This window comes from Anomaloglossus baeobatrachus, chromosome 2 (assembly GCF_048569485.1).
Source record: "Anomaloglossus baeobatrachus isolate aAnoBae1 chromosome 2, aAnoBae1.hap1, whole genome shotgun sequence".
NCBI classification, from domain to species: domain Eukaryota; kingdom Metazoa; phylum Chordata; class Amphibia; order Anura; family Aromobatidae; genus Anomaloglossus; species Anomaloglossus baeobatrachus.
In genome coordinates, this window is record NC_134354.1 from 367,921,439 (window position 1) to 368,065,617 (window position 144,179).

General features: G+C 47.5%; 1 protein-coding gene across 2 annotated transcripts; it reads left to right on the top strand.

Annotated features, from left to right (window-relative positions):
- The first annotated feature begins 11,578 nt into the window (after positions 1-11,578).
- ADPRS (ADP-ribosylserine hydrolase) lies at positions 11,579-63,982 on the top strand. 2 transcript variants are annotated; one of them, XM_075336032.1, is made up of 6 exons: positions 11,579-11,765; positions 28,747-28,843; positions 47,029-47,236; positions 48,531-48,715; positions 53,229-53,329; positions 61,008-63,982. In XM_075336032.1, the coding sequence occupies exons 1-6, from the start codon at positions 11,624-11,626 to the stop codon at positions 61,304-61,306; spliced, it is 1,032 nt and encodes a 343-aa protein (XP_075192147.1). In that variant the 5' UTR covers positions 11,579-11,623; the 3' UTR covers positions 61,307-63,982. The 2 variants fall into 2 exon arrangements, with proteins under 2 accessions (XP_075192147.1, XP_075192146.1); XM_075336031.1 differs by lacking the exon at positions 11,579-11,765 and adding an exon at positions 11,864-12,071.
- The last annotated feature ends 80,197 nt before the right edge of the window (positions 63,983-144,179 follow it).

Sequence of the window (144,179 nt, forward strand, 5' to 3'; positions counted from 1 at the left end):
CTCTCTGCACAAAAATAACTGAATCTGTGTCGTGATAAAGACACCTTTCCTGCAACCGGTCCAGCAGAGAATAAAGCTCTAGTCTGGCATACGCCGTTGTAAAACAGGCAATAAAAATGTTTGTGTTTTTGTTGACGGTGTGGTGTCCTTTTGCATATTTCCAATTAATGGTCGCTGTTTCATCATCAATAAAATGAAGCATTGAAACGTCATAGTACGGTAGAAACACATGCTGAAAAAGCTCATCGGGGTCACTAACAATGCTGGTACAAGGTAAATTAGATCGCTGTGCAAACTTACCCCATAAAGAATTTAAAAACAGCTTAGATATTTGCCTCTTAGCCGGATTCACGCCTATATCTTCATGGTGCAACTGCACACCTTCTCTCTCTAGAAAACAGTCAATGTATTGCTGTTTCTTGGCGTCATCAGTGCACCAGCTGGGATAGCCGGAAGCTTCCTGCTTATCCCTAAGATGTAATTTAATGTACGGGGCAAACAGATCATCACTGGTTTCAGGAAAATGCCAGATTTCATAGATGTGCGCTATCCTGTAGCCTTTTTCTACAGCCAGCTCGATCTCTATAGTGCACCATGTACCTGTCAGAGACCTTTCTTCGTCAGTATGACCGCAAACCTCTGTCTGTGAATTTTCAGCGCATGTGTAGCAAAGAGGGAACATTAATTTTTTGTTGAGTTTTACTGGCAGAACAGGAAAAAATAAATCTCTTGGGGGGTAGACCTTGACTTTGGCAATGCCAAAGTATTTTTTAATGAAACCAAAATTCTCATAGATAATGTGCGGATGGCCTACAGGGTAGGTTTTAGTTTTGTTTACAAAGGGGTACAGGCTTGTGAAATCATAGTAATGTAATGTTTCCCCATCTTCCAGACTGTGATAGAGTTTAATGGCGTTAGTACGACCCCCATAAAGTGCATCACGGGGCTCTAAAGGTTTGGGGAAATCCATTTCAAGAAGAAATGATTGAAGGTTGGAATCTTTTTCAATCATTTCATTCCACTCATGCTCCCAAATCAATCTCACTGTGTAGCCCCAGTACTGCAAGTAACGCTTTTTAGCTAGAAAGGCATAATATAACTGGCCATAGGATGTGTTTGTGACCTTATTTGTGTCATTTTCATTATAACATACAGGGCAGCCATGGTAAAAACAACCCTGAAATTCAAAGGCTATGTGTTGGTTGTTAACACAGGCATAACCGTCTAAAAAATATTTCCCGACTTGTTTTTCACCACCTCTCAAAGCATGCTGAATGGCGATGTTCTCTGTGTGTGCTACATACATGAGCCACTGTATAGCGGGGGACGAAAAACGCTTTTTTGTTTTGTGATGATTATCACCAGGTAAAATGGCGATGGTCTGTTTTGGAAGAAATTTAAACCTGTACATGGCCATGCATACAGATGCCAAGGTGATGAGCTGAAACGGATCAACACATCTGGGCACTACAATTTTTTTCTTTTCTCGTTTACAGTATATGCTAACATTTTTCCTCGTCATGTCCATAACCCGCTCTCTATAGAGTTCACACGAGCGTCTCAGAATCTCAACATCTTGTTTGCAATAAGATTTTAGCTCAGACTTAAAGTCAAAAATGGTGTCTGTCTGGGCATCATACCACCCCATAAACTCACCTTTCTCACTAGGTGTCATATACTCCACCCCGTAATATTTTACAGGTGGTAGGGGACCCACATAGTTTTGATTTTCCTCAGTATTAAAAAAGTGTGGGAAATGACCTTTTGAACCCGAAAAACCCATAGCTTGTGGTAGCTTACTAAGCTTCATGGGGATGAAATTGAGCGAGTCTATGAATCTTATTCCCAAATCAGGTAACGTCACACACAAGAGACGACCACCTTGGGCTATCAGCTTCACTTGTAGTTTTTCAGCAATCAACTCCTTAACAATAAAGTAACCGTCATATCTGCCGGCATTGTGGGCTATACACGTATAGCCTGAAAATTTACCGCTGGTTAAAAACTGAACAAAGTCATGAGTGCATGTTTTACCTTCAAACTCCCAGGAAGGGTGTCCATACAGCGTTGTGGCATAAATGTAATTTGGGATGTGCGTGCCTGTCTCCTGCATGCATTCAAAGTCATAAAACATATATCGATCTGTCTCGCCCTTTGGTACATACTGCTGCATGTAACAAAGATGATCATCAAACTTATTTAGGCGCATGCGACAAACAGAGCAACGCAGACCGCTACATTTATGCTCAGTCTCGCTATTTCTGTACACAAAATGGTGACATTCATCACAAAATGTTTTCATCCTGCAGAATGTTGGGTTATCTACAGCTAATTGCATGTGGTTATCTAAGCACCTGCTCGAGCGACAATAGACACGACAGATAGGACACCGAGGTTGTTCCGCAACAGGGCTTTCCACACAGGCCTCTTTTTGACAGGCTTTACAAAAATACTGACAAGAATGATTATATTTGTGATGAAACACCGAATTGCATCTTTCACAAAAGTAAGCCTCACCGATAAAACCCTTCATATTTTTGATTCCATAGTAGTGATTATCATGATGCAATATGAATACGGTTTTGACCCTAGCTGTATTAGCTGTTTGAAAGTACCGCCAATCACCCTTATTGTAGTACAACACTTTAATTGTGACGTCCAGATGATTCTCAAAATCTGCAATATCGCTAAAGCTTACTAGCTGACTCTCAGGGATACCCAGGGCTGTGTGTATGCTTTTAGCGCGGCTCAATAAAATGGCGTCACTGACATCTGTGTCAGCCATCACTGCACACACACTAACAGCAAAACACAGATTTGTGCTGTGATTTTAACAATTACAGCACAAATCTGTGTTTTGCTGTTAGTGTGTGTGCAGTGATGGCTGACACAGATGTCAGTGACGCCATTTTATTGAGCCGCGCTAAAAGCATACACACAGCCCTGGGTATCCCTGAGAGTCAGCTAGTAAGCTTTAGCGATATTGCAGATTTTGAGAATCATCTGGACGTCACAATTAAAGTGTTGTACTACAATAAGGGTGATTGGCGGTACTTTCAAACAGCTAATACAGCTAGGGTCAAAACCGTATTCATATTGCATCATGATAATCACTACTATGGAATCAAAAATATGAAGGGTTTTATCGGTGAGGCTTACTTTTGTGAAAGATGCAATTCGGTGTTTCATCACAAATATAATCATTCTTGTCAGTATTTTTGTAAAGCCTGTCAAAAAGAGGCCTGTGTGGAAAGCCCTGTTGCGGAACAACCTCGGTGTCCTATCTGTCGTGTCTATTGTCGCTCGAGCAGGTGCTTAGATAACCACATGCAATTAGCTGTAGATAACCCAACATTCTGCAGGATGAAAACATTTTGTGATGAATGTCACCATTTTGTGTACAGAAATAGCGAGACTGAGCATAAATGTAGCGGTCTGCGTTGCTCTGTTTGTCGCATGCGCCTAAATAAGTTTGATGATCATCTTTGTTACATGCAGCAGTATGTACCAAAGGGCGAGACAGATCGATATATGTTTTATGACTTTGAATGCATGCAGGAGACAGGCACGCACATCCCAAATTACATTTATGCCACAACGCTGTATGGACACCCTTCCTGGGAGTTTGAAGGTAAAACATGCACTCATGACTTTGTTCAGTTTTTAACCAGCGGTAAATTTTCAGGCTATACGTGTATAGCCCACAATGCCGGCAGATATGACGGTTACTTTATTGTTAAGGAGTTGATTGCTGAAAAACTACAAGTGAAGCTGATAGCCCAAGGTGGTCGTCTCTTGTGTGTGACGTTACCTGATTTGGGAATAAGATTCATAGACTCGCTCAATTTCATCCCCATGAAGCTTAGTAAGCTACCACAAGCTATGGGTTTTTCGGGTTCAAAAGGTCATTTCCCACACTTTTTTAATACTGAGGAAAATCAAAACTATGTGGGTCCCCTACCACCTGTAAAATATTACGGGGTGGAGTATATGACACCTAGTGAGAAAGGTGAGTTTATGGGGTGGTATGATGCCCAGACAGACACCATTTTTGACTTTAAGTCTGAGCTAAAATCTTATTGCAAACAAGATGTTGAGATTCTGAGACGCTCGTGTGAACTCTATAGAGAGCGGGTTATGGACATGACGAGGAAAAATGTTAGCATATACTGTAAACGAGAAAAGAAAAAAATTGTAGTGCCCAGATGTGTTGATCCGTTTCAGCTCATCACCTTGGCATCTGTATGCATGGCCATGTACAGGTTTAAATTTCTTCCAAAACAGACCATCGCCATTTTACCTGGTGATAATTATCACAAAACAAAAAAGCGTTTTTCGTCCCCCGCTATACAGTGGCTCATGTATGTAGCACACACAGAGAACATCGCCATTCAGCATGCTTTGAGAGGTGGTGAAAAACAAGTCGGGAAATATTTTTTAGACGGTTATGCCTGTGTTAACAACCAACACATAGCCTTTGAATTTCAGGGTTGTTTTTACCATGGCTGCCCTGTATGTTATAATGAAAATGACACAAATAAGGTCACAAACACATCCTATGGCCAGTTATATTATGCCTTTCTAGCTAAAAAGCGTTACTTGCAGTACTGGGGCTACACAGTGAGATTGATTTGGGAGCATGAGTGGAATGAAATGATTGAAAAAGATTCCAACCTTCAATCATTTCTTCTTGAAATGGATTTCCCCAAACCTTTAGAGCCCCGTGATGCACTTTATGGGGGTCGTACTAACGCCATTAAACTCTATCACAGTCTGGAAGATGGGGAAACATTACATTACTATGATTTCACAAGCCTGTACCCCTTTGTAAACAAAACTAAAACCTACCCTGTAGGCCATCCGCACATTATCTATGAGAATTTTGGTTTCATTAAAAAATACTTTGGCATTGCCAAAGTCAAGGTCTACCCCCCAAGAGATTTATTTTTTCCTGTTCTGCCAGTAAAACTCAACAAAAAATTAATGTTCCCTCTTTGCTACACATGCGCTGAAAATTCACAGACAGAGGTTTGCGGTCATACTGACGAAGAAAGGTCTCTGACAGGTACATGGTGCACTATAGAGATCGAGCTGGCTGTAGAAAAAGGCTACAGGATAGCGCACATCTATGAAATCTGGCATTTTCCTGAAACCAGTGATGATCTGTTTGCCCCGTACATTAAATTACATCTTAGGGATAAGCAGGAAGCTTCCGGCTATCCCAGCTGGTGCACTGATGACGCCAAGAAACAGCAATACATTGACTGTTTTCTAGAGAGAGAAGGTGTGCAGTTGCACCATGAAGATATAGGCGTGAATCCGGCTAAGAGGCAAATATCTAAGCTGTTTTTAAATTCTTTATGGGGTAAGTTTGCACAGCGATCTAATTTACCTTGTACCAGCATTGTTAGTGACCCCGATGAGCTTTTTCAGCATGTGTTTCTACCGTACTATGACGTTTCAATGCTTCATTTTATTGATGATGAAACAGCGACCATTAATTGGAAATATGCAAAAGGACACCACACCGTCAACAAAAACACAAACATTTTTATTGCCTGTTTTACAACGGCGTATGCCAGACTAGAGCTTTATTCTCTGCTGGACCGGTTGCAGGAAAGGTGTCTTTATCACGACACAGATTCAGTTATTTTTGTGCAGAGAGATGGTGAGTGGAACCCGACTTTAGGTGATTACCTGGGGGAATTGACCAGTGAGATACCCGAGGACACTTACATCACCGAATTTGTATCTGCGGGCCCAAAAACCTACGGATACAAACTCAATAATGGCAAAACTGTTTTAAAAGTGAAGGGTATAACACTCAATGTTGCTAACACACAATCTATTAATTTCAACAGTCTAAAAGATTTAGTACTGGACTATCCGCGTAATTGTGACGCAGAAACCCAGAGACGTATTATCATTGAACAATCGGGTATTGTGAGAAATAAAAAGTACTGGGATATCGAAACAAGGCCATTACGCAAAACACAAAAGTGTGTTTACACAAAGCGCCGGCTGTTAGACGATTTTACCACCCTTCCATTCGGCTATTAGTTGCGGATCATGATGGACCCGAGACTGCAGCACCCATTCTCCTGTATTCTAGCAGGGCCATCTAATTCTGGAAAAAGTTATTTCGTAAAACAGTTATTACATAATATTGAAACCCATTTTTCGCACAAACCCGATAATATTGTTTGGTTTTATTCATGCTGGCAAAAACTGTATGATGAAGTTTCTCTCTCTTTTCCCAACATCAGATTTGTGGAGGGTCTGCCGCATACATTCGTAGATGATGACTTATTCCCGCCTGACAAGGTAAATTTGACTATTGTTGATGACCTAATGGAGAGTGCTAGTGATAACTGCGAGATAGAAAAAGCATTTACCAAGTATGTACACCACAGAAACCTCAGCATTTTCTACCTGGTACAAAACATGTTTTGTCAGGGTAAGAAAAGTCGCACGATAAATTTGAACACAAAGTACATGGTACTTTTTAATAATCCTCGAGATAAATTACAAATTGTTACGTTAGCACGCCAAATGTACCCCGGAAAAACGCGCTTCTTCTTAGAAGCTTTTGAGGATGCCACACGGGAGCCTTATGGGTATTTGCTGGTAGACTTGAGAGCCAATACCCCTGAGGATCTTCGTTTAAGGACGGGGTTGTTTCCACCAGCTATGCCAGCTGTATATATCCAAAAGAAAATTACTTCTAAAAACTGAATTTTACACTAAATCAGACATTCTATGCTGTGCACGCAGTGTTGTAAAGATGTCTGAGAGAATCCGGCGTAACTGGGCTCTCTTAAAAACGCTGGTGAAGGCAACTCCTGCTGTCAGAAAAACTATTTTATGCAATGCGAGCCGTGATTTAATTACAGCCATTGCAGAGATTGCATTAAACATCTTGAAAGGGCGAATTCCTCTGAAAAAGCGGCAAAAAAATATACTAAAGAAGTGGCGTAAAGCTATAAGAACCCTGAGTGATAAATCACAGCCCATAAAGAAAAAGAAACGTCTACTAAAGCAGACCGGCGGGTTTATAGGTCCTCTTTTAGGCTTTGCAATCCCGATAATAACAAGTCTACTCACGGGCAAATAATGCAACATACAGAGAAAATGTATCTAGTCCCCAAACAAGAACTAATCAAACTATACCCTCCAGTTAGCGGCAACATACGACAGAATGTTATTCGCCGCCTTGATGATGAAATTAGCGAAATTTTACAGCGTCGTGACATACCAGACGATGTGAAAATTAAAAAATATAGCGATGTACTACAGAGATACTTGGTTCATGCTAAACACGATGCGATGGAATTATCAACTTTAAAGATCATTAACACTCCCGAGTCTGATCATCAGCAATTGTCAAATTCAGACCCTAATGAAAACAAAACAGCCATTGAAATTGTAAGTCATGTAAACCAGCGATATAAAAAGAATGCAGAATTTTTACTAAACAGACTGCTGCAGAACAAAAATATTACATCGTGGAATGATAAAAACGAGTTTATTTTCAGAGGTTCTGTAATACCGGGATCGAACATGTTGGATTTAGTACGTAATACAACACAGAGCCATGCCTTGACTAACAGAAATTTACCCCAGGGATGGAATACGTTTATGCAGGCAATGGCCGAGTTAAATATACCGTCTACCATAGTGGGTAATCCCACTACTAGAGCGCTTTTAGACAGCTTAAAAATGCCCATCAATGAAGCTAGTGGCATATCTAAACCTCAGACTCTATCGACACCACGCCGTCCAATTCAATCTTTACATTCTCCATTAGGTTTGACACAAGCAAGTTTGCTGCCTAAAAAAAGGACTTTCCCGATACTGCAATCAATGTGGCTCACAATGTAACAGCTGGACTGATGAATTGTGATGCTCTAAATAATTATGTAAGAGACGTAACATATGTGTATTATTAAATAGTGTATTATGCCAGTGATTATAATTTTATATTGTACTGTTTTACAAGTGTAATGTATATGACGTTTTGCATTCCTACTGAATTGATGTGCAACTGAATGTAATTAAATTCTGAGCAATAAACTTTTTAAATTTTGATAGTGTGTCTGTCTTTCATTTTATACAAACAGTATAAAACACAACCTGTCTTTCATTTTTATACAAACAGTATAAAACACAAACTTTCTACATGGGTGCTATAAGAAATGCGTAATAGTATAATTGGCCATATACATAATATGCCCAACCAAATTACACTATCAGAATGGGTGCTATAAGAAATGCTATATAGCATAAGACGCGTAATAGTATAATTGGCCATATACATAATATGCCCAACCATATTACACTATCAGAATGAATTCTGTATCAAACGCCTATAAAATAAATTTGGCCATATACATAATATGCCCAATCAAATTACACTAGCAGAATGAATTCTGCAACAAAACCACACTGAATAAAATGGTATGATTCCAAACAATTACACTAAATCAGATTTCTCATAATCAGTGAATAAAATAGTGGGATTAAGCATTTACACTATCAGGATTGCACTATCAAATCCCTAATCAAAAGCCTAATCAAAAGCCTATAAAATATAGGGCCTGTGTAGTTGCACTATCAAATCCCTAATCAAAAGCCTAATCAAAAGCCTATAAAATATAGGGCCTGTCAGGAGAGGGGAGGGGGTGTGTTTAATACACTTTGATAGGGTTTGATAGGGGCGGGGCACCTGTCAGATTTGACGAGACATATGGCCCCCTTACTACTCGCACGCCGGTTTTTTTAATTATTTATTTATTTTACTGCACAGTATAGACACGCCTACTGGCTGCTGTGATTGGGTGCAGTGAGACACCTGTCACTCAGCGTGGGGGGCGTGTCTGACTGCAACCAATCACAGGCGTCTGTGGGTGGGGAAAGCAGGGAATACGAGATTGATTAATGAGCGGCCGGCATATTCAAAGTAATTGTTGCCGCGTATTCTCTGCACAGCTGTTCCTCGCCGCGCTGGTGATCAGGGAGCGGTATGAGCCGGGGGAAGAAAAAAACCGAGCGCCAATGTAAGTATGACTGAGAACAGCAGAAAAAAAGGTAAGTATACTGAATTTAATTTAAAAAAAATAAAAATAAGATCGCTAGTGTAAATACGCACACGCACGAAACGTGCTGAACACGGACATACTCTGTGTGCGGTCCGTGCAGGCACGGACCCATAGAATTTAGCGGGTCTGTGCCTGCGTGCTGCCGGCCAAAAACGGACTTGTCGTCCATGCAGAAAAACGCACACACGTACTTATCACACGGACACACGTTCCGTGTGATTTTACGTGTGTGTGCCATCTACCATTGAATAACATGGGTCTCCGTGTGTACGTGTCTCCGGTACGTGCAAATACGTACCGCACACGTACAAAAAAACAGATGTGTGTTGTGGGTCTCAGTCAGTGTACCTAGACTCATTCCTGATAGCTTTGGATGAACTCCTTCAGTCAGTGTGCCTAGGCTCATTCCTGATAGCTTTGGATGAACTCCTTCAGTCAGTGTGCCTAGGCTCATTCCTGATAGCTTTGGATGAACTCCTTCAGTCATTGTGCCTAGGCTCATTCCTGGTGACTTGGGATGAACTCCTGTATGCCTAGGCTCATTCCTGATAGCTTTGGATGAACTCCTTCAGTCAGTATGCCTAGGCTCATTCCTGGTGGCTTGGGATGAACTCCACTGTGCCTAGGCTCATTGCTGATAGCTTGGGATGAACTCCTTCAGTCAGTGTGCCTAGACTCATTCCTGATGGAGTTCATCCAAAGCTATCAGGAATGAGTCTAGGCACACTGACTGAAGGAGTTCATCCCAAGCTTTCAGTCAGTATGCCTAGGCTCATTCCTGGTGGCTTGGGATGAACTCCTCTGTGCCTAGGCTCATTGCTGATAGCTTGGGATGAACTCCTTCAGTCAGTGTGCCTAGGCTCATTGCTGATAGCTTGGGATGAACTCCTTCAGTCAGTGTGCCTAGGCTCATTCCTGATAGCTTGGGATGAACTCCTTCAGTCAGTATGCCTAGGCTCATTCCTGGTGGCTTGGGATGAACTCCTCTGTGCCTAGGCTCATTGCTGATAGCTTTGGATGAACTCCTTCAGTCAGTGTGCCTAGGCTCATTGCTGATAGCTTTGGATGAACTCCTTCAGTCAGTATGCCTAGGCTCATTCCTGGTGGCTTGGGATGAACTCCTCTGTGCCTAGGCTCATTGCTGATAGCTTGGGATGAACTCCTTCAGTCAGTGTGCCTAGGCTCATTGCTGATAGCTTGGGATGAACTCCTTCAGTCAGTGTGCCTAGGCTCATTGCTGATAGCTTGGGATGAACTCCTTCAGTCAGTGTGCCTAGGCTCATTGCTGATAGCTTGGGATGAACTCCTTCAGTCAGTGTGCCTAGGCTCATTGCTGATAGCTTGGGATGAACTCCTTCAGTCAGTGTGCCTAGGCTCATTCCTGGTGACTTGGGATGAACTCCTGTATGCCTAGGCTCATTCCTGATAGCTTTGGATGAACTCCTTCAGTCAGTATGCCTAGGCTCATTCCTGGTGGCTTGGGATGAACTCCTCTGTGCCTAGGCTCATTGCTGATAGCTTGGGATGAACTCCTTCAGTCAGTGTGCCTAGGCTCATTGCTGATAGCTTTGGATGAACTCCTTCAGTCAGTGTGCCTAGGCTCATTGCTGATAGCTTGGGATGAACTCCTTCAGTCAGTGTGCCTAGGCTCATTGCTGATAGCTTGGGATGAACTCCTTCAGTCAGTGTGCCTAGGCTCATTGCTGATAGCTTGGGATGAACTCCTTCAGTCAGTGTGCCTAGGCTCATTGCTGATAGCTTGGGATGAACTCCTTCAGTCAGTATGCCTAGGCTCATTCCTGGTGGCTTGGGATGAACTCCTCTGTGCCTAGGCTCATTGCTGATAGCTTGGGATGAACTCCTTCAGTCAGTGTGCCTAGGCTCATTGCTGATAGCTTTGGATGAACTCCTTCAGTCAGTGTGCCTAGGCTCATTGCTGATAGCTTGGGATGAACTCCTTCAGTCAGTGTGCCTAGGCTCATTGCTGATAGCTTGGGATGAACTCCTTCAGTCAGTGTGCCTAGGCTCATTGCTGATAGCTTTGGATGAACTCCTTCAGTCAGTGTGCCTAGGCTCATTGCTGATAGCTTGGGATGAACTCCTTCAGTCAGTGTGCCTAGGCTCATTGCTGATAGCTTGGGATGAACTCCTCTGTGCCTAGGCTCATTCCTGGTGGCTTGGGATGAACTCCTCTGTGCCTAGGCTCATTGCTGATAGCTTTGGATGAACTCCTTCTGTGTGCCTAGGCTCATTCCTGGTGGCTTGGGATGAACTCCTCTGTGCCTAGGCTCATTGCTGATAGCTTGGGATGAACTCCTTCAGTCAGTGTGCCTAGGCTCATTGCTGATAGCTTGGGATGAACTCCTTCAGTCAGTGTGCCTGGGCTCATTGCTGATAGCTTGGGATGAACTCCTTCTGTGTGCCTAGGCTCGCACACTGGCTCTGTCACACACGGCTGTGCCCGCCCCGTTATTGGTGCGGACTCGGGGCATTTCCTGTCAGTGTGCAGCTTTTCCCGCCCAGTAATGGCTGAGTTATGCCGGTTCCGAGGCTCTCTGCTCGGTGCACTGGTCGGGGACTGCTTAGGCTCCGAGTTCGAGGGACTTGAGACGGTGACCCAGGAATCAGTGGGCGAGTTCATGCGCGAGCTGGAGACCAGGTTGGAAGGTGAGCGGCCTCCGTCTGCTACTCACGGGCAGCTCCAGCTTCATGTTTTTTTTGTACGTACAAAGCTTTATTGACAACGGGTCACCTGCTTATAGACACGACTGTTCCGTACAACGGAGAAAGCCGCTCGCCTGGGCCCGGTGATTGGCAGCCGGCCTGCCATGCTCGTGTCTCGCTTCCGGGGTGCCCTTCTGGGGGCGCTGCTCGGGGACTGTATGGGGGCTGTGTTTGAGGCTAGGGGGTCGGTAGCCACTCGGACCGTGCTCGGCTTTATCCAGGGACTGGAGACTAATGTGAAGACACAAGGTAGGAGGTGCCAGCACCAGGAGGAGCAGGGCAGAGGGCTGCGGGCAGATGTGGCTGTTGTCCCTAGCAACAGACTACATCATCCCAGGAGTCTGGTTGGTATAGCATGGCATCATATAGGGTAGTGTAAACTGGGGAGCGGGGCGCCCCCTTCTCCAGGAGACAAGCTTTAATCTATAGCTTGCCATTTTTCAAATATTTATAATTTTAATATTCAGCATTTCTTCTTACTTTTTAGTATATATGTCTCTATGGGTCTAGAATTTACATTCACTTGATCACTTGTACTATGTATTGAAATTGACGTGATTTTTCATTACTATGATATGGATGACCTCTCTGCAGGATGAGCCATGAATATTAGATTTGTAGGGCTCGGGCATCCCCACAATCAGCAGTTACCATCTCCAGTAGTGGAGTAGTGATCTGTACACAGCTCCATCACACCCGCCCCTCCTGAGTACAGCAGATCAGCACATAATCAAATGTGTCTGTAAGGATATTTTTTACCCATTTACTCAAGCTAACAAAATCTCTTACATTGTAAAAGTCGGACGTGGCTTTTACAGTGTAAGTCTGTGGAATGTCAGAGTGAGGCTCTATAGACTTAGGCTACGTTGCATAAATACATGCAGTTACGCTGCCCTTTGTAGCGCAGCGTAACTGCATACGTCCTGCGTCCCCTGCACAGTCTATGGAGATTATGCAGGAGCAGTGCGCACGTGGCGTCTTAGAGCGCAGCACTTCGGCTGCTGCCCGAAGCGCTGCGTTCTAAGAAGTGACATGTCACTTCTTCCGTGCGCTTTGCCTGCAGCCCCTGCTCTGTCTATGGCAGGAGCTGCAGGCAGAGCGCATGGAATCTGCTTTTTTTTTTTTCTCTACGGACATTTCTGCAGCGATTTAAAGCGCACATGTGCTCTTCAAATCGCTGCAGAAATTTCTGCAGTGAATGTACGCAACGTGCGCACATAGCCTTACCCTGTAAATGACAGTAAAGAAATAAACCTGGCTCAACTACCTCTATAACAGGTGCTCTGGAGAAAGAAAGTCCATATACAAAAAGAGACTCCGGCACACTGACTGAAGGGATGAGAAAAATCAATTGCGTGCTCAAAAGATTTTTTATTTATTTCTCATTTTTTTCATGAAAAAAGTATTGACATTGTCCGACGTTTCAACCCAGTGGGTTTTTCTCAAGGACTTTGTCTATTTATGATAGAGAAATAATCACATGGAGCACCAAAGGTAATGTCTCTCAGATAATCAAGATGCTATCTTGTGTAAGATAATAGTTCGCATTTCCATATATGGTATATCGTTTTGAAGGTACAAAGCACCTGTGTTAAAACACTCGTGATAAAGTGTGAACTATTGAATGAACGGACTGGATGTTGGAGGTCCCAAAAGTACGTGGCTCCCGATACTGAAGCAGTCAAAGATAGTGTGTGGAGTACTGGTAAAAAGCCAAGGCGCATTGGTGGTGCAGGGGGTGACGTGGGTCCCACCGGGGCGAGCTAACATATTAATGAATGTGCAGCGTCACAGGATGATCACTCACCTCTCCCATTGCGTCCGACGCTGAATTTCGGCTCATTGATCATGACTCTGGAGTTTGGATCATGAGCACTACTTCAGATTGAAGCTAAGACGCGTACACCCGGCTTCATAGTGCACATCACCCAAACTCTGGGGTAATGCGCACTGAGCGGAAATCCAGCGTCGGACGCGATGGCAGCGGAGAGGTGAGTGAGATCACCTGTGACGCTGTATATTCATTAGCATGATGGCACACCCACAGGGGCCCACAGTGGCATACTAACATACTAATGAGGGGTGACTGATCGGGGAACTAATGCCCAGGGGACTAGTCCCCTCGCTCATTAGCATATGGTAAAAGTTCTTTTGAAACACTTTTTTTCTAAAGATCTCTTTATCTATGCTAGTGTATACAGGGACGGTTAGGCAGGGATTAGCAATATGCACTCAGAACTGCTCGTGGTTTTGGATGCATATTGCACCTGACAGGTTCCCTTTAATGGGACGCACAGCACCCCCACCGATCAGCTGTTGTGCAGTAACATGTCATTTCTGTTCATACTGTTTACATCCGGCAGCTGCCAGAGTATATAACAAATCCCCAAAGAAAATGAAAGGAGAAAACTTAAATGGAACAAATAATTAATTTTGTTAATTAAATTTTTTTTTTTTTAATAAAATACAAGGAGACAATGACAAAATAAACTGGGTATCCCTGGACTATATTTAAACAAAGTAACACCAAAATGAACCCTGGGAAAAATAAAGCCAAATTTCACAAGATAATTGCTGTGTTCCTCCACTGGATGGTAGCCGTGCATAGCTCTGCCCATAAATAGTAAAAAACTGATGTGCAAAATAATTTAATTTATAAGCATACAACACAATTAATGCTCAAATAATTAACACATAATATATAATCTAAGAAAATGGCTACAGTTATAAGATGACGGTATAAGAACATGGAAATACATAAGATATTTAATAAGTAAATAAATGTACAAAATCCAAGTAAAATATATCTTTGTACCGTGTTAGCCAGTAGAGATAAAAAAATTGTTTAAAAGAACAGAGAGTCCTCAGTGGTTGATACCTTTTAATGGCTAACTGAAAAGATGGTAATAATTGCAAGCTTTCGAGACTACTCAGGTCTCTTCATCAGGCATGGTATAACACAAAATCTGAAGAGTCACATATTTATACACAACAGGACTTAGAATAGTGCAGTAAAAAAAAAACCAAAAAAACAAGTTATATGAAACAGAACTATCACTATGGCAGGGGGGCAAACTGTTGTGGCCATAAATACTGCTGCAGTTCAGTGTGAAAGTTTTATTGTCCTCTGATTAGAGTCTGGTCCGGGCTGTGACATGCTCGGATGGTCAGAGGAGCACATCTTTTAACTGATGTAAAAAGACATGAATCCATGAGACACATTCATCCCTGCTCTGAATGTGTCAAAGGTCATCATAAGTTTGTACTCCCATAGTCTCCTATCTCTCTGGGACTTGAAGTTTCCTTTCAATACCAGCAATTTCGTGTCCATGATGCTGTGGTCTGAGTTACAAAAATGTTTGGCCACAGGTAGATCCATCCTTTTTTCTCTAACTGTGGCGGTGAGAATTCATCCTTGTCCTGAGCTGTTGTCCTGTCTCCCCTACATACAGACCCCCAGTTGGACATTTGGTACATATAATTAAGTACAATGTGGTGTACTTAATTATATGTACCAAATGTCCAACTGGGGGTCTGTATGTAGGTGAGACAGGACAAGGATCAATTCTCACCGCCACACAGTTAGAGAAAAAAGGATGGATCTACCTGTGGCCAAACATTTTTGTAACTCAGACCACAGCATCATGGACATGAAATTGCTGGTATTGAAAGGAAACTTCAAGTCCCAGAGAGATAGGAGACTATGGGAGTACAAACTTATGATGACCTTTGACACATTCAGAGAAGGAATGAATGTGTCTCATGGATTCATGTCTTTTTACATCAGTTAAAAGATGTGCTCCTCTGACCATCCGAGCATGTCACAGCCCAGACCAGACTCTATAACAGAGAGCACAAGAGAGAGGTGTTCAATGCCGCGCCAATAGATCACTTCAGAAGATGTTCAGATCAGTGTCACTTTATTGTCATTCAGGTCGACGCGTTTCTGGGGCATCTGCCCCCTTCATCAGGACCACCAGAAGAAGAAATAACATCCAATCAGTGATTGGATGTTATTTCTTCTTCTGGTGGTCCTGATGAAGGGGGCAGATGCCCCAGAAACGCGTCGACCTGAATGACAATAAAGTGACACTGATCTGAACATCTTCTGAAGTGATCTATTGGCGCGGCATTGAACACCTCTCTCTTGTGCTCTCTGTTATCTACCATATTGGTGGCTGCAGCCTGGATCGGTTGTTATATGCGATTATAGTAGTTGTGGCTTCTCACAACTACAATTGGTGAGTAGATTCACTCCCCTATCCCCACCCCTTACATATTGGGGTAAGACCCTATTGCGCTTGTTTTTCCACAGCTGTTTTTTCTGCGGACCAGACTCTAATCAGAGGACAATAAAACTTTCACACTGAACTGCAGCAATATTTACGGCCACAACAGCTTGCCCCCCTGCCATAGTGATAGTTCTGTTTCATATAACTTGTTTTTTTTTTTTTTTTTTTTTTTTTTTTTTTTTACTGCACTATTCTAAGTCCTGTTGTGTATAAATATGTGACTCTTCAGATTTTGTGTTATACCATGCCTGATGAAGAGACCTGAGTAGTCTCGAAAGCTTGCAATTATTACCATCTTTTCAGTTAGCCATTAAAAGGTATCAACCACTGAGGACTTTCTGTTCTTTTAAACAATTTTTCAAAATCCAAGTGGATCTTACAAACAAAAGAGATTTACCGACCGCAGTGTAATAAATAGCTCAGTATATCCAGGACAGGACACCAACGCACGTTTTGCGATTGCTTTTTCCCCCTTGGCATAAATAAGGGAGGAGTCCATAAACTCCCCTTGCCACCCAGCCATCATTCGGTGTACCATATAAAATGTCCCCCACAGCTGCATAGTCTTACCCACATGAAGGCCGTATCTAATAGGGAGGGGGAGACAAAAACAGCAGGATGGCATATTTACACCATCATGTTACCAGGAAGCAACAAAAATCACACAAAAAAGTCCTCAGATCTGGAACTTGGCAAGATAACGGACAAAATCCACGCAAGGATCCAGGAAGAAATCCGGACAAAAACAAATGTTCCATTGCAACAAGGAAACAATTGGCAGCCTCCAAGCAGGAAACAGCTACAGACTCCGGACCACCAATGGCTTGGCACTGGCCCTCATAGCCAAAGTCTCGTATTGTCCTAACGCTCCAATCTGACCTGTTTCTCATGTTAGTCCAGCCACTTCATGGCCTCCTCAGGTCTAGTGAAAAAATAAGTTGAACCCAGAGCCACCAGTCTCAACTGGGCCGGGTACATCATGGAGTATAAGAGACTGACTTTTCTCAGGCGCTGTTTGACCTCCATGAACTTTACTCTGTCTTTGAACTTCTGCTGAATAATTCAGAAATATGGACACTTTGCTCCCATTAACGGATAATGCCGGCATGTTCCTTGCCGTCCTCAAGATTCCATCTCTATCTTTGTAGTGCAGCAGTTTGGCAAATTTTGTGCGAAGAGGAAGCCCAGGAGGCGGAGGCTGCGAGGGAACGTTGATGCATTCTTTCCACCGCAAAGAATGGGGTCAGAACCTCTGCACCAAATACATTCCGGATCCATTTTCCAATAAATTCTGTAGGAGCAGAACCCTCCGACTTCTCTGGAATCCGTATAATTCTTAGGTCGTTACGCCTCGAGCATTTTTCAAGATCGTCAATTTTGGCTACCAGTTCTGAAATACGTTGGATTGACCCTGCTTGTACCTTTTTTATCTCCACAATATCATTTTCTGTATTACCAGCTCTCTCCTCCGTAGCTTCTGTGCATGCAGATATATTTTGCAACTTAAGTTGCACATTGACTACATCCTCCTTCAAGGTATGCATGTGCTGTGTCAGGGTAGTTAGTGCAGACTTGCAAAAGGAGACATCCTTGAGTGTAGTATTTTTTGGGTCTACATACTTCTCCTTGTTGCTGCATGCGAGCCCCACCAGAGTGTGTAATATCAGAGCAATTGTGGCTGGCTGGGGCCAGTAGTTCCACTTCATCTTCCCCAGGATTCTGCATTGCTGTACCCTCCGTATTACTTAGGAAATCTTCCATTTGGCCTCCCCCGGAAATTTATTTTCTAGCTGCGCAAAGCGCTCAAGTTTTGCGGCTATCACCATCTCCTCCTCGCTGTGTCCTCATTATCTTTAGCTGCCTCCGCCCTGACTCTGGCACCATCTTGTATATAGGGACTTGTTCTAGCTCCAAGGTCCTTTTTGCTTGCAATGTGTCATGGTTTCAGGAGAATTGATAGGTGGGCCCCTACTACAGGCATCCAGCTCCCTGCTATGGCTTTCTTTTCCCCCAGCCTATGTGTCAGTGCCCTTAAACAGCCTCCAGCACTCGCCTCCCTTACCGCAATACAGCTTCACAGGTTCTGGCAGCAACGCTCCCCCGTAGCCCTCCTTACAGCAATCACTGCCCTCTTTAGCAGGACAGCCTGGCGCTCCAAGCACCACCTAGGCCCAAGATGGCCGTCAAAAGGGCGGGAGTCCTAGGCCTCCGCCGCTCCTTCAGCTTACACCGTCTGTACGCACCACAGCCACCAGCTCCACTGCACCTCCCCACCGGAGGGTCTTCTCCTGATTTATGGCTCAGTCACCGGGCAGCGCTCAACGGGCCTCAGCACTAGGATTATTGACATGAAGGACGGAGCTCCTCTGAAGTGTGAGCGATCAGCTCCAGAGCATGGCCATTCCCGATGCCGCACATTTTTAGCCACATTTCTGAACCAGTTTCTTAGTTTATTTTTTTTTCCTTGCGTTTCTAGTGTGTTGTGTAGTTGTTGTTTGTTTTTTTTTTTGTTTTTTTCTTTTTCCTCCCCAACTGCGGTTTTTGGCACGTCAAATTTTTAGGTAAAATAGTTTTTGTTTTCTCTAGCCACCCTCCTCGACAGCACACAGGAGGTTAACTCTCCGCCCTATTAGGGACAGGAAACACAAAGAGGTGAAATAACCCCTCTCCACCTCCCATCTCCAGTGTTGTTTCCTGTCCCTATGGGACACGAGAGGTTATTGCAGTGCTCTCATGGTCGGTGATGAGAGCACTGCGTTTAGGTACATACCGGGCAGCTGAGGTCGGCGCCAAGTTGCTTCCTCCTCCATCGCTGCTCCCGTCTCCTCGGGACACGGGACCTGTCTGCCCCTCCTGCGCCTCTGCGATGTAAAGCGGGGCAGGCAGACGTGTAAAACTAGCTTGACACATATGAAATATATGTAGAATGTACTGGCGTACAGAAAAGGTGGGTCAGGAGCTAGTGTACCACAGGGAGTGAATGCGCACTGCATAAAAATAAAATGCAGGAATTGTAGATGGAAATATATATTCCTGGAGGACTGATTCAGAAACTACCATGTAAAGGTATACAAAAAGACCCTAGTGAGGTCTGAAATAATCCATCAATATAGTTAAAGGGGAAAGTCCAAACAGTAAACATGTAACTCATCCATGTGAAGAGGTCGTGCCAGATGTATACTTAGAGTGTACGCCAGTACATTCTACTTATATTTCATATGTGTCAAGCTAGTTTTACAGGTCTGCCAGCCTTAATTATCATGTAGGGTTCATTGTGCCAATTTTTCCCTCTGTCCTCGTTTATCTTGCATTATGCATGTATCATTGTACTGTATCTTTATTTATGACCACCCAACTTTTTGTATTCAATAAAAATAATTTTTACATGCAATTACTTGGTGTTGGGTTAAACTAATTATGTTGGAACGTATACTTGGCACAAAAAGTTTTTTTTGTTTTCAATTTTCCGGCGTTTCAAAATGGAGTCAGTCAGGTCCACCACATCCCTTGTCGGTCTGGGATTTTTTTATGGCCACAATAGATCTAAAAGATCTGTACTATCATATCCTGCTCTTTCACGCCACAAAATTTTTTTTCACTTCGCAGATTTCCACAAGGGGCGTCTTCGGCATTATCAGTTCAACTCCCTCCCGTTCGGTCTCTCATTTGCACCTCGGGTTTTCACCAAAATAATGGGGGAGGTGGTAGCATTCCTGCGGGGTCAAAACATTTGTATAATCCCCTACCTCGACAACTTCCTGGTAGTGGCTCCCTCTGCCCAATTGCTCCTCCAACATGGTCAGCTCACATTAAGAGTCTTCCACCACCTGGGATGGGTGGTGAACCCTCAAAAGTCGGACCTTCTTCCCTCCACAAAAAAGATCTTCCTCGGAGTCATGTTGGACTCTGAAACAACAATCCTTCCTTCCAAGAGACAAGCAGTTGGGGATAAAGGAAAAAAAAAATAATTTCTGCATTGCCAACGAGTAATCACCCTGAGATTCGCAATGTCCGTGCTGGGATCTATGACATCTTGCATCCCGGCGGTCTCCTGGGCTCAAGCCCACTCATGCACCTTTCAAGCTCATATCTTGGCATCTTGGGACGGTGCCCAAAGCTCCCTAAACAAGAAGATATCCCTGCCAGGTCCGGTGAAAGCTTCCTTGTTATGGTGGATGATCCCTGTCCATCTCCAAAGAGAAGTTTATTGGATTCGAGAGAAGTTGGTGACAATCACCACAGATGCCAGCCAAAAAGGCTGGGGGGCGATCATCTCTCAGGTTCCCTTCCAAGGCTTCTGGTCCTCAGACATCAGTTGCAGATCCTCGAATTATCGAGAACTGGAAGCCGTCCTTCAGGCGCTCAGAGCAGTTAAATCCATGCTGCAAGGGGCACATGTCATGGTGTACTCCGACAATATGACGTTTATAGCTCACCTACATCATCAAGGCAGCTCGCGCCATAAATGTTTACAAAGGATTTCTACAGGAATATTTTTTTTGGGCAGAAAAACACCACCTGTCACTATTGGCTGTCCACCTGAAGGGCTCAGAAAATACTTGAGTGGATTACCTCAGAAGGCAGGTCATTCATCCTGGGGAATGGCCCTTGAAACCAGATGTGTTCCATTCCTTAGTCTAAAGGTGGGGACAACCGGAGGTGGATCTCTTTGCAACTAGGCAGAACGCAAGGGTACATCAATTTTTCTCTTTAAATCCCAGGGATCCGGCGATAGCAGTGGATGCCTTCTCCCATCCTTGGAGGTTTCAACTGGCATACGCCTTTCCACCAATGCCGTTACTGGCAAGGACTCTTCAGAAAGTCAGATCAGACAGGGTTCATACCATCCTGGTCGTGCCACTATAGCCCAGATGCAGCTGGTTCGGGGCCCTAGTAACCATGGCTCAGGACGGACCCTTCCTATTGCATCAGATCCCAGAACGTCTCCATCAGGGTCCGCTCTTTCACCCAAACCTCAAGAGACTGAACCTGGCTGCGTGGCTTCTGAATCCGTCGCTTTAAGAGCTAGAGGCCTATCTGAGAGGGTCATTGACATGCTACAGAAAAGCCATAAGCCTGTCACTAATTTGATGTACTTTAAAATCTGGAAGACCTTTACCAACTGGTGCAGTCCTCAGACTCCTGACCCGTTCCATCCAAACGTGGCTCACATCCTGGACTTTTTACAGTCGGACCTTGAAAAAGGTCTCAGCCCCAGCACCCTCAAGGTCCAAATATAGGCTTTAAGTGCGTATTTTGATCAGGACCTGGCAAACCATCGCTGGGTGAAGCGATTCCTCTCTTCAGCGGTTAGAGCTCGGCCTAAACGGCTGACGATAGCTCCCCCTGGGATCTTAACACAGTTCTTCAGGGGTTGACTCAGGCTCCCTTTGAACCTCTGGCTTCCTCTACCCTGAGGTGTCTGGCCTGGAAAACTGCATTTCTTCGTCGCTCTATTGGGAGACCCAGACGATTGGGTGTATAGCACTGCCTCCGGAGGCCACACAAAGCAATTACACTAAAAAGTGTAAGGCCCCTCCCCTTCTGGCTATACACCCCCAGTGGGATCACTGGCTCACCAGTTTTCTGCTTTGTGCGAAGGAGGTCAGACATCCACGCATAGCTCCACTGTTTGTAGTCAGCAGTAGCTGCTGGCTATATCGGATGGAAGAAAAGAGGGCCCATGTGGGGCCCCCAGCATGCTCCCTTCTCACCCGCGGTTGGTGCTTGTAAGGTTGAGGTACCTATTGCTGGTACAGAGGCTGGAGCCCACATGCTGTTTTCCTTCCACATCCCCTGGAGGGCTCTGTGGAAGTGGGATCTTGCCGGCCCCCAAGCCCTGGGGCCGGGCTCCATCCACAGACCCATAGAACCTGCTGGATTTGGAGCGGGAGTGCCGTTCAGGGACAAGGCCCTGCAACTTTCAGGTACTCTGTGTCCCCGGCAGGCACGGACACTCTCAGGCTTGCTGAGCGTTATAGTGCGCCGGGGACAGTAGCGCTGTGCGCTGGGGTTAGGTCACTGCAGCCTTGCTGAGTGACGTTTCATGTTGGGAACTACTGCGCCGACCGCTCCTGGAGCGGCGACGCAGCTGCGACTTGTAGTGCGCCGGGGACTTGGCGCCGACCGCGCTTTTACGGCGGCGGCGCTTCTAACTTTAGCCCCCGGCTTCTGCGGCCTAGTGCCGCTTCGTTCCCGCCCCCACCCTGTCAATCAGGGTAGGGGAGAGACGCTGCTCAATTAACAGCGCCGAGGGCTGGAGCTTTATTTACATGCTCCAGCCCTCTCACTAGGCACAGGGGGAAGCAGACTTCCCGCTCTTCGTCGGTGTACGCCCAGGGCCCGCCCCCCCTCTCCACAAGGACGCCGGCAGCCATTACACATGCGGCTGGCTGGGGAAAGGCAGCAGGCTCTGGGAGACCCAGACTAGAGGGATTTCTGGCGTCCACACACCGCTCCTAAGCGGGTGGTAAGCAGCACAGTAGTGCTGGCCCCTCTAGTGCCTCAGTGTTATATTAGTGTACTTTTTTCTTGGTACCATATATATATATATATATATATATATATATATATATATATATATATATATATATATATATATATATATATATATATATATATATATATATAGTGCACTGTAAGGTCGCTTCTTGGCTGAACACCCTGTACTGCTCTGAGGAGGCAGCAACATGTCATCCGCAAAACGCAAGGCTGCCAAGGCACGGGCTGTGTACACTGTTTGTACAGCATGTGGGGCTCATCTACCGGCAGGCTCCAAAGACTCACATTGTATGCAATGTTCAGTCCCAGTGGCACTCCGTCAGCCAGAGCCTAATGTGGTGGTAGCCCAGGCAGAGACGCCTGTGAACCCTGCCCCGGTGACGGGGACAGACTTTGCAGTTTTTGCTGACAAAATGTCTGTGACTATGTTAAAAATCCTGGAGACCTTGCAGTCCAGGCCAGTTACTCAGACCATGGACACTGCTGTGTCTATGCTCGCCGGTCCCCCTCAGTTGGAACTAATCCGTACTTCAAGGGGATCTCAAGCATCACAGGCTGAAGTCTCTGACTCAGATGACAGTCCCAGGCAGCCTAAGCGAGCTCGCTGGGAAAGACCCTCCACGTCATCACACTGCTCAGGGTCTCAGCGAGAAGAGTCTCTCTGTGATGAGACTGAGGACGGTGATCAGGATTCTAATCCTGAGGCTCCTTTCAATCTGGATGCCCCTGATGGTGACGCTATGGTTAATGACCTTATATCGGCAATTAATAGACTGTTGGATATTTCTCCCCCAGCCCCTTCTGCAGAGGAGGCAGCTGCACAGCAGGAGAAGTTCCATTTCCTATATCCCAAGCGTAAATTAAGTGCTTTTTTGGACCACTCTGACTTCAGAGAATCGATCCAGAAACACGACGCTCATCCAGACAAGCGTTTCTCTAAACGTTCTAAGGATACCCGTTATCCTTTTCCCTCTGAGGTGGCCAAACGCTGGACCCAGTGTCCAAAGGTGGATCCCCCAATTTCCAAGCTTGCGGCTAGATCCATAGTCGCAGTAGAGGATGGCGCTTCACTTAAAGATGCCAACGACAGACAGATGGACCTTTGGTTGAAATCTGTCTATGAATCTATCGGCGCGTCGTTTGCTCCAGCATTCGCGGCCGTGTGGGCACTCCAAGCTATTTCAGCTGGTTTAGCACAGGTGGATGCTTTCATACATCCAGCAGTGCCGCAAGTGGCGTCCCTAACTTCGCAAATGTCTGCGTTTGCGACCTATGCTATCAATGCTGTCCTAGAATCTACGAGCCGTACCGCTATGGCGTCCGCCAATTCTGTGGTTTTGCGCAGAGCCTTGTGGTTAAAGGACTGGAAAGCAGATGCTAGTTCCAAAAAATGCTTAACCAGCTTGCCATTATCTAGAGACAGACTGTTTGGTGAGCCATTGGCTGAAATCATAAAACAGTCCAAGGGTAAGGACTCTTCCTTACCACAGCCCAGAGCAAGTAAACCTCAACAGAAAAAGTGGCAGTCGAGGTTTCGGTCCTTTCGAGGCTCGGGCAAGGCCCAATTCTCCTCGTCCAAAAGGACTCAGAAAGAACAAGGGAGCTCAGATTCCTGGCGGGCTCACTCACGCCTGAGGAAAACAAATGGAGGAACCGCTTCCAAAGCGGCTACCTCATGACTTTCGGCCTCCTCCCTCCGCATCCTCGGTCGGTGGCAGGCTCTCCCGCTTTTGCGACATTTGGCTGTCACAGGTCAAAGACCGGTGGGTAACAGACATTCTGTCTCGCGGGTACAGAATCGAGTTCAGTTCTCGGCCTCCACTTCGGTTCTTCAGAACCTCCCCACACCCCAACCGAGCAGATGCCCTGCTGCAGGCGGTGGACTCTCTAAGAGCAGAAGGAGTCGTGATCCCTGTCCCCCCTCACGAACGGGGGCGAGGATTTTACTCCAATCTCTTTGTGGTTCCAAAAAAGGACGGCTCCTTCCGTCCTGTTCTGGACCTAAAACTGCTCAACAAGCATGTGAACGCCAGGCGGTTCCGGATGGAATCCCTCCGCTCAGTCATTGCCTCAATGTCTCAAGGAGATTTCCTAGCATCAATAGACATCAAAGATGCCTATCTCCACGTGCCGATTGCTACAGAGCACCAATGCTTTCTACGCTTCGTGATAGGAGACGACCATCTTCAGTTCGTAGCTCTGCCATTTGGTCTGGCGACAGCCCCTCGGGTGTTCACCAAGATCATGGCGGCAGTGGTAGCAGTCTTGCACTCTCACGGACACTCTGTGATCCCTTACTTGGACGATCTACTGGTCAAGGCACCCTCTCAAGAGGCATGCCAACTCAGCCTGAATGTTGCACTGGAGACTCTCCAGGCGTTCGGGTGGATCATCAACTTCCCAAAGTCAAATCTGTCACCGACCCAATCACTAACGTATCTTGGCATGGAGTTTCATACTCTATCAGCGATAGTGAAGCTTCCGCTGGACAAGCAGCGGTCTCTACAGACTGGGGTGCAGGCTCTCCTTCAAAGTCAGCCGCACTCCTTAAGACGCCTCATGCACTTCCTCGGGAAGATGGTGGCGGCAATAGAGGCGGTTCCGTTTGCGCAGTTTCATCTGCGTCCACTTCAATGGGACATTCTCCGCCAATGGGACGGGAAATCAACATCCCTGGACAGGAAAGTCTCCCTTTCCCAGACGGCCAAAGACTCTCTGCAGTGGTGGCTTCTTCCCACCTCATTATCACAGGGAAGATCCTTCCTGCCACCGTCTTGGGCGGTGGTCACGACAGATGCGAGTCTGTCAGGGTGGGGAGCAGTCTTTCTCCACCACAGGGCTCAGGGTACGTGGTCTCAGCAGGAGTCCACCCTTCAGATCAATGTTCTGGAAATCAGAGCAGTGTATCTTGCCCTACTAGCCTTCCAGCAGTGGCTGGAAGGAAGGCAGATCCGAATTCAGTCGGACAACTCCACAGCGGTGGCATACATCAACCACCAAGGGGGGACACGCAGTCGGCAAGCCTTCCAGGAAGTCCGACGGATTCTGATGTGGGTGGAAGCCACGGCCTCCACCATATCCGCGGTTCACATCCCCGGCGTAGAAAACTGGGAAGCAGACTTCCTCAGTCGCCAGGGCATGGACGCAGGGGAATGGTCCCTTCACCCAGACGTGTTTCAGGAAATCTGTCGCCGCTGGGGGGTGCCGGACGTCGACCTAATGGCGTCACGGCACAACAACAAGGTCCCAACCTTCATGGCACGGTCTCGCGATCAAAGAGCGCTGGCGGCAGACGCCCTAGTGCAAGATTGGTCGCAGTTCCGGCTCCCTTATGTGTTTCCACCTCTGGCACTCTTGCCCAGAGTGCTACGCAAGATCAGATCCGATTGCAGCCGCGTCATACTTGTCGCCCCAGACTGGCCGAGGAGGGCGTGGTATCCGGATCTGTGGCAGCTCACGGTCGGCCAACCGTGGGCACTCCCACACCGACCAGACTTACTGTCCCAAGGGCCGTTTTTCCATCGGAATTCTGCGGCCCTGAACCTGACTGTGTGGCCATTGAGTCCTGGATCCTAACGTCTTCAGGATTGTCCCAAGGGGTCGTTGCCACCATGAGACAGGCTAGGAAGCCCACGTCCGCTAAGATCTACCACAGAACGTGGAGGATATTTTTATCCTGGTGCTCTGCTCAGGGAGTGTCTCCCTGGCCATTTGCATTGCCTACCTTTCTTTCTTTCCTGCAATCTGGGTTAGAAAAAGGTTTGTCGCTCGGCTCCCTTAAAGGTCAGGTCTCGGCGCTATCCGTCTTTTTTCAGAAGCGTTTGGCACGCCTTCCTAAGGTGCGCACGTTCCTACAGGGGGTTTGCCATATCGTACCCCCGTACAAGCGGCCGTTAGATCCATGGGATCTGAACAGGGTACTAGTTGCCCTCCAGAAGCCGCCCTTCGAGCCTCTGAAGGAGGTTTCACTTTCTAGACTATCACAGAAAGTGGCTTTTCTGGTAGCGATCACATCTCTTCGGAGAGTGTCTGAGCTGGCAGCACTATCATCCAAGGCTCCCTTCCTGGTCTTCCACCAGGACAAGGTTGTGCTGCGTCCTATTCAGGAGTTTCTCCCGAAGGTGGTATCCTCTTTTCATCTTAATCAGGATTATCTCTTTGCCTTCGTTTTGTCCTCATGCAGTTCATCGGTATGAGAAGGATTTACATTTGTTAGATCTGGTGAGAGCACTCAGAATCTACATTTCCCGCACGGCGCCCTTGCGCCGTTCGGATGCACTCTTTGTCCTTGTCGCTGGTAAGCGCAAAGGGTCGCAGGCTTCTAAAGCCACCCTGGCTCGATGGATCAAAGAACCAATTCTTGAAGCCTACCGTTCTGCTGGGCTTCCAGTTCCATCAGGGCTGAAGGCCCATTCTACCAGAGCCGTGGGTGCATCCTGGGCATTACGACACCAGGCTACGGCTCAACAGGTGTGCCAGGCAGCTACCTGGTCGAGTCTGCACACTTTCACCAAACATTATCAGGTGCATACCTATGCTTCGGCGGACGCCAGCCTAGGTAGAAGAGTCCTGCAGGCGGCAGTTGCCTCCCCGTAGGGGAGGGCTGTCTTGCAGCTCTAACATGAGGTATTTCTTTACCCACCCAGGGACAGCTTTTGGACGTCCCAATCGTCTGGGTCTCCCAATAGAGCGACGAAGAAGAAGGGAATTTTGTTACTTACCGTAAATTCCTTTTCTTCTAGCTCTTATTGGGAGACCCAGCACCCGCCCTGTTGTCCTTCGGGATTGTTGGTTTGTTTGCGGGTACACATGTTGTTCATGTTGAACGGTTTTCAGTTCTCCGATGTTACTCGGAGAGAATTTGTTTAAACCAGTTATTGGCTTTCCTCCTTCTTGCTTTTGCACTAAAACTGGTGAGCCAGTGATCCCACTGGGGGTGTATAGCCAGAAGGGGAGGGGCCTTACACTTTTTAGTGTAATTGCTTTGTGTGGCCTCCGGAGGCAGTGCTATACACCCAATCGTCTGGGTCTCCCAATAAGAGCTAGAAGAAAAGGAATTTACGGTAAGTAACAAAATTCCCTTCTTTTGATTGCAATTATTACGGCCAGGCAAGTAGGTGAAATCCAGGCTCTTACCATCCGAGAGCCCTATATGGAGATTCTAGAACATCGAATCGTCTTCCGTCTGGATCCCTCCTTTCTCCTGAAAGTAATGTCAGACATTCATAGGAACCAAGAAATTATTCTGCCATCTTTTTGTCAGGATCCAGCTAACCAAAATGAGATGGACTTCTCGATGTACGTAGGGGCAGTTATGCTATACCTACAGAAAACGGAGTCCTTCAGAAAGGATTCCAATCTTTTTGTGTAGATTGTGGGTAAGAATGCTGGAAAGAAGGCAGCGAAGAGCACAGTATCCAACTGGATAAAGAACGCTATTAAAGAGGCATATGCTACCCAAGGCCTCCTTCCTCCAGATCACTTGTTCGCACATTCTACTCGATCTATGTCAGTCTCCTGGGCTGAGAGGGTTGACACTTCTATTGATCAGATTTGCAAAGCAGTGACCTGGTCCCCTGTCCATACTTTTGTTAGACATTACCGATTTGGACTGGCTTTCCAATAGAGATTTAGCCTTTAGACATAAAGTCCTACAGGCTGTTGTCACTCCCTAGCCTGTTCGTTGCTACTCCTCCTGTGTGCTGTCGTGAAGGGTGACTAGCGAAAATGGAATTTCTTACCGTTAATTTGGTTTCTAGGAAACCCTCCATGACAGCACAGCTATCCCTCCCTATCGAATTATTTGCATGCATTTTAATGGCTTATTTCTGAAAATTAAAAGATTTAAACCATTCGTGATTTTGTTGGTGGTACTTGAAAAAACACCGGAGATGGGAGGTGGGGAGGGGTTATTTCACCTCTTTGTGTTTCCTGTCCCTAATAGGGCGGAGAGTTAACTTCCTGTGTGATGTCGTGGAGGGTTTCCTAGAAAATGGAATTTATCTTAATTCGGTTTTTAACTGTTTAACACTTTATTGATAGTCACATGTAGATTTTACATGGATTTTTACTGTATTTCTACAGCAGAAAATAAGCAAAAGTTTTTTTTTGTTTTTTTTTCCAACCTTTAGAACCGCTGTTCTACACAGATGACACGGCCATGGCCAGATCCGTGATACAGTCATTGCTGGAGAAGCCTCCGTTTGATGAAAAAGATCTTGCTGAAAGGTACATCTAATCTACATACATAATTGCCAGGGGTATTTTTTTGTAGATTTAGCTACATAATAGCGTAATAGTAATTCAAATCAGACCTTCTTGCAAAAGTAGAATGAAATTTTATTAACGTCAATTCTCACAGCAAGAGGTAGATACAATAATTTAAATACATCATGTAAACATCAGGTGAACATGGGAAGTCTCTAGGAAAAACACCGTTTGTACAACATGACATATCTGAACATGGTTTAATTAATCATCACACGTGGGTACATTGTTAACACAGCACAGCGGGGTTAATATATCCCAGCATATCAGCCATAATCTCATATATTTAATCAGACTCATGAGGCTATATATAACCACACACAGTGCGTGCCCCGACATGCACGTTTCGTGTTTCTTCCTCGGGCCCCCCAAGGAAGAAACACGAAACGTGTGCATCGGGGCACATTACACCGGACATCCAACCTGACATGGGTGAGCTATAATATTTAATCGCGTGGTGACTTAGAGGTTTTTTTTCTTGATTACACTGGTTTATGGTTACAGGGTAACCGAATGACTGATGTATTAGTATATCTCTGTGGGATGTTATTTGCGCACTGTGTGTGGTTATATATGAGTCTTTGATTAAATATGAGATTATGGCTGATATGCTGGGATATATTAACCCCGCTGTGCTTTAACAATGTACCCACGTGTGATGATTAACTGAACCATGTTCAGACCTGTCATGCTGTACAATCGGTGATTTTCCTAGGGACTTCCCATGTTCACCTGATGTTTACATAATGTATTTAAATTATTGTATCTACCTCTTGCTATGAGAATTGACTTTAATAAAATTTCCTTCAACTTTTGCAAGAATGTCTGATTTGAATTACTATTAAGCTATTATGTAGCTAAATCTACAAAAAAATCCACCTCATTCTCATGTTCTTTAATGCTATGTTGGCTGAGGTGTAGATTATATTGGTAATCATTATGGTATCCAATTTTGTCCTTATTTGCTCAATATACATAATTGCCAGTTGCAGATGTAACCATATCCCACAATGCACTGTGACTCTGTCAGTTGCACAGCCACAGTTCGTGCCCATATCATAGCCATGGTAACCCGGGACAACAGTGCAGGCGGAACCCAAATTGTGGGCTGACTAAGCACAATTCTGTTCCCAGTCTAACATTGTGCTCTCCATACCACATCCAGGTATAATGAGGTGTTGGTGTTTTAAATTTACACATTTGTGATGTCACGGAGCAGTAAGGAGGCGTGGCCAGGTATGTCAATCTTTGCCTGACATCACCATGCCTTGTGCGATGTTGCGGCGGGCGACGAGACATGGCGGCACTGACGAGAGAGAGAGATGTATTTATTTTACAATAAAATACACACAGCCTTTAACATTTAAGTAGCCCCAAAAAAATATCCGAGGATAATCCAGAGCAGGCCATGATCTGCTACAACCTCTTGAAGAGAGGGAGAACCGCGAGAGTTCCCGAGTCAGCCTGCTGCCATTACTAAGGGTTATCTAAGGTCACTCCAGGGGTCTCCCACCCGCTTTCACACAGCTGGGAGAAAGTGATCGTGGAAGCCCTGGGGTCTGAGCTCAGATACCCTCACTGGTGGCACCGCTCTCACTTATGAAGTCTCGCAGGAGATCGCGAGTACCGCGAGAGTTTCCTGAGTCAGCCCGCAAACATCACTAAGGGTTGCCTAAGGTCACTCAGGAATCTAACAGCAGTGCAACTTACTGACGTGCAGGCTTTACACACAAGAAAGCTTCCTCACTTCTCCTAACAGGCTCACATACCCGCCTGTACATTTCAGTGCATATCACTGCTCTTGGAATCCCGCAGCAATGCCAACATGACTCCTCCGAAAAAATAACATGAAAACAATAAGGCTCGGGCACTACGTCAACAACAACGCCACGCTAATGAGACTCCTGAACAAAAACGCCATCGTCTGGACAAAACAATGCATATAAACGTAGACGTCTGGCTCAGGAGTCGCTTTGCTCTAAAGCTATTAGATTGGCTATTCGCCAAAAAAAAAAATGCTTCCACAATAGACATTTCGTCTACTTCCTTTTGTGTTTTTTTTGTCCACTTTGGGAACGGACAATCACACACACATCAAACTGCACAAAACAATGTACCACCTCCAATTATAGTCACAACAGCTTACAAGACACCATATAGTGTAAAAACACACAACAGACAGCAGAGACACCACTTGGTGAACACAGTTCAAGAAACACAACACCAAATACCAATATACAGCACACAACAAGGATGAGACCGTGCACAGGGGTGAAAGAGGTCAAATGATGCAACACATACAATACACAAATGCAGAAGGATGACATACAACAGATATATTGGAAAGCGCAAACAGTGTGACACATGTCCACTGCTCCTGTCAGCACCACTAAGTATAGGCAGATGTTCATTTCACCGCACTCCTGATGCGATCGCATCAGGCCTATTTCTAGTATTTTATAAAAATGTCTTTATGTAGTGCAACATTGCTTCTGTATGAGAAGTTAAAGGGAATGTGTTAGCAAGTTTTTTTTCTCCCCCATCTGAAAGCAGCATAATGTAGCTATTGACCCTGATTCAGTCTGTGTCACTTACTGAGTTGTTTGCTGTAATTTTGATAAAACCACTGGTTTCTCTCCTGCAGATCTAGCAGTTATACAGAGCTCATGAATATGCTGGACTACCTAACAGCATACCAAGTAGTCCTGTAATGATAATCTGCTGATTAATCAAAACGTACACTAAGCAGCATAGAGTGTAACACATCGCTGGAATCGGGGTCTCTGCCCCTACATTATGCTGCTCTCAGATTAGGTGGCACAAACCTGGTGACAGATTTCCTTAACCCTATGCACGACCATGGACGGAAAGATCCGTCATGGTGCACTGGGCCTTAACGACCAAGGACGGATCTTTCCGTCATGACGTAATCGCGGCACCGGAGCCCCCAACAACTGCGATCGGTTAACACAAACCGCAGATTCGGGGAGGAGGGGACCTGTACCTGACTTCAGGAGGGGTGGTGCCTCCTCCCTGGACCTACGGAGGCTGTGATTGGCTGACGAACGCCGCTCAACCAATCACAGCCACTGTAATGTCCCAGCCATTTAAAGTGACTGAAACATTGAAATCCAGTCCTGACCAGTGAGGCTATAGCACTGGCCATTGGCTGGAGCTGGGTGACCTCACTCGATCACCCTCCACCAGCTCCAGTAGCTCTGATTGGAGAGATCGGCCTTGTGACCGATCTCTCCAATCACAGTGGACCTGTTGCCGGTGACCGCCCCCATCAGCTTCACTTGTCGGTCCCTGCAGCACGCCAGCAAAGTGAGTGTATACAGTGCAATGGCAGGGCGACAAGCTCCGGTCCCATGCTGTTATGTGACTGGAGCATGGGACCCGCAAGTTGCTGCGCTGCCCCCTCTCCTCCCTTATGTGCTGTCCGGTCCCGCCCCCTCTCCTCCGTTATGTGCTGCCCGCTCCCTCCCCTCCGTGATGTGCTGCCCGCTCCCCCCACCCGTCACCCCCGTGATCTGTGCGCTCCCTCCCCTGTCACCCCCGTGATCTGTGCGCTCCCTCCCGTCACCCCCGTGATCTGTGCGCTCCCTCCCCTGTCACCCCCGTGATCTGTGCTGCGCTCCCTCCCCTGTCACCCCCGTGATCTGCGCTGCGCTCCCTCCCCTGTCACCCCCGTGATCTGCGCTGCGCTCCCTCCCCTGTCACCCCCGTGATCTGCGCTGCGCTCCCTCCCCTGTCACCCCCGTGATCTGCGCTGCGCTCCCTCCCCTGTCACCCCCCGTGATCTGCGCTGCGCTCCCTCCCCTGTCACCCCCGTGATCTGCGCTGCGCTCCCTCCCCTGTCACCCCCGTGATCTGCGCTGCGCTCCCTCCCCTGTCACCCCCGTGATCTGCGCTGCGCTCCCTCCCCTGTCACCCCCGTGATCTGCGCTGCGCTCCCTCCCCTGTCACCCCCCGTGATCTGCGCTGCGCTCCCCTCCCCTGTCACCCCCGTGATCTGCGCTGCGCTCCCTCTCCCACCTCTCACCCTCCCCGATCTGCTGCCTCCTTCATCTCCTGTGATCCTGCTGCCTAGATCCATCCTGTAGGGTAACTATCCCCAATCTCACCTCCCACTCCCCTTCCCTCCCATCCCCCCCTTCCCCCCCCCATCCTCTGCCGCTCCTGCATCCACTGCGCCCTCTCCCATCCACCCCCACCCTATCCCAGCCGCCGCTGTCTCACATTCACAGATACTCCCTTTATATGCCGCTGCCCCCCATCTACCGCCCCCCCATCTGCCCCCCCTCCCCCCCCCCATCTGCCGCTGTTCTGATCCATCCTGTAAGTATTGTTCGTGGCTCTTTTCAAACTATCCCCAATCGCATCTCCCACTCCCTCTCCCCCCCCCCCCCCCTCCTCCCCCACCCGTTTGCCGCCAAGTGCTGATCAGCTACGTGATTGGCTGATCAGGCACGTAATTGTTGCTCTAGTTTTTGCTTTTTTTTGGTGCACCCCAAATAAAAAACAAAACAAAACAAAACATGGTTTTGATCAGCAATCGTCCTGCATCCGTACTCGACTTTGGACAGGACTTCTTTTTTTCCATCCCACCTAGTCCCCCCCCCCCCCCCAACCTTTTTTGCAGAACATTCGTGCGTGCGCCCTGTTTTTTTTTTTCTATGCCATGGGGGGTCTAGTTTCCAAAATGGGGTCACATGTGGGGGAGCTCCACTGTTTCGGCACCTCAGGGGGTCTCCAAACACAACATGGAATACGCTAATTATCCCAGACATTTTTGCGTTTGAAAGGTCAAATGACGCTCCTTGCATTCTGAGCCCTGCTGTGCGCCCAAACATTTGATTTCCACCACATATGAGGTATCTGTGTACTCAGGAGAAATTGCACAATACATTTTATGGTGCAATTTTTCCTGATACCCTTGTGAAAAAAAAGCTACCTGGTTGAAGTAACAATTTTGTAGTGAATTTTTTTTTTTTATTTTCACGGCTCAACTCTATATTAACTTTTGTGAAGCCCCCAGAGGTTCAAAGTGCTCAATAAACATCTAGATAAATTCCATGAGGGGTCTAGTTTCCAAAATGGGGTCACATGTGGGGGAGCTCCACTGTTTCGGCACCTCAGGGGCTCTCCAAACGCAACATGGTGCGGCTAACTATTCCAGCTCATTTTCTGTTCTAAAAGTCAAATGACACTCCTTCCCTTCCGAGTCCTGCCGTGCGCCCAAACAGTGGTTTTTCTCCACATATGAGGTATCTGCGTGCTCAGAAGAAATTGCCCAACAAATTTTGGGGGTTCATTTAATCCTGCTACCCTTGTGAATATGTAATATTTGAGGCTAAATTAACATTTTTGTTGCAAAAAGTAAAATGTTCATTTTTTCCTTCCACATTGCTTTAGTTACTGTGAAGCACCTGAAGGGGTAATAACCTTCTTGAATGTGGTTTTGAGTAGCCTGAGGGGTGCCGTTCTTGGAATGGTGTCACTTTTGGGTGTTCTGTGTCATGTAGACCTTTCAAAATCGCTTCAAATGTGATGTGGTCCCTAAAAAAAGTGGCTTTGTAAATTTTGTTGTAAAACTGAGAAATTGCTCATAAACTTTGAACCCCTATAACTTCCTTTTTTCCCCCAAAATTGTTCTGATGTAAAGTAGACATGTGGGAAATGTTATTTATTAATTATTTTGTGTCATATGTCTCGTTGGTTTTAGAGCAAAAAAATTCAAAGTTTGAAAATTTCAAAATTTTCGCGAAATTTTTGTTCTTTTCACAAAGAAACGCAAAAAATATCGGCCTAAATTTACCACTGAAATGAAGCCCAATATGTCACGAAAAAACTATCTCAGAATCACCGGGATCCGTTGAAGTGTTCCAGAGTTATAACCTCATAAAGTGACACTGGTCAGAATTGCAAAAAGTGGCCTGGTCTTTAGGGTCAAAATAGGCTTGGGGGCTAAAGGGGTTAAGGGTATGTGCCCACATAGCAGATTTGTGTAGTGTGCAGAAAATCTGTAAACTGCATGTTTTAGCAGGAAAAATGCAGCAGAAAAAGTGCAAGTTTCTTATCATGTTTTGGCAGGTTTTTTTATGCATTTTTCTTGTGTTTTTTCCTTAGTTTTTAGGTCATGGCGATCGCTGGGGTTCCTGTGCTGTACCCCCTGTGATTGCTGCAGTGTCTCCTGATGATGTTAGAGCTGAGACCCGGCTCTCCCTACCAGGTTAACCCCTTAAATGCTGTGATCAATCATGATCGCAGTATTTAGGAAGCATGGTGAGGAATTGCTTACCTCTCGGGCGATCGGGTCTGTAATGCGATCACTGCCATGGCAATCCTGGGTTGTCACCATGGGTTACTGAGATACATCTCGCCTCACAGACCATACCGGTTACATGGTGTGTGAGGTGGTGTCAGTTCTGCGAGTGCAGCACTGACAGATATAGACAGATATAATCCACTGCAGTGATTGAGGACTGCAGTGGATTATATCAGACGCAGGAAAAAACGCAGAAAAAATTGACATGCTGCAGATTTTTTCTGCACAAAAATCTGCAACATGTGCACAGCAAGTCAGGATTTCAAGGAATAGAGGGCATCTTTCCCCTACTGGGATCTCCACCAGCAACAGAGAAATTTGTCAAAATTGAGGAGAAAGAATTGCTGTACAAACGGGATCAACCAGTGGACAGAATAAAATATAAATAAATTTTATTGGTACAAAAAGATAATGCATACACAAAATTAACACACAAGAAAGTGATTAGTTCAAAATAATTAAAAAATCAAATTGACTATCACAAAACACCCCATGTCTGACCCCATGATGGGGTACTAGTACAGAGATCCTTGTTCACAATACAAAGAAATGCACCAAAAGTAATATGTTGTAACACACAGCTATCGATGTAAAAGCCGTGCACAATGGATCCTTCAAATAGAAGCTATATGGTGCTAATAAAATAACATTGCCATATCTGGCACCACCATCTAGACCCCAATTTCTAAGCCCAGCTAAATGATAGCAAAAAAGACCCTATAATAAGGGAAAATACAGCAAAATGAGTACAACACTAAATACATATGGACCACATCCAAATCAGAGCTATCCAAAAAAGGTATATAAACATGATACCTCAGATCGTATAATACAACCTGCTGGGAGACAAAGAAGGCTAGAAGGTGTAAAAGCCAAGGATCAATGCATACATGGTCTGTTGCCCCACGCGCATTGCCACTGGATGTGGCTTCCTCAAGGGCCAGAAGAAGAATGAGTCTCTTGTGTTTGCAAAATATTTTTGTACCAATAAAATGTATTTATATTTTATTCTGTCCACTGGTTGATCCCGTTTGTACAGCAATTCTTTCTCCTCAATTTCAGCAAGTCAGGATTCTCATAGACCTTGCTGGGAGGCGTTTTTCCTTCCAGTATTGATTAACCCCTTCAGCCCCCGGGCACTTTCCGTTTTGGCGTTTTTGTTTTTTGCTCCTTTTCTTCCGAGAGCCGTAACTTTTTTATTATTCCGTCAATCTTGCCATATGAGGGCTTGTTTTTTGCGGGACGAGTTGTACTTTTAAATGAAACCATAGGTTTTACCATATATTGTACTGGAAAACAGCAAAAAAATTCCAAGTGTGGAAAAACTGCAAAAAAAGTGTGATGGCACAATAGTTTTTGGGATGTTTTATTCACGGTGTTCACTATATGGTAAAACTGATGTTTGGGTATGATGCCTCAGGTCGGTGCGAGTTTGTAGACACCAAACATGTATAGGTTTACTTGTATCTAAGGGGTTAAAAAAAAATTCACAAGTTTGTCCAATAAAAGTGGCGCACGTTTTGCGCCATTTTCCGAAACACGTAGCGTTCTCATTTTTCGGGATCTATGTCTCAGTGACTGCTTATTTTTTGCGTCTCGAGCTAACATTTTTAATGGTACGTTTTGATCGCCTGTTATTGCATTTTGCATGCAGCGACCAAAAAACGTAATTTTGGCGTTTCGAATGTTTTTGCTACTATGCCGTTTACCAATCAGATTAATTGATTTTATATTTTGATAGATCGGGCATTTCTGAACGCGGCGATACCAAATATGTGTATATTTATTTATTTTTTAACCCTTTAATTTCAATGGGGTGAAAGGGGGGTGATTTGAACTTTTAGTTTTTTTTTACTTTTTTTTTATTTTACTAGTCCCCCTAGGGGGCTATAGCGATCAGCAATCCAATCGCTATTATCTATCTGCTGATCACAGCTATACAGCTGTAAACAGCAGATTCAGTCACTTCCGGTTTCCCTCTGCTCCGTGCCGAGGAAAAACGAAAGTGAAACTTCGTAGCTGCAGGCGTCATCACGTGACCCTGTGCTACGATGGCAACCACCGAACGTCCCGTGATCACTCACGTGACTTCCGGTGGGGGTGGCGGTAAGTAAAAAACATGGTAAAAAACATTCTTCTCTGGGGCATTTTAATTTTTTTTTTTCTGATTCCCCAATCAGGAGGCATCATACAGGAGAAAAAAAAAAATTAATCTCCCCCAGACCTGGTCAGATCTGGCTTTCTCTATGTGATATAGTAATATTCATGTGTCTAACCAGGTCACACAGATCTCACTTCCTGCCCCCTATGGATTGGGCAATGTCATGCGTTGGAAAACGTGAATGCCCCCTTGCTATAGTGCAGCTTAAGGCCCCATCACACTAAGCAACATCGCTAGCAACATCGCTGCTAACGAACAACTTTTGTGACGTTGCTAGCGATGTTGCTGTGTGTGACATCCAGCAACAACCTGGCCCCTGCTGTGAGGTCGTTGGTTGTTGCTGAATGTCCTGGGCCATTTTTTAGTTGTTGCTCTCCCGCTGTGAAGCACAGATCGCTGTGTGTGACAGCGAGACAGCAACGACTAAATGTGCAGGCAGCAGGAGCCGGCTTCTGCGGAGGCTGGTAACCACAGTAAACATCGGGTAACCAAGAAGCCCTGTCCTTGGTTACCCGATATTTACCTTTGTTACCAGCCTCCGCCGCTCTCACTGTCAGTGCCGGCTCCTGCTCTGTGCACATGTAGCTGCAGGACACATCGGGTTAATTAACCCGATGTGTGCTGTAACTAGGAGAGCAGGGAGCCAGCGCTCAGTGTGCGCTGCTCCCTGTTCTCTGCACGTGTAGCTCCGTGCGCTGGTAACCAAGGTAAATATCGGGTTGGTTACCCGATATTTACCTTAGTTACCAAGCGCAGCATCTTCCACGCGGCGCTGGGGGCTGGTCACTGGTTGCTGGTGAGCTCACCAGCAACTCGTGTAGCGACGCTCCAGCGATCCCTGCCAGGTCAGGTTGCTATTGGGATCGCTGGAGCGTCGCAGTGTGACAGCTCACCAGCAACCTCCTAGCAACTTACCAGCGATCCCTATCGTTGTTGGGATCGCTGGTAAGTTGCTTAGTGTGACTGGACCTTTAGTATAAGCTAATATCACCGCAATGGTGATTTAGAAACAGTGACATGTTTACATGACTGTATTGAGCCTGTTAGTCAGCAGCAATAGGCTGGTTCTGTCCATTACAAGCAGTCTCGCTGCCTGAACCAGCCAGTTATTAGCACTCACTAGAAAAGATTTGGATACAGTACAATTTCCTTCTACTCTATCACTTTAGAGAGACCAGTGTATGTCTGTCCTCCTGTAGCAATCCAATGAAAATGCAGCAGAGATGAGGAGCAATACACAAGCAAAGTGTGTGTTGCAGATGAGCTGTGTGTAACTTGTTTGAATATTATACTGTGTGGGGGGCTATAGGGGCATTATACTGCATGAAAAGCATTGTAGGGGCCATGAAAGGGGAACCATACTGTGTGGGAACACTGATGGGCTTCACATTAAGCAATATTTCTTTGTGGCCACATACACAGAATGTTGTGGGTGAGTTTAGGCTACTGGCTTAGTGTAAAATAAAAATTGCGGCAGCACAGTATGTGTCCCTCTTTCTTATCTTTCAAAGTTGGTAGGTATGAGGCTCTAAGGGGGCTGTCAAGTTCTGGTCAGGAAACCCCTGTAAACTCTCCTTTGCAGCCTGTTCTTGAACCAAAAAACACAGACATCTGAATTTGACTTGGGGCATCCATTTCATGGTCTGAAACTACGACTTGACAGTCTGTAGGTCTCCAAATCCCATACTTTAACAGTCTTATATAAGCCTACTAGAAGGTGGCCCGATTCTACGCATCGGGTATTCTAGAATTTACGTATTGTGTAGTTCATGTATGATTTTTGTTATATATATATATATATATATATATATATATATATATATATATATATATATATATATATATATATATATATATATATATATGTTGTTGTGTGTAGTTACCAAGTGTTTGTGTAGGGCGCTGTACATGTTCTGGGTGTTGTCTGGGTGTGGCGGGGGGTGAGAGCGGTGTTGTATGTGTGTTGCGTGTGTTGCGTTGTTTGTGGAGCGCTGTGTGTCTGTAGCGTTGTGTGTGTGTGTTGCGCGGTTTGTGTGTGTGTGGTGTGTTTTGGGGGGAGGTATGTTTTGTGCAATGTGTGTGTTGTGCGGTATGTGCGTATATTTGTGTGTGCCGCGGTGTTTGTGTGTTGGGTGTTGTGTGTGTGCAGCGTTGTCTGTATGTGTGGGTGTCTGTGTAGGGCAGTTGTTTGTGGTTCCCAGTGTGTGTGTGTGTGTGTGTGTGTGGTGTGTTGTGCAGTGCGCGCGTGTGTGTGTGTGTGTGTGTGTGTGTGTGTGCATCAGCCTCTCTTCTCTCAGCCTACCTCTCCCAGCCTCCCTCCTCCCAGCCTCTCCCAGCCTCCCCAAGCATCAGCCTCCACCAGCATCAGCCTCTCTCCTTCCAGCCTCCCCCAGCATCAGCCTCCGCCAGCATCAGCCTCTCTCCTTCCAGCCTCCTCCAGCATCAGCCTCCCTCTCCCAGCCTTCCCCAGGATCAGCCTCTCTCCTCCCAGCCTCCGTCCTCCCAGCCTTCCCCAGCATCAGCTTTCCCCTCCCAGCCTCCCTCAGCATCAGCCTTCCCCAGCATCAGCCTCTCTCCTCCCAGCCTCAGCCTCTCTCCTTCCAGCCTCCCCCAGCATCAGCCTCTCTCCTTCCAGCTTCCCTCAGCATCAGCCTCCCCTTCCCAGCCTTCCCCAGGATCAGCCTCTCTCCTCCCAGCCTCCTTCCTCCCAGCCTCCCCCAGCATCAGCCTCCCCATGCATCAGCCTCTCTCCTTCCAGCCTCCCCCAGCATCAGCCTCTCTCCTTCCAGCTTCCCTCAGCATCAGCCTCCCCTTCCCAGCCTTCCCCAGGATCAGCCTCTCTCCTCCCAGCCTCCTTCCTCCCAGCCTCCCCCAGCATCAGCCTCCCCATGCATCAGCCTCTCTCCTTCCAGCCTCCCCCAGCATCAGCCTCCCCTTCCCAGCCTTCCCCAGGATCAGCCTCTCTCCTCCCAGCCTCCTTCCTCCCAGCCTCCCCCTCCCAGCCTCCCTCAGCATCAGCCTTCCGCTCCCAGCCTCCCCCAGCATCAGCCTCCCCCAGCATCAGCCTCCACCAGCATCAGCCTCTCTCCTTCCAGCCTCCCCCAGCATCAGCCTCTCTCCTTCCAGCCTCCCTCAGCATCAGCCTCCCGTTCCCAGCCTTCCCCAGGATCATCCTCTCTCCTCCCAGCCTCCTTCCTCCCAGCCTCCCTCAGCATCAGCCTTCCCCTCCCAGTCTCCCCCAGCATCAGCCTCCCCAAGCATCAGCCTCCACCAGCATTAGCCTCCACCAGCATTAGCCTCTCTCCTTCCAGCCTCCCCCAGCATCAGCCTCCCCAAGCATCAGCCTCCACCAGCATCAGCCTCCCTCGTCCCAGCCTCCCCCTCCCAGCCTCCCCCAGCATCAGCCTCTCTCCTCCCAGCCTTACCCATGATCAGCCTCTCTGCTCCCAGCCTCCTCCAGCACGCCGTGCTCCTCTGCCGACACTCACACACCCGATCGCATCCACTCACACACACCCGATCGCATCCACTCACACACACCCGATCGCATCCACTCACACACACCCGATCGCATCCACTCACACACACCCGATCGCATCCACTCACACACACCCGATCGCATCCACTCACACACACCCGATCGCATCCACTCACACACACCCGATCGCATACACTCACACACACAGACACTGACGATATCGCACATACGCGCTTATACTCACAACATCCGGGGATATCACATGCTTCTGGCCATGTGATCCTCCGGCAGGTCCTGGAAGATCACAACAGCACAGTATCGAGGCCGAGAAGCAAGCGATATCCCAGGATGTTGTGAGTATGTGGATGCGATGTGATGTGTGTGTGTGAGTGAGTGTGATCTGATTTGTGTGTGTGTATGTGTGTGCTGTTATGTGTGTGTGCTGTTATGTGTCTGTATTTTCCGGCGCTGCAGGACCTTGATGTGTGGATGCGATGTGATGTGTGTGTGAGGTGTGTGTCAGAGTGAGTGTGAGCCGGTGTACACTGGTAACTATGATACACATCGGGTAACTAAGGGACCTTAGTTACCCGATGTGTATAATGGTTACCAGCGTTCACGGCCTCCGTGAAGATCCCAGCATCGCAAGGTTATGTCTGGCGCTGCCGGGATCGTGACGGAGCCGGTGTAGAAGCAAGAGATATCCCAGCATGTTGTGATGTGTGAGGTGTGTGTGAGAGTGAGTGTGAGTGTGATCTGATGTGTGTGTGTGTGTACTCACCTGGGAATCGGGGCTCCGTGTCAGTTGGGCCAGAGCAAGCGTGCATTGCGTGAGGGGGCGGGGCCTGCAGAGAGCCGGGGCGAGAGGCCAATCCGTGTGGGGGGGCGGGGCCATGGCGAGCCCAGCGGCCAATCAGCTTTGTGTCACCGTAAGGACACAATTTCGGAGCATGACAGACAGACAGACAGACAGACAGACAGACAGACAGACAGAATAAGGCAATTATATATATAGATGAGGCTACTGAGTTTGGGTCAGGAGTCCATAAATCATGGTCTGTACTGGGACCATGACATATGGATATTTTAATTCTTAAGCCAAAAAGAAAAACCCCATTAAAATTTAACTTTTAATACTACACTTTGTTTTCTGGTCTTCTGACCTTTTAATAGTGAGAGTAAAATAGTTAGATAACAATATTTAATGATAAAAATGCTAAGATAAGGAAAAATATTGGGCCCTGAGTATCCCTACCTAGTAATGAAGGGTATATGACGCCCTAGGGTTGTGGCGCTCCCATTCACCGACGGGAGACCCTACCAGTCTCTAGATCACCCTACACTATTGCAATGTACCAACTATAAATAGATGAAAATATTAGGAAAAAGCCAGGCGAGTAAACCTAAACCTCAGTAATGCCACATGTAACATGGTTATTACTCATCTGGTCTAGAGGTCCGTTAGTCAGGTTCCTCATAAACGTTGTGCCGACGTGTTTCCCCCGGTATATTCACAGGGTTCATCAGGGGACTGAGTCCAATAGAAGTCCAGGATGATGGATGTCACATCACAGGAACAAGGTGTTTGAGGACAATACCTGAAGGAACCAAAGGCAACCTGCCTTTTAAACCATGTGGAAGTTGAAAATGAGACATGGATAGCAAAATAAAAAAAAAGTCCTAATAAATATCATATCACAATATTCAACATTTTGATAGCAGTAGATGTTACGGGGGGACCGGCAGATTAGGACCAGGGGGTGTATATCCCAATCGCCAGTCGGGGCCCACCGTGCTCCAGATGGCAATGGAGCTGCTGGCACCCTGTGGGTTAGGCGGAGACTATAGAGCTGATGACTTAGAGATAACCCAGGAGACCTGGGAACCGGTTATGTGTGTAGGGACACGTCAAACCGGATGACAACCCAGTCAGCGTTTCGGTGGAGCGGGCGCTACTCCGACCACGTGTGTAGGGAACATGTCAGGCCCGGATGGTAACCAGTTAGCGTTGACCGAGAAGACCGCTGCGACAGTGTCCTGTCGGCCACGTGTGTAAGACATGTCAGGCCGAGCGGTCCTTCGATTAGCGTTTCTGGTGACCACTCGACTGGCCACGTGTGTGACGGACACGTCAGACCACGTAGTCACACCAGTAGCATTTGACTGGGAAGCCGAGGAGAGAAATAGGGTTCACACACCCAATCCAGGAACACCCTGTTAACTCCACAGGGGTTCTGGAATACGCGGCCCGTGCGCGTAGAGGGCACAACCGGACAGGTGACACAGCAGGTATGCTGTCCGTGTGCGTAGGAGGCACAAACGGACAGGTGACACAGCAGCCGCAGTCCAGTTAATGCCACTGGACTGCTATAGCACAACTGGAACGGCAGCAAGGAAGCACGGCGCCTGACCCTCATGTGCCGAGCCACGAATCTTGGCGTGACAGGCACCATTCGCCTATCCCTACCTACCGCTTCCAACAAAGCTTATGCCACCATGAACTCTAAATGAAGACTGTGCACCTCCATGTTGTCTCCAGCCCCTTTTATAACCTGGGTCCACCCCAAACCTAGGGTGGAACCACCAAGGTCCAATAGCAGAGTGCCATGTCAGCAGCGACGTCATCAGCGGCCTATCCGGAACTGCCACGTCATTGATGACCTCATGGCAGCCACGCCCCAAACACTTCACCAGTCATCGTCTGACGACCAATGGTGAGGTGCCAGATCATAGGGGCGGGCCTCTGCAAGCCAGTCCGGAGTGGCCACGTCATCAAGACACCTGACACCCTCTGCCCAATCAGGGCCTGCCACCTCACGGACATGCTCAGTGAGGTCCTTACCGGACCTAGCCTCTGATGCATTAAGTGCCTGAGCATGCTCAGTAGCCTGAACAGACTCAGAAATCAGACTATCTGCCTGAGCATGCTCAGTAGGAACATCCCAGAACTTAGACACAGCACGAAGTCCAAGTACCTGTGCAAAGAGGCTGTTAGGATTAATTGTGGGAGCATGCTCAGTAGCCTGAACTGAGGACTTAGTCTCAGAAATGACACAATCAGGCTGAGCATGTTCAGTAGGCAAAACACCAGACTTAGACTCTGGCTGGGGTAAATCGGTGGACGCATGCGCACTAGCCGCCTCTCCACACGTAGACGTGGTGGAAGGAGCAGCCAACTGGATGACCCGAGGCACGGCCAAGAACGGCAGCCGGCGCCTGGGCGCCACAGGAACCGCAGCAGGCTGCTTGCGGCTATGGCGCCGCCGGTTCGTAACAGTAGATCTCTATTGGAATGATACATGGCCAAAAGAACCAGCAACAGGTAATGGAACTGAAATGCGTTCCAGATGAGATCACTTCCGTTCTCGATGTCCGGAAGTGAGGTAGAAATCACATGACTGAGGGCGAGGATGCAGATCCGCTCCATGATAGACAGAGAGATCAAATATTTTACCAGGTACTGGAACACAAATGCGCTCCAGATGACATCAGTTCCGGCAAACTTGCCCGGAAATGAAACAGACCGGGTATAGAAAACAGTGGAACGCAAATGCGCTCCATACTACAGGTAAAGTCCGGGTAAACGAAAACATATGACCGTAATAGAGGACAGAAACGTTATTAATAATTAACCCCTAAAACTACACTCAAAAATGATATAGTGAATGGGAATGTAAATAAACAATGATAAATAAACACAAATAAACCGAGCTAGTGATATAGTATTAATCTTAAAAGAGGCCATACAAATGTCAGCAAATGCCATAGAGACCGCAAAGGGAAGTTCATAGGTATAAATAATAACCCACATCCCAAAAGCCTCTCATATATGAAATAGTTTATAGTCATATACTTAAGTAAGAAAATTATACACCTTATTGTCACACAGGTGTCAGTTACATATAGAGATTAACTAGGAACTTGGCGACTGATACTAACCCAAGAATATCTTTAAGGATAGTTGTCAAAGGATCCTAAACTAGGTCGGGACAACGTTTGAGGAACCTAATTGTTTCCTAACTATTTTACCTTCACTGTTATAAGGTTTTTTGGTCCTCTGACCTTTTTAAGTGTAGTATTAAAGGTTACATTTTAATGGGTTTTTTTTATTTTTGGTTTATGCACTATTGCATCCCTTTTCTGTATTCGCGGCGGCTTTTGTTTTTTTTCGATATTTTAATTCAATCTCAAATTGTTTTCAAACAAACTTATTTTCTGGCTATGTACTGTCAAAATTTATCCTATGTGCTGTGAAAAAAAGCCATTTGGAAATTTCTACCAAACTTCGGGAACCGCACAAAATTATCAAATTGGAAATTACCCTGCTATATTTGGTCAAACAATTAACTCGACAATACAGTGGTGGGTGGCATTTCTTCTATTTTGTTGCTGCTATGATGTTTCGTGCTATTGATCAGGTAGCTTCTCACAACTGCTTTTCCGGGTTTGTCTCTGTTTGGAGCTTAATCAACTCTTTGTGATAATAAGATTGCTGAATCATTTATACATCAAATAGGAGACTCTGGGACTTCTGGATATACATCACAGGAGACATGGAGGCTGCAGTATATACATCACAGGAGGCGCTGGGGGCTTGTACATCACAGGAGGGGCTGGAGCATAAACCTCACAGGAGGCATGGGGGCTAACGTTTATACATCACGGAAAATCTGGAGCATAGATATCACAGGAGAGGCCGAGGGGATATTTACATCATATCAGGGGCTGGGGGCATATTTACATCACAGATAGGGTGGGGGCATATATATCGTAGCAGGGGTTGGGGGCATATATACATCACAGAAGATGCTGGAGGCATATACATCACAGGAGGGGATGGGGCATATACATCACAGGAGGGGATGGGGGCACATGCATCACAGGAGACGCTTGGGCACAAACATCACTGGGAGGCATAGACATCACTGGAAGGTATACAGAACACAGAGTTAAGGCTGCTTTACACACAGCGACATCGCTAGCGATGTCGCTGCCGATCGCACCCACCCCCGTCGTTTGTGCATAACGAGCAAATCGCTGCCCGTGGCGCACAATATCGTTAGTCCCTGTCACACATACTTACCTACCTAGCGACGTCGCTCTTGCCGGCGAACTGCCTCTCTTCTCAGGGGACGGTTCGTGCGTCGTCACACGGCAGGCGGCCAATAGAAGCGGAGGGGCGGAGAGCAGCTGAAGGAAAGACACGCCCACCTCGTTTCCGGAGGACGTAGGTACAGTGTTGTTCGTCGTTCCTGGGGTGTCACACGTAGCGATGTGTGCTGTCTCAGGAACGACGAACAACCTGCGTCCACAACGAGCAACGATATTATGAAAATGAACGACGTGTCAACGATCAATGATTAGGTGAGTATTTTTGATCGTTAACACTCGCTTATAGGTGTTACATGCAATGACGTCGCTAACGAGGCCGGATGTGCGTCACAAATTCCGTGACCCCCAACGACGTCTCATTAGCGATGTTGTTGCATGTAAATTTGGCCTTAACAGACATGGCGGCATGGACAGCACTGTGGGGTAAGGGGAAGCATGGACAGCACTGTGGGGGTAAGGGGAAGCATGGACAGCACTGTGGGGGTAAGGGGAAGCATGGACAGCACTGTGGGGGTGAGGGGAAGTACAGATCGGGCTGTGGGGGAAGGGGAAGCACAAACAGCACTGGGGGGATGTGGGAAGCACAAACAGCACTAGGGGGAGAAGGAAACACAAACAGCACTATGGGGGGGCACAGACAGCTGTGGTGAGAATTGAAAAAAAAATTGTCTGGTCATGAAGGTGAAAACCAGGCTCGGGGGTGAAGGAGCTAAACTGTTATTCTTATCTCCAAGATTTTATCTCCAAATGTAGTAGGTGTAATGATAATAATATTAGCAAATACCTGCAATTAGAAATGTAGTATAGAAATACAGACTATAGCTTAGGCTATAAAGAGTATGTGGTGCAACTTTTTTTTTTAATAAGTCCAATTTCAAAAATCATTTTTGTCCCCCAAATACATATATTTATTTAAGGGGAAAAAAAGGACAATCCCATTAAACCTCAGAGATTTTTTTTTTTTACAAACTTTATTATATAGGAAATGTAATTGTGTCATTAAAAAAATTAAATGTAAAAATAAGCCCTCTTTACATTTTTGTTTCCCCTATTTTGTTTTTCAGATTCACTACTGAGTACTTCAATGATCCCGATCGTGGCTATGGCATGGGAGTAGTACATGTGTTTCAAAAACTTCAAAGTGGAAAGTACCATAATGTCTTCACTCCGGCTAAGGAACAGTTCAATGGGAGAGGTTCCTTTGGGAATGGAGCCGCCATGAGAGTGGTCGGGATTCCGCTGGCTTTTCCCAATGTTCAGGATATTGTAAAGGTTACTACAGGTTTAATACAATTTTTTTTCTTTTGCTTTTTTCCTAAAACCATTATTCACTTACATTGAGCCTCTGAAACCGGGTGTACATATCTCGCCTTCAGAGAGGCGCACTGTGCATGATCAGGAGTGCAGAAGTTATTCCTCCGATCATGCACAATATACCTCTCTGAAGATGAGATATGAACACCCGGCTTCAGAAACTCAATATGAATGAATAAAGCTGCACGCATGCGCAACTTTTCCAGGAGCTGGTGGTGACGCCGGCTTATAGAAATCATGTTATCATGCCAACAGGGGTGTAATAGTATGGAAAGAGGAACGATAAGTCTAGGGAAACAACGCTTCATCAACTAGTCAAGACCCTAATTAGCGTAGGAAAAGCGGAGTTTATAAATCGTTTTTTTTTTTTAAAACATTGGTTTTAGTAAACAGCATTATACAGGGCTAGTTAGGCAGGAAATCTTGTCATACAGATATGAATGCTGAGATCATAGGGGACCTCACAGATTCCCTTTAAGAGCTGTTCGTGATTGTATTTTTGTAAACTAACATTGTTCTAAAGGATCAAAATAGGTGACTCAATAAAGGGAATCAACCAACAAGATTTTCCCATATATAGTAAAGGCAGTGGCATACTGGTGCTTCCATGATGAATCAAATCATACCTTCAGTTTCCAGATTGTTTTTTGGGCAATCAAACATACATTCTCAGGTCCAGAAATGAATGCATTGGTTGAGTGGCATGTGCAGCGGGGTGGGATTTTGTATATATTTCTCCTCCTAGCTTGCCCCCTTTTCTTTATTTAAATTTTGCGCCACTATTGTCGCAGCATGTTCACATTGCTATTGTGATGTTATCTTCATGAAAATGGCGCCAGAGTCAGCGCATGCTCATACCATGATCTCCAAGCCATTTTATTGAAGGCACTGTGGAGACAAATGAGTATCATCGGCGCATGTGCAGATTGAATTATTTTTTTTCATCTGCTCACATGACCCTGCCTCCCGTGGTGCAGTTCATGGGCCACTGTTTTCAGCCTTTCTGCTGTCTGCTCCGTAGGCCAGACAGGAAACTTTAAAGGGCCAGATGAGGTCCAGGGGCTGCACTTTTCCTATTTCTGATCCAAAGGAAAAACTGGGTGCTATAAAGACAGGTTTTTTTTATGGGTGGAGCAAACGGAAAGGTGCCCAAGTACTTTAAAGTTTATAATCTCGTTTCCGTCAAGTCTTTATCGAAATTACAAGGAAAAATAATGGCCTTACTACTAAAACATTTGTTTTCTTTAAACAGTATGCTAAAATCAGTGGACAACTGACACACGCATCCTCATTGGGCTACAATGGGGCCATCCTTCTGGCCCTTGCCGTGCACTATGCTCTTCAGGGAAATCTGAGTCGTGAGTCTTTCCTGGAACGTCTTCAAAGCAACATGAAAGAAATCGAAGATGATGAGAAGTCTCGCAGTGATGCTATGGAGTAAGATAATGTTCACGTTCTTCTTGGGTTCTGCTATTGTAAAAGTTGCATTAAACTAAGTATGTTTATTAGGCACAACTTCATACTATTAAGCAGAGGCGTCGTAAGGGATTCAGTGCTGCAAGGAGCCAAAGACTTCTGAGCATCCCCAATTTGGGAAAATGCATGTTTACAACTGCATATGTACATCCTAATTATATTGGAAATCTACAAGACTCAAAGAACAAAACACATAACTATACAAAATTAGTAAACATAGTAGCTCTTTATCAATATACCAAATGTAAGACAAACCTCTACAAATCGTATCAGGCTGCTTTCACACATCCGGTTTTAGCAGTGCGGCTCAATCCGGCTCAAAAACCTATGCAACGGATGCAGCGATAAAACCGGATCCGTTGCATACGTTTTTCCCATGAGGCCCGTCCATTTTTTGATGGATGCAGCTTGATACTGAGCATGCGCAGTGCAAAAAAACGCATCCGGCATCCATAGGCTTGCATTGTAAATCGCGCCGCATCACGCCGGATCCGGCGCGATGTTGTTTTTTCGCCGCACAAAACGTACCAGGCAACGTTCCATCCGGCCGCCGCATGGGCTAAATATGCCGCATCCGGCAAAAACCGGACACAACGCAAGGCCATGCGGCAAAATACGGCGCTAATGCAAGTCTATGCGGGAAAAAACGCAACCGGCGGCAAAAAAAAACCGGTTGCGTTTTTTTCTGCAGAGCGCCGTTTTGTGCCGCACTGCAAAAACGGATGTGTGAAAGCAGCCTAATTAACCAAAGGTGGAGGAACGCTCAACCGGTATGAAATGATACATTATAGGAAGTACATTAGGATCAAGTAAAACCACAGGCCCGAAATAGCAGCAACATAAAGGGCCAATGTATCAAGATTAAACAAAGAATCATTGCTGGCAACTGGTAAAAGATCAACGCCCAACAAAGTATAAAATATCTAAAGGAAACCATTAATCGTGGTACTACAAGGTAAACCTCATAAATGGATACATATTTATAATATGAAAAAAAAGGTAGATAGCAGCAGTATGAAACTGCCGTCACTGTCAGGGAAAGACAAAGAGGAGATCGGCAACTTGCAAAAATAACATCATATAGCAGTATATACCTCGTGTGGGTAGAGGCGCCGACACACTCCCTACATACATGCACGTTTCGGTGTACGCCTTCTTCCGGTTTCATACTGCTATCATCTATTTTTTTTTTGGTTGTGTTACTACACATAATTATTTTACACAGTCATTGCCAGGGATTTGTTACGAATGAGAACCTCAGCATTTATTGAACACTTAAAGCGTTAAGTTGGCCAGTTACCAGACAGATTTTTTTTTTCTCATAAATCTTGCTATGTGCCTCTCCATACATCTATTATGATTTTTCAGCAATATTACCTTTTATCATGCTCTAGCTGCTACCTTTTATCGTGCTCTAGCAGCACATCCTCATTTCTGGCTCCAGCTCTGATGGGGTTAATCGCTCTCCTAACTTCCTGGGTTCAGTTACTACAACTCCCATAATTCTTAGGACTGTATCTAACACACCCACTCAGCTCTCCACCCAAAGACTCCTCCCTGCCTCTTCCCTGTGGAAGTACTGAGAGCAATCACACAGAGACAGCAGAAGCTCCCAACTCTGCACAACCACGGGAAGAAAGCGGCTATCTTCTGCTATTTCTCATATAGTGTCTGTGTGTACAGAAATTATGATTAGGCTGCTTTAACACATCAGTTTTTTGACATCAGGCACAATCCAGTGTAAACACTGATGCAATGTATCAGGCGAAAAATCGGATCAGTGGTATCGGTTTTTTCCATCAGTTCCTTCAGTTTTTGGACGGACCCGTTGTGCTACTGAGCATGCTCAGTAGAAAAAAACCCTGAATCAGTCGCTGTAATGCATTGTATGCCGCTTTACGATGGATCCAGCACCCATAGGCTTTCATTGTACACGACGCTGGATCTGGCGCTGTCCGTTTTTTTTGCCGCTGCCAAAAAACGTTGCATGCTGCGTCCTTTCCGGCAGCTGGACACATAAATTTCGCTGGATCCGTGCACAACGGATGCAACACAAGGGCATCAGGCACAATCCGGCGCTAATACAATTCAGTGCGGAAAAAAACGGATCCGGCTTTATCCGTTTTTCGCCGGATTGTGCCTGATGGCAAAAAACTGATGTATGAAAGCAGCCTTAGCCGGTGCAACATGTGAAAAAAAATAATAATTGTGAGAAAAAAATGATGGGGTCATGAGATTGCTTTTTCCCCTCTTGACTAGTTTCTGTGTGTCGTCCGTATCATCCGTGTGGCATGCATTTTTCAGGCTACTTTCACATCAGCGTTTTTTGCCTGTAGGCAAAAAAATCGCAAACCGCATATGACCAGATCCTGTGGATTAAATGTGCAGCGCATGCAACCGCAATTGTTATTTTACCGGATCCTTCTGCAGCAGGACACAGAATTTATTGGCCAGCACTGGAGTCAGCTGACTCTGATCTCACAGCCCGCACACGCTGCGATGGATACAGGTTAACAGCAGTCACTGCCTGCTGCCAATTACGTGTGACCGTGTGCGGGCTGTGTGGTCAGGAGTTCGGCTGAGTTCAGATCAGCTGACTCCAGTGCCGCCCGATTACTTGTTCTGTGTCCCGCTGCATGCATCGCAGAGTATGCGGACTGGAGTTCAGCTGAGGTCAGATCAGCTGACTCCAGTGCTGGACTGAACTCAGCTGACCTCACAGCCCGCACACGCTACGATGGATGCAGAGAGACAGGGGAACACAGAACAAGTAATCGGCCGACACTGGAGTCATCTGACTACTTGTTCTGTTGGCTGTGTGGTCAGGAGTAGGTATGAGTGAGTAGCAAAATGCTCTGGTGCTCGATGGGCGATGCCCATGTTGATTTTTTTAAATTCATTAAAAAAATAAAAAAAAAACAAACATATAACCCTAACCCTAGGGTTAGAGGTAAAAAAAAAAATACCAGCTGGTATAATGCCTGAGATTCTTAATGTCAGGCCAAATTTGACTCTGCCAATAAGAATCTCCAACAAAGGGTTAAAAAAAAACACCATACAGAGAAAAAATACTTTATTAGAAATAAATACACAGACACATAAGGGACTCCATCGTTATTACTCTCTCTCACCCCTCCACAATAGAGATTTCTGTACTGACAGAGCGAAAAAAAAGGAGAGAAAAAAGAGAGAGAGGGAGGGAAGAGAGGTGCTCTGTCACATGCTGTGCTGCATGTCACCACCTTGCTCCACTCTGTGATTTGTTGTGCAGGTGACAGAGTGGAGAAAGATGGTCCCATGCAGCACAAGTCACAGTGTGCAGTAACTTGGTCCCATGCAGCATGACAGGTGACAGAGCAGAGCAAGCTGTTGACATGCTTTGCTCTGACACATGCGGTGCTGCATGTCACCAGCTTGTCAGTCTCTTGCTGCGTCCTGTAGTGCTGGTGGGTGTATAGATCACACTGCCTGACACCGCCCGGTCTCCTGACATCGGAGCAGAGCGGGAGGGTGGATAGTGTGATCAGATACTTTCGTGACGGGGGGGAGGGTTCAGCTGAAGAACCTTCCCCCTCCCCCCCCCACCCCCCCGGTACTCCACACTGGCGCCCCGTGCCTCACCAATCTGCCGGACGCTAAGCCCTCTTCACCGCTTCACACTGGCGTCTCGTACCATCCTCCGGATCCTCCCCTCGATGCTGGGCTGTGACGTGCGGTAGTCACCGCCCACAGCCCAGTCAATCAATGTGAGTGGCACCAGCATCCCCTGACGTAACGTCCAGTCTCAGAGCCCGGAACTTGACGTCACGTCAGAGGATACTAGCGGCCACAGCACCAGGGGATCATGTTACTGGTATTGAGCATGCAGGATAGCGCCGCTCAGTGCCAGAACTGCAAATAGAAGCCAATGAAGAAAACACCTAAAATGGTAAGTTACACTCATATAGACATTAAAAAAATTGGGTGAACCACTCCTTTAATGTTGCAGTTGCCTCTATGTAATGTTCTGGCGCCACCTGCTGACCACTATTTGTACTGTTCATATTTTAACTATTTGTTCCAATAAATATATTCATTTTTAATGACTCTCTTGCTTGTGGTACAGATTTTTTTCCTGTTTTGATTTCATTCTCTGCATTTAGAAATTCTCCTTGATTTTCAGTACATATTTATATTCTTTCCACTTGAAATGTACTTTTTGTTTGCTCATTTATTATTCTATTTATAATATGGTGGAGTAGAATATGCATAATGCAATACACGGCCATTTGGGTTGTCTTCAGTGTGAAGCTCTTCCTTACACCTGACTAGGACGGGCAGCAGTCTGAATTACATTATTGATGCCATTTTATCTCATTCTCAGAGAACCCCTGTATGTACTGTATATATTTATTTTTCTAATGCTCGTGTCCATGTAGATGTTAGGCATTCACATGTGAATTGTGCTCTGTAATAAATTCTATTCTCATCTTAGGCTGGAGCTGGGAGAGTTTCCTTACTGTAACAGACTGGAGAAGATTAAGGAGTTTTTAGATAAAGGAAATGTGTCTCGCAGTGACGTGGTGAAAGAACTTGGTGAGGGTTTGGGGATTTTCTTGGGGTGGGGAGGGGGATAAATAAGGAGGGTGAATGTACTTGTAGCTGGTACCCCACCATGCATATGATGCATCAGCCTGTCTTAGAACTGTTACTGAGGTCTCATGCACACATCAGTATTTTTGATCAGTATTTTATCAGTGTCTGTATGCCAAAATTAGGTATACAGACACTGATAAAATACAGAACAGTTGTCAGTCTTTCAATAGTTTTTCCTCTGTAAGTTCTACTCCTGGCTTTGGCATACAAACACTGATGTAAAAATACTGATGTGTGAATGAGGCCTCAGGGGAAGAGTATGGTCCCATAGCAATTTGGTGGCGCAATGCCATACATCCGTTCTATATGACCAATTGTGAAACGCGTGATAATTTTCAGCACTTTTGCCCTTTTTTTCCACATTTTGTTAAAACTCAATGGTGATGACTGTGAAAACATTCCTTATCAACAATAAATAAAATACAGGATACAGTTTGCTGGAAAGTGTGACCTCCCATTGCACAATAGACACTGGCCTGTTCTGCCAAGAGGCTGGCAATAAAGCTGTTGAAAATCCATTATTTTTTTGAAAATCATTTTTTCTCCTAATTGCGATTCTCTAATTTTCACAGTAGTAGCAGAATGTCTTGTTGTAAACATGAGCTGTGTGCAGTGTCATTTTCCAGCAGCCTTTTATACCTGTTATAGCCTGTTATACCTACTTACACAAAGAGGCACATGATTTTCACTGCATGATGTGTGCAGGCACCCCAGGGAGAGACATTCACTGTCTCTGAATGACTCTCACTGGGCTAAAACAACATTTTCAGATGTAGTGTGTTAAATGAAAAAATCCAAAAAAACACCCTGCTCTCCCTCCCCCCCGGAAGTGCTCTCCTTATGGCTGGCGGAGAGCTGGATTTCCCAATCATTGACTTCCATTATACTCGCTCCTCGAGTTGTGCACTTTTAGCATCTTACCTGCTTGACTTGAGGACCGAGCATTTTAGCGTTTGTCCATCTCTAGTAAAGATGTTTGTACAAAAATGTGTCTTTCTCCGTAGTAGCTTGTGAGGAACGTGAAATTCTTAGCGCTCTTATACAGTCCTGCTCCAAAGTGTTGCCACCCTTGAAATTGTATCAGAAAATGAAGTATTGCTCCCAGAAAATTATTGCAATTACACATGTTTTGTTATATATTTATTTCCATTGAGTGTATTGGAACGACACACAAAACAGAGAAGACAAGGAAAATTGTCATAATTTCACACTAAACTCCAAAATGGGCTGGACAAAATTGTTGGCACCCAAAACTAAATGTTTGGTTGCATACCCTCTGGAATAAATAACTGCAATTTATGTCTTCCTATAACCATTAACAAGATTCTTATACCTCTCAACTGGATTTTTGGATCACTCTTCTTTCCCAAACTGCTTCAGGTTTCTCATATTTGAAGGCGCCTACTCCCAACAGCAATATTAAGATCTTTCCACATGTGTTAAATTGGTTTTAGATACGGACTCATTGCTGGCATATTCAGAACTCTCCAGCATTTTGTTTCAATCCATTTCTAGGTGCTTCTTGAAGTATGTTTGGGGTCATTGTCCTACTGGAAGACCCATGACCTAGGATGCAATACCCACCTTTCTGACACTGGGCACTACATTGCAGCCCAAAATCATTTGGTAATCTTCAGATTTCATAGAGCCTTGCTCACAGTCAATGTGTCAGAGGCAACAAAACCCACAAACATCCTTGAACCTCCACCATATTTGACTGTAGGTACTGTTAATTTCTTTATAGGCATCATTCTGTTTTCATTAAACAGTAGAATGATGTGTTTTACCAAAAAGTTCTACCTTGGTCTCTTCTGTCCACAAGACATTTTCCCAGATGGATTTTAGCTTATTCGCGTACATTTTGTCAAACTGCAATCTAGCTTTTTTCTGCTTCTGTGTCAGCACTGAGGTCTTCCAAGGTCTCCTGGCATAGCATTTTATTTAATTCAAATGTCAACGGATAGTTCACGCTGATGCTGATGCACCCTCATCCTGCAAGATAGCTTGAATTTCTTTCAAACTTCTTGATTTAGTTCTGCTTATCCACCATACAGACTATCCTGCGTTACAAACTTGCATCAATTTTTCTCTGACGTCAACGTCCAAAGAGATTAGCTACAGTGAAATGGGTTGTAAACTTCTTAAATATGTTAGACAAAGGAACATCAAGATCTCTGGAGATTTGACTTGTAATCTTGAGACTGTTTATATTTTTCAACAATTTTGGGTCTCAAGGCCTCACAGTTCTCTTCTCTTTATCTTCTCCTTGCTTAGTATGGCACAAACAGACGCACAGTTTGATTCAAATTCTCCCCTTTTTATTTGGTTTCAGGTGTGATGTTCATATTTTCCACATTTTAATTCCCACAGGTGAATTTCAACAAGCATCCCATGCTTGAAAAAAAGTTGTTTACCAACAGTTTTGAAAAGGTGCCAATTTTCCATTTTTCTCAGGATTTTTGTGTGAAATTATGTCCAATTATCCAATTTCTCAGTTTTTTTATGTCATTCCAATACACACAAAGGAAATAAATATATGTATGACAAAACGTCTAATTGCAATAATTTTAATGACGACATACTTCATTTTCTGGAATAATTTCAAGGATGCCAACACGATTTTTCTGTTTTTTACTCCCCTTCTTCTGAGAGCTGTAACTTTTTTTTTTTTCTGTAAATATTGCCATATGAGGGCTTATTTTTTGCGGAACGAGTTATACTTTTGAATTAAACCATTAGTTTTATCATATAGTGTAATGGAAAACAGAAAAAAAAAATCCAAGTGCGGTGAGCTTGCAAAAAAAAAGTGCAATTGCACGATTGTTTTTGGGATAATTTATTCACAGTGTTCACTATATGGTAAAACTGATGTGTCGGTGTGATGCCTAAGGTTCGTAGATACCAAATGTGTACTTTTACTTTTATCTAAGGGGTTACAAAAATTTTGAAGATTGTCCAAAAAAAGAATGGCGCTTTTTGCGCCATTTTCTGAGACCCATAACATACTCCTTTTTTGGAATCTGGACTCAGTGACGGCTTATTTTTTGCATCTTGAGCTGCCGACTGGGGCCACCATTTCTTTGAAGCTCTCACCGCCGACATCTTCAGAATGGTAGTGCCTCACTGCCGGCAGCGAGCATCATGCAGTGCCGGCTGCCCCAGCATCGTTCAGCGCTGCAGCCCGCAGTAAGTATCTGGAACCCCTCTGCACCGCCGATAGCATCGCGGCCGTACTCTTATACCGATCCTGCCTCCTGTCACCCCCGCTGCCGTCCCACCTCCTGGGTAAGACACCACCGGATTACCGGATTATAAAATGGATCCCATATTTTTTTTTTTTTTTTTTAAATCTCTAAATTTGGGGTGTGTCTTATAATTCGGTGCGTGAAAGCTGGTGCTCTGTCGGCTCGTACAGGAAATGTCATGATAGTGACTGGAGTCATCACATGACCCGTCGCCACCATGGCAACCATTGGCTCCCCTGGGTCGTGTCACAGGGTCACCTATGGAAGCGGGGAATGGTGCGATCCCCGCCGCAGTAATTTAAATCGCACTGTCACATTTTGACAGCGCCATCTAAGTGGCAAGAAGGCGCAGGTGGATTGCGGATCCACCCGTGCCTGTTGGCTCCACATGTCTGCTGTTCAAATCACTGCAACCAATCACAGCCGCTGGTAGGCGGGTCCATTTCTTGCAGTAAAATAAATAAATAGTTAAAAAAAACAAAACGTTTTGCGGTCACCCTCAATTTTGATACCAGCCAAGGTAAAGCCACTCGGCTGAGGGCAGGTATTCCCAGGATGGGGAGCCTCACATTATGGGTAGCCCCCCTGCCTAAAAATATCAGCCAGCAGCCACCCGGAAATGCCACATCCATTAGGTGTGACAGTCCCAGGGCTCATCCCGAGTGCACTGATGTGGTGGCAATCGGGGTAATAAGGAGTTAATGGCAGCCCATAGCTGCCACTAAGTCCTAGCTTAGTGATGGAAGGTGTCTGAGACACCCCCTCATCACTAGACTGTAGGGAAAGTAAATAAATACAAACACCAAAAAATCCTTTATTTGAATTAAAAGACAAAAAAAACACCCTCTTTCACCACTTTATTAACCCCAAATAAGGTCCGACGTAATCCACACTAGGTCCAATGATGCTTTAAGCTCTGCTACATCGGAAGCTGACGGCCGTAGAGCACCGCCGCTCACTGTGAGCTCCATGGAGCAACTGAAGTGAGTCACGCTGTCAGCGGAGACGTCACTCAGGTTACTTGCAACCACAACTGGATTTTGCCAGGTACAAACTGCTACAACGGATCCGTTTTTTTTAATGGATCTGTACCACAATCTCCAACGCATCAGTCACAAAACGGATTGTGACTGATGGAAAAATACGGAAGTGTGAAAACAGCCTAAGGCCTCATTCAGACATTTAGTTCTCATGTACGTGTTGAATCATTGTTTATCATATGGTCTGGAAATCTTCACAGAACCATGCCTTTTTGTGGACTAAGTGTTCTGAGAGCATTCACGGAGCTACTGTATGCCCTTTTTTTTTATCCTCATAATGGGTTCAAAGTACCCATACAAGTCTATGGGTTTGAAAATCAGACAGCTCTTGGATGGCATTAGTGTAGAATCCATGTGCTATCTGTGATTAAAACTGCAATGAATGGGCAAAGCTTTGTTGTTTGTTTGTTTTTTTTTTTTTTTTTCCCCATATACAGTTAGGTCCAGAAATATTTGGACAGTGACACAAATTTTGTTATTTTAGCTGTTTACAAAAACATGTTCAGAAATACAATTATATATATAATATGGGCTGAAAGTGCACACTCCCAGCTGCAATATGAGAGTTTTCACATCCAAATCGGAGAAAGGGTTTAGGAATCATAGCTCTGTAATGCATAGCCTCCTCTTTTTAACGGGACCAAAAGTAATTGGACAAGGGACTCTAAGAGCTGCAATTAACTCTGAAGGCGTCTCCCTCGTTACCCTGTAATCAATGAAGTAGTTAAAAGGTCTGGGGTTGATTACAGGTGTGTGGTTTTGCATTTGGAAGCTGTTGCTGTGACCAGACAACATGCGGTCTAAGGAACTCTCAATTGAGGTGAAGCAGAACATCCAGAGGCTGAAAAAAAAGAAAAAATCCATCAGAGAGATAGCAGACATGCTTGGAGTAGCAAAATCAACAGTCGGGTACATTCTGAGAAAAAAGGAATTGACTGGTGAGCTTGGGAACTCAAAAAGACCTGGGCGTCCACGGATGACAACAGTGGTGGATGATCGCCGCATACTTTCTTTGGTGAAGAAGAACCTGTTCACAACATCAATTGAAGTCCAGAACACTCTCAGTGAAGTAGGTGTATCTGTCTCTAAGTCAACAGTAAAGAGAAGACTCCATGAAAGTAAATACAAAGGGTTCACATCTAGATGCAAACCATTCATCAATTCCAAAAATAGACAGGCCAGAGTTAAATTTGCTGAAAAACACCTCATGAAGCCAGCTCAGTTCTGGAAAAGTATTCTATGGACAGATGAGACAAAGATCAACCTGTACCAGAATGATGGGAAGAAAAAAGTTTGGAGAAGAAAGGGAAAGGCACATGATCCAAGGCACACCACATCCTCTGTAAAACATGGTGGAGGCAACGTGATGGCATGGGCATGCATGGCTTTCAATGGCACTGGGTCACTTGTGTTTATTGATGACATAACAGCAGACAAGAGTAGCCGGATGAATTCTGAAGTGTACCGGGATATACTTTCAGCCCAGATTCAGCCAAATGCCGCAAAGTTGATCGGACGGCGCTTCATAGTACAGATGGACAATGACCCCAAGCATACAGCCAAAGCTACCCAGGAGTTCATGAGTGCAAAAAAGTGGAACATTCTGCAATGGCCAAGTCAATCACCAGATCTTAACCCAATTGAGCATGCATTTCACTTGCTCAAATCCAGACTTAAGACGGAAAGACCCACAAACAAGCAAGACCTGAAGGCTGCGGATGTAAAGGCCTGGCAAAGCATTAAGAAGGAGGAAACCCAGCGTTTGGTGATGTCCATGGGTTCCAGACTTAAGGCAGTGATTGCCTCCAAAGGATTCGCAACAAAATATTGAAAATAAAAATATTTTGTTTGGGTTTGGTTTATTTGTCCAATTACTTTTGACCTCCTAAAATGTGGAGTGTTTGTAAAGAAATGTGTACAATTTCTATCAGATATTTTTGTTCAAACCTTCAAATTAAACGTTACAATCTGCACTTGAATTCTGTTGTAGAGGTTTCATTTCAAATCCAATGTGGTGGCATGCAGAGCCCAACTCGCGAAAATTGTGTCACTGTCCAAATATTTCTGGACCTAACTGTATTAAAATCCCTGTAAAAACTGACATACTGACCAAACACTGATGACACTCAAGCCTTTTTTATTTAACACTGACGTCTGAATAAAGCCTTAACCCCTTTCTCTTTTATAATGTCTCTCTGGCTGTGTAACCCTAATTCTTTAATTATTTTATTGACTTAAAGGGATATCCGCATCAAGCCGAGCTAATGACCTCCATCAGAAAAGACTGTTTGCGTCTATCTCATAAAGAACACAGTGGCTCATACAATTGCTGTGCATGTGAGAGTAAAGGTACTGTCACACTAAGCGACGCTCCAGCGATCCCACCAACAACCTGACCTGGCAGGGATCGCTGGAGCGTCGCTACACGGGTTGCTGGTGAGCTGTCAAACAGGCAGATCTCACCAGCAACCAGTGACCAGCCCCCAGCCAGCAGCGACGCATGGAAGCGATACTGCGCTTGGTAACTAAGGTAAATATCGGGTAACCAACCCAATATTTACCTTGGTTACCAGCGCACACCGCTTAGCGCTGGCTCCCTGCACTCCTAGCCAGAGTACACATCTGGTTAATTACCCGATGTGTAGTCTGGCTGTGTGCAGGGAGCAGGGAGCCGGCACTGACAGCGTGAGCGCGGCGGACGCTGGTAACCAAGGTAAATATCGGGTAACCAAGGAAAGGGCTTCTTGGTTACCCGATATTTACATTGGTTACCAGCGTCCGCAGAAGCCGGCTCCCTGCTCACTGCACATTCAGTTGTTGCTCTCGCTGTCACACACAGCGATGTGTGCTTCACAGCGGGAGAGCAACAACTAAAAAATGGTCCAGGACATTCAGCAACAACCAGCGACCTCACAGCAGGGGCCGGGTTGTTGCTGGATGTCACACACAGCAACATCGCTAGCAACATCGCTCTTGCGTCACAAAAGTCGTGCCTCAGCAGCGATGTTGCTAGCGATGTTGCTTAGTGTGACGGGGCCTTTAGGGACGATAGCTGTCTGCTGAATAATTGTACGGCTGCCAGTTATATAATGTGTTGGGCGGACATAAAGGGGTTGTCTGGTGGACACAAATAGATCAACTAGCCACAGAATAGGTGCTAACTTGTTGATTGGTGGGTGTTCGACTTCCGGTAGCTGCACTAATTGTGGGACCTTTTATAAAATGAAGAGTGTGCTTGAACTAATGACATAATAAATATTACATAATAAGACCTGAAGATACATCTTAAGTGAATATATAGTATGTTTAATTTTTGATTTATATGTTCCCAAGGTCATGGCATTGCTGCTTTAGAGTCTGTTCCCACTGCGATTTATTCATTCCTGCGATGCATGGACCCAGTGGAAGATCTTCCCAAAGAGCTGAATAGCTTACAGAGGACGGTCATCTTCTGCATCTTACTAGGTGGAGACACTGATACTATTGCCACCATGGCTGGAGCTGTTGCAGGTGCATATCATGGAGAAGATCAGGTCCCTGAAGTATGGAAAAGGAATTCTGAGGGGTACAAAGATGCAGAACACTGGGGTAAACAACTGTGGGAATTATACAGCTCTCGACTTCCATCCTGAATTATCTTAAGAGGTTATCCCTGTTTCTACATACACTTTTCACAAGCAGCAATGCTGCTAATCTACGTAAATTAATATATACTCCCCTGCTCCAGCCCTGATGTCCCCATCCTCCTCTTGTGCCATATACTGCAGACACAATTAATCCACTGCAGCTGTCACATGGGTTATATGAGATGTGGTGACTGCAGCCAATGCAAGCGGAGGCCCAATGGTGTACGCAGCGCAGGATAATGTGGGTGAGTGAATATTACTTAGTTTGGCTGTATTTCTGCCTGTGTGCAGCTTCTTAATTAACTCTGATGGACTTCTCTAAAAGACTGATGCCCCTACTCTGAATACAGGTGAAGATTAACAGCTCTAAAAGACTGAAGTAGATTTTGTATTGCACTTACCGGTGCTTTTAAAACCCATCCTTAACTACGACCTTGATGTATTTTGGCTATTACACGGAAGAAGAATTCAGAGTTTTTTGCACCACGAATAAGATGTGGCCACCCAATGTATTTTTTATAAAACACTGTTTAAGAACCCAAGGGGTGATTTGCATTTGCTAGTAGCTTGATATCACAATGTCTCTTTTTTGATATTTGACTTGGTTATAAATGATAATTTAATAATTGGCTGAGGGGTCTAATACATCTTTTGTTGCCTTTCAATATACATCAGGCAATCTACAGAGTGGATATATGATGGCATTTCATTTAGCAGGTCTAGTTCCATATTGCAATACCTGCCAGACATATCATCTAGTTAATTTTCAATGAAATATCTTTTTCACCGTGTTGTTCTTCTAGGGCAGTGCTTCTCAAACTGTGAGACTGTGGCATCACCAGTGAGGTGACCGTGAGTTATTGATGAGGCAGTTTTCGTAGATCATATGCTCCATTGCCCTTTCTATGACTGCAGCAACCTCTAGCAATATAATTCCCTCTTCTTTTTTTTTTTTTTTTTTTTTTTTTTTTTTATTCTGTTATATTGGATTCCGGTGCCAAAGAAAAGGAAGATGAAATGGTATTTTTAAAGAGTCATCATGGTTTAAATTTTTATTTCTATAGTAAACTTTAAAATAAACAATTTTGTAATATATCTTATCAGAGAAATCCGCTTCTTTCTCCTCCTGGACTGACGTTTCATTCTCAAATTTCTCACTTCCCAGGTAAAATCTGTCTTCAGTGAATACAGATTTTTATGTTACTGAAATAGGAGATGGCAGTTGGTTTTTAAATGATTGTATGCCGAGAGGGAAGGAGAAGCTCTGCCGCTAGCTCCTCCCTCTGCCGCTAGCTCCTCCCTCTGCCGTTAGCTCCTCCTTCTTCTGCATCTAGCCTCTCCCTCCTCCCTGCCCCTCCCTTTTTTCAATAGAATCTTGTCAGTAGCAACTGCCATCTCCTATCTTAGTAATATAAAATCTGTATTTACTGAAGACAGATTTTACCCAGGAATTGAGCATTTTGAAGAAGAATAAAAGATCAGTTCTGGAGGATAAAGAAGCAAATTTGTCTGATAAGATAAATTGCAAAGTTGCTTAATTTCACATATACAAAAGAAAGTTTATGCTTACCAGTATCGTTCTAATATTTCCACCCGGGTGCTATAATGTCGGAGTCCGGTTGCACAGCCATGGACCAACGGGAAAACATCATGTAGAAAGAAAGACAATCCAGATCCTCCGAATAAAATGCAAATCCTTTATTTAATCTTTATTTGCCTGAAACATGTTTGGATTTTATTCTGTCCAGCATGGATTTTAAATGGATTAAATAAAGGATTTGTGATTTATTCGGAGGATTTGGATTTAATTTCTTTTTACATTAATTTCACACATATTACTCATTTCTGAAATAAAAATTAAAACAACGGTTATGCTTTAAGCCTTGTTCACATGTAGCATTTTTGATACATTTTTTTTTTGTGAGAACACCCCCCCCCCCCATCAATGTTTTACAGTAGTTAAAAAATCAATATGATTTGTAAACTCTCATTCACATTGTACTTTTTGACCTATGGTGCGTTTTTAAAATTACTTACGTTTTTACTGCAGTTTTTCCATATTGAGATTGAAATGATTTGGCAGCAAAAACTGCATGAAACATTTGTAATTTCCACTGCAGCTTTCTTATGTGCGTTTCTTCACCTTCTTCAGAACAGTATTGCTTTTTCCAGTTGTTCCATGGACCATGACTAGAGCGGAGGTCGACCATACGCACCTCAGCTTCATTTAAGATGGGGCTTTGTAAAGGCTGGTTCCGATGACACCAAACCCTATTCTATGGATGTGTGGGATAACTTTTGATTCTGAAAATAGTTTACTAAATCGACATACTGCTTCCACAATTGCTCTTAAGGTAGAATTCCGTTCTCCTGCTTGTGTGATGGCTGCAGTGCCCACCAGTAGTCCGCTACTCATTCGAGTAGATCAACTCTTTTACATATTTCCATATAAAGAGAGAGTGGGATTTGAACTGATTTAACATTTTACAAGACAAATTGGTAAGGTAATGTTTGCTTTGGTGCTCAAATACCGGGGAATGATGGAGGGGTGGTGGGTATAGAATGAAATATGGAGATGTGTATATTTAATGAAATTGTATTGAGTTTGGAAAATTGAGTAAGATTTGTGTTTTTATGTATGATATTGTTTAACTTGTCCAGAAATAAAAATAAAAGCCTATGTTTACTGCGTCTATGTTCATCTGTGTTGCAGTCCTAGTGACATCTAAGCTCTGAATTTAACCCTTTCAGCCCCGGGGCACTTTCCGTTTTTGTTTTTTGCTCCCCTTCTTCTGAGAGCCGTAACTTTTTTATTTTTCCGTCAATCTTGCCATATGAGGGCTTGTTTTTTGCGGGACAAGTTGTACTTTTAAATGAAACCATAAGTTTTACCATATGGTGTACTGGAAAGCAGCAAAAAAATTCCAAGTGTGGAAAAATTGCAAAAAAAGTGTGATGGCACAATAGTTTTTGGGATCTTTTATTCACGGTGTTAACTATATGGTACAACTGATGTGTGGGTATGATGCCTGAGGTCGGTGCGAGCTTGTAGACACCAAACATGTTTAGGTTTACTTGTATCTAAGGGGTTAAAAAAAATTCACAAGCTTGTCCAATAAAAGTGGCGTACGTTTTGCGCCATTTTCCGAAACCCGTAGAGTTCTCATTTTTTGGGATCTATGGCTCAGTGACGGCTTATTTTTTGCGTCTCGAGCTGATGTTTCTAATGGTAGCATTTTTGCGCAGATGCTACGTTTTGATCGCCTGTTATTGCATTTTGCGTAAAACTTGCGGCGACCAAAAAAAGTAATTTTGGCGTTTGGAATTTTTTTGCCACCACGCCGTTTACCAATCAGATTAATTGATTTTATATTTTGATAGATCGGGCATTTCTGAATGCGGCGATACCAAATATGTGTATATTTTTTTTTTTTTTTTTTAACCCTTTAATTTTCAATGGGGGGAAAGGGGGGTGATTTGAACTTTTAGGTTTTTTTTTTTTTTTTTTAATTTTTTAAAACTTTTTTTTACTTTTTTTATTTTATTTTACTAGTCCCCCTAGGGGGCTATAGCGATCAGCAATCCGATCGCTTTCTGCTGATGACAGCTATACCGCTGTAATCAGCAGAAACAGTCACTTTATTTTTTCCTCTGCTCCGTGCCGAGGAAAAAGGAAAGTGAAACTTCGTAGCAGCAGGCGTCATCACATGACCCTGTGCTACGATGGCAACCACCGAACGTCACGTGATCACTCACGTGACTTCCGATGGGGGCGGCGGTAAGTAGAAAACATGGCCGCGCGCATATAGATCTCGCTGCCAGACTTTGGCAGCGAGATCTAAGGGGTTAATGTTCCGGGTGGAATGCGATTCCACTCGAACATGTAGGCACACATGTCAGCTGTTGAAAACAGCTGATATGTGTGCCGATCCACGCCACCTGCCCGCGGCAGGGGGCGGGGCTTACCGGGACACGATCCATGACGTAAAGATCCGTCCATGGTCGTGAAGGGGTTAAAGTAAGGCCACTTTTCACACTGTGCTCCTATCCCCATTCAGTGGTCCCGTCGGGGCTTCCATCCACGCCTAATTCAGGTCAGATTTATTTTTACAAATCGTTAAAGATTTAAGAAACTGTTCTTAAGAACAGAAATAACTATTTTATTCATAAAATAAAAGATTGCACTATTTATTAACCAAAAGCTGTCTAGTTATGTAGATTCCTAATTGTTAGGTACAAATTTTCTTTTTGACGCGGTGCATGCACGAGTTTCCTATTCTGACTGTGCTTTCTGCCTATCAGCCACAGCATGGTTTTAATTAGTGGTAGATCCTATCTGCTCAGATGCTTGTAGACTTTTAATCCAGGTGAAGCATTACACTACTAGGATATGGTCCCATCAAAAAAGGTCACTTTGCCGCAGTTGATGTGCATAGAACTAACCAGTATATGCTATACCGCATTAATGCAGTATAAATTTCATCTATTCTATGTTTGAATAGGTCTCGGCACTTAAGGCCCCGTCACACTAAGCAACATCGCTAGCAACATCGCTGCTAACGAACAACTTTTGTGACGTTGCTAGCGATGTTGCTGTGTGTGACATCCAGCAACAACCTGGCCCCTGCTGTGAGGTCGTTGGTTGTTGCTGAATGTCCTGGGTCATTTTTTAGTTGTTGCAGTCCCGCTGTGAAGCACAGATCGCTGTGTGTGACAGCGAGACAGCAACAACTAAATGTGCAGGCAGCAGGAGCCGGCTTCTGCGGAGGCTGGTAACCACAGTAAACATCGGGTAACCAAGAAGCCCTGTCCTTGGTTACCCGATATTTACCTTTGTTACCAGCCTCCGCCGCTCTCACTGTCAGTGCCGGCTCCTGCTCTGTGCACATGTAGCTGCAGGACACATCGGGTTAATTAACCCGATGTGTGCTGTAGCTAGGAGAGCAGGGAGCCAGCGCTAAGCATTGTGCGCTACTCCCTGCTCTGTGCACATTTAGCTGCAGTACACATCGGGTAATTAACCCGATGTGTGCTGTAACTAGGAGAGCAAGGAGCCAGCGCTAAGCGGTGTGCGCTGCTCCCTGCTCTGTGCACATGTAGCTGCAGCACACATCGGGTAATTAACCCGATGTGTGCTGTAACTAGGAGAGCAGGGAGCCAGCGCTCAGTGTGCGCTGCTCCCTGCTTTCTGCACGTGTAGCTCCGTGTGCTGGTAACCAAGGTAAATATCGGGTTGGTTACCCGATATTTACCTTAGTTACCAAGCGCAGCATCTTCCACGCGGCGCTGGGGGCTTGTCACTGGTTGCTGGTGAGCTCACCAGCAACTCGTGTAGCCACGCTCCAGCGATCCCTGCCAGGTCAGGTTGCTGGTGGGATCGCTGGAGCGTCGCAGTGTGACATCTCACCAGCAACCTCCTAGCAACTTACCAGCGATCCCTATCGTTGTTGGGATCGCTGGTAAGTTGCTTAGTGTGACTGGACCTTTACTGAGTGCTGCTGTACCCTTTTGTTTGTGTTTCAAAGCACTAGCAAAAGCCTGCCATCATTTTTGTTAAATCTGCCTTGATATGTGTTAAAGGGAACCTGTCAGGTCCCAAGTGCACCCAGAACCACGAGTACTTCTGCATGCATAGCTAGAATCCCGGCCCAACTGTCCCAGCATTTACTAGCATACATAAACAGATGTTTAGAAAAAGTATTTCTTTGTCGCTCCATTGGGAGACCCAGACAATTGGGTGTATAGCTTCTGCCTCCGGAGGCCACACAAAGTATTACACTTAAAAGTGTAACGCCCCTCCCCTTCTGCCTATACACCCCCCGTGCATCACGGGCTCCTCAGTTTTTATGCTTTGTGCGAAGGAGGCACACATGCACGCATAGCTCCACATCTTAGTCAGCAGCAGCTGCTGACTATGTCGGATGGAAGAAAAGAGGGCCCTTAACAGGGCCCCCAGCATGCTCCCTTCTCACCCCACTCTTGTCGGCGGTGTTGTTAAGGTTGAGGTACCCATTGCGGGTACAGAGGCTGGAGCCCACATGCTGTTTTCCTTCCCCATCCCTTAAGGGCTCTGGGTGAAGTGGGATCCTAATCGGTCTCCAGGCACATGAGACCGTGCTCCCTCCGCAGCCCCTGGGGAATCTGCTGACAGGAGCCGAGTATCGACAGGGACAAGGCCCTGCTACTGTGAGGTACTCTGTGTCCCCGTGGGGACCGCGCATAGAGCGCTAATGCCACACACACTGCAGCACTGCTGGGTGTGTTAGTGCGCCGGGGACTACTGCGCCGGCCGCGCTGTGAGGTACTCTGTGTCCCCGTGGGAACCGCGCATGGAGCGCTGGTGGCCATATACACTTCAGCACTGCTGGGTGTGTTTGTGCGCCGGGGACTACCGCGCCGACCGCGCTTATATGCCGGCCGCGCTTATTACTTTAGTCCCCGGCTTTTGCGGCCTAGGATCGCATATTCCCGCCCCCAGGCCTGCCAGTCAGGGGAAGGGCGGGACGCTGCACAGGACGTTAGTGCTGAGGGTTGGAGCATACTTGTATCCTCCTCCCCCCTCATACAGCACACTGGGGCTCCAGATTCCCGCACTTTCTAGGGCACGCCCACGGCCCCCTCCTCTCCACAGAACGCCGGCAGCCATTCCTGTCAGCACTTCTAACGCTGGAGAGGAGAGACAACAGGCTCTGGGAGGCCCAGGCAGGGATTCTGGTGATCACACAACCGCTTTGAGCGGTCGGTAAGCAGCACCTGAGGTGCTGGCCCCACTGAGTGCAGAAGTGTACATATATATATATGCTTATATGCTATACATTTACACTGTACTGTCGCACTGTTGATTTTTGGCTATATACCCTCCTGGATTGTACTCAGAGGAGACAACAGCATGTCGTCTGCAAATAGCAAGGGTGCCAAAGCACAGGCTTACTTTGCAACCTGTACCTCATGTGCGGCTATACTACCGGCAGGTTCCACGGACCCTCATTGTGTGCAATGCTCGGCCCCTGTGGCACTTACTCAGCCGGAGCCTCTGCTACTGGTGGCCCAGGTAGAACCACCTGCTACCACTGTCCAGGTGACAGGGACGGAGTTTGCAGTGTTTGCTGACAAACTGTCTGAGACTATGGATAAATGGTCTGCTAGGATACTAGAAGCCTTACAGTCCAGACCGGTGACTCAGGCCCCGGGCACTGTTCAATCATTGACCCCAGGCCCCCCTCAATTGGAGCTGCAGAGTGCTCCTGGGATGACCCATGGGTCCCAGGGTGAGGTCTCTGACATGGACCGCAGTCCCAGGCCGCCTAAGCGGGGGCGCTGGGACATTCCCTCGACTTCATCACACTGTTCAGGGTCTCAGCAGGAAGACTCTCTGGATGATGAAGCGGAGGTAGCAGATCAGGATTCTGATCCTGAGACCGCGCTTAACCTGGATACACCTGATGGTGACGCCATAGTGAATGACCTTATAGCGACCATCAATCAGGTGTTGGATATTTCTCCACCAGCTCCTACAATTGAGGAGTCAGCTTCTCGGCAGGAGAAATTCCGTTTCAGGTCTCCCAAGCGTCCATTGAGTATGTTTTTGGATCACTCTGACTTCAGAGAGTCAGTCCAGAAACACCGAGCTTGTCCAGATAAGCGTTTTTCCAAGCGCCTTAAGGATACACGTTATCCCTTCCCCCCTGACGTTGTCAAGGGCTGGGCTCAGTGTCCTAAGGTGGATCCTCCTGTCTCCAGACTGGCGGCTAGATCCATAGTTGCAGTGGAAGATGGGGCTTCACTCAAAGATGCCACTGACAGACAGATGGAGCTCTGGTTGAAATCCATCTATGAAGCTATCGGCGCGTCTTTTGCTCCAGCATTCGCAGCCGTATGGGCACTCCAAGCTATCTCAGCTTGTCATGCGCAGATTAATACAGTCACACGTACATCTGCTCCGCAAGTGGTGTCCTTAACCTCTCAGGCGTCGGCGTTTGCATCCTACGCCATTAATGCGGTCCTGGACTCTACGAGCCGTACAGCGGTAGCATCCGCCAATTCGGTGGCAGTCCGCAGGGCCATGTGGTTACGTGAATGGAAGGCAGACTCCGCTTCCAAAAAGTTCTTAACCGGTTTGCCATTTTCTGGCGACCGCCTGTTTGGTGAACGATTGGATGAAATCATTAAACAATCCAAGGGAAAGGACTCTTCCTTACCCCAGTCCAAACCAAACAGACCTCAACCACGGAAGGTACAATCGAGGTTTCGGTCCTTTTGGCCCGCGGGAAGGTCTCAGTTCTCCTCGTCCAAAAGGCCTCAAAAGGATCAGAGGAACTCCGATGCATGGCGGTCTAAGTCACGTCCTAAAAAGACCGCCGGAGGAACCGCTCCCAAGGCGGCCTCCTCATGACTTTCGGCCTCCTCACACCGCATCCTCGGTAGGTGGCAGGCTTTCCCGCTTTTGCGACGCCTGGCTGCCACAGGTAAAAGACCGATGGGTGAGAGACATTCTATCCCACGGTTACAGGATAGAGCTCAGCTCTCGTCCTCCGACTCGTTTTTTTCAGAACATCCCCGCCCCCCGAGAGAGCCGATGCTCTTCTTCAGGCGGTGTGCACTCTGAAGGCGGAAGGGGTGGTGATCCCTGTGCCTCTTCAGCAACAGGCTCACGGTTTTTACTCCAACTTGTTTGTGGTACCGAAAAAGGACGGATCCTTCCGTCCGGTTCTGGACCTAAAACTGCTCAACAAACACGTAAAAACCAGGCGGTTCCGGATGGAATCGCTCCGCTCCGTCATCGCCTCAATGTCCCAAGGAGATTTCCTAGCATCAATCGACATCAAAGATGCTTATCTCCACGTACCAATTGCACCAGAGCATCAGCGCTTCCTGCGTTTCGCCATAGGAGACGAACATCTTCAGTTCGTGGCACTACCTCTCGGCCTGGCGACAGCCCCACGGGTCTTCACCAAGGTCATGGCAGCAGTGGTAGCAGTCCTACACTCTCAGGGACACTCGGTGATCCCTTACTTAGACGATCTGCTTGTCAAGGCACCCACTCAAGTGGCATGCCAACACAGCCTGAACATTGCTCTGGAGACTCTCCAGAGTTTCGGGTGGATCATCAATTTTCCAAAGTCAAATCTGACACCGGCACAATCTCTGACATATCTTGGCATGGAGTTTCATACTCTTCCAGCGATAGTGAAGCTTCCGCTGGACAAACAGCGTTCACTACAGACAGGGGTGCGATCTCTCCTTCAAGGCCAGTCACACCCTCTGAGGCGCCTCATGCACTTCCTAGGGAAGATGGTAGCAGCAATGGAGGCAGTTCCTTTTGCGCAGTTTCATCTGCGTCCTCTTCAATGGGACATTCTCCGAAAATGGGACAGGAAGTCGACGTCCCTCGACAGGAAAGTCTCCCTTTCTTTGTCGCTCTATTGGGAGACCCAGACAATTGGGTGTATAGCTACTGCCTCCGGAGGCCACACAAAGTATTACACTTAAAAGTGTAAGGCCCCTCCCCTTCTGCCTATACACCCCCCGTGGGATCACGGGTTCCTCAGTTTTCATGCTTTGTGCGAAGGAGGCTAACATCCACGCATAGCTCCACTGTTTAGTCAGCAGCAGCTGCTGACTTTGTCGGATGGAAGAAAAGAGGGCCCATACTAGGGCCCCCAGCATGCTCCCTTCTCACCCCACTTTTGTTGGCGGTGTTTGTTAAGGTTGAGGTACCCATTGCAGGTACGGAGGCTGGAGCCCACATGCTGCTTTCCTTCCCCATCCCCTTAGGGCTCTGGGTGAAGTGGGATTTTACCGGTCTCCAGGCACAGGAGACCGTGCTCCGTCCACAGCCCCTGGGAATCTGCTGGACATGGAGCTGAGTATCGTCAGGGACAGGGCCCTGCTACATTAAGGTACTCTGTGTCCCCGTACAAATCGCGCACACACACACCAGCATTGCTGGGGGTGTTAGTGCGCCGGGGACAGCAGCGCGGCGCGCTGGTGCTATTACTCACTGCAGCTTTGCTGAGTCAGTTTATGTATTAGGAACTGCCGCGCCGGCCGCTGCTGGCGGTTTTTACACTGCGGCGCGGCTGAGACTTGTGGTGCGCCGGGGACTTCCGCGCTGGCCGTGCTTATACGACGGCCGCGCTTATAAATCGAGTCCCCGGCTTTTGCGGCCTAGTTCCGTTTCGTTCCCGCCCCCAGGCCTGCCAGTCAGGGGAAGGGCGGGACGCTGTCAGAACGTCAGCGCCGAGGGCTGGAGTCTGCTTAGCATACTCCAACCCCCCTCACTGGGCACAGTACGACGCCAGTTTCCCCGCACTTTGTCTGGGGCACGCCCACGGCCTGCCCCTCTTCACAGGACGCCGGCAGCCATTCCTGTTTGCAAGTCTGAGTGGAGAAGGGAGACAAGCTCTGGGACACCCAGACACGGGATTCTGGCGACCACGCACCCGTTTTTCAGCGGGCGGTAAGCAGCACCTGAGGTGCTGACCCCACTAGTGCCGCAGTGTTCATTTGTACTTTATGCTTGTATGCTATACATTGCACTGTACGGTCGCTATTCTTGGCTATATACCCTCCTAGATTGCTAGACAACAGCATGTCGTCCGCAAAAAGCAAGAGGGCCAAGACACAGGCTTTCTATGCTACTTGTACCGCATGTGAGGCTGTTCTACCGGCAGGTGCCACTGACCCCCATTGTGTGCAATGTTCAGCCCCTGTAGCACTTGCTCAGCCGGGGTCTCTGCTAGAGGTGGCCCAAGGAGAACCACCTGTGAATACTGTCCAGGTGACAGGGACAGAGGTTCCAGTTTTTGCTGTAGATTGTCGGTGACTATGACTAAAATCCTTGAGACTTTGCAGTCCAGACCGGTAACTCAGACCATGGGCACTATTGATTCAATGCTCTCTGGCCCCCCTCATTTGGAACAGACCCGTGCTCCGGGGGGGTCCCATGCATCCCGGGGTGATGGCTCTGACACGGACGACAGTCCCAGACAGCCTAAGCGAGCTCGCTATGAGCGACCCTCGACTTCATCACATTGGTCAGGGTCCCAGCAGGAGGACTCTCTGTATAATGAGGCAGAGGTAGCTGATCAGGATTCTGATCCTGAGACCGCTCTCAATCTGGATACACCTGATGGGGACGCAATAGTGAATGATCTCATAGCGTCCATCAATAAAAGGTTGGATATTTCTCCCCCAGCTCCTCCAGTGGAGGAGTCAGCTTCACAGCAGGAGAAATTCCATTTCAGGTATCCCAAGCGTAAATTGAGTACTTTTCTGGACCACTCTGACTTTAGAGAGGCAGTCCAGAAACACCACACTTATCCAGATAAGCGTTTCTCCAAACATCTTAAGGATACACGTTATCCCTTTCCCCCGGACGTGGTCAAGAACTGGACCCAGTGTCCAAAAGGTGGATCCCCCAATCTCCAGGCTTGCGGCTAGATCCATAGTTGCAGTGGAAGATGAGGCTTCACTTAAAGATGCCACTGACAGACAGATGGAGCTCTGGTTGAAATCCATCTATGAAGCTATCGGCGCGTCGTTTGCTCCAGCATTCGCAGCTGTATGGGCACTCCAAGCTATTTCAGCTGGTCTGGCGCAGATTGACACTGTCACACGTACATCTGTTCCGCAAGTAGCGTCCTTAACCTCTCAAATGTCTGCATTTGCGTATTACGCTATTAATGCTGTCCTGGACTCTACGAGCCGTACGGCAGTGGCGTCCGCCAACTCCGTAGTTTTACGCAGATCCTTGTGGTTAACGGAATGGAAGGCAGATTCTGCTTCCAAGCAGTGCTTAACCAGTTTGCCATTTTCTGGTGACAGACTGTTTGGTGAGAGATTGGATGAAATCATTAAACAGTCCAAGGGTAAGGATTCATCCTTACCTCAGCCCAGACCAAATAAACCCCAACAGAGGACAGGACAGTCGAGGTTTCGGTCCTTTCGAGGCTCGGGCAGGTCCCAATTCTCCTCGTCCAAAAGGACTCAAAAGGATCAGAGGAGCTCAGATTCTTGGTGGGCTCAGTCACGCCCAAAGAAAGCAGCCGGAGGAACCGCTACCAAGGCGGCTTCCTCATGACTTCGGCCTCCTCTCTCCGCATCCTCGGTCGGTGGCAGGCTCTCCCGTTTTGGCGACATTTGGCTGCCACATGTCAAAAACCGTTGGGTGAGAGACATTCTGTCTCACGGGTACAGGATAGAGTTCAGTTCTCGTCCTCCTACTCGATTCTTCAGAACTTCTCCGCCTCCCGACCGAGCCGATGCTCTTCTGCAGGCGGTGTGCTCTTTAAAGGTAGAAGGAGTGGTGATCCCTGTTCCTCTTCAGGAGCAAGGTCACGGTTTTTACTCCAATTTGTTTGTGGTGCCAAAGAAGGACAGGTCTTTCCGTCCTGTTCTGGACCTAAAACTGCTCAACAAGCATGTGAAAACCAGGCGGTTCCGGATGGAATCCCTCCGCTCCGTCATCGCCTCAATGTCTCAAGGAGATTTCCTAGCATCAATAGTCATCAAAGATGCTTATCTCCACGTGCCGATTGCTCCAGAACACCAGCGTTTTCTACGCTTCGTTATAGGAGACGAACACCTTCAGTTCGTAACCCTGCCTTTCCGTCTGGCGACAGCCCCAAGGGTCTTCACCAAGATCATGGCAGTAGTAATAGCAGTCCTGCACTCTCAGGGTCACTCTGTGATCCCTTACTTGGACGATCTACTTGTCAAGGCACCCTCTCAAGAGGCATGCCAACACAGCCTGAACGTTGCGCTGGAGACTCTCCAGAGTTTCGGGTGGATCATCAATTTTTCAAAGTCAAATCTGACCCCGACCCAATCGATAACATACCTTGGCATGGAGTTTCATACTCTCTCAGCGATAGTAATGCTTCCGCTGGACAAACAGCGTTCACTACAGACAGGGGTGCAATCTCTCCTTCAGGGCCAGTCGCACCCCTTGAGACGCCTCATGCACTTCTTGGGGAAGATGGTAGCAGCAATGGAGGCAGTCCCTTTCGCGCAGTTTCGTCTGCGTCCACTACAATGGGACATTCTTCGCCAATGGGACGGGAAGTCGACGTCCCTAGACAGGAACGTCTCCCTTTCTCAGGCGGCCAAGGATTCGCTTCAGTGGTGGCTTCTTCCCACCTCATTGTCAATAGGAAAGTCTTCCTACCCCCATCCTGGGCGGTGGTCACAACGGACGCGAGTCTATCAGGGTGGGGAGCAGTTTTTCTCCACCACAGGGCTCAAGGTACGTGGACTCAGCAAGAGTCCACCCTTCAGATCAATGTTCTGGAAATCAGAGCAGTGTATCTTGCCCTACAAGCCTTTCAGCAGTGGCTGGCAGGCAGGCAGATCCGAATTCAGTCGGACAACTCCACAGCGGTGGCATACATCAACCACCAAGGAGGGACACGCAGTCGGCAAGCCTTCCAGGAAGTCCGGCGGATTCTGACGTGGGTGGAAGACACGGCATCCACCATATCCGCAGTTCACATCCTGGGCATAGAAAACTGGGAAGCAGACTTCCTCAGTCGCCAGGGTATGGACGCAGGGGAATGGTCTCTTCACCCGGACGTGTTCAGGAAATTTGTCGCCGCTGGGGGAGGCCAGACGTCGACCTAATGGCGTCCCGGCACAACAACAAGGTCCCGGCCTTCATGGCACGGTCTCACGATCTCAGAGCTCTGGCGGCGGACGCCTTAGTTCAAGATTGGTCGCAGTTTCGGCTGCCTTATGTGTTCCCACCTCTGGCGCTGTTGCCCAGAGTGCTACGCAAGATCAGGTCCGACTGCCGCCGCGCCATCCTCGTCGCTCCAGACTGGCCAAGGAGGTCGTGGTACCCGGATCTGTGGCATCTCACGGTAGGACAACCGTGGGCACTACCAGACCGGCCAGACTTGCTGTCTCAAGGGCCGTTTTTCCATCAGAATTCTGCGGCCCTGAGCCTGACTGTGTGGCCATTGAGTCCTGGATCCTAGCGTCTTCAGGATTATCTCAAGAGGTCATTGCCACCATGAGACAGGCTAGGAAGCTAACCTCTGCCAAGATCTACCACAGGACGTGGAAGATATTCTTAGCTTGGTGCTCTGCTCAGGAAGTTTTTCCCTGGCCATTTGCTTTGCCTACTTTTCTTTCCTTCCTGCAATCCGGGTTGGAAAAAGGTCTGTCGCTCGGCTCCCTTAAGGGACAAGTCTCTGCGCTATCTGTATTTTTTCAGAAGCGCCTAGCACGACTTCCTCAGGTACGCACGTTCCTGCAAGGGGTTTGTCATATCGTCCCTCCTTACAAGCGGCCGTTAGAGCCCTGAGATCTGAACAAGGTTCTAATTGCTCTCCAGAAGCCGCCTTTCGAGCCTTTGAGGGATGTTTCCCTGTCTCGCCTTTCACAGAAAGTGGCCTTTCTAGTAGCGGTCACGTCTCTTCGGAGAGTGTCCGAGCTAGCAGCGCTGTCATGCAAATCTCCCTTCCTGGTGTTTCACCAGGACAAGGTGGTTCTGCGCCCGATTCCGGAGTTTCTCCCTAAGGTGGTATCCCCCTTTCATCTCAATCAGGATATCTCCTTACCTTCTTTGTGTCCTCGTCCAGTTCATCAATGTGAAAAGGATTTGCATTTTTTGGATCTGGTGAGAGCACTCAGAATCTACATTTCCCGCACGGCACCTCTGCGCCGCTCGGATGCACTCTTTGTCCTTGTCGCCGGCCAGCGTAAAGGGTCGCAAGTTTCCAAATCCACCCTGGCTCGGTGGATCAAGGATCCAATTCTTGAAGCCTACCGTTCTGCGGGGCTTCCGGTTCCCTTAGGGCTGAAGGCCCATTCTACCAGAGCCGTGGGTGCGTCCTGGGCATTACGGCACCAGGCTACGGCTCAGCAGGTGTGCCAGGCGGCTACCTGGTCGAGTCTGCACACTTTTACCAAGCATTATCAGGTGCATACCTACGCTTCGGCGGACGCCAGCCTAGGTAGACAAGTCCTTCAGGCGGCGATTGCCCACCTGTAGAAAAGGGCCGTTTTTATGGCCCTATCATGAGGTATTATTTTACCCACCCAGGGATTGCTTTTGGACATCCCAATTGTCTGGGTCTCCCAATAGAGCGACAAAGAAGAAGGGAATTTTGTTTACTTACCGTAAATTCCTTTTCTTCTAGCTCTAATTGGGAGACCCAGCACCCGCCCCTGTTTTTTTGTATACACATGTTGTTCATGTTGAATGGTTTCAGTTCTCCGATATTCCTTCGGATTGAATTTGCTTAAACCAGTTTATTGGCTTTCCTCCTTCTTGCTTTTGCACTAAAACTGAGGAACCCGTGATCCCACGGGGGGTGTATAGGCAGAAGGGGAGGGGCCTTACACTTTTAAGTGTAATACTTTGTGTGGCCTCCGGAGGCAGTAGCTATACACCCAATTGTCTGGGTCTCCCAATTAGAGCTAGAAGAAAAGGAATTTACGGTAAGTAAACAAAATTCCCTTCTTCTCGGGCAGCCAAGGCTTCCCTTCAGTGGTGGCTTCTCCCCACTTCTCTGTCGGGGGGAAATCCTTCCTTCCCCCATCATGGGCTGTGGTCACGACGGACGCGAGCCTGTCAGGGTGGGGAGCGGTTTTTCTCCACCACAGGGCTCAGGGAACCTGGACTCCGACAGAGTCCTCCCTTCAGATCAGTGTTCTGGAGATAAGGGCAGTGTATCTTGCCCTAAAGGCGTTCCAGCCGTATCTGGAAGGCCAGCAAATCCGAATTCAGTCGGACAGCTCCACAGCGGTGGCATACATCAACCACCAAGGGGGAACACGCAGTCGGCAAGCCTTCCAGGAAGTCCGGCGGATTCTTATGTGGGTGGAAGCCACGGCCTCCACCATATCCGCAGTTCACATCCCGGGCGTAGAAAACTGGGAAGCAGACTTTCTCAGTCGCCAGGGCATGGACGCAGGGGAATGGTCCCTTCACCCGGACGTGTTTCAGGAGATCTGTTGCCGCTGGGGGATGCCGGACGTCGACCTAATGGCGTCACGGCACAACAAGGTCCCAACATTCATGGCACGGTCTCAAGATCACAGAGCTCTGGCGGCAGACGCCTTAGTTCAGGATTGGTCGCAGTTTCAGCTCCCTTATGTGTTTCCTCCTCTGGCACTGTTGCCCAGAGTGTTACGCAAGATCAGGTCCGACTGTCGCCGCGCCATCCTCGTCGCGCCAGACTGGCCGAGGAGGTCGTGGTACCCAGATCTGTGGCATCTCACGGTGGGTCAACCGTGGCCACTACCAGACCGACCAGACTTGCTGTCTCAAGGGCCGTTTTTCCATCTGAATTCTGCGGCCCTCAACCTGACTGTGTGGCCATTGAGTCCTGGATCCTAGCGTCTTCAGGGTTATCTCAAGAGGTCATTGCCACTATGAGACAGGCTAGGAAACCAACGTCCGCCAAGATCTACCACAGGTCGTGGAGGATATTCCTATCTTGGTGCTCTGATCAGGGTTTTTCTCCCTGGCCATTTGCCTTGCCCACTTTTCTTTTCTTTCCTTCCTTCAATCAGGATTGGAAAAAGGGTTGTCGCTCGGCTCTCTTAAGGGACAAGTCTCAGCGCTCTCTGTGTTTTTTCAGAAGCGCCTGGCCAGACTTCCACAGGTACGCACATGCCTGCAGGGGGTTTGTCACATAGTCCCTCCTTACAAGCGGCCGTTAGAACCCTGGGATCTGAACAGGGTACTGATGGCTCTTCAGAAACCACCTTTCGAGCCAATGAAGGATATTTCTCTTTCACGCCTTTCACAGAAAGTGGTTTTCCTAGTAGCAGTCACATCACTTCGGAGAGTGTCTGAGCTAGCAGCGCTGTCATGCAAAGCCCCTTTCCTGGTGTTTCACCAGGACAAGGTGGTTCTGCGTCCGGTTCCGGAATTTCTACCTAAGGTGGTATCCCCCTTTCATCTCAATCAGGATATCTCATCTCCTTACCCTCTTTTTGTCCTCATCCAGTTCACCAGTGTGAAAAGGATCTGCACTTGTTAGATCTGGTGAGAGCACTCAGACTCTACATTTCTCGTACGGCGCCCCTGCGCCGTTCGGATGCACTCTTTGTCCTTGTCGCTGGCCAGCGTAAAGGGTCACAGGCTTCGAAATCAACCCTGGCTCGGTGGATCAAGGAACCAATTCTCGAAGCTTATCGATCTTCTGGGCTTCCGGTTCCCTCTGGGCTGAAAGCCCATTCTACCAGAGCCGTGGGTGCGTCCTGGGCTTTGCGGCACCAGGCTACGGCTCAGCAGGTGTGTCAGGCGGCTACCTGGTCGAGCCTGCACACTTTCACGAAACACTATCAGGTGCATACCTATGCTTCGGCGGATGCCAGCCTAGGTAGGCAAGTCCTTCAGGCGGCGGTTGCCCACCTGTAGGAAAGGGCCGTGGTTCGGCTCTATTACGAGGTATTATTTTACCCACCCAGGGACTGCTTTTGGACGTCCCAATTGTCTGGGTCTCCCAATGGAGCGACAAAGAAGAAGGGAATTTTGTTTACTTACCGTAAATTCCTTTTCTTCTAGCTCCAATTGGGAGACCCAGCACCCGCCCCTGTTCCCTTCGGGCTGTTGTTCTTTGTGTACACATGTTGTTCATGTTGAATGGTTTCAGTTCTCCGAAATTCCTTCGGATTGAATTTACTTTAAACCAATTTATAACTTTTACTCCTTCTTGCTTTTGCACCAAAACTGAGGAGCCCGTGATGCACGGGGGGTGTATAGGCAGAAGGGGAGGGGCGTTACACTTTTAAGTGTAATACTTTGTGTGGCCTCCGGAGGCAGAAGCTATACACCCAATTGTCTGGGTCTCCCAATTGGAGCTAGAAGAAAAGGAATTTACGGTAAGTAAACAAAATTCCCTTCTTCTAAAGGTTGTTTGAGATGGTAATGAGGGCTGTGATTAATCGCAGGGGCGTTAGTTCCCTGGCTAGTCCGCTCACTTAGCTTGTTATTACACCCCTGTGGGTGTGATAACCATCTTTACAATGCTCAGCATCATGGCAACGCGATACAAATCCATGCATGCACGTGGCTTTGTATCCTTTAGCATTACCTTTGTATCCTTTGATGCCAGGTGTATGCATCTTGGCTTCAAAGGGGCTCACTGCCCATGATCGGAAGTCGTCCGCACTTCCGGCCATGCACATGTGAGAAGTGCGCATGACCGTAAGTGCAGGCGACTTCCAATCATGGTTAGTGAGCCTCTTTGAGGCAGGGATGCATACACCTGGCATCAAAGAAGCTGAAGGTTAACGGGTACAAAGCTGCACGCATGCGCCTCATTATATTGCGTTGCCATGACTCTGACTGTAATAAAGCATATTAGCATGCCCACAGGGACGTGCTAACTTGCCAAGTGGCTAACTAGCCAGGGAACTAACGCCTCTGCGACTAGTCACAGTCCTTATTAGCATCTCATAAACCATCTTTAGAAATACTTTTTCTAAAGATCTGTTAATGTACACTATTAAATGTGGGGACAGTTAGGCAGCGATTCTAGATATGCACCCAGAACTGCTATATACCTCGATCACTGCCATTCCAATAATAACAAAGGAACTACTAGCTGCCACCACCAATCGTTTATGCAGTTCAATTGGACACCCATTAGAGGTGGTGTATGTCTTGGGGGATGTGGTTTATTTGGCAAGAGGAATAATAATAATATTTATTCATTTATATAGCGCTATCAATTCCACAGCGCTTTACATACATTGACAACACTGTCCCCTTTGGGGCTCACAATCTAAATTGTCCTATCTGTATGTCTTTCGAGTGTGGGAGGAAACCAGAGAATCCGGAGGAAACCCACGCAAACACTGGGAGAACATACAAACTCCTTGCAGATGGTGTCCTTGGTGGGATTTGAACCCAGGACCTCAGCGCTGCAAGACTGCAGTGCTAACCACTGAGGAACAAAGCTATTCAATTTTAGATATTTTATCTGAAAGGTAGGCAGTGTTTAAAAATATACAAAATATGTTACAAAGGGGGTAAAATAATACGGAGGAAAGGCCACCAATGAAATGTTGAACAATCCTACATGGCAATGTACTTTAGACATTGATTGAACAAGGATCATAATTTGGTATTTGCTTTTATTAAGACAAGTTACACCCACATACCTCCCCTCTGGTGACAGGGCTGGACATGGGAAATAGCTTAAGTCTCTGAAAATTATGATTTTCAACTTTCAGAATATCTTCGTCCCTGGAGGTCCCAGGCTGAATATTTTATCGCCATGTTTCCTATCATGATTTTTCTCATATGTTGTATTGTCATCCATCTGCTAAATTTTAATTTGGCGCTCATAGGCAGGTCTCACAATTATGAAAAATTATGCATTTTCTTTCCCTTTGCATCACATTGCAAAAAATGTGTCTCCCATAAATATCGAATCAATACCTCAATATTCCTCACTCACCACTGATGACCAAAAGTCTGGTGAAATGTTTTGAAATTCAGCAAAGCTGACATCAGAGTAATACATTTAATACTTTAAAATCCCTGGGTAGACAGACTACAGAACGTCTGTTTCCTAGCAAATAACCAAAGCAATTATTTGTCCACATCAGGGGGTCCTAACTGTACAGGGGCCAGATGTTGTCCTAGTTCTTTTTTCCCCCCCAAGTTAAAATTAATTCCATATATTCAATGTGGGGTGGATATGTCCTCTCTCTAGAGACCAAAAAGAAGTCTTTATGGATTCTATAATTTCTATGTCATTGTTTTTTCTTTTTTTTTTTTTTTTTTTTTTGGACACATGGAAGAATTCATCACCATTCAAACTTTCCATTCTAGAGAAGGTGGGTATATCACTTCATCACAATGAGCAAACTGGTCTTAGAGCTGAAATTTTAGGAACTCTGTTAAATATCTTTTCTTTGTTTGAGCCAATTATATTTATCATGCAAAAGTAGCAGTCATCAACATGGTTTTGAGGTTCTCACCAGGTCATTGGAACAGCAAAGCTTAGACTTTTTTTTCTTCTTACCTTTTGTTCACTATCAGACACTCAATACAGCTAAATATAAACCTGGGCACACAAAATTGAGTAATCAAGGAAACGGGAGAATATGTAATTCTTTTGTTCTGCTTTTTATTCATGCAAAGGTTTGAAAATAATAATGTTTCTGCCTTATTTTCAGGCCTTTATCAAAATGGAGTCTGAATAATAAACAGAGAAAAGGAAACAATAAGTACAAAATTTGCATCATCACTAATTAATATATCACAGGACTTATACAAAAATCGTCAATATATTCATTACATTATACATAAAGCAAAAAAGTGTTAGTACATCACACTCTTAGCAAAATCTAAGAGAACAAGACTTTATTTTGTAATAATCATGAGGTGATATCTATTACCGTATTTTTCAGACTATAAGACGCACCTGACCATAAGACGCACCCTGGTTTTAGAGGAGGAAAATAAAATTTTAACCAAAAAATGTGGTCATGACACACTGTTATGGGGCGAGGATCTGCTGCTGACACTGTTATGGGGGTAATGTCCCCAAATTATCTACTAAGGTACCCCATTCTGGTAACGATCCTCCTGCCTTGTATATGATCCTGCTCATATACCCCCATCCTGCTCATAATATACCCCTATCCTGGTATATGGCCTGTATCCTGTGGCACAGAAAAAAAAATAAACGTTTATACTCTTCCTTACTCCCTGCAGCACCGTCATCTTCCTCTTTGTCTCAGCTGCAGCGCCGCTGAGTGGAGCCGTCACCGTTGTCTGCAGCATCGCGATGTCTTTCTGTCTGTGCCGGTCAGCTGATCTGTGTGGACACTAGCGGCGCGCACAGCGATGACGTCATCACTGTGCTCACCGTTCTCTACACAGATCAGCTGACTGGCACAGACAGGAAGACATTGCGATGCTGCAGGGGGACGGCTCCATACACTGTGACATGTGAGTACACTGATTCGCTGCACCCCGCACTGATAATGATGCATGGGGGCAGTGAATACAGCCGCACATGATCACTCCAGGCTGTAGTTGCCAGGGGTGATCATGCGGACCGGCTGTTAATTATGCGCACACACCCCCGCTCATCCCCCGCCCATCACCCCGCCCAGCGCTGAGAGATGATGGGCGGCAGGATGGGCGTGCATATCTAATGAGCGGGCCCATGTCATGGCAGGCGCTGCTGCAGCCTGCTCGTGCCCCCAATGACCCGCTCCACCGCAGCACCCTCATTCCCCGCAGCCACATTCAGACCATAAGACGCACCCCCCACTTTCCCCCAACATGTGGGGGGAAAAAATTGCGTCTTATGGTCCGAAAAATACGGTATATACATTTTCTAGAAAGGACCTTATCATTCCCAACATGATGCATAGACATACACCTACCTATATAGAGGTATAAAGGATGCAAGGAGAGTGAATCAATCGTTGACACGTATGAGGTTTTTATGGAAAGGAGTATACCTAGAGTAGATAACAGTAATGGGGATTACATCTGTAATGCGGATTAACATAAAACAGAGACCAGGACAAGAGTCATGAGGCAAGTGGCAAAGGGTTATATGAAGGATATTGAGAAACAAAGATCTTAATCTTCAAAAAGGGGAACTACCTTTTGCTTGTGCTCAAAAAAGCCTCTATCTATAATGGTCACAAGTAATACTGTAGAACGGCACCACGGCTTATCAAATGGTTCACTAAAAAAAGTGGGGGGAGGGGGGAAAGGGAATCTGTTAGAATGAGTCTCTCATTGACTTCTTAGCAATAGATGTAAAAATAGATTCCCATCAAATTAGCAGATAGTGAGTAGAACCTACCCTGATATGTAATAGTCAAGGTGACATATGAAAAGGTAGTCCTGCAAGGGACTTGCTGGGGTCAGTCACTCCTGTAACATATGCAAAATGTAAAATTATGGTATTGAAAAGGTGCAATCATAAGTAAGTCGTCCAGATAGGGTACATAAAATGTCAGAATATGATATTTATACAGACCTTGGTATAAAGGCTAGGGAGCAGAATAGGTCTAAACCCGGTATATAGTCCCAGATGTACGCCTATGGAAAATGAATAGAACCCACTTAATGGCTATAAAGTGTAAAGAATTGTGCAAGAGTAAAGATAGTAATCATATTTGCTGAAAAACAAAAAGGAGAATGATAACTCCCATACAGGGAAAAGAAACCGTAAACTTGCCGTGCTAATTGCAGTGGTGATTCCCGTGGGGGGGAGGTTGTTTCCAGGAGCAGGAGCGTGGTCGCTTGCCTTATGAAGTCCTCTGTGGTGCTAGTGCCTGACGGATGCCATTTAAAGCCAGAGGTGGGAAGGGCTGTTGGTGAGAAGCAGGAAGTCCTGCTAGTGGAACGCATCTGAGATCTTTGTTTCTCAATATCCTTCATATAACCCTTTCCCACTTAAGGCCCCGTCACACTAAGCAACATCGCTAGCAACATCGCTGCTAACGAACAACTTTTGTGACGTTGCTAGCGATGTTGCTGTGTGTGACATCCAGCAACAACCTGGCCCCTGCTGTGAGGTCGTTGGTTGTTGCTGAATGTCCTGGGCCATTTTTTAGTTGTTGCTGTCCCGCTGTGAAGCACACATCGCTGTGTGTGACAGCGAGACAGCAACAACTAAATGTGCAGGGAGCAGGAGCCGGCTTCTGCGCAGGCTGGTAGCCACAGTAAACATTGGGTAACCAAGAAGCCCTGTCCTTGGTTACCCGATATTTACCTTTTGTTACCAGCCTCCGCCGCTCTCACTGTCAGTGCCGGCTCCTGCTCTGTGCACATGTAGCTGCAGGACACATCGGGTTAATTAACCCGATGTGTGCTGTAACTAGGAGAGCAAGGAGCCAGCGCTAAGCGGTGTGCGCTGCTCCCTGCTCTGTGCAGCTGCACCCTGTACTCCTATACCCTATATATGTACCCTGTGCAGCTGCACCCGGTGTGCGCTGCTCCCTGCTCTGTGCACATTTAGCTGCAGCACACATTGGATAATTAACCCGATGTGTGCTGTAACTAGGAGAGCAGGGAGCCAGCGCTCAGTGTGCGCTGCTCCCTGCTCTCTGCACGTGTAGCTGCGTGCGCTGGTAACCAAGGTAAATATCGGGTTGGTTACCCGATATTTACCTTAGTTACCAAGCGCAGCATCTTCCACGCGGCGCTGCTGGCTGGGGGCTGGTCACTGGTTGCTGGTGAGCTCACCAGCAACTCGTGTAGCGACGCTCCAGCGATCCCTGCCAGGTCAGGTTGCTGGTGGGATCGCTGGAGCGTCGCAGTGTGACATCTCACCAGCAACCTCCTAGCAACTTACCAGTGATCCCTATCGTTGTTGGGATCGCTGGTAAGTTGTTTAGTGTGACTGGACCTTTACAGTGCCTACAAGTAGTATTCAACCCCCTGCAGATTTAGCAGGTTTGATAAGATGCAAATAAGTTAGAGCCTGCAAACTTCAAACAAGAGCAGGATTTATTAACAGATGCATAAATCTTACAAACCAACAAGTTATGTTGCTCAGTTAAATTTTAATACATTTTCAACATAAAAGTGTGGGTCAATTATTATTCAACCCCTAGGTTTAATATTTTGTGGAATAACCCTTGTTTGCAATTACAGCTAATAATCGTCTTTTATAAGACCTGATCAGGCCGGCACAGGTGTCTGGAGTTATCTTGGCCCACTCCTCCATGCAGATCTTCTCCAAGTTATCTAGGTTCTTTGGGTGTCTCATGTGGACTTTAATCTTGAGCTTCTTCCACAAGTTTTCAATTTGGTTAAGGTCAGGAGACTGACTAGGCCACTGCAACACCTTGATTTTTTCCCTCTTGAACCAGGCCTTGGTTTTCTTGGCTGTGTGCTTTGGGTCGTTGTCTTGTTGGAAGATGAAATGACGACCCATCTTAAGATCCTTGATGGAGGAGCGGAGGTTCTTGGCCAAAATCTCCAGGTAGGCTGTGCTATCCATCTTCCCATGGATGCGGACCAGATGGCCAGGCCCCTTGGCTGAGAAACAGCCCCACAGCATGATGCTGCCACCACCATTCTTGACTGTAGGGATGGTATTCTTGGGGTCGTATGCAGTGCCATCCAGTCTCCAAACGTCACGTGTGTGGTTGGCACCAAAGATCTCGATCTTGGTCTCATCAGACCAGAGAACCTTGAACCAGTCTGTCTCAGAGTCCTCCAAGTGATCATGAGCAAACTGTAGACGAGCCTCGACATGACGCTTTGAAAGTAAAGGTACCTTACGGGCTCGTCTGGAACGGAGACCATTGCAGTGGAGTACGTTACTTATGGTATTGACTGAAACCAATGTCCCCACTGCCATGAGATCTTCCTGGAGCTCCTTCCTTGTTGTCCTTGGGTTAGCCTTGACTCTTCGGACAAGCCTGGCCTCGGCATGGGTGGAAACTTTCAAAGGCTGTCCAGGCTGTGGAAGGCTAACAGTAGTTCCATAAGCCTTCCACTTCCGGATGATGCTCCCAACAGTGGAGACAGGTAGGCCTAACTCCTTGGAAAGGGTTTTGTACCCCTTGCCAGCCTTGTGACCCTCCACGATCTTGTCTCTGATGGCCTTGGAATGCTCCTTTGTCTTTCCCATGTTGACCAAGTATGAGTGCTGTTCACAAGTTTGGGGAGGGTCTTAATTAGTCAGAAAAGGCTGGAAAAAGAGATAATTAATCCAAACATGTGAAGCTCATTGTTCTTTGTGCCTGAAATACTTCTTAATACTTTAGGGGAACCAAACAGAATTCTGGTGGTTTGAGGGGTTGAATAATAAATAACCCTCTGAATAAACTTTTCACAATTTAAAAAAAAAAAAAAAAAAAAAAAAGAAATAACATTCTTTTTTTGCTGCAGTGCATTTCACACTTCCAGGCTGATCTACAGTCCAAATGTCACAATGCCAAGTTAATTCCGAATGTGTAAACCTGCTAAATCTGCAGGGGGTTGAATACTACTTGTAGGCACTGTACCTCATGACTCTTGCCCTGGTCTCTGTTTTATGTTAATCCGCATTACAGATGTAATCCCTATTACTGTTATCTACTCTAGGTATACTCCTTTCCGTAAAAACCTCATACGTGTGAACGATTGATTCACTCTCCTTGCATCCTTTATACCTCTATATAGGTAGGTGTATGTCTATGCATCATGTTGGGAATGATAAGGTCCTTTCTAGAAAATGTATATAATAGATATCACCTCATGATTATTACGAAATAAAGTCTTGTTCTCTTATACTTTGCTAAGAGTGTGATGTACTAACACTTTTTTGCTTTCTGTATAATGTAATGAATATATTGACGCTTTTTGTATAAGTCCTGTGATATATTAATTAGTAATGAAGCAAATTTTGTACTTATTGTTTCCTTTTCTCTGTTGTTTATTATTCAGACTCCATTTTGATCATGATTTATAGTTACTATGTTTTTTCAGTTAGCACCTGTTCACATTTGTTGGATGTGCGGGTCAGTTTTTTGATATTTCTAGTGAGTCTTTTTCTGACTGAGCACTCCGCCCTAAGACCTGGCTGTGTTCATAACCATTGTAGCAGGAGCCTAGCAGCCCATACATGGAGGTTTCTAGTCCAAATACTGGCATTTTGCCAAGATACTGATGTTTTTAACCTAGATAGTGACATTTAAGTTAGGTTGTTCCGAAGGCATGGGTTCCACTATTGCCGGGTAGTCGCGCCCTTGAGGACCTACTGCTGCCCTGCACCAGATCATCATCTCACTTCTGGGGGGGCACTACCAAGGGGGCCACATCCATCACCCTCACGCCACCAATCTCTCCACCCGTTGAATTCACTTGCTGCCGATATAGGAGGGCCCGGATCTCACGCTGCACAGCTCTCTGTCGGCCTCCTCCTGCTGTGGCGGCCAACTGCTGCAACAGACTCAGCACCTCACTCATACAATGCTCCATCACATTGGTCCCTAGGACTACTTTTGGGTTATGATCACTGGGTTCATTCATCACCACAATCATCCCTTGGTGTTTTAGCTTCGCACGTCCCACGGTTAGGGTCACTTGTTTGTATCCTACCTGAGTTAAAGGGAGTCCATTGGCTGCAACCAGGATCAGGCTATCATCAAAGGGGGACAAGTTCATCAGTGCCCTAATACTGCTGGTACAGTGAGTATGGTATCGTGGTTACCTGTGATCCTGTGTCCAATAGGGCCATAAGCGGGATGCCGTCTACTGCCAGAGGGATGATGGGGCGAGCTCCGACGTACCGGTCTCACAGTCGGGGGGGCCGTAGGTGTCTACTCCTGAGGATTGGCCCTTGGCCCCAGGGGTTGCTCGTTTAACGGACACCGCCTAGAGTAGTGCCTGGGCTTGCTGCACCTGTAACAAATAGGAGGCCCATACCGTGAGTCATTGGTCTTTCTCCGCTGCATCCAGGGGACGTCCTCTGGGCTGTCAGCGAGTTGGATCCTCCCTGGGGGCTTGACATTCGTCGGGAGCTGGAGTGCGGCGAGGATCTTGGCTAGGTCTCCATCCATGCGGCGGACCTGGGCAGCCAGCTCCTCCATCATCCCGGCGGGCGCTGCAGGGACCGGTAGCGCCGGGAGAGTAGGCGCCACCGTGATGGGAGCAGTTTCAGCCGGCCATGGGGCCGCATCGGGGGCGTCTGGTGCTGGGGGCTGCATGGCCTTGATGGCCCGCTCCTTCAATACTGCAAAGTCCAGATCCGGGTGCTCTAGGGCCCACAGCCATAGCTGCTTGCGGTCCTCCGTGGACCCCAGTCCCTGCAAGAATTGTTCCACGAGCATCTTATTGCTGTCCACCTCTTTAAAAGTATCCACTTGCTTCAGAGCACGGAGAGCGGTTTGAAGGCGCAAGGCATAGTCTCTTATATTATCCACAGGCCGCTGTCAGCACTGGTAAAACTGCATCCGTAGCTCCGCTTCCGTGCGGGTCTCAAAAGCGGTTTGGAGTTTCTAAAAAATGATAGTCACCGAGGCCCGGTCCGCGTCGGTCCAGGTCTCCGTCTCCTGCTCAGCCGTGCCGGTTAGCTGCCCCAGCACTACCGCTGCCCGTTGCCTGTCCGTCAAGGGGTATAAATCGAGGACCGGGCTAATCTTTTTCCAGAACACCTGCAAAGCATCAGGTTTCCCATCGTACTGCGGTAGCCAGGTAGCACCGGGCACATAGGGCAGAGAGAATGGCATCACCTGGGCGACCGCTGGACCCGCAGCCAGCCCCGCTCCTGCGGCCGGAGTACGGGCTGCCCCGTCTCTGTCTGCGGGCGCCGCTGCGGCTGCGACCGCCGCTCCTCCAACGGCTCCGTCGGGCGCAGACATCTTCCCGTCCCCCCTTGGTACTTTCTAGCACTCTTTCTCTCTCGGGGGAGGGGCTTCTCCTTCGCGCCTTCCCTGCTCGGGGAAGACGCTCGAGCGGGAAATCTTGAGGGAAAGATGGCGGCGCTTCAAATTTTTCTGCCGGACGCCGCCCGCGGGGACCACAAGGCGCACGTCCACTGGTAAGTCAGATCCTGTTCGTGACGCCAAGTTGTTGCGGGCGGCGGGGCGCTGCGCTTGCTAACGCTCGGGTCCGGCGCTGCTGCTGCTCGGTGGCTCGAGCGGTGGGCCAGATCCGGGGACTCGAGCGGCGCTCCTCGCCCGTGAGTGAAAGGGGAATGATTGGTATGGGGAGATTGTCCGTGACACCACCCACGGTGTGTGGTGACAGTGGCACCACCGCTGCCGGTGACGGGAATCCCGGGAGAGATGACAGGGGGCAGCGAGGATGTTTTCCCCCTCCGTGGGTAGGGGGGTTGGTGCTCCCGTGGCCCGATGGAGTTGACGGGGAGGCTTGACCGGTGGGGGTGCAGGGTCGCAGGGACAGCGTGGTGCGGTGCCGGACGGCACTGGTGTACTCACTCAGATAGTCAATGACAGAGTCTCTGGTAAACCAAACGGCCGGATGGACGGGTCCCGCAGCCGGCTGCAGTGCTGATGTTGTGCTCTCCCCGGACGGCTGATGGTGGCTGTCTTTCCCTGCACCTGTGTACTTGGTTGACTCCGATGGTTCCCCAAATGGTAGTCCGCTCCCCGGCGTATAGGTGCCGTAGGAGCCCTTTTGCCCGCAGGCGCTGGCCCTTGGATCTCTACCCTTGGTGGTGGCTGTATATCCTCACGATGTGAGCGGTTGCCTTCTAACGGGACTTGGGTTGTTAAGAAACTCCTGGGGTTCCGGTCACACTTGGTATTTGACCTTTGCTGGCGACTCTAAGCCTGGTCGGGGTCCGATGGCCCTGCCTGTGTGCTAACTTCATTCCAGTCCCCGGTTTGGTACCGGTGGGCCACCGCCCAACCCCGGTCCTACGGTTCCGCGTCGATCCACCACTCCTGCAGACGGCCACCACCGTCTGCCAACCTTGCTGTCAGTGCCTGGGCTCCCTTCCAGACACCAGCAGTAGCTCCTCTCACTTTAACTGCTCAACACTATCTGCTTCCTTTTCCCGCCTCCAGGCCTGTGAACTCCTCAGTGGGTGGGGCCAACCGCCTGGCTCCACCCCACCTGGTGTGGACATCAGCCCCTGGAGGGAGGCAACAAGGATTTTGTGTCTGACTCTGGTGTTTCTGCCCGGGGGTGGGGGTGTGAGTGTTATTCATGTCGCTACCTGGCTAGTCCAGGGCGCCACATTCCCCCTTGGTAAAATGCAGACCGTCCGCGGGCTGCTCGTCCATCACCGGTTTTATTTTCACAACTGAAAAAGATAAAACATGTAAACATTTCGAACATAAGCATACTTTTCTGGTCACTTGAACGGTGCAAACATATTTACATTTTTTAATAATAACGGACGGACGGACTTCCGCTCTCCCACCCAAGCAACCTAGCCCTGATGCTGCCCCTAAGAAATGGGCAGCACCCCTTTACCCCAGTCCAGGTCCAGGCTGCCCGAGCGGGAACGGTACGGTATCTCGCACCCGGCTGTCGCTTCAGGGACCCCCACGTCCAAGGGGGACCCCTAACCCTCGGAGGATCGCCACCGGTTACGGTAGTGGCGGGCCTGGGCCATCACTTTCCTCCAGGCCCATCCTCCAAATCTGCCTCTCCGGAGGCGGCAACTGCATCCATCCCACAACATATTTACAAACCCACAAGTTTGTGGGTGCCCTGCAAGTTCTCGGGCCTGTTCATGAGTAGTTCCTCATGTGGGTATGGAGTCAACGGAACAACAGAGACAACTCCAGTCCCAACGGGGACAGTTCTTTTCGGATGGTAAATCAGGTGATTTTTTGGTTAGATCAGTACTTATCAACAGGAACAACGGTGCTGGGGGTCCCAACGGGGACAACGGCTGCAACGGTGGACTGCTGCCTATTCCACCTCTTCCTCTGAGGTGGCCTCGTCCTCTAACATGGCAAACATACGGTAACAGTTCCGGTGGGAAAGGGCCACGCGGTATCCGTTCCCACCGCCGCACGGGACATAGAAAGCTACTGGCGCATTGCCGTCGGAGAGGCTCTCGCCCGCTTCCTCGGACTCAGAGACCAGTTCTGTATTGGGACCGGAGCTATCACTATCGGTCTCCTCCTGGGCAGGCATCCCCTCTTGGGCTGGGCAGACTGCCGGGGCCCCACTTCCTTCCGCGTTAGGCAAATCACCTCCAACTGCAGCAGCATCCGGGCCTGCGACCGTCTCCGTTTCTCCGACCTTCGGACCTCCTGAGATCAGCACTTCGGGCCCCGCCGCCATAGTATGGGACAGCGGGCCAGGTAGGTCAGCGCTGGCGGCCCCCACGGGGGATGGCAGGGACGGTACAAGGGCCAGGATCAGACCGGGTCTCCCAGCCGCAGCGGCCAGTCCCTGTGGGACATGGAGGCGTGGGTCACTCACCAGCTCCATCACGTTGGCTCCCATTTCGTGCATTTGGGCGATCCCAACCAGCGCCTCCACCTCGGTGGTCCACTGCTCCGCCAGGAGACGTATCTGGCTCCGATGGTGTTGGTTAGACTCAGTCACTTGGGCCCTCATCCATGCCACGGTTCCGAGCGCGGGCTGCGGGGTCTCCGGCTGTGCAGGCGGGGTGGACATGGTGCAGCGGCTTCGGGATTCCAGGAACGGTATTAACACGGAGTCCTGGCGTCCCCGCTTCTCCACAACCTCGGCTACATGCGGCCGGCCGCCATTCGTCCCCCCTTGGTACTCTCTTGGCACTCCCTCTTTAGGGGCGGGGCTTTGTTTTTCCCGCCTCCTCTGCTCGAGAAGGCGCTCGAGCGGGAAAATCTTCGCGCCCAAGATGGCGGAATCTGAAATTTTTCGGCTGGACACCGCCGGCGGGGCTACAAGGCGCACTTCTACCAGCCGGTAGAACGGTAAGTATCCTGTTCGTGACGCCAAGTTCGCGGCGCTCCTCGCCCGTGAGTGAAAAGGGGATAGTTTTGTTTGGGGGTTGAGTCCGTGACGCCACCCACGGGTTGTGGTGAAGATGGGCACCACCGCTGCTGGTGATGGGGATCCCGGGAGCGGTGTTAGGGAGCAGCTGGGATGTTGTTCTCCCCCTCCGTGGGTAGGGGTTGGTGGTCCCGGGGCCCGGTGAGGTGATGGGGAGGCAGGGCTGGTGAGGTGCAGGGTTGCTGGGACAGCGCAGCGTGGTGCCGGATGACACTGGTGTACTCACTCAGCAATCGATACACAAAGTCTCTGGTAAACCAACCGGCTCGATGGATGGGTCCCGCAGCCGGCTGCAGTGTCTCTCTCCCCGGACAGGTGATGGCGGCTGTCTTTCCCTGCACCTGTGTAGTGTTTTGGCTTCGATGGCTTCCCAACGGTAGCCCGCTCCCTGGCGTATAGGTGCCAGAGGAGCCCGTTTTGCCCACAGGCACTGGCCCTTGGATCTCTAGCTTCTGGCTGTAGCTGTAGATCCTCTGGTACGGACGGTTGCCTTCTAACGGGTCTTTGGTTGTTAGGAAACCCCTGGGGTTCCGGTCACTAACGGATTTGACCTTTGACGGCGGCTCCAAGCCTGGTCGGGGTCCGCAGGCCCTGCCTGTGTGTGCTGGCTTCACTTCGCTCCCCGGTTCGGTACCGGCGGGCCACCGCCCGACCCCGTTCCTACGGTTCCGCGTCGATCCACCACTCCTGCAGACGGCCACCACCGTCTGCCAACCTTGCTGTCAGTGCCTGGGCTCCCTCCCAGACACCAGCAGTAGCTCCTCTCACTTTCACTGCTCAACACTATCTGCTTCCTTTTCCCGCCTCCAGGCCTGTGAACTCCTCAGTGGGTGGGGCCAACCGCCTGGCTCCACCCCACCTGGTGTGGACATCAGCCCCTGGAGGGAGGCAACAAGGATTTTGTGTCTGACTCTGGTGTTTCTGCCCGGGGGTGGGGGTGTGAGTGTTATTCATGTGGCTACTTGGCTAGTCCAGGGCGCCACACAACAATCCCCTGATACGTCCGGGCTCGCAGGCCCCTGCCATTGCCATACGCTGCACAGAGACACTGAGTCCCGGAGTCCCGGGGAAACCATTTCTACCCACGGAGGGGTTAACATCCAGCTGCCACTACATCTCCCCCGGGTGTCCCACAACAGCAGGGGTGGTATCCCACTTCTCCAGGCACCGTGGGTGGCGTCACGAACTGAGTACGGTCAAGCCAGTACAACTACGTCCTCCTTTTCATTTGGCGTGTCCGCGTGACCCCCGGGTCTGGAGGATCCCTCGAGCCACACACAGCGGGTCCAGATCCGAGCAGCCCGGCTGCTACAGGCATGGGAGCGGCACACTTGCACCAGATACAGAATATCTGCAGGTAGGAAAAGTGTGACGCCCTGGCGCTGCCAAGTGGTCACACACAAATAGACTCCTGCACAACACCCTCCCTCACAGGGTTACACCAAGCCAACAAAACCCTAGTCACCCCCACAAAGCAGGACAGGCACACCAGTAGGCGGGACCAGGTGGAAGGAAATGCCCACCTAGGGGTCTAGAGAGTCCGGGGGGGGAAAAGAGTGAGTTCAGGTTGAGCTTCAAGTGAAAGTTGAAGTGGAGAGTGAGAGTTGAGAGAGGAGAGAGTAAAGTGCAAGTGAGAAGCCAGAGAGGAAAGGCCGTCGGGGTTGGAGCCCCGGCGAGCTGGCTAGGTGGCAGACGGTGGTCCGTGTCTGACAGGAGACGGGAAGACGGCTGCCGGAGATCTGAGGTGGACAGGGACAGGGTAGGAGCCTGCCGGTACAGACACCGGAGAACCGACCCGGAAACCGTGCACAGAGGGGGTACCTGGACCCTGAAGCAGAGACTGGAACAACCGACTTTGTTAATTAACCAGTTGAGGACAGGATTACAGGTCCTGTCCCACCCAAAGTCCCAATAGCAGACCAGCAGCCCACCGGGGGGGATAGGGCATCCGCCAGGGCCCCTTTAGATCCCAAGGGTCAGCGTCTGCGGGCAAGGCTCCCACCCGTAGTTCTGGGAGCGGACTCCTGAGTTCCATACCGAAAAGTCCAAACTAAAAATAGTTCAGAGGAAAGTGACACAGACCATCACCCCGGTGAGGGACCAGAATACACCCGGCCGCGGAGCTCTGGCCACTGGCACCTTAGTTACACTGGACTTGTGTGATTTCTTCAATAGTGAGTATCCTAACATCCCCCGGTCCGACCGGGTTCGCCGGCCCCTGCAGCCACCATCCTCAGCACAGAGACACTGGGCCCCGGGGCATCCATCCCTATCCACGGAGGGGTTAACATCCAGCTGCCATCCCATCGCCCCCGGGTGCTCCCCAACAGTAGCGGTGGTGTCACATCTCACCACTAGACTTGAGCGATGTTCGAGGTTCGATATTCGCCAATTTCATGTTTGAATGATTTTACGGGTGCTTGAGATCGAACTCGAGCTTTTTGCTAAAAGCTCGACAGTTCGAGTAACGTTCGAGAACGGTTCAATCAACAAAAAGCCTAGCTAGTTACTAGCTGGCTTTTTACTTTAATAGTGTGAGTCACTGTGATTTACGCTATTATCAAATTTCAGCGTATAGTGTATGGGGGGACGCGGTTTAGATCTGTGCTGCTGCTGAGTGCTGATATAATGCTGATCGCCATTTTTTTTTTCCTAACTGTGCGTGCAGTGGGGCGGGCCAGGCAGTCAGCCAATCACAGACACACACACAGCTAAGTGGATTTTTGCCAGACAAGCAAGTGCATGTGTCATAGGCTGTGCATGTCACATGTCCTTGCCTTATAAGATACTGCCATTTTCCTCGTCGCCGCCATTATCTGCCTTCTGTGTGTGGGTGACAGTCACCGCTCACGCTGCTGCTCCCGCTCCTGCTGTGTGCGCTATAGACATAGTGCAATCTACATCGCATTGTAGGGATTAGGGACTGCTGGTTATTTCAGCCCTTTTCAGGGCTGATTTCCAGGCGTTCATAGCCATAGCTGCTAGGCAGGTCTGTGCAAACGCTGTGTACAGCTTTAGATAACAACGTCTGAGTACCTCAGCTCAGGAAATTCCTTGCTGCATTTTTTCATTAGCAGGGATAGAGAGTGAGGCTTCCTTTCCTGTCCTGGTACCCACAGAACCCGGGCACTTTACCCACCTGCCCAGTGTTGCCACGCTTTTTTATTTGCCCAAAGAGCTGACACTTTGTGTGCCATCCTAAAAGTGTCTGGAATACTAAGTTAGTGTTCCTTTCTTGTCCTGGTACCCACAGAACCCGGGCACTCTACCCACCTGTCCAGTTTTGCCATGTTATTTTATTTAGCCAAAGAGCTGACACTTTTTGTGCCATCCTAAAAGTGTCTGGAATACTAAGTTAGTGTTCCTTTCTTGTCCTGGTACCCACAGAACCCGGGCACTCTACCCACCTGTCCAGTTTTGCCATGCTATTTTATTTGGCCAAAGAGCTGACACTTTTTGTGCCATCCTAAAAGTGTCTGGAATACTAACTTAGTGTTCCTTTCCTGTCCACTGACGCACAGAACCCGGGCACCCTACCCACCTGCCCAGTTTTGCCATGCTTTTTTGTTTGCCCAAAGAGCTGACACTTTTTGTGCCATCCTAAAAGTGTCTGGAATACTAACTTAGTGTTCCTGTGCTGCCAATCAAGGTACACCACATGTGCATTCTACACTCCTCTCCATTACTGCTACGCAATTTTAATTTACAAAAGTGCGGCCACTGTTAGGGGCATACTCCAGTTGTCTGTGATACCACCTTAGTGTTCCTGTGCTGCCAATCAAGGTACACCACATGTGCATTCTACACTCCTCTCCATTTCTGCTACGCAATTTTAATTTTCCAAAGTGCTGACACTTTCAGGGGTGTACTAAAATTGTCTGGGATAGTACCTTAGTGTTTCTTTGCTGTCAAGCACGGTACACCACATGTGCATTCTACACTCCTCTCCATTTCTGCTACACAATTTTTAACTGCAGGTAGTTCAGCCAATCTGTGATGAAGGTGCAGGCGTGGATATAATGTTGCCTTCATCCAAAGGTGGTTCTCTTGATGTCTGAGAGAGCTCAACACCAACCGCTGTTTCCACTTCCAAAACAACTGACGACATGACAATCACACTCCCTGTTGTGGGTAAAGGGGTGGAAGGTCAGCGTGATAAAACATGTGTGACTGCTGTCCCCACAGTCACAGGATGAAGAGCATGCAGATGCCATTGATGGGGCAGACGGTGGTTGCACCGCCCCGTTAGTCCGCATTGTAGCATAGTGACGTTTCCACTGTGACTTATGCGCTATCTTCCCACAGGTATGTCAATTCATCCATCCAACTTTCCCATGAACTGATCTGCTCTCCCCTTCTCTCTGCTGTGTGTTTTAATACATGGTATGTCAATTCATCCATCCAACTTTTCCAATATATCTGACCTGTTCCTTCTTTCTTCAATATCTCCCTGGCATGCTCCAGCATCTCACTGTGATCTCTCACCCCCTGTTCCCCACCTTACTTTTATGACCTTTGTTTATTTTGCCTATGTGAAGCTGCATCTGGCAATCTGAGTGATCAAAGGGTTTTTGTTGCACCCCACCCCTTCACAGCTGATTGCACTTGTATGTGTATATACTGGGCCAACTAAAAGTCTGCACCAAGACAAGTATGCACCATATAAGTATGATGCATTGAATTAGGCCAGAATTGTGCCAGAAGTGTCCGGAAGGTGACTGCATACATACCGTAATCACTGTAAACATTGTTTGTGTGTCTCTTAACTTTCACCTCTATAATACCTCACTTTCTACTGCCCCCTCTGATCCCTAAACCCAGTAATGAACTTTTCATCTCTCCCTCCATCCTCCCCACCCATCTCACCTTTCCCTCACATATTTTCTTCCACATTTCACCTAGTGTCTCCAGACACACACGGCCACCTCACGGCCTCTCCTGCTCCCACCTACTAACACTCTCACTGCTTCTCCTCACTGCTGGAGATATATCTCCAAATCCTGGTCCTCCTCACCACATCCCTAATGTCACTTCAAACCCTCATCCACAATCTAACACAAATTTCCGCACCCTCTCAAACCTCATACCCATTCACCCAGCCCCGCTCCCCCAGTCCCACTAACAGGAGCTCTATGGAACGCTCGCTCTGTCTGCAACAAACTATCCTACATCCATGATCTTTTCATCACTAATAAACTCTCTTTCCTCGCCATCACTGAAACCTGGCTCACTCCCTCTGACACAGCCTCTCCTGCTGCACTTTCATATGGCGGTCTCCAACTCTTTCACACCCCCACCCCAGCAACAAGCATGGTGGAGGAGTTGGTTTGCTCCTGTCCGACCAATCCTCCTTTACACCAATTCCACTACCACCCTCTGTTACTCTCCCATCTTTTGAGGTGCACTCCGTATGCATCTACGCCCCCTCCAACCTTCAACTGGCTGTCATTTACCGCCCTCCAGGGACAGCCACTGCCTTTTTTGATCATTTCACCACCTGGCTACTACACTTCCTTTCCACCGACATCCCCACCATCATTATGGGTGATTTCAATATCCCCATTGACACTTCCCACTCATCTGTCTCCAAACTTCTAACACTCGCTTCCTCCTTCGGCCTCACCTAATGGTCCTCTGCAGCTACTCACAAAGATGGCCACACGCTGGACCTCATCTTCACTCGCCTCTGTTCCCTATCCAACCTCTCTAACTCGCCTCTCCCCCTGTCTGACCACAACCTACTCACATTCTCTTCCCTCTCTTCGCCAAGTACGCAACCCCCCCTCCACAAACTTTCACACCCTCGCAGAAATATCAAACACATTGATTTACACGCCCTTTCTCAGCCCCTTCTCCCTCTCACAGACATTGCATTTCTACATGATGCAGATGCTGCTGCAACTTTATACAACACTACAATCTCTGCAGCTCTCGAATCAACTGCCCCCCTCACACACACCAAAATCCGCACAATCAACAGGCAACCCTGGCACACGAGGCAGACTAAAGAACTAAGACGGGCTTCCAGAATTGCTGAGCGCAGATGGAAAAGGTCTCATTTCACTGAGCACTTCATTGCATATAAAAAGTCCCTGACCACTTTCAAGTCCACACTCACTGCTGCAAAACAAACCTACTTCTCATCCCTCATATCCTCTCTCTCTCATAACCCTAAACAGCTATTCAACACTTTCAATTCTCTCCTCCGTCCTCCAGCACCACCTCCCTCTCCTCTCCTCTCAGCTGAAGACTTTGCCTCTTTCTTCAAGCAGAAGATTGACAACATCAGAGCAAGCTTTGGCCCACAAACACCACAGCCACTTCTCACAACTACTCAGCCTTCTTCCTCCAAATCCAGCTTCTCCGCCATGACAGAAAACAATCTTTCCACTCTACTCTCAAGATCACATCTAACAACCTGTGCACTGGACCCGCTCCCATCCCACCTCATCCCCAACATCACCGCAGTCCTCATCCCAGCCCTAACCCATCTCTTCAACCTATCACTAACAACTGGTGTATTCCCTTCATGCTTTAAACATGCCTCTATTACACCCATCCTCAAAAAGCCCTCCCTTGACCCATCCTCTGTGTAAAACTATCGCCCCATATCCCTTCTCCCCTATGCCTCAAAACTACTAGAACAACATGTCCATCTTGAACTGTCCTCATACCTCTCATCCTGCTCTCTCTTTGACCAGCTACAATCTGGCTTCTGACCGCATCATTCCACTGAAACTGCCCTAACTAAAGTCACTAACGACCTACTAACCACCAAAGCCAAGCAACACTACTCTATCTTCCTCCTACTGGACCTGTCCTCTGCCTTCGACACAGTAGACCATTCCCACCTTCTACAGATTCTCTCATCTCTGGGCATCACAGACTTGGCCCTATCTTGGAATTCTTCATACCTAACCAACCGAACTTTCAGCGTGTCCCACTCTCACACCACTTCCTCATCTCGCCCCCTATCTGTCGGTGTCCCCCAAGGCTCAGTTCTTGGACCCCTGCTGTTCTCCATCTACACCTTCGGCCTGGGACAGCTCATAGAGTCCCACGGCTTCCAGTATCATCTCTATGCCGATGACACACAGATCTACGTCTCTGGACCTGACATTACCTCTCTACTAACCAAAATCCCACAATGTCTGTCTGCTATTTCATCCTTCTTCTCTGCGCGATTCCTAAAACTTAACATGGACAAAATAGAGTTCATTGTCTTTCCCCCTCCTCACTCATCTCCTCCAACAAGCCTTTCCATCAAACTTGATGGTTGCTCACTCCCCCCAGTCTTACAAGCACGTTGCCTTGGAGTAACCCTCGACTCTGCTCTATTATTCAAGCCACACATCCAAGCCCTCTTCAACTCATGCCGATTACAACTCAAAAATATCTCCTGAATCCGTGCTTTCCTTAACCAAGAATCAGCAAAAACATTCGTGCATGCCCTCATCATCTCCCGCCTTGACTACTGCAACCTCCTGCTCTCTGGCCTCCCTTCCAACACTCTTGCACCCCTCCAATCTATCCTAAACTCTGCGGCCCGCCTAATCCACCTCTCCCCTCGCTACTCCTCAGCCTCGCCACTACGCCAATCCCTTCACTGGCTTCCCATCACCCAACGACTCCAGTTCAAAACATTAACCATGACATACAAAGCCATGCACAACCTGTCTCCTCCCTACATCTGTGAACTAGTCTCCTGGTACCTACCTGCACGCAACCTCAGATCCTCACAAGATCTCCTTCTCTGCTCCTCTCTTATCTCCTCTTCCCACAATTGCGTCCAAGATTTCTCCCGTGCATCCCCCATACTCTGGAATGCTCTACCTCAGCACATTAGACTCTCACCTACCGTGGAAAGCTTCAAGAGGAACCTCAAGACCCACCTCTTCCAACAAGCCTACAACCTATAATAGCCCTCAGTCCAGTAGACCACTGCGCAACCAGCTCTGTCCTCACCTATTGTACCATCACCCATTCCCTGTAGACTGTGAGCCATCGCGGGCAGGGTCCTCTCTCCTCCTATACCAGTCTGTTTTGTACTGTTAATGATTGTTGCACGTATACCCTCTTTCACTTGTAAAGCGCCATGGAATAAATGGCGCTATAATAATAAATAATAATAATAATTTAAAGTAGTGAACAGAGTGGGCTTCCCAGTATACAGCAAAACCACACACTAGGAAAAGGACTCTAGACAGTTGGGTTGATAAATGATTGTTTTAGTTTCCCAAAACGAACAATAAGAACCATTCATAAAACTGAAAGAACAGAACAACCTATTCACAATTCCAAAAGCCTACACCCCTATGCTGCGACAATCGTAATGGCGATTTATACCCCATGCTCACCAACTTTTTCCTAACCAAGGGACTGTCTAAAGAGTTGCCTACTACCTGGTAATACCTCTGCGTAGCAGGAGTAATTGTGTGTGTGCGTGTGTGTTTGCGTGTGTGTGTGTGCGAACACAACTTACCAGTGTCGCATCACAAGAGCTTACAACTTATCTACCTAAAAATAGACAAAACCCATTACCCCCCCCCCCCGAATACCCTTGTTAGCTGAAGCCTCACAGATAAGGCAGATGATAAAGGTGGTGTCACACACAGCGACAACGACAACGCCGTCACTGCTACGTCACCATTTTCTGTGACGTTGCAGCGACGTCCCGTCGCTGTCGCTGTGTGTGACATCCAACGAGCTGGCCCCTGCTGTGAGGTCGCCGCTCATTGCTGAATGTCCAGCTTCATTTTTTGGTCGTCGCTCTCCCGCTGTGACGCACAGATCGCTGTGTGTGACAGCGAGAGAGCGACGAAATGAAGCGAGCATGGAGCAGGAGCCGGCATCTGGCAGCTGCGGTAAGCTGTAACCAAGGTAAACATCGGGTAACCAAGGTGGTTACCCGATATTTACCTTAGTTACCAGCCTCCGCCACTCTCGCTGCCAGCGCCGGCTCCTGCTCTGTGCACATGTAGCTGCAGTACACATCGTGTAATTAACCCGATGTGTACTGTAGTTAGGAGAGCAGGGAGCCAGCGCTAAGCAGTGTGCGCGGCTCCCTGCTCTCTGCACTGTGACATGTAGCTGCAGTACACATCGGGTTAATTAACCCGATGTGTCCTGTAGCTAGGAGAGCAAGGAGCCAGCGCTCAGTGTGCGCGGCTCCCTGCTCTCTGCACATGTTGCAGCACTGTCGTTATGATCGCTGCTTCGGCTGCTGTGTTTGACAGCTAAGCAGCGATCATAACAGCGACTTACAAGGTCGCTGCTACGTCACAGAAAATGGTGACGTAACAGCGACGTCGTTGTCGCTGTCGTTTAGTGTGACCCCAGCTTTACAGTGTGAATGCAAACCAAACAGCTCATCAACACAGTCCGGGAAATCCTGTAAAGCAACACTCAATGCAAACATGTGTCGCTGTCCCTCTATGAGTTTAACTGTAAGTGACAATTTGACAGTGCAGAGGCAGCAAGTCTTATTGTCTATATAGTCGGCCTAACCAGAACAGATATATGTTTTGCTAAGAAAACAAAGTGTTGCGTGCATGCATCACTGTCTGGTCCCAGCCTACCGTACCCGGGTACTATTGTCGCAGGCGGAGGGGACGCGCTCGCTACGCTCGGGTCCAGGGCTTCTGCTGCTGTTGCTCGGTGGCTCGAGCGGTGGGCCGGACCCGGGGACTCAAGCAGCGCTCCTCGCCCGTGAGTGAAAAGGGGTGGTTTGTTTAGGGAGATAGTTCGTGACGCCACCCATGGGTCGTGGTGATGATGGCACCACCGCTGCTGGTGACGGGGATCCCGGGAGCGATGGCAGGGAGCAGCTAGGATGCTATTCCCTCCATGGGTAGGGGTTGGTGATCCCGGGGCCCGGTGATGATGCGGGGAGACTGGATAGCTGGGGTGCAGGGTTGCAGGGGCAGCGCAGAGCGGTGCCGGATGTCACTGTTGTACTCACTCAGACAGAAGGTCACAAAGTCTCTGGTAAACCAAACGGCCGGATTGACGGGTCCCGCAGCCGGCTGCAGTGTCTTTGCTCTCCCTGGACAGGTGATGGTGGCTGTCTTACCCTGCACCTGTGTAGACTGTGTTGACTCCAATGGTTTCCCAACGGTAGTCCGCTCCCCGGCGTATAGGTACCGTAGGAGCCCTTTTGCCTGCAGGCGCTGACCCTTGGATCTCTAGCCTGTGGCGGTGGCTGTATATCCTCACGGTGTGGACTGTTGCCTTCTAGCGGGACTTGGGTGTTAGGAAACCCGTGGGGTTCCGGTCACTCTCGGATTTGACCGTTGTCGGCAGCTCCAAGCCTGGTCGGGGTCCGATGGCCCTGCCTGTGTGCTTAACTTCACTCCGCTCCCCGGTTCGGTACCGGTGGGTCACCGCCCAACCCCGGTCCTACGGTTCCGCAGAGATCCGCTAACTCCTGCAGACGACCACCAACGTCTGCCGACCTTGCTGTCAGTGCCTGGTCTCCTACCCAGGCACACGCAGACGTTTTACTCCTCTCACTTTCGCCTCCAAAACTAATCTGACTCTTTTTCCCGCCTCCAGGCCTGTGAACTTCTCGGTGGGCGGGGACAACCGCCTGGCTCCACCCCACCTGGTGTGGACATCAGACCCTGGAGGAAGGCAACAAGGGTTTTTGGTTGACTGGTGTAACTATCCAGGGAGGGGGGTGTGTGTGGTGTTATGTCTGTGACTACCTGGCTAGTCCAGGGCGTCACATTCCCCCTTGGTGAAATGCAGACTGTCCGCGGGCTGCCTGTCCATCACCGGTTTTATTTTGTTTCTGCAAAATATAAATTAACATGTAGACATTCAACATATGCATTTTTTTTCATTCTTCCCTTATGGGAGGCTCGGTACTTTAACGTTGCAAACGGTAAACATTTTTATTAAAACGGACGGGTTCATGTTCCTCCGCTCCCCCACCCAAGCAATCTACACTTTGATGCTGCCCCTAAGAAATGGGCAGCACCCCTTTACCCCAGTCCTGGTCCAGGCTGCCCGAGCGGGAACGAGTACGGTGTATTTCAGGGGACCCCACGTCCAGGGGGACCCCTGACCCCCGGAGGATGGTCACCGGTCCTGGTGGTGACCGGACCCCAGCCTACTCTGCTGCGGGTCCTCCCTCCAATCTGCCTCTCCGGAAGCGGCAACAGATCACAGCCCACAAACTATTTACAAGACCACTAGTTCGTGGTTGGCCTGCAAGTACTTGGCCTTGTCCATGAGCAGTTTCTCACGTGGGCTGTTTTGGGTAATCACATTGATGGTCCCAACGGGGACAGCTTGTCTTACAACGGACGGCAATCAGGTGAGACTTCAGATTGATTAGGGTTCATTCAACGGAAAACAGGGTGCTGAGGGTCCCAACGGGGACAACTGGGTTGCAACGGTGGACCGCTGCCACTATTTGAGGTCGCCCTCCTCATAGGCCTCCTCCAACTCAACATCCGGATGGCACGGTGGGGGAGGGGACTGGGACCGCCTCTGGGCACTGCGGCCTACCCTCTGCTTGACATCCAGGGCAAACCAGCCCCTCTCCCCGCAATGTCGGGTGTAAGTCACTAAGTCGCCCAGTTGTAGATCGCGACCAGGATGACCAGTTGGCAGGTGAGAGTTCACGTCTTGGCGGGCCAAGAATATCTCGGCCTCCAGCCCCGGTTCGTACACGAAGCCGTATCCCCGCTTAGGGTCAAACCGCCTCACCTTGCCTTCATGCAACGGGCCCCGCACCCGAAAGGTGGCATTGCGGAGATTGTCCTTCTCCTTTATGACATGTGCCAGCACTTCGGCCTTCTGCTGCTCCCTAGAGGCAATTTCCTGGCCCAGCTGGCTCGGCTCCCTGTCCCAGTAAGGGGCGTTTGCATGCCCCTGCGCGCGGGTTGGACCCCGCTGGATTTCGCCCACACCGGCCACGACCGGTAATCTCTTGTGGGGGTCCTGCGGTGACGTGGCCTGGGCTCCTTCTTTGCAGCGACGACCCGGCGCAGCCTCACCCGAGGAGTGGGGTTCAGGGACAGCAGGCCTCACCCGCTGGGCCTTCCGGTTCACGGCTTCAACCTCTCCAGTAGCCGGACGGACTGCCGGGGCCGGGACGGTCTCGGGTGCAGCCGCTTCCGGGGCCGACGGCTTCTTTTCGCGGACGGGCACCTCCCGCGGGATCTTCCATGGCAGCAGGAGGGATGCGGGCCGTTCACAGACAACGCCTACAGGCTGGTCCTCCAGGGCGGACGGACTGGGTTCTGCTGCTGGTGTCGGGGACAGCGAGCCTAGTGGCGAGGCGGCAACAGCCGATGCGGGTGGCGGGGGAGGCAGCAGGGTGAGCGGGCGCAGACCGGGCCCCTCAGCCGCAGCAACAGGTCCTTCAGGGACACAGGGGCGTGGGTCGCTTACCCGCTCCTCCAGCACTGTCTCCACCTCGTGTCTCCGCACGGCCGCCGCTACCTCCTCCATTTCAGCCACCCACCGCTCCATCAAGAATCGGACTTGGGCCTGCAGGCGGCAGCACATTTGCGCGGTCCGGGCCTCCACCCATGCCGCTGTTCCTGGCGTGGGCTCCAGGATCTCTGCATGGCCGGACGGGATGGACATGTCAGCGCTTGTGCTTCCAGGAACCGGATGTATCGCAGAGTCCTGGCGTCCCTGCTCTTTATCCCTGCGGTTACATCAGGCAGGTCCTCACCCGCCCCCCCCTTGGTTCTTTCTAGCACTTCCTTCTGCTGGGGGGCGGGGCTTCGTTTTCGCACCTTCCCTGCTCAGGGAAGACGCTCGAGTGGGAAATCTTCGCGCCAAAGATGGCGGAACTTCAAATTTTTCGGCCAGACGCCGCCGGCGGGGACTGCAAGGCGCACTTCTACCGGTAGGTAGATTGGTTCTATCCTGTTCGCAGATGCCAAGTTGTCGCGGGCGGAGGGGACGCGCTCGCTACGCTCGGGTCCGGGGCTTCTGCTGCTGCTGCTCGGTGGCTCAAGCGGTGGGCCGGACCCGGGGACTCGAGCAGCGCTCCTCACCCGTGAGTGAAAAGGGGTGGTTTGTTTAGGGAGATAGTTCGTGACGCCACCCACGGGTCGTGGTGATGATGGCACCACCGCTGCTGGTGACGGGGATCCCGGGAGCGATGGCAGGGAGCAGCTAGGATGTTGTCCCCTCCGTGGGTAGGGGTTGGTGATCCCGGGGCCCGGTGATGATGCGGGGAGGCTGGATAACTGGGGTGCAGGGTTTCAGGGGCAGCACGGCAAGGTGCCGGATGGCACTGTTGTACTCACTCAGACAGAAGGTCACAAAGTCTCTGGTAAACCAAACGGCCGGATAGACGGGTCCCGCAGCCGGCTGCAGTGTCTTTGCTCTCCCCGGACAGGTGATGGTGGCTGTCTTACCCTGCACCTGTGTAGACTGTGTTGACTCCGATGGTTTCCCAACGGTAGTCCGCTCCCCGGCGTATAGGTATCATAGGAGCCCTTTTGCCCGCAGGCGCTGACCCTTGGATCTCTAGCCTGTGGCGGTGGCTGTATATCCTCACGGTGTGGACTGTTGCCTTCTAGCGGGACTTGGGTGTTAGGAAACCCGTGGGGTTCCGGTCACTCTTGGATTTGACCGTTGTCGGCAGCTCCAAGCCTGGTCGGGGTCCGATGGCCCTGCCTGTGTGCATAACTTCACTCCGCTCCCCGGTTCGGTATCGGTGGGCCACCGCCCAACCCCGGTCCTACGGTTCCGCAGAGATCCGCTAACTCCTGCAGACGACCACCAACGTCTGCCGACCTTGCTGTCAGTGCCTGGGCTCCTACCCAGGCACACGCAGACGTTTTACTCCTCTCACTTTCGCCTCCAAAACTAATCTGACTCCTTTTCCCGCCTCCAGGCCTTTGAACTCCTCGGTGGGTGGGGCCAACCGCCTGGCTCCACCCCACCTGGTGTGGACATCAGACCCTGGAGGGAGGCAACAAGGGGTTTTGGTTGACTGGTGTAACTATCCAGGGAAGGGGATGTGTGTGTGGTGTTATGTCTGTGACTACCTGGCTAGTCCAGGGCGTCACACTATGGTGTCCAGTTGCCATAAATACAGACTTTATGCTCCTCTCACGGTAAACAATATAGACAGCACCGGAAGAATGTCGGTCAGTGGCACAGGATGCTGCTCACAGGCGTTACGGTCCTCCTTACCAAACTCCAACACGACTCCCCTTACAATTGACCGAAGTGTTTCCGCGGGGGCTCCTTGCTGTAACACACACCTTTACCTTTTCCTTCTGTTCATAGACAGCATCTCCTCCGCTCTCCAAGTCCACCGCCGAAGACTGTTTTGCTATTGCTATAGTGACCAGACAAAGGCAGATGCAAAAAAACAGCTGCCCCTTGTGTGTAGTGTGCAACAATGCATGCAATGAATGGCAAATAAGCATGTTGCATTGACAGTGGATAAAGCTGATCAATACACCCTCACACTATCAATTCATGTGACACTTGTGACAAATGTGACACTTCATGGACAAAGTACTCTAAAGGCCACTTTACACACAGAGATAAATCTGCAGCAGATCTATGGTTGCAGTGAAATTGTGGACAATCAGTGCCAGGTTTGTGGCTGTGTACAAATGGAACAATATGTCCATGATTTCACTGCAACCACAGATCTGCCAAAGATTTATCTCTGTGTGTAAAGTGGCCTTAAGTAGTGAGTTTTTAGCCTCTACTTAGAGATTGGTGAAAATTCTTACAGATGACATGACTTGGGTGATCCTTTGCGAGGTCAAAAAAGCCCCAGGCTAAACAAGGCTTACAGTCCATGTGACCTGCAGAGCCACCACGACTTCTGCTCAGAGGCAGAGTTGTGGCTGAGGATTCAGTTGTTGACGTGCTTCCAGTACTTTGTCTCTGTCCAAGAAGACGCAACGTAACCTCGTCATCAGTAGCATCCTCCTCCACCTCCTCTGCTGACCTCATCGACTGGCTGACTTTGGTTTGAAAGTAAGTGGGGTCTCCAACCTCATCATCACCCTGTGTGTTTTCATTCCCCTTGTCCTGACTCCTCCGAGCCAAGCTCTTCCTCCCCTGACCGAATAGTAAAGTTGTCGTTCCAATCAGGTATCTGAGTCTCCTCAGCATGTTCCCCATTGTCTCCACCAGGATAATTTACAGTTTGGGAATGAGGGTGTACATTATGATTAGCACCTTCTTCATCGGGTCCTGGATCCGACTTATAAAGCTTCTGGGCATCAGTACAGATCATTTCCTTGTCTGGACTCACTGCAGCTTTGGGGCAGACTGTCAGGTTTCCAGGTTTTCCAGTTCTCTTTTGAATGAGCTTGCCCTCAGTTAACATGGAGTTTTAAGGTTCTGTTGCCCTACTTCCTGTCCAGCTGCTTAAAAGGCCGCCTCTCAGCCCAGTCCAGTGCCTGAGTATACTGCTTGCTGTGTGCTCCTGCTTTGTTGCTGCTAATCCTGATTGCTTTTGGATCCTCCTAAAGACTACCGACCGACAGACTCTGGACCTTACCCGGTTTCTCAAGCTGTGCCCGGATTCCGTCTGCCATCTTAGGTCAGCACTCTGCCCGGTTCTCTCTGGTTCGTAACCACTCTGGACAATCATCCCGTACGGACACTCCTGGACTTTTACCGCTTGCCCCTTGTGTCCCGGCTGCTGCGCATTTAGGCCTTCCGGGGTGATTGCCGGACAGTCCCTGTATAGGGGTTCGCTCTGGTGGTCTCCCTGGGGGAGTCCGGTGCGTGGCCCCGGGAATTCCCTCCGCTCCGTTTCGGGAAGGTATTGTGTGTATTTGTATTGCTGTGTTTGTTCCGTTGTTATCTACCGTGGTTACAGATTATAAAACATCTTGTATCAAAAACTCGTCTCTGCTGATCATTGCCCTACGCTATCGAAATCCTCAAAACATATAATAAGTATTACATTATACTCAGGCCTAAAAAAGAGGATTTCGCTGGGGCAATGACTGAGACACGAGGAGTAGATCAGCTCTTTTCTATGATTAACTCCTTGCAGCAGGAGATGGAGGTGGTGCAGACTAAACTTAGAGATGTGGAGGCACAGCTGGGTCATGATCACCAGGTACTGGGTCCGGCTATACAGGATTTGCAAGTCAGAGTGGAGGCTCAGGAAGCCGGCCCCACTACGTCCGTATCAGCTGCCGGTATGCCTAGGTTACCCCCATTCCGTTTCAATGGTGACCGTGGTCAGTTTCGTGGATTTGTGAACCAATGTATACTGTTTTTTGATGTACATGCTGATTATTACCGTTCTGACCGGTCCAAAGTGTTATGTATAATTATGTTATTAACCTCACGAGCACTGGCTTGGGCTAATCCTATGATAGAGAACCGAGACATCCGTTTAAATCACCTAGATGATTTTCTGACCGCAATGGCGCAAATGTTTGATGATCCGAATCGCCGTGCTACCGCTGAATCGGCTCTCCTTTCCTTACGTCAGGGAAAGCGTTCTGTCGTTGAATACGCCACTGAATTTAAGAGGTTAGTGGTAGACACCGACTGGGGAAACAATGCATTATTGTCTGTTTTCAGAAAGGGGTTGTCCGGTACCATCAAGGACGAGTTAGCTCGTTCCGAATCTCCAGGGGATTTTGAACTGTTTCTCCAGCACTGTGTGCGTATTGATACCCGCTTGACGGAACGTAGACAGGAAAAATGGGCGGCTGTAAACCGTGTAAACAACTTTACATTTCCTTCCAGAGAACCCGCTCTCAGGACGCCACGGGAGGCCGAGGACGTTCCTATGCAAGTAGACTCTCTGCAAAAGCGAGAGACCAATGAACGTCGCGAACACCGGCTCCGTGAGCGTTTGTGTTTCTATTGCGGTCAATCGGACCATTTCTTGATCGACTGCCCGAAACGTCCGAATCGCCCAAATAAGGTATTGGCAGCCATGGCAGAGTGTGACAACACGGACGCAGAGTCCGATATCTCTGAGGCAAGTGGACACTTGGATGCGGTATTTCCCTTGACTGTAATGTCAACCTCACCGAAGGACTCGGAAGGGAAATATACCCATTGCTCGCTCCCCATTCAGATCCGGTGGGAGGGACAGCTAATACCTACATCTGCTATGATAGACTCTGGGGCAGGGGGAAATTTCATGGACTCTTCTTTTGCCAGGAAACACGGTATCCGGACTCAGCAAAGATCCTCACCGGTTACCATGGAGACGGTAGACGGATCTCCGTTAATCTCTGGACCAGTCGATCGGGAAACCGTACCGCTAGAATGCGTCATGAAGCCAGGTCAGCAGGAGACCCTTGTTTTCATGCTAATTTCATCTCCTCATTTTCCGATTATTTTAGGTATTCCGTGGCTACGGTCTACAAATCCGGTCATCGATTGGGAAACTAAGGAAATATCCTTCCCACCGCAGAATATTCCGACCATTAGTCCAGCTGTTCCGGTTCCAGTACCACCAAATACGGAGAGCACTGTACAGGTACCTGTTTTACCCCCGGTTTACCGTGACTTCGCTGATATATGCGACAAAAGAAAAGCCGACCGACTTCCCCCGCATAGACCATATGATTGCCCCATAGACTTACTCCCAGGGGCGGAGATTCCGTTTGGTCATGTCTACCCGTTGGCGGCACCTGAGCTAGCAGCACTAAAAGAGTATATTGATGAAAGCCTAGCCAAGGGATTTATTCGTCCGTCTACCTCCCCCGCAGGGGCACCCATCTTTTTCGTGAAAAAGAAAGAGGGGACTCTGAGACCCTGTATTGACTACCGGGAACTGAATAAAATAACCATCCGGAACCGGTATCCGTTACCGTTGATTCCTGAGCTATTGGAGAGGGTCCAACAGGCAAAAATATTCACCAAATTGGACCTCCGTGGGGCATATAATCTGCTTCGTATTCGTCCCGGAGACGAGTGGAAGACCGCGTTCCGATGTCGGTACGGACATTTTGAGTACCTAGTGATGCCTTTTGGACTTTGTAACGCTCCCGCGGCATTTCAACATCTAGTTAACGATATTTTTAGGGATATCATGGACCAATTCATGGTGATCTATCTGGACGATATCCTAATCTTTTCTGATTCTCTACAGGAACACCAGGAGCACGTCAAGACCGTACTTACCCGTCTGAGGGAAAACCACCTGTACATTAAGCTGGAGAAATGCGAGTTCCACTGCTCACAAATACAATTCTTAGGTTATGTCATCTCTCCTCAGGGACTAAACATGGAATCTAGCAAGATACAAGCCATTCTGGACTGGCCGGAACCGGGAAACATCAAGGAGGTACAACGCTTTGTCGGTTTTGCCAACTTTTACCGACGCTTTATCCGTAACTTTTCAGAGATTGTCCGTCCCATCACTCTGTTAACCAAGAAAGGACAGAAGTTTGTGTGGTCCGCCCAGGCCCAGGAAGCATTCCATCGTCTCAAGGTATGTTTTACCTCAGCGCCAATATTAGTCCATCCGAATCCCGCACTTCCCTTTATCGTGGAGGTCGACGCTTCCGACTACGCATTAGGGGCCATTCTTTCTCAAAGGACCGGGGACAAGAGTCTCTTGCATCCGTGTGCCTTCTTTTCCCGCCGGTTGTCCCCTGCAGAAAGGAACTACGACATTGCGGACAAGGAATTATTGGCGATTATTTCCGCTTTCAAGGAATGGAGACACCACTTACAGGGAGCCGCGCAGCAAGTGATAGTACTCACGGATCATCGTAATCTGGAATTTCTGAAGTCTGCCAGGTGCCTGTCTCCACGGCAAGCCCGTTGGAGCCTATTTCTTAACCAATTCAATTTTGTCGTCACATACCGTCCAGGTTCACGTAATGGGAAAGCCGATGCCTTGTCCCGAATCCACGCCGTGGACTCCGTGCCTGGAACCCCGTCTCAGACCGTGTTATCGGATGCCAATTTCGTTGGAGTAATCCAGGACCAGGACTTGTGGAAGGACATCAAGCTGGCCTATGATGGTGACGTATTTCTTGCTGCCCCCCGAATGATGTAACGCTTGTTCTTCGGAATGGTGTGTGGTTGAGAGAGCGACGCATTTATGTCCCGGAGGCCGTAAGACTTCGGGTTCTCAAGTTGGTCCATGACTCCGTGTTGGCTGGTCATAGGGGGGTACAGAAGACGCAAGAATTTCTGAGCCGTTTTTTCTGGTGGCCTACTTGCTTAAAGGATGTGAAGGACTATGTCCACTCATGTGTGGTTTGTGCCCGGTGCAAGGTCCCTCGTGTGGCTCCTACGGGACTCCTCCAACCGTTACCCGTGCCATCTCGCCCTTGGGGGTCTATCTCCATGGATTTTATTGTGGAGTTGCCGGTCTCATGCGGACACAATACCATTTTAGTGGTGGTAGATCGATTGACTAAAGCTGCTCACTTCATTCCGTGTACCGGTCTTCCCTCAGCCGCAGAGACAGTGGATTTGGTTATCCAGAATGTATTCCGATTGCATGGGGTACCAGACGAGATCATCTCTGACCGGGGCGTGCAGTTCACGTCTAGATTCTGGAAGGGGTTTTGTACGGCACTCCAGATTGATGTCTGTTTGTCTTCTGCATACCATCCTCAGACAAATGGGCAAACCGAACGGACGAATCAAACCCTGGAACAATACCTTCGATGTTATGTCAGCCATCTCCAAGACGATTGGTTGAAGATGCTTCCGTTGGCGGAGTTCTCATATAACAACACTCAGAGCAGCTCCACTAAGGTAACGCCCTTTTTCGCTAACTTAGGTTACCATCCGAATGTTTTGCCTAGGTCACCGGTTGCGGTTTCGGTGCCAGCGGTGGAGGACAGATTGACAGAGCTACGACAAAATCTGGAGGTTCTGAAGGACACTGTGGCTACGGCCCAGGAGCGTTACAAGAGGTCGGCCGACACTCACCGGAAACCGGCACCCATGTACAAGGTAGGGGACTCTGTATGGTTGTCCACCAAAAACCTGAGATTGGGTGTTCCTTCGCAGAAGCTGGGACAAAAATTCATCGGTCCATTTAAGATCACCGGGATCGTGAGCCCTGTGGCCTGTCGGCTACGGTTGCCGCACCATCTAAAGGTACACCCGGTCTTTCATGTGTCTCTCCTCAAACCTGTCTCCCCTAATACGTTTCGTGGTCGTGTTGTGCCTCCTCCTCCGCCTGTGATGGTCGACGGCAAGGAGCAGTTCGTGGTTGAGGACATTATTGACTCCCGGCTCCATCGTCGTCGGCTTCAATATCTGGTACGTTGGCAGGGGTACGCCCCCGAGGACGATTCCTGGGAACCGGTGGGTAACATTCGGGCACCCCGGAAGATCGCTCAGTTTCATCGACGGTTCCCGGACAAGCCGGGCCCTGATCCGTCCTGAGGCCGTCTCTGGGGGGGGGGAGTAATGTCAGGTTTCCAGGTTTTCCAGTTCTCTTTTGAATGAGCTTGCCCTCAGTTAACATGGAGTTTTAAGGTTCTGTTGCCCTACTTCCTGTCCAGCTGCTTAAAAGGCCGCCTCTCAGCCCAGTCCAGTGCCTGAGTATACTGCTTGCTGTGTGCTCCTGCTTTGCTGCTGCTAATCCTGATTGCTTTTGGATCCTCCTAAAGACTACCGACCGACAGACTCTGGACCTTACCCGGTTTCTCAAGCTGTGCCCGGATTCCGTCTGCCATCTTAGGTCAGCACTCTGCCCGGTTCTCTCTGGTTCGTAACCACTCTGGACAATCATCCCGTACGGACACTCCTGGACTTTTACCGCTTGCCCCTTGTGTCCCGGCTGCTGCGCATTTAGGCCTTCCGGGGTGATTGCCGGACAGTCCCTGTATAGGGGTTCGCTCTGGTGGTCTCCCTGGGGGAGTCCGGTGCGTGGCCCCGGGAATTCCCTCCGCTCCGTTTCGGGAAGGTATTGTGTGTATTTGTATTGCTGTGTTTGTTCCATTGTTATCTACCGTGGTTACAGATTATAAAACATCTTGTATCAAAAACTCGTCTCTGCTGATCATTGCCCTACGCTATCGAAATCCTCAGAACATATAATAAGTATTACACAGACCTCTGATTCCCAGGCTATTGTGTGACTGAACAGCTCTGCAGACTCAACCATCTCTGTTACCCCATACTCAGCAGGGCTGGTGGAAACTTGAGAGCTGTTAGGAAGCAAGTGCGATTGGGTTGACACCACAAAGGAATGTAGTATTTGGGATATTGAACTTGAGGTGGAGGAGAGGCCACTTTATGGAGCACTTGAGATCCATTGAAGCAGCTGCTGTTTTGCTGGCTCATCTACATTTGTTAGCGATGGTCGTGTCCAGGAAAAAAGGGATCATAGATTATCCACGGGAAGAAGTACACCTGTTATTTTGGCTGGTAGTTGGTGTTACGAAACGGTGCCTCCGTAAACGCAAGCAGACTGCTGTGGTTCCAGTTGCGCCCAGGCGTCACCTGCCATTTTGGGCTGTGCCTCGAGTTGTCCAGCTGGCTGCTTTCTCCTCCACGTCTAAGTGTGGAGAGGTGGCTAGTGCGCATGCGTGTGCCGATTTACCCCAGCCGCAGCCTAAGTCCACTGTTTTGCCTAGTGAGTATGCTCAGCCTGACTGTGCCATTCCTGACTGAGGCTAAGTCCTCAGTTCGGGCTACAGCGCATGCTCCCACACTTACTGCGAAAAGCCTCTTTGCACAGGTACTTGGACTCCATGCCGTGTCTCAGTCCTGTGTTGTGCCTAGACAGCATGCTGAAGCTGATAGTCTTTTTTCTGAGAATGTTGTTCATGCTACTGAGCATGCTCAGGCACTTACTGCATCAGAGTCTAGGTCCGGGAATGAACTCTTTGGCCCTGCCCTGTCAGGTGTCCTGATGACGTGGCCAGGCCACTCCGGACTGGCTTGCAGAGGCCCGCCCCTATGACTTGTCACCTCATTATTGTTGGTCAGACGATGACTGGTGAGGTGTTTGGGTCGTGGCTGCCATGAGGTCATCATTGAAGTGGCGGTTCCAAATAGGCCGCTGGTTATGCCACTGATGACGTGTCACTCTGCTTTTGTCTCCAGGAGGTGCATTGTGGTTCACCCTGGGTTGGGGCGGACCCAGGTTATAAAAGGGGCTGGAGCTAACAAGGAGGTGCGCAGTCTTCTATTATGCTCAGAAAGAGCACACCTCCATGTGTTGAACCCATTGCGGCTTTAGGCCAGAGGTAGGCAGAGATAGGGCGTCGGTGCAGGCCATCACCACAGTTGGTAACGCAGAATGGTTAAGACCAGTTCCTGTCCTACCAGTCCTGTTAGTGCAGCCCAGTGGCATTAACTGGGCTGCTGCTGCTGATGCGCCTGGTGTCCACAGGTGTGGCCCTTACGCACACGGACAGCGTACCCAATGGCCCCTGTGTTGTTAACTGGGAGTTCCTGTGCTGGGTGTGTGGACCCTGTGACGCTAACAGGGTTCCCAGTCTCCAGATCCGAGTGTCGTCTAACTCGGTTCAGGCTACTATTAGTTTCATAGCCACCCAGCTCTGTATCCTCCGCCTAACCTTCGTGTTGCCAGCATCTCCTTTTCCATCTGTGAGCATGGTGGACCCCGACTGGCGATTGGGATATATACCACCTTATCCTAATCTGCCAGTCCCCCCGTAACAGTTGGTGTTTCTTCAGCAGATGTTACTGTTGCTTAACCACCAAACCCACGGACACAAACTTTTTTATACTTTCCAACACACCTGTTCCACTTTCCACCAGCATATGGCCTTTTGCCACTCATTTTGTATATTTACTAATTTGCAACTCTGCAGGGACACTATAGTCAACGCTGTCTCAGCACAGCAGCCAGCCCTCGGTCCCTCAGATGTAGACAAGTAAAAGACCATTTCCTACTAGCCATGACAAAATGTTGTGATTCACTCTGTGCAGCACTGGTGTTTAGTGGAAAAGCCGAGCTAAGATTGCGTACCTGCTTCTGCTGATACTCCTGCATATGTGCGTCCCTTTGTACGGCAGGATTTATTTTGCCAATTTTTGTCTTGTACCGGGGATCTAACAGTGTGGCAAACCACGAGTCAGCATTACTTCGAATTAGGACAATCAAAGGGTCATGTTGTAGGTAGTGCAGCAAGAAGGCGCTCATGTGTCTTGCGCATCAAGGAGGAACAAGTCCTTGCTGTGTTGGTTGCGGAGAGGTGAGAATCATGCCTCCTTCCTCTGCCCTCTCCCCCCAACCTCGCACAACCGAAATGTGAGCAAGCTCTTCCTCATCTGCTCAGTCTTCCATGCCCATCACCAGTTCGCCCTCCATTTCTTACTGGGCTCTTACACCTTCCTCAACAGTTAGGCTGATACTATGCGCCCTTGTTAATCCATCTCCCCCACTGTCCCATGCCTGCCGCCTTGGTGCTACTGACCGTCTGGACCTTGTAGATGTTATCTCTTGCGCATATGACTCCTTCTGTACTTCCTCCCATTCCTCTTGTCCCACCACCTGACTATGAATGCTGTTTAGAGTGTGCTCCAGCATGTAATGACCGGAATTGTTATGCCAATGATACCAACGTCAGCGCCAAACATCTTCGTCGCCATTTGTAAGCTTCGAAGAAGGGTGCATAGGTCCTTGATCTGAGACCACTCCAGCAGCGTGATCTTCCCCACCTCTGGATCTCTTTAGCCCAGGCTATACGTCATAACTATTGCAGCAGGGCTCGCCGGTGCTGCCACAGACACTGCAACATGTGCAGATTCAATTTCCAGCGTGTCGGCACATCGCATTTCAGGCGGTGAACCGCCAGACCGAAAGACTTCTGGAGCGATGCAAGTTGTTGAGCTGCTGGGTGTGAATGGTGGAAGTGAGCACATAGCAAGCGTGCTCGCTGCAGAGTGCCTTATAGGCCGGGATGGTGGTTTAAAAATTGCTGGACAAACAGGTTCAACACGTGAGCCATACAAGGCACGTGTGTCACATTGCCCTGACAAAGGGCCGCACCCAGGTTTGCATCATTGTCGCACACGGCTTTTAAGTCACCACCGGAGTCCGCTCCATCAATTTGTACTCCGGTCGCCAGGTGACAACGTGTTCCTTTCGTAGATAGTGATGATGGGAAAGGAGTCGATGGCATTCTATCCCCCTCTTTTTTTGCTTGGATCTGCACTCCCCCCATTTGGCACAGGTGATTTTAATCAGCAGGAGGCTACAAGAGGGGTCAGCCTTTTTTTGCTCCCAGTCCACATATGGGAGCCAGTGGGAGGTGAGTGCGCAGCTCCTCTCACTGAGTGCTGGTACTGTGTAGTGGCCGCTGTTGTGGTGGTTTCGTGACTGGAGCAGTGCGGCCTGGAGCCTTGGGGGCTTTGCCTTGCAGCATGGGTGCTGTGAGGCACCAGGTCGCCTGCCCTGCTGGTGCTTTGTCGCTGTAGCAGTGGTTGGTGCACAGTGCCGCACTATAAAGGTTTAGGTTAGGGACCCACTCAAGAGGTTTGCCGTGAAGTGGCAGTGGGCTTAATACAATCTGATCAGAATGGTAACAAAAGAACCTCATGTTCTGTTTATTAATTTTTTGCCTAGCGGCATTAGATCATTGTATTTTTTTGGGATGTGCGATCCATGTCTTTTTCTTTATAGCATGTTATACAACATTCTATCCCCCTCTTTTTTTGCTTGGATCTGCACTCCCCCCATTTGGCACAGGTGATTTTAATCAGCAGGAGACTGCAAGAGGGGTCAGCACCTTTTTTTGCTCCCAGTCCACATATGGGAGCCAGTGGGAGGTGAGTGCGCAGCTCCTCTCACTGAGTGCTGGTACTGTGTAGTGGCCGCTGTTGTGGTGGTTGAATAGCCAATAGCAGCGGAGGGGCGGAGATGAGCAGGATGTAAACATCCTGCCCACCTCCTTCCTTTCGTATAGCCGCCGGCGGCAGGTAGGAGATGTTCCTCGCTCCTGCGGCTTTACACACAGCGATGTGTGCTGCCGCAGGCACGAGGAACAACATCGTACCTGTCGCGGCAGCGTAATTATGCAAACGTCGGAGCCTACACCGATGATACGATAACGCCGCTTTTGCGCTCGTTAATCGTATCATCTAGGATTTACACACTACGATGTCGAAAGTGACGCCGGATGTGCGTCACTTTCGATTTGACCCCACCGACATCGCACGTGTGATGTTGCAACGTGCAAAGCCGCCCTAACACTTAAATTGTACCAGCAAGAAACAAGAACTGACAAATTTCCATTGATGGAAAAATATAAAAGTTTTTGGGATTCAGAAAATGGCGACACAAAGCAATTTTTTCTATTTTATAAAAATCATCATTTTTCTTTCACGACTAGATTATTGAAACCTCTCCTAATTTTGGTATTTCTGCACCCGTACTGGGCTGAGGAGCAGCAGTGCCAGGTCAGCTTTATGGGGTAATAAATGCTGTAAATGCAAAAAGTGATTTCAGTAACAATAAAACAGAAGAATCTTTGCAGGTTTGCTGTCGCCATAATTGCTCTGACCCGGAGAATAATTTTTCTGGGTAAATTTTACCACAGAGTAAACTCTGTAAGAGCAAGATTCTTTATTCCATGCGCCCCCCCCTTATCCCCCCTCTCAAAAAAAAAAAAAGGTGGACTTACACTTTTTTCCCCCCATTTTTTTTTTGTTTAATTTTATTTTTTTGTTCCTTTTTTCCACTACAACATGTACAATAGTCACATATTTCATTTATGAAATTCCCCACAATGAAGTGCACATGCCGCCCTGGTTCCTGACCATTCTCTGGCTGCAGAAGGAAATTATTAGCAAGTTATTGCTGCTGCAATGTACACCATCACCGGCCGCAGTGCGGATACTACACCTGATCACTGTGCCCATTGATTGCTATGAAAGACTCCTGCGTTGATAGGAGGGGCTGCTGATAAGTCTTTGGATTTACCAAGAAAAAAAAGAGATAGGATGATGAAACTTTACATTTATTCCATATACTCTCCACTGATGTCAGCACACTTCTTACATCGGTATTCTAGGTTCTGTATGCCTAGCAAAAAAGCAAAAAAGTAGGATTTCGGTTGTGCCTCAAACCAGACATCCATACCAGCCATGGCATCAGAAATGGTGTGAAATTTGATACCCTTGAGGTAGTTCTTCAGGTTTGGAAACAGATGATAGTTGGAGGGAGCTAGATCTGGTGAATAAGATGGGTGGTCAACCAGCTGCAAACCTAGCTCTGCCAGTTTTGCCTTGGTCACTTGTGCAGTGTGAGCGGAGGTGTTGTTGTGACGCCCTGACTGGTCAGGTAGTCACACTTAGGCCCCCGCATAACACCCTTCCATCACCTAGGTTACACACAGCCAACCAGAAACCCTAGTCACCTCCCCCAGGAAAAGACAGCCACATGAGTGGGCGAGACCAGACGGAAGGAAACGCCCACCTAGGGGTCTGGAGAGCCCAGGTCAGGAAAAACAGGAGTTGAAGTTTAGCTTTGGAGTGGAGTGGAGTGAGTCCAGGCCTGTGCTATAGGCCTGAGGCTGAACTGACAGGTGTCAGGGTCGGAGCCCTGACACATTGGCTAGGTGGCAGACCGTGGGCCCGTAGCTAGCAGGAGACTGGAAGACAGCTCGCAGAACCGAGGTGGACCGGGGCAGGGTTGGAGCCCGCTGGAACCGACATCGGGGACCCGACCGGAAGCCGTGCACAGAGCAGTGCACAGTGTTATTAATGACCCGTAGTTCCCAGCGCCATTGATTTTAGTGTAAGCAGGTTTTTGCGGCGAATCACTGTAAAGTGCGGGGTTAAAAATTCTCATCAAAACATAGTCTGTGACGTTCCCCGGGTCACATTTCGTGATTGTAAATGTGACGGTGCAAATTCCTTTATTGGACGGACGGACGGACGGACACACACACACACACACACACACACACACACACACACTCAGCTTTATATATTAGATTATACACCCTACATATGCCCTGTACATGTCACGTATAGTGTGTAATGTAATGTAATTCTGAATATTGACCTGCCATATCCTAAAGGTGTGTAATATGCGCTCTGTTAGGATTTCACTTGCTGATTCGAGTAGTTGTCACCTGATCACTCACATGCGATTTGCAATGTGTGGTCATCTGCCGAATGACGTCTCCTCCTGTTTCTCTCAAATTGAAAATGATAACAATGAGAGACGCAGGAGGAGACGTCATTCAGCAGATGACCCCGAGTCTGCAAATCACTTGTGAGTGATTTCATTGGCAAATTAAATCCTAACAGTGTGTATTACACATTTTGTGGGTTCGACCAGTCAATGTGCAGCAGAGCAGGGAGACGCCATTGGGCACTGGCCTCCCGGGCTCCTCATCTGACTGCATCGTCCTCGGCAGAGATAAAATTTGTTTTATCTGAAATGTGGAAGCATCAGAGTAAAATATACACGACTGCAATAATGGAGCCGGTCTCTGATTCCTTCCACGCGGGGGTTGTGCAGGAATCAGCTGTCAGATTCCTCACCTGGTAGAAAATAACAGTGGAGTCTCATATGTTACATGGCGTCACTGCCGTCTGCACATCACATGGAATGGTTTAGGGGATGTTCACACGGGGCATCTTTTATACCACAAATATGCAGTGTTTTTGTCCCAAGAATGCACCAAAAAAGCACCGCGGCAAAAATGCATAAAAAAACGCAATGTGTTTTTGACACATTTTTACCGCGTTTTGCCCAATGCGGTTTTTAAGTCTAATCTATTGACTGGAAGGGTTCAAAAACGAAAACGCAAAAAGAACTGACATGCTGCATCTTCAAAAACACAGCCAAGATGCAGCCAACAAAAGATGACCAGTGTGGACAGCAAAAGAGAAATCCCATAGACTTTGCTGGGAGGAGGAAATGCATGCAGGGGCATCTGTGTGACCTCAAAAATGCTACAAAAGATGTCCTGTGTGAACTTAGCCTTAATGTTGTTATGAACGCCATTCTATCAATGTAATGCATCGTCAGCAGCTGAGGTGTATTATGAGGTTCTGCAGCAGCTGAGGTGTATTATGAGGTTCTGCAGCAGCTGAGTTGTGTATGATGAGGTCCTGCAGCAGCTGAGGTGTGTATTATGGGGTTCTGCAGCCGTTGAGTCGTATATTATGGGGTTCTGCAGCAGCTGAGATGTGTATTATGGGGTTCTGCAGCAGCTGAGGTGTGTATTATGGGGTTATGCAGCAGCTGAGGTGTGTATTATGGGGTTCTGCAGCAGCTGAGATGTGTCTTATGGGGTTCTGAAGTAACTGAGGTGAATTATGAGATTTTTCAGCAGCTAAGATGTGTATAATGAGGTTATATAGCATCTCAGGTGTGTATTTTGAGGTTCTGCAGCAGCTGAGGTGTGCATTATGAAGTTCTAGAGAATATTACATTATTCGGTGTGGATTTATCTTTCAAATTTTCCAACAAAATTATTTGCAGCATTTCCAAATGGGGTGTGCCCAGTCTGGTAAATAAAGGGATTACAATATATATGCCGTAGTTCTTCCATACACCGTGCCCCTCCCTCATGGTGTGTATGTGGTGCTGCACCTCAGTCTGTTCAGGTCATTTTAGCTGAGAGGCAGTCACACATACACAGCGCCCCCCGTTCTTATGGTGTGTATGTGGTACTGCACCTCAGTCTGTTCAGGTCATTTTAGCTGAGAGGCAGCGACACATACAGTTAGGTCCAGAAATATTTGGACAGTGACACAATTTTCGCGAGTTGGGCTCTGCATGCCACCACATTGGATTTGAAATGAAACCTCTACAACAGAATTCAAGTGCAGATTGTAACGTTTAATTTGAAGGTTTGAACAAAAATATCTGATAGAAATTGTAGGAATTGTACACATTTCTTTACAAACACTCCACATTTTAGGAGGTCAAAAGTAATTGGACAAATAAACCAAACCCAAACAAAATATTTTTATTTTCAATATTTTGTTGCGAATCCTTTGGAGGCTATCACTGCCTTAAGTCTGGAACGCATGGACATCACCAAATGCTGGGTTTCCTCCTTCTTAATGCTTTGCCAGGCCTTTACAGCCGCAGCCTTCAGGTCTTGCTTGTTTGTGGGTCTTTCCGTCTTAAGTCTGGATCTGAGCAAGTGAAATACATGCTCAATTGGGTTAAGATCTGGTGATTGACTTGGCCATTGCAGAATGTTCCACTTTTTTGCACTCATGAACTCCTGGGTAGCTTTGGCTGTATGCTTGGGGTCATTGTCCATCTGTACTATGAAGCGCCGTCCGATCAACTTTGCGGCATTTGGCTGAATCTGGGCTGAAAGTATATCCCGGTACACTTCAGAATTCATCCGGCTACTCTTGTCTGCTGTTATGTCATCAATAAACACAAGTGACCCAGTGCCATTGAAAGCCATGCATGCCCATGCCATCACGTTGCCTCCACCATGTTTTACAGAGGATGTGGTGTGCCTTGGATCATGTGCCGTTCCCTTTCTTCTCCAAACTTTTTTCTTCCCATCATTCTGGTACAGGTTGATCTTTGTCTCATCTGTCCATAGAATACTTTTCCAGAACTGAGCTGGCTTCATGAGGTGTTTTTCAGCAAATTTAACTCTGGCCTGTCTATTTTTGGAATTGATGAATGGTTTGCATCTAGATGTGAACCCTTTGTATTTACTTTCATGGAGTCTTCTCTTTACTGTTGACTTAGAGACAGATACACCTACTTCACTGAGAGTGTTCTGGACTTCAGTTGATGTTGTGAACGGGTTCTTCTTCACCAAAGAAAGTATGCGGCGATCATCCACCACTGTTGTCATCCGTGGACTCCCAGGCCTTTTTGAGTTCCCAAGCTCACCAGTCAATTCCTTTTTTCTCAGAATGTACCCGACTGTTGATTTTGCTACTCCAAGCATGTCTGCTATCTCTCTGATGGATTTTTTCTTTTTTTTCAGCCTCAGGATGTTCTGCTTCACCTCAATTGAGAGTTCCTTAGACCGCATGTTGTCTGGTTACAGCAACAGCTTCCAAATGCAAAACCACACACCTGTAATCAACCCCAGACCTTTTAACTACTTCATTGATTACAGGTTAACGAGGGAGACGCCTTCAGAGTTAATTGCAGCCCTTAGAGTCCCTTGTCCAATTACTTTTGGTCCCTTGAAAAAGAGGAGGCTATGCATTACAGAGCTATGATTCCTAAACCCTTTCTCCGATTTGGATGTGAAAACTCTCATATTGCAGCTGGGAGTGTGCACTTTCAGCCCATGTTATATATATAATTGTATTTCTGAACATGTTTTTGTAAACAGCTAAAATAACAAAACTTGTGTCACTGTCCAAATATTTCTGGACCTAACTGTATAACCTGAGGACTCTTTATTATGTAGAAAGCAGAGATTTTTTTCTAATTTCGTACATTCCCCTTTAACATCTGTATTTTGGACTTTTTGGTCCGGCGTACACACAGCATTGGCCGCCGGCTCTATGGTGCCTTGTCTGCTATCATCCGGTACATTTATCCTCAGGATTTGTATAGTAGATGTTGATCCCACCAATGGGGCCACGACCTGCGCCGCTCTAAGTGTATAGGAATTTATATCATCTCTCCACAAAGAGCAGCAGCACCTCATTCTCGAGATACATGTGCACCCCATTGGGGGGATCCATATGTACCATCCATAATGTAATATCCAGGCATACAGCATGTACGAGATGTGGTGGAATTAATGTGGATTGAGAATCAGATTCTCCAGCACAAATCTGGAGGACTTTATTGTACATTTGAAAAAATCAATTTTGTTAGGATATAAAAAAAAAATGGCCTCTGGTCCTCGTTTGTTTCCTGGAAACTGGGTACAAAATCAGTAGGGGGGCACCAAAGGGCAGTTTTGCACAGGGCTCCATTCAGGCTAAGGCCGGCCCTGGTTATAGTATCTGTCATTACTACTTCTTGCAATAGGGCATTCCACGGTCTGGTTGCTCTAACTGTCAAGAATCCTTTCCTATTTAGCTGCCGGAATAAATTTACCAGTAAGTTTTAGTATCGGAAGAATGGCTCTATATGGAAATCCCTTCCTTCATAAATACAAAGTCTGTGTGTATAGACTTTATAATATCACACTTTATACGGCTTTATTGCATACCTAGCCCATTAGTTACCCAGATATTCGCAGAAGTGTACTCATCCCTTAAAATGAGCTAGTGACAAATATTTTTAGTTGGTATAAAGCTTGGAAAATTATTGAATACACAGTCATGAGTTATCAGGAAATGGGCATTATTATTATTTTATTGTTTTGTAAATGTGATGCCCTGGCCTATCAGGTCGTCACAAGGGTGCCGTGCAATGTGCCCTACTGCATGGTACCCACTCCTCCTTGGTTACGGGTCCTGTCCCTTTGGTGTTGCTAAGAACAGGTATACACAAATCCTGAGGAACACTCTGCACCACACCCACCAAACACCCATTGGGTAGCCTGAGGGGAATAGGGCCACCCAGATGGAGGGATGGTACAAGGAAGGCCAGAAGTGTCAGGAGAGAGAGAGGAGTAGTTGGAGAGAAGTGCCAATGAGCGGTGACAGGAAAGGTTACACTGCGGAGCTGGGCTCCTGTAACAGTCCCAGGTGCCGGACGTTGGTCTGGCCTGGAAGGAGCTGGAACCCCGGTCGCAGGGAGTAGTGACAGGGGGCACGATGCCGCCACGGAGGGCACACCGGCGGCCTTGTGCTACAGCCGGGCAGGGGCCTGGGCACGACGGGGTACGCAGACCCAAGGCTGGGAAGTAGCTTCACGCAGCCCAGTAATTCACCCAACCTGGAACGAAATCTTCACGAACCACTCTCCACCCGCTCCAGAGTAATAACGCAACCATAGGGATAGGACTTCCCAAAACTGTCCATAAGATCCCACGCATGAACCCTGAGAGCAAGCTCACCCTGCTAGCCACGCAGGTGAGCGGGACCTAAGTAGTCCTAGGCGAAAGGGAGCCACCAAGTATAAACAGAGTGCCAAGGGACAAGGCTTCAGACCTACCAGCAATGCCAAAAGGGCACGGACCCACCGTGCTTGGACTAAGGCTGCAGGACGTTCAAGACTTTGGTTTACCCGGTGTCAGTGTCAGCATCTCTGGACTGTGTGAGTACGTGGTGCCCCTTTGCTCCCAACAGGTCCCCAGCCTGCCTTCACCGAGCCCCGGGATACCTTCCCCTGCCCACGGAGGGGTTAACATCAATTGCTGCCATTCCATCGCTCCCGGGCGCTCCCATCTCCCCTAAACACAGCAGCGGTGGTATCCCCATTTTTACCACGAACCGTGGGTGGCGTCACGAACATTATCCAAATCCACCCTTTCCATCCCCCCTTTTATTTTCGAGTAGCCGCGCGACCCAACCTCGGGTCCGGAGACCCCTCGAGCCACTGCGGATCCGGATCCGAGCAGCCCGTGGGCTGTCGCGGTGGCAGCACATAAACACTTTAACCCCTTTACCCCAGAGGATGGATTTTAGCTTCATAACCAGGCCATTATTTTTCAATTCTGTTTCAGGTTATAACTCTGAAACGCTTCACCGGATCCCAGTGATTCTAAGATTGTTCTTTTTTTGTGACATATTGTAGTTAATGATATTTGTAAATTTAAGACGATATTTTTTGTGTATATTTGTGAAAATATTAAAAATTTAGCAAACAAATTTAAAACTTTGCAATTTTCAAGCTTTTACCTTAAATTCGAGAATTACGAGGGGCTGCTGATAAGTCTTTGGCTTTGTGATTTTTTTTTTGTTTCTATGGTAACAAATGTTACATCACATGAAAGCCTTTTGTGTCTAATATATGTTTTCAAAATTTTGTGTTTGAATCTTATGGCATCAGTGTTCTACGCACGCGGGAAATCTAAATGGCGGAGTCTAATGCGATATTCACTGCAACTGAGAGCAGAGGAGTGATAAAATTCTTGTTTTTGCAAGAAAAGTCCACAAAGGATATTCATGGTGATATGTCGCAGACATTGGGAGATCACAGTTAAGAAATGGGATGCCAAATTTAAAACAGGCACTTCAGCACCAATTGGTGAAGCCAAGCCACTAGCTTGCCCTTGTTAGATTTTCTCTATTCCAGAGGCACCAACGCTTATAGCACTATTGTCACACGGTGTTTCACTGCTGTATATATGTCACATGGGATACACTGGGTCTGCTGTATGTACATCACATAAGACACACTGGCACTGTTGCATATACATCACCTAGGATACACTGACATAGAAGATTCTGGGAGTGCAGCATATACATTGCATAGCAGATGCTGGGGCTGTAGCATATACATCACAGGAGAAGGCTGGGCCATATAGATCACAGGAGAAAACTGGGCCATATAATCACAGGAGATACATCACAGGAGAAGTCTGGTTCATATACATCACAGGAGATGGCTGGGCCATATAAATCACAGGACATGGCTGGGCCATATAAATCACAGGACATGGCTGGGCCATATACAACACAGGAGATGCTGGGGCATATACATCACAGGAGAGGGTGGGGCATATACATCACAGGAGCGGATAGGACATATACATCACTGGAGACACTAGGATACACAGGATAGGCTGAGTAATATACATCACAGTGGGTGATGTACATCACAGTGGGTGATGTATATGGGTGGGCCATATACATCACAGGAGACACTGGGCCATATACATCACAGAAGATGCTGGGTTTTATACATCACAGAAGATGCTGGGGCATATACATCACAGGAGGGGTTAGAGCATATACATCACAGGAGAAGCTGGGGCATATACAACACAGGATATGCTGAGGGGTCTATATCACAGGACATGCTGGGGCGTATAAATCACAGGAGATGTTTGGGCATATACATCACATGGTGGGGTTATATACAGCTGATGAAATAAATATTGAACATACCACCAATTTTCTAAGTAAATATATTTCTAAAGGTGCTATTGACATGAATTTCTCCAATCCACACAGGCAAAGAAAGCAAACTTAAATAAGTTATCAGTAATAATGAAAAATGACACGGAAAAAGTATTGAACATGCTTTTTGAAATTGATTAATACTTTGTACAAAAGAATTTGTTGGTAATTATAGGTTCAAGACACCTCCTGTATGGAGAAACTAGTTGTATGCTTTGCTCAGGTGGGATTTTAGCCCATTCTTTCACATAAACAATCTTTAAAGTAATTAAATGGGGGCCCCATTTCATGGCAGCCCCCATGCAGCGATGGATACGGCGCTTCACGCCATCCTATGCCTCCAGTCCACTCCACTAATGTGCAACTGAGGAAGGTCCGTAGTTGACCGAAAACGTTATTTTTCATGCACATTGAATAAACTTGCCTCACTTTCAAGCTTGGGAGTGCCTTGTTTAATTACATTGTACGGCTTTGGAACCTGAAGAGCACCCCTATTTCTCTTGATATCCCTACAAGGAAGTGCCATTTCTTCTTTCTACATAAACAATCTTTAAATCCTGAAGGTTCCATGAGCTCCTTCTATAAGCTCTTTGCTTTAGTTCTTTCTATAAATTTTCTGTTGGATTCAGGTCAGGTGAGTACCTGAGCCATTCTAGCAGCTTTGTTTTCTTTCTCGGAAACCAAGTTTCCTTGGCTCTGTGTTTGGCATCATTGTCTTGCTGAAATGTCCACCCTCATTTCATCTTCATCATCCTATTAGATGGCAGAAGATTTTTATCAAGAATGTCTCATTACATTTAACCATTCATCCTTCCTTCAATCGTAGGAAGTTTGCTGTATGTTGAAAAACAACCCCACACCATGATGTGTGATCAAACTTCACTGTTGGCATGGTGTATTATGGCATCCAAAGAGTTCATTTTTGGAGTCAACTGACTATATTCTCCCAGTATTTCACAGGCTTGTCTAAATGTTGTTGAGCAAACTTTAAACACACTAGAACATGCTTTTTGTTCAGCAGTGGAGTCTTGCGTTGTGAGCGTGCATACAGGCTATGAAGGTTGAGTTCATTATTTATTGTTTTCTTTGAAACAATTGTACCTGCTGATTACAGATCTTCTTTTAGCTCTCCAGAGGTGGCCCTTAGCTCTTGGACACCTGTTCTGTGAATTATTTTCCCTCTTTTGTCTGAAATCTTGCGGGGAGCACCTGGTCGTGACCGGTTTATAGTGAAATGATGTTCTTTACCCTTCTAAATTCTGGCCTCAACACTGTTCAATGGTACCTTCAGTAGTTTAGGAATTCTGTGACCAATGGCATTCTGTAACCAGCTTACTGGTTTTGCCAATCATGCGATGTTTCTTGTGTGCCACCTTGGTAATGAAACACATTTTTATAGGCCATCAGATGAATGAGCTGATTTTATTTTTCAATAAGTGGCAGGGTTGCTTTTTAATTACTGATAAATTTCAGCTGCTGTCGTCATGACTTTCCATAGCTATTTGCACCTCTCTATCTTCATGTGTTCAATACTTTTCCCCTGTGTCACAGCTGCACTCTGAAACTCTAAGGATGCTAACATTGAATACAGGAATTTGGACATGCATTACTGCTAAGTAAATAATTCTAAAAATTGAGAAACTAATTGCATAAAAAGGCCAGTTTTATATGAGCCTAGCACCAAGTGTCAACCCATATCTCTTTTTGGTAGATCCCTACCTAAAATGCCTCTCTCTCGGCTAAAAAATCCTGCAATTTTATTGGTGGGCAGGAACTTGCTATTAGGAAATTAAAGGATGTCTTAAGCTAGTGGGAAAGGAGTGCTTAGTCAGAAGGCATGACCTTATAATCCAAAATGAAAAAAACTGACTGCACTTCCTAACAGACAAGTGTGAACAGCGCATTGCTAAATTATGTTTTATGTTCATTATGCATCTAAGAGTCTCAATTTTTTAATTGATCCCTTTAGCAGTAATGCATGTCTAAATTCCTGTATTCACTGTCTGCATGCCTTAGCATTTCAGAGTGCAGCTGTTTGTTAGTTTATTTCTTAGGTTTGCACCTGTTCACACTTGTCTGTTAGGAAGGGCCATCAGTTTTTTTTATTTTAGATTATAGGGTTGCGCCTTCTGACTGAGCACTCCTTTCACACCAGGCTTAAAGTGATTTTTAATTTCCTATTCTGCCCGCCCATAAAATTGTAGGCTTTTTCAGCCCAGAGAGAGGTGTTTTAGGTAAGGACCCTGCAAAAAGAAATATGCCTTGACTCTGGCTGCTGGGCTCACATAAAACCAGCCTTTTTATGTTCAAAGTGTCTCATTTTTTAATTTATTTTAATTTATTTCCTTAGCAGTAATGCATGTCCAAATTTTGGTATTCAATGTTTGCATGCCTTAGTATTTCAGAGTGCAGCTGGTTATTTGTTAATGTGTTTCATGTTCTGTATGCACCTGTTCACACCTGTTTGTTAGTAAGGGCCATCAGTTTTTTTCATTATTCATTTATGGACACTTATGGTTTGATTTCTTTGCCTGTATGGATTGGATGGGTTGTTACCAACATCTGGTGAGAAATTCATGTTTATAGTACTTTAAGAAATATATTTATTTTTATCTAAAATTGGTGACTTATTCAATGTTTATTTCACCCATTATCCATCACAGGAGAGGCTGGGGAATATACATGACTGGAGAGGCTGGGGGGCATATACATTACTGGAGAGGCTGGGGGCATAAACATTACTGGAGAAGCTGGGGCTGCTGCTGCTGTCGTCAGTGGGACAAAGACTGTCTCTGGAAGGCAGAGTGCGCTAACCCATATATTATATCCTGCCAGTGGGCAGCGTTTGGTGTCATTCTTCATTGCATGCACCACAGTATTCAGTAGGGATCGCCTTAGTATAAGGCTCATTTAAAGGGCCTGCGACTTACAAAATGCAGGCGCTGACTTGTGCACTGTCGTCCCCGGGAATCTACATGGGGGCCAGAGAAAAGATCATCTATCTTCCCTCAGGCCAGAGTTTTTCTATCCTTGATTTAAAGCCTGTTTGTACTGCTCTAAAGCTGGCTGGATCTGGCCAGTTTCAGTCCCCCTGTGTTACTCCCATGCTGCAGATGCATATCTGCCTGTGCTAGCATCTTGGGAGAGCTTTCAGTTTTGACCAGCAGAACGACCATGCCAGTCTGAACTGAACGGTAAATCTTCAGAAGCACGCAATCCCCGACATCCAGATAACTGGGTGTCAGGGGATCGGTGCACTCCTGAAGGTATGTACAACTTGAGAAAACCCTTTTAAGTCTCCAGCTCCTAATGTTTTATTCAGCTGCAAATAAAGCAATCTGCTCTCCATCAAAGCATGGCAAATTGTCCTAAGGCCTTGTGCTTGTGAGTTGTAGGGCGCTGGGTCTCAGCTCAGGTACACTGATGATGATGTGAATAATCCCTGTTTATAGACGATGTTCCAAATTATTATGCAAATTATATTTTTCTCTGATTTTCCTAAATGGTCGGTGCAAATGACAGTCAAATAAAAGTCATCACCCATTCGAGCACACATCGAATTTTATCGGAAACCTCCCAATGATAACAGTATAATCTTCAAAATTAAAAAAAACTCAAAATGCTCTGTTCCAAATTATTAGTCACAGTAGAGTTTCTAAACATTTTTTATGTTTTAAAGAACTGAAAATGCTCATTTGTGGACTTTGCAGCATTAGGAGGTCACATTTACTGAAATAAAAAAGCTATTTAAATCCAAAACATCCTAACAGGCCAAGTGACATGTTAACATGGGAACCCTTCTTTGATATCACTTCACAATTCTTGCATCCATTGAACTTGTGAGTTTTTGGAGAGTTTGTGCTTGAATTTCTTTGCATGATGTCAGAATTGCCTCTCATAGCTGCTGTTTTGATGTGAACTGCCTCCCACCCTCATAGATTTTTTTGCTTGATGATACTCAAAAGATTCTCTATAGGGTTGAGGTCAGGGGAAGATGGTGGCCACACCATGAGTTTATCTCCTTTTATGCCCATAACAGCCAATGACACAGAGGCATGAGATGGTGCATTGTCATGCATGAAGATGATTTTGCTCCTGAAGGTACGTTTCTGCTTTTGTACCATGGAAGAAAGTTGTCAGTCAGAAACTCTATATACTTTGCAGAGGTCATTTTCACACCTTCAGGAACCTTAAAGGGGTCTACCAGATCTCTCCCCATGATTCCGGCCCAAAACACCAAACACCAAACCCAAAACTCCTCCACCTCCTTGCTGATGTCGCAGCTTTGTTGGGACATGGTGGCCATCCACCAACCATCCACTGGTCCATCCATCTGGACCATCCACGGTTGCTCGACACTCATCAGTTAACAAGACTGTTTGAAAATTAGTCTTCATGTATGTCTGTGCCCACTGCAACCATTTCTGCTTGTGAGCACTGGTTAGGGGTGGCCGAATAGTAGGTTTATGCACCACAGCAAGCTTTTGAAGAATCCTACACCTTGAGGTTTGAGGGACTCTAGAGGCACCAGAAGCTTCAAATATCTGTTTGCTGGTTTGTAATGGCTTTTTAGCAGCTCCTCTCTTAATCCGATGAACTTGCCTGGCAGAAACCTTTCTCATTCTGTCTTTATCAGCACGAACACGTATGTGCTCTGAATCAGCCACAAATCTCTTCACAGTATGAGGATCACGCTTACGTTTTCATGAAATATCTAATGTTTTCATCCCTTGTCCAAGGCATTGCACTATTTGTTGCTTTTTGGCAGCAGAGAGATCCTTTTTCTTTCTCATGTTACTTGAACACTGTGGCCTGCTTAATACTGTGGAACATCCTGTTTTCCTTTTATTGGGCTCACCTGGAAACTAATTATCACAGGTATCGGAGATTGATTTCAGTGATCCAAAGAACCCTGAAGCACAATTCCATCAATGAGTTTCATTTAAGAGAAAAAAAAAATGAATCGGCATGACACTTAAATCCAATTTGCATAATAATTTGGAACATGGGGTAGATGCTGTCAGTGCACCCTGCCAGAACGCTGTACACCTCTGCCTGCTAAGGTATTCACTATAATGGGTGATCCTGCACTGAGCTGTACAATTTATGATCCTCTCCTTATGCTGCTGCCTTCTGCTGATCTTACATAATTGTGCTTTAGCCTTACTGTATATCACTGCTCTCTTCTGCTTATTATGACGTTTAATATGACGTGTTTATATATATATATATATATATATATATATATATATATATATATATATATATATATATATACACAGGGCTGTATTTTGGCTTCATGCTGCCCTAGGCACTTTAAGTGGTTGCGCCCCTTAGTGATAACATAAAACTGAGTTTTCGCACGCGACATCTGTTTAAGGCAGTTCTACTCTGTAAAACACTTTAAAAAGTATCAATGAGAAATGAAGGGCACTAACCCCTCCAATGGGGATCACCACAGGCACATCAAAACATAGCATGAGTATAAAATATTCCCACCACACCGTCCCCACTTATATACTGTGACTGTCACACTGCCCCTAATAAACTAAAACACCACACTGTCCTCACTTATAAGTTATACCCACCACACCTTCCTCAATTATGAAATATGATCTGTACATTGCGAAGAGGGAGCAGCATGATGTGAGGACAATGTCCCATGCATGCTGCCCCCTCCTCACAATGTCCCATGCATGCTGCCCCCTCCTCACAATGTCCCATGCATGCTGCCCCCTCCTCACAGTGTCCCATGCATGCTGCCCCCTCCTCACAGTGTTCCATGCATGGTGCCCCCTCCTCACAGTGTCCCATGCATGCTGCCCCCTCCTCAGTGTCCCATGAATGCTGCCCCCTCCTCACAGTGTCCCATGCATGCTGCCCCCTCCTCAGTGTCCCATGCATGCTGCCCCCTCCTCACAGTGTCCCATGCATGCTGCCCCCTCCTCAGTGTCCCATGCATGCTGCCCCCTCCTCAGTGTCCCATGCATGCTGCCCCTTTCCATGAGCTCCTAATGCTGCCTTCCCTTCCTCTCTTCCATAATGACACCTCCATGTTGCCCCACTCATGCTAAGACCACCACACTAACGCTTATGCTGAGACCCCCCCCCACACACACACACTACTCCACTCTTGATATTGACTCCCCTACATTGCTCCACTCCATACTGATCCCACACATGCTGCCCCTTCTCCATAATGAGCTCCCAATGCTGCCCCCCTCTTATTCTGAGTCCTTACACTCCCCCCACCCAATCGATTTTGTCATTGCACTATCCCTCAACCCTTGTCCTCTGTCTCTAGCATTAGCCCCTCTCTCCCCCAGCATCAGCCTCTCTCCCCCAGCATCAGCCTCTATCTTCCCTCAGCATCAGCCTCTATCTTCCCTTAGCATCAGCCTCTCTCCCCCAGTCTCCCCAAGCATCAGCCTCTATCTTCCCTCAGCATCAGCCTCTCTCCCCCAGTCTCAGCCTCAGTCTGTCCCAGTCTCCGCCTCAGCCTCCCTCCAGCCTCCCCCAGTCTCAGCCTCTGCCTCCCTCCAGTCTCAGCCTCTGCCTCCCTCCAGCCTCCCCCCAGTCTCAGCCTCTGCCTCCCTCCAGCCTCTCCCCAGTATCAGCCTCTGCACCCCCTCGCATGCGCAGATCTCCGGTCTGCATTAGAGACACCCCCACGCTCCTTATGAATCTTCAGCTCTGCGAGCACTTACCTGCTCCAGTGCCCGCCGCCATCTTCCTGGCTCACGTGAGTATCTTCTTCTGACACCGGCTTCCATTGCGGCGTCCTGCTGTGAGCTCTGCATGTGATGTCCACACAGCAGTGGACGCAGCACAGAGGAAGGAGCGGATTGTCGCGCGCCTGTGACCCCGGAAATGCAGGCGTCGGCAGTTCCAGGGTCAATCAGCTCCCTGTGCTCGGAGACCGCAGTTTGTTTGCATTCGCGTCTTAATTGACGCGGACACAAATAAAAGGAGTTGCGCCTCTTCCCCCCTCCGAAAACACAGCGGATTTAATCGACTGTCTAACGGAGGGGGACAGGATCTGTAAAAAAAAAAAAAAAAAAATATTTTATTTTATTTTGCTGCCAGAAGGTGCCGACCCCGCAACCTGCCGCCCGAGGCACCGGACCACGGATGCCTAATGGTAAATACAGCCCTGTATGTATGTGTATATATATATATATATATATATATATATATATATATATATACCTATTCGCTAGGTATTTGTGTGAGGGAGCTTTTGCTTTCTTCTGGCTACATATTCTGGTTCTATAATCTATATATAACACGCCCTGTTGAGTTTTTATTAATATGGCGAATGTTTGCTCCACTAAATTTTTCTTTGTATACATTGAATAGAGTTGGGAGAATAGTAACTATTCGTGTTCGGATAATGTTTACCGATTACAGAGTTCTATTCCAGTATTCGTCACAAGAGAAATGCTCGGGTTCCCCATTGACTTGCATTAGGTTCATTATTCATGACGAATACCGGAATAGGACTTTGGGATTCGTTAGGAATAATTTGAACACGAATAGTTACTATTCACCCATCTCTAGTTTGGAGGTTTTGCTGTTTTTTTTTCTGAGTGCCACACTCATACTCAATACTGAATAAATCAAGGTGTTTTTAGAATGTTGTTTCTATCCAACCTGTGATTTCCATAATTCCACAACTTTTCTGTATTATTGTTACAATTTCAATGTTCAGGAGAGTAATTTTTGTCTATTCTTTTTTCTCAATTATTTCACAAATGATCTGTGTGTTATTAATATGTCATGTTTAACATTTGTTCTATGTTCCCATCATATATCTTCCACCCACCATGGATCAGAACCTCTAGATTCTGGCCACCAGAATAAATGCTATGTGCAGCTGCAAAACTGTCAGGAACATGTCCATAGTGAGGTAAAGTAAGGTAAATCCTTGTTTTATTCCTCCATCTCACAGTAGTTGGGTTATTACCCATAGGGTAGGATGCATAATGGTCCATGTAAGTAAAGTGTTCCCGATTCTCGTTTTTTGGGCAACCATAAAAAGTGATTAAACAATATTTTATTTTATGCTTTTGGGTGTTGTTTAGTTTTCATAACTTTTTTTGAGAAGTATTGATATCAAATTTTACATAACTATATTTGGAAGAGGAGTAACTAAAAGTAGGTAAAGTGGATCTATTACCAGATATCATGATACAATCTTCATACAATTGCATGCAAAAGTTTGGGCACCCCTGGTCAAAATTACTGTTATTGTGAACAGTTAAGCAAGTTGAAGATGAAATGATCTCTAAAATGCATAAAGTTAAAGATGACACCTTTCTTTGTATTTTAGGCAACAAAAAAAGTATATATCTTTTACATTATTAAAATCAAAAAAGGAAAATGGGCTGATGTAAAACTTTGGGAACCCTGCATGGTTAGTACCTTAGCAGCTGCCATTTACATGCTTGTAATGTTGCATGTTTACTGTTTTTTTTTGTTACAGCTCAGTTTTTTGGTGTTTTTTGTCTGCGATCTTGCTTCATTGCAAGTTGGGGTGCAGCCCTCCTTATACTGAGGCTGAACAACCAATTGCTTCCCACTTTGCTGTGTATTTAATCTGGGACCCAGCTGACCACTTGTTACCATTCACATTGGAGTTTTTGATAGACACAAGTCAGGTATATATAATGGTTTTAACTTTAGCTGGTTAGGGACCGTCCCAGATGGGTACACCTTGACGAGGTGGGACGGCTTCTTACGTTTTTGCAAAAATATACGGTATATACTAAGTACCCTGTTATTAAGCACTTGCATTTTATTCATTATTATTCAGGGTATTTTTCATAGAATTTTTCTCTTTAGTTTTTTCATGGTTAGTACCTAGTAGCATCCCCTTTGGCAAATATCACAGCTTGTAACCGCTTTTTGTAGCCAGCCAGGAGGCTTTCAATTCTTGTTTGTGGTATATTCATCCAATTCTTCCTTGGAAAAGTCTTCCAGTTCGGTCATATTCCTGGCTCGTCTTGCATGCACTGCTCTTTTGAGGTCTAGCCACAGATTTTCGATGCCGTTCAGATAAGGGGACTGTGAGGGCCATTGTAAAAGTTTAAGCTTGAGCTTTTTGAGGTCATCTATTGTGGATGTTGACATGTGTTTAGGAGAATTATCCATTTTTTTCCAGTTTTTTTTACTGATGGGGTTATGTTTGCTTCAAAAAATTAGTTGAAATTTCATTGAATCCATTCTTCCCTCTAACAGTGAAATGTTCCCTTACAAGAGTAGTACATGTAAGACGACTCACAAATGGGCTGCTAAATGTGAAAGATGAAAATACATTTTTTTCTTTTGCCTAAAATACATAGGAAATGTGTCATCTTTAACTTTTTTGCCTTTTAGAGATCATTTCATCTTCAACTTGCCTGACTGTTCACAATAACAGTAATTGTAACCAGGGGTGCCCAAACTTTACTGTGCCACTGTATATATATACATATATATGTATTCCTGAATGTTTTGAAAATGAGTTTATAAGTCTAGATCTCGCTGGACTCATAAAATGCTGTTTCAAATTTGAGAATGACAGACATTTTGACTTTGATTTCCATGGTAAGTGTACCAATCTCATCAGATTTAAGAGGACTAATTAACATATTACTGTATTAATGCACTGCATAATGTATTAGTGCACTGCAATAATGCTAACAGATCCAAAGTAAAAGGTATTTTCCCACTTTAGACATTTGTGACATGTCTACACGGTATATTGGAATTTGGAGGGCATCTATCAGACAGTTAAGGCCGCTTTACATGCAACGACATCGCTAACGAGATGTCATTGGGGTCATGGAATTCGTGACGCACATCCGGCATTGTTGATATCGTTGACACGTCGTTCTAATCTCAAATATTGTTGCTGTTGCAGGACGCAGGTTGTTCGTCGTTCCTGCGGCAGCAAACATCGCTATGTGTGACACCGCAGGAACGAGGAACCACATCATACCTGCAGACATCGGCAAAAAGGAAGGAAGGAGGTGGGTGGGATGTTCCGGCCGCTCATCTCCGCCCCTCCGCTTCTATTGGGCGGCTGCTTAGTGACGCCGCTGTAACGCTGAACGAACCTCCCATTAAAAATGAGGCGGTTCGCCCGCCACAGCGACGTCGCTAGGCAGGTAAGTATGTGTGATGGGGACTAACGATGTTGTGCACCACAGGCTGCGATTTGCCCATGATGCACAAACGATGGGGGCAGGTGCGATCGGCAGCGGCATCCCTAATGATGTCGCTGCGTGTAAAGTGCCCTTTATGAGACATCTTGTAGATAGGTAATAAATATTTAAGGTGTGAATATCTTTTTATTAAACAGTTTACTGTTTAAAGGGGTTTTCTTTGAGTTAAAACACTTTTAATCTGAAAAGTTGTTTGTGTTAAAGAATGTTTAAATGCATTTTATCTTGCTGTTGAGTTTTTCCTGCTCCCATTATCCAGGGCACATGCCTCTTATTTGCTTTCAGGTATGTGGTTGAGTCGCCAGTGCAGCTTACTACAATTAGAACTTTACATTGTGGCGTCCTGTTCCCACCATCTTTATCTTCCAATTATACCTCCTTGCTCTGTTACTCCCACGATACCTCCATTTTCTATCTATATCCACCCGATACATCTCTTACTACACGAATATAATTCCTTCCCTTACAGCTCCTTGTACCAGGTGCACCTTTCCATGTGTGATGGGCTGGAGTCTACTGAAACGGTGCATGGTTTGGAGCTACTGCGAGTTAAGTACAATAACTATGAAAGATGACCCTCCACTACATGATTGTGCAGAGACTTTAATGGAAAGAGACTACACTTGGGTAAAAACTACTGCAAGGCAAGACCAGTAGCCCAGGATGTTAGTCCTGTCCCATGTACAATATGTGATGGATCATGTGGTGCATATTGGGGCAGTGGCATTAGTCTAGTAAAAATATATGACTGACAGACATAACATTACTATCACAAGACCCACTGACACGCAAAAAAAATAAAATTGGATTAACTCTTTAATTCTTTGCCATTTGTATCATTAACGACAGCAGTCCAAAATTATAATAGACCTACAGAATGAACAGGATATAAAGAAGAGCACACAGACACAATGAATAAAGTTTATTCATTTTTGTCATTATCAAACGTAGTATAATTTAATCATCCAGTGCAATTTATAGGATTTACTGCATAAAATGGATGTGAACCAGAGGAAGGCAAAACAACCCCATGTGTGGGGGGAAAAATTCCTTCCTGACCCCAAGTACTGGCGATCGGCTAATCCCTGGTTCACTGCAGTGTCAGCTCTGGATGAGGCCCTGTCACACTGTTATATGGAACATTTTATACATATCTAAAACAAATATTTGTATCTTATCTTTATATCTAGAATATTTAAAAGGTTTCAAATACAGATCCTTAATAATGACCCTCTAAAAGTAACAGGGATAACACCTAAGATTAATATGATAAGAAACATCTCCTGGATATAATTTTTTTTTTTTTTTTAAACCTATACTCATCTAGATTTCTCTTTTCTTACCTATACTTATCCTTTTTCACCTATTCCTGTATAAATGTATCCTTTTTTTTAACCTACACTCACCTAAATTTGTCTTTTTTCTTACCTATATCCTTTCTTACCTATATTTATCCTTGTTTGTTTGTTTTTTTTTGTTTTAAAGTATACTCATCTATATTTATCTTCCCTTACCTATACGTATCTTTTTTTTATCTATAACTGCTTATATTTATCCTTGGGGTTTTTTTTTGTTTGTTTTGGGGGGTTTTTAACCTATACTTCGCTATATTTATCTTTTCTTAATTATCCTTATCTTTTCCTACCCATACTTGCCTATATTTATCCTTGTTTTTTTATTTTTTTAAACTTATACTCATCTATAGTTATCCTTTCTTACCTATACTTGCCTATATTTATCCTCCATTTTGTAACCTATACTCATCTATATGTATCCTTTCTTACCTATACTTGGCTAAATTTATCCTTGTTTTTTGGGGGGGGGGGGGTTTAACCATTCATCTATATTTATATATATTTATATTTTCTTACCTATATCCTTTCTTACCCATACTTGCCTGCATTTATACTTGTTGTTTTTTTTTTAACCTATACTCATCTATATTTAAAGGGGTTATCCGGCTTCTTTTGACTTTTTTTCATTATTACACTATTGGGCTACATTGGGGCAGGTAAGTAGATAGAGACCACTTACCTGCCCTGCTGTCAGCCCCTCTCCCCCGGCTCAGAATGGTCATGTGACCGCTCCTGCCGCGATTTTGCTGCTTCCGGTCATTTCATGTCTACATGGGCAGGGCCATGTTGACATGCAAATCTGGAACAGCATGTCGCCTCCCTGCTGGGCTGTACAGTGCGTGGAGTAACCGCCCCCGTTCCCTGCACCCTCCCACACATTGCCCAGCACCCCGTACTCTGCCCACAACCTCCCACACTCTGTAGTCTCCCTCCCCCGCCTCCTGTGCCCAGCTACGTGCGCCCTGAATTCCAGCCGATTCAGTGTCCAGTTCAATAAGGCAAGGAACAAGAAAGTTGCCCACTTGCTGTCAGATACACTGTCAGCGCTGTGTCCCCAGCGCTTGATCATGTCTACTGCCTGACGCCCTGGGAACTTTCTCCTCCCCCCCCTCCCCCGTGCGCGCTGTCTGTGTCATCATGGGTCATCTGTGTATGTGCATCAGTCTGTGTCCCGCGCCAGCCCCGCGGATGCCCGCACTGCAGCGTGTCAGTGTTTGCCCCCCTCTGCAGTATAAGCTGCTTCTCACCCTGCAGTGCGTGCAGCCGCGGGGATGACGAGCGCTGCTTGTCATCACTGCCCGTGCAGTCTGTATCCCGCTCCCTGCCAGCCCCGCAGCTGCCCACACTGCAATGTCAGTGTCTGCCCGCAGTATCAGCAGCTTCTCACGCCGCAGGGCTGGCAGGGAGCGGGACACTGACTGCTAAAGGTGGTGTCACACACAGCGACAACGACGTCGCTGCTACGTCACCATTTTCTGTGACGTTGCAGCGACGTCCCATCGCTGTTGCTGTGTGTGCAATCCAGCAACGAACTGGCCCCTGCTGTGAGGTCGCCGCTCGTTGCTGAATGTCCAGCTTCATTTTTTGGTCGTCGCTCTCCCGCTGTGACGCACAGATCGCTGTGTGTGACAGCGAGAGAGCGATGAAATGAAGCGAGCAGGGAGCAGGAGCCGGCATCTGGCAGCTGCGGTAAGCTGTAACCAAGGTAAACATCGGGTAACCAAGGTGGTTACCCGATATTTACCTTCGTTACCAGCCTCCGCCGCTCTCACGCTGCAAGCGCCGGCTCCTGCTGTCTGCACATGTAGCTGCAGTACACATCGTGTAATTAACCCGATGTGTACTGTAGCTAGGAGAGCAGGAAGCCAGCGCTCAGTGTGCGCGGCTCCCTGCTCTCTGCACATGTAGCTGCAGGTTAGATTAGATGAGATAATTACCTGCTGTGACGATCTCCTGACGTCACCGCGGTCACTGCCTTCTCTGCCCGTCTCGCGGGCGGCCCGAGACTGTCACTAGCAGTGACGTCACGGGCTCTCTCGATACTGCGTAGAACGCGGCGGGCATAGAAGTCAGTGACAGCGCTGACGTCAGCAGAGCAGGAGATCGTTACTGTAGGTAATGATCTCATCTAACCTCCTGACGGCAGCGCTCAGCATCCCCTGCAGTGACCTGGGCTGACCTATTGATGTTAGCTCAGGTCACTGCACGGCTCTCCCAGCCAATGGGGAACATTTTGTTCTTCATTGACTGGGAGTCTCATTGACTATGGTATGGATCGCCGTGCGACCCCCTTATTGGATTACGCCGGACCCGGATTTGATTGTTCTTGTCAATAAATTGTTGAAAGAGGGAATGTGGGGAGTGTTTTTTCAAATAAAACTTTTTTTGTTGTCTATTTTTTATTTCTTACTGAATGGGTTGGTGATGTCGGGTATCTGATAGACGCCTGACGTCATCAAGCCCTGGGCTTGATGCCAGGTGACATTACACATCTGGCATCAACCCCATATATTACTCCGTTTTCCAATGCACCAGGGCAACGGGATGAGTTGGGGCAAAGCGCCAGGATTGGCACATCCAATGGATGCGCCACTTCTGGGGCAGCTGTAGCCTGCTATTTTTAGGCTGGGGAGTGTCCAATAACGGTGGACCTCCCTAGTCTGAGAATACCAGACCACAGCTGTCCGCTTTACCTTGGCTGGTGATGCAATTTGGGGGGGACCCCACGTTTTTTGTTTTAAATTATTTATTTAATTTTAAACAACAGCGTGGGGTGCCCTCTGTTTTGGATTACCAGCCAAGGTGAAGCTGCCAGCTGTGGTCTGCAGGCTGCAGCCGTCTGCTTTACTCTAGCTGGCTACAAAAGATAGGGGGGACCTCACGTCGTTTTTTTTTAATTATTTATTTATTGGCTAAATACAAGGCTAAGCACCCTTTAGTGCCACATGAAAGGCACTAAAGGGTGCCAGCTTAGAATATGCGGGGGGGGGGTAGGACATTATATTGGTCTTTCTCATCTATTATCTATCCCTCTATATATCCCTTGATTCATTCATCCATCCCTCTATTTATCCCTCTAGCTATCTGTCTCTATCTATCCCTCTATCTATCTAGCTGCTTCCGTTTTTCTGCAGTTTGAAAAAAATAGGAAGGTACGCAGATGACACACGGACCATATACGGAACGGAACGGATGCCACACAGTTGCATCCGTGAAAAAACATGACCATTTTTTTGCGGACCGCAAAAACGGGGCAGTCCTGTGAATGTAGCCTAATCAAGAGGCTTATGAGGGTGATGTATTTAATTACAAAAAACTGTTTTTTTCTTGGTGTATGTGTTTATTTACTGTCACTTACAGATTACTAAGGGGGGGGGGTGTCTCATAGACCCTGACGATTAATATCTGGCTTAGAGGCAGCTGTGGGCTGTGATTAACTTCATATTAGCCTGATTGCCACCGCCCCAGAGCAACCAGGAAGAGACAGGTAAAGTGCTGGGATTGTCACATCTAATGGATGTGACAATCCTGAGTGGCTGCAGGCTGCTATTTTTAGGCACGGGGCGGCTCAATAAATAGGGGTCTCCCCAGCCTGACAATACCAGCCCCCAGCTTTTGTGGTTTATCATGCCTGGGTACCAAAATTCGGGGGGACTGAATTTCGTTTATTTTTAAATTATTTTTGTAAATCAAGAAAAAAGCCGCATGCAGTTCCTCTTATTTGGATAAACAGCCAAGATAAGCGCACGGCTGGGGGCTGCATACTGTAGCCATATGCTTTTTCTGTTCTTGGTGTCATAATATGGGAGAAAAACACAGTGAAAAATTTTATGCGTTTTATGCCACAATAATGATCCGCTGAGTTGAATTGCTTTCCCGCTCATCAACCGTCTTGGCGCCCGTGATTGGTTGTAAGCAGATGCTTTCACATACGCTAAGGATGCGTCTGACTGCAACCAATCACAGGAGACAGGACAGCCGGAGGACGGGTAAAGCAGTGCATATGAATGAGCAGTAATTAGTGGCCCAGCAAGTGAAGGAGAAGCCACGGGAGCAGTGTACAGCTGCAACGGAGCCTCGGTCAGTATGAAGCGCTTTCTTCTTTTTTTTTGTTTACTTTACTATTAAAGGGGTTATCCGGCTTCTTTGACTTTTTTTTTTTTTTATTTCCCTATTGGGCTACATTGGGGCAGGTAAGTAGATAGAGACCACTTACCTGTCCTGCTGTCAGCCCCTCTCCCCCGGCTCAGAGTGGTCATGTGACCGCTCCTGCCGCAATTTTGCTGCTTCCGGTCATTTCATGTCAACATGGGCAGGGCCATGTTGACATGCAAATGTGGAACAGCATGTCGCCTCCCTGCTGGGCGGGTACAGTGCGATGAGCCCCGCCCCCTTCCCTGCACCCTCCCACACATTCCCCCGCACCTCTTTTACTCTCCAGTAACCTCCCCCTGCACTGCTTTGGGGTCCGTGACCTGGGGGAGGGGCCTGGCGGCGGCTGCCGTGGTGTCAGCGCCAGCACCGGGCCCCCTGCTCAGGATCACACATTCAAATGTACCGGCATCACAGATCACAGATGCCGGTACATTTGAAAGTGCTGATGAGAAGCAGCGTGTCATGTAGAACTATTGAAGGGTCTCCATCCCCCTCCTGTCCACCATCAGCCAGAGATCGTCATGACGATTATCTGATTGGCCTGGAAGCTTAAGGTATTTATGACTTTGGGTGATGGTAGAAGAAAAGCCAAAAGCTGCAGAGAAAGACAATTCTTTGTAATATTGGCGGGAAAACTCCCAAAGCAGGTTTTGAAGTGCAACTTTAATGCTAGAAAGATGAAAAACACATTGCCAGAATCCCTGCGTCGTGCGGAACCCAGCGCACCGTCTCACCTGACGGGGAGATCGTCAGAATCTTGACCAATTAGTATTGGCCACTAAAATTGTGCTAGAGGCGTTGTGTTTGGTATCAATGTAACTGTAAAATCGAGATATTAAATATGACGCTAATATCTTTCACCTGTGTGACCCAGGAGCAAAGATATGGAAAACCCTAGAATTATGGAACTCTGTGAACATCAGAGCACAGCCCACAAGAGACCATAAAATGATGTCACAGAGTAAGGGGGGCTACCTAATGTATAATAGGAACAGCTTCGTTCTGGGGGCAGTCAGCACGAGGAGGGCATCATGAAGGGTGATGCTGGCCGATTCTAACATCTCTTGGAGCCCCTCCCTCCATAAGCAGACGTCACTTCTATGGCAGAAGCTTAGTAAGTTTCACGTTTATACCTTTTATTTTAATGTAACTGTTATGCCGTAATGTGTATTGTTCCCTTTTGTAAATTCTTGTATATTCTTTAAACACTGCCTATTTTCGGATTAAATATATAAAAATTTAAGAGTTTCTTTCCTTATGCTTTATATACGAATCCAAAACCCCGAAGGGCCTTATGCTATCTGAAACGGGTCCCCAGCTACCTGTAGAAAGTCTGGGTGGTGGCAGCGTAATTGTTATTGCATAGAATTATTGGAGTGCTATCATTAAGGGTACCGAGGTATATAAATATTCCATTAGCAGGAATCAGAGATATACATTTACCCTTGCTGTGAGACCTCCAATATTTGGCATTATCAGCTCAGCAGCCTCATCTTATGCATTGTCCTGCAGTACCAAAAGTGGCCTGCAGACAAGGGGGGCGCTAGAGAGTAGTCGTGTGTAACGAATCAGTGAACAGCTGCGGATTTCTGAGGGACTTCCCCGGCTGTTCGTGACAAATTGGTGGCAAGCGGTGGGATATATAAAGCATTAGTGATCTGGGGTGAGCAATCATCCCTGTCACTAAAAACTTGCAAAAGTTTTGAGGATTGAACTCAGTGTTTAAATATACCTGGAACAATACTGTACGTGTAGCAGTTACCCCCTCCCTTCTCTCTTGTTTTCTATCCTATCTTTTATTTGGCAATTATGGAGGCTGTGTCAGAAGCCTGGTACAATCAGCAGAAGAAGGAAGTTCTTGCTGCACTCTGCAGATCCAAGTTGATTGATGGCCATGGCAAAACGAGGCAGGACCTCATTAAAGAACTTTTACAATGGGACGCAGAGCACGTTCATTCCCCCAGTGCTGGAGAAGAGGAGGCAAGCCAAGCCCAGGATAGTGCTTCTGCAGAGTCCCCACCATCATCTGCAAGCCAGAGCAGTGACCGGGGCAACATGGACTCTTTCCTGAAGATGGCTCTACAACAATTCGCTGCAGATGACCGGCAGGGACGGCTAAACCTCATTCAGCAATATCGAGAGGCTGAGAGAGCCGAGCGAGAGGCTGAGAGAGCCGAGCGAGAGGCTGAGAGAGCCGAGCGCCAGGCTCAGGCCGAGCGAGAGGCTGAGAGAGCCGAGCGAGAGCGCCAAGCCCAGAGAGACCATGAATTGAATATCCTCAAAGCCCGGCAGCAGACATCTTCCTCACTAAACGGTGAGTCCAATAATGCCAGCAGCTTTAAGCCCCGACCGGAGCACTTTCCTGTGATGGAAAAGGACGGGGATTTGGACACCTTTCTGAGGGGATTTGAAAAGATTTGCTTGCAGTACCAGTTACCCTCAACACAATGGGCACGATACTTAACCCCAGGGCTGCGAGGCAAGGCCCTGGACGCGTTTGCCAGTCTCCCTCAAGAGCAGAGTGGAGACTATGGGGCCATCAAGCAGGCCCTAGTACGGAAGTATCAGCTGACTCCAGAGGTGTACCGAAAAAAATTCCGGACCCTCCAGCTCGGACCTCATGACAGCTACAGCGATCTGGAGGGTGGGCTCCAGAGCACCTTTGACCAGTGGATCCAAGGACTGTCCGTTACAACCTTTGAGGAGTTAAAGGACCTCATGGTGAAGGACCAACTCCTACATGTCTGTCCTGTGGAGGTTCGACAGTTTGTTATGGACCGAGAGCCCAAGGAGGCCTCAAAAGCAGCCCAGATTGCCGACGCCTATGTGGCCAACCGTGCATCGGAGGTGCGGAAGCCGTCCACCACTAGCTGGAAAGGGGGTAAGATGACAACTACAACCACCCCTGCCTCTACCAG

Coding starts and splice junctions, on each gene's coding strand:
- ADPRS (XM_075336031.1), top strand. CDS start 11,927: ATGCTCGTGTCTCGCTTCCGGGGTGCCCTTCTGGGGGCGCTGCTCGGG. Junction 12,072..28,746: donor GACTAATGTGAAGACACAAG/GTAGGAGGTGCC, acceptor TCCAACCTTTAG/AACCGCTGTTCTACACAGAT. Junction 28,844..47,028: donor GAAAAAGATCTTGCTGAAAG/GTACATCTAATC, acceptor TTTGTTTTTCAG/ATTCACTACTGAGTACTTCA.